At 48.9% G+C, this 139576-nt stretch overlaps 7 protein-coding genes across 11 annotated transcripts; all 7 read left to right on the top strand.

Annotated features, from left to right (window-relative positions):
• The first annotated feature begins 23507 nt into the window (after nt 1-23507).
• Nucleotides 23508-25434, top strand: Hoxb13 (homeobox B13). Its single transcript, XM_042674085.1, has 2 exons — nt 23508-24240; nt 25181-25434. The coding sequence occupies exons 1-2, from the start codon at nt 23634-23636 to the stop codon at nt 25432-25434; spliced, it is 861 nt and encodes a 286-aa protein (XP_042530019.1). The 5' UTR covers nt 23508-23633.
• A 60783-nt stretch (nt 25435-86217) lies between these two features.
• Nucleotides 86218-93380, top strand: Hoxb9 (homeobox B9). Of its 2 annotated transcripts, XR_006146757.1 has the most exons (3): nt 86218-87096; nt 89812-90766; nt 93368-93380. XR_006146757.1 is itself a non-coding variant. In XM_042674027.1 (2 exons), exons 1-2 carry the CDS (start codon nt 86580-86582, stop codon nt 90045-90047), a joined length of 753 nt encoding a protein of 250 aa, XP_042529961.1. In that variant the 5' UTR covers nt 86218-86579; the 3' UTR covers nt 90048-91032. The 2 variants fall into 2 exon arrangements, 1 of the variants encoding a protein (XP_042529961.1); XM_042674027.1 differs by lacking the exon at nt 93368-93380 and having other exon boundaries at nt 89812-91032.
• Nucleotides 93381-98297: 4917 nt separating this feature from the next.
• Hoxb8 (homeobox B8) lies at nt 98298-101152 on the top strand. 2 transcript variants are annotated; one of them, XM_042672351.1, is made up of 2 exons: nt 98298-99080; nt 99962-101152. In XM_042672351.1, the coding sequence occupies exons 1-2, from the start codon at nt 98657-98659 to the stop codon at nt 100264-100266; spliced, it is 729 nt and encodes a 242-aa protein (XP_042528285.1). In that variant the 5' UTR covers nt 98298-98656; the 3' UTR covers nt 100267-101152. The 2 variants fall into 2 exon arrangements, with proteins under 2 accessions (XP_042528285.1, XP_042528277.1); XM_042672343.1 differs by having other exon boundaries at nt 99959-101131.
• Nucleotides 101153-102538: 1386 nt separating this feature from the next.
• On the top strand, nt 102539-105978 carry Hoxb7 (homeobox B7). Its single transcript, XM_042672361.1, has 2 exons — nt 102539-103074; nt 105143-105978. The coding sequence occupies exons 1-2, from the start codon at nt 102675-102677 to the stop codon at nt 105394-105396; spliced, it is 654 nt and encodes a 217-aa protein (XP_042528295.1). The 5' UTR covers nt 102539-102674; the 3' UTR covers nt 105397-105978.
• A 2209-nt stretch (nt 105979-108187) lies between these two features.
• On the top strand, nt 108188-117623 carry Hoxb6 (homeobox B6). 3 transcript variants are annotated; one of them, XM_042672296.1, is made up of 3 exons: nt 108188-108746; nt 115129-115621; nt 116732-117623. In XM_042672296.1, exons 1-3 carry the CDS (start codon nt 108567-108569, stop codon nt 116989-116991), a joined length of 933 nt encoding a protein of 310 aa, XP_042528230.1. In that variant the 5' UTR covers nt 108188-108566; the 3' UTR covers nt 116992-117623. The 3 variants fall into 3 exon arrangements, with proteins under 3 accessions (XP_042528230.1, XP_042528246.1, XP_042528238.1); XM_042672312.1 differs by having other exon boundaries at nt 108663-108746; nt 115097-115621; XM_042672304.1 differs by lacking the exon at nt 108188-108746 and adding an exon at nt 109013-109092.
• Nucleotides 117624-118754: 1131 nt separating this feature from the next.
• On the top strand, nt 118755-122177 carry Hoxb5 (homeobox B5). The gene is made up of 2 exons (XM_042672323.1): nt 118755-120211; nt 120933-122177. Exons 1-2 carry the CDS (start codon nt 119650-119652, stop codon nt 121178-121180), a joined length of 810 nt encoding a protein of 269 aa, XP_042528257.1. The 5' UTR covers nt 118755-119649; the 3' UTR covers nt 121181-122177.
• A 13077-nt stretch (nt 122178-135254) lies between these two features.
• On the top strand, nt 135255-138367 carry Hoxb4 (homeobox B4). The gene is made up of 2 exons (XM_042672330.1): nt 135255-135898; nt 136826-138367. The coding sequence occupies exons 1-2, from the start codon at nt 135436-135438 to the stop codon at nt 137122-137124; spliced, it is 762 nt and encodes a 253-aa protein (XP_042528264.1). The 5' UTR covers nt 135255-135435; the 3' UTR covers nt 137125-138367.
• The last annotated feature ends 1209 nt before the right edge of the window (nt 138368-139576 follow it).

The raw sequence follows: 139576 nt of genomic DNA, 5'->3' as shown, positions 1-139576 counted from the left end.
TCCAAGAGGAAACTGGAGAAGGCAGAACTTTTTTTTTTGGTCACTAAGGTCTGGGCTGGGCAATCTCTGCATTGACTTGGTTCCAGTGTCAACACTACAGTTACTATTGTCCATGGAGAAAGATTCTGCTCAGCAAGATGAGGACGCCTGCTGTGGCCTAATGCTGATGGGATCTGGGGTTGGGGTATCTCTTATTTTCTTATCCTCCCACACACACACACACAAATCACCTATGACTGAGATACTAGCTCCATTCACAGTAGAGGAACTGTGCCTGAGAGACAGCATAAGCAGTATGTGTTGGAAGAGAAAAGCTTTTCCTGGGTGCTGGGCCTATGGCCCCAAATGGCTTGAGAATTGGAGTCAAATTGGCTCCCTCCACACCATCTTCAACATTTAAGAATAGTCATAGTTGCTGGGTGCTTGTGGCTCATGCTTGTAATCCTAGCTGTTCTGGAGGCTGAGATCTGAGGATCACAGGTCCATGCCAACCCCAGGCAGGAAAGTCCACAAAACACAACTCCAATTAACAAGCAAAATAACAAGCAAACAAAAAACCCACCAAAAAAAACAAAAAACAAAAAAAAAAACACCTAACAACACAGAAATCTAGCTGTGACTTGAGTGGTAGAGCTCCAGCCTTGAATAAAAAAGCCAGGAGAGAGTACCTAGGCCCTGAATTCAAGTCCTAGTATAGGCACAAAATAAAAACAAATAAAACATCCACAGTTTTCTGTCTCTTAAAATTAAGCGTAATGACCAGTGCCTTTAAGGAAGGGACTCTGGTCTGAACTCCCACATATGCCCAGCCTCCGTCTTTAAAGAAGCATCCTTCAAATGGGAATCTGGATGCTGCCCTTCATGCTTCCTTCACCCCCATCCTTCTACCCCATCTCCCAGTATCTTTTGAGTCACTTCCTGAGGCCCAGTATCTGTTTCTAACCAGTTGAGGAGAAAAGCCCCCCCTTTCTTCTTTCTTGGCAGAGAGAGAGAGAGAGAGAGAGAGAGAGAGAGAGAGAGAGAGAGAGAGAGAGAGAGAGAGAGAGAGAGAGAGGAGGGAGGGAGGGAGAGGGAGAGAGAGAGCAAGCACGCACCGAATTATTTCAGGACATCTCAGAATCCCTCCTGTCCCCCCTTCCTCCCTCTCCTTGCCCCCCCCCCCCCTTTCTCGTCTCACCAGTTTCCAGAGTGCGGAGGATGTTTACCCTGCCGTGAGAGGCTGTGATGGCGCTGAGGTCAGAAGCCTGATTCAGTCGCTGGGAGACTTCCAAACTCGATCCCCCCACCCAGCGGGGGAGATCCAGGCCTAGAAACTTCATCAGACCCGGCTAAGAGACGCCCCCCTCTCCCCCCCCATCCCTTCCCCAACTCCCCAGCCTCCCCGGCATCCTTGCTGTGAACAGCCCTTCCTCCCCAAAGTGCAGGCCGGCCCGGATGTGCTAAGCCGTGGGAGGACTCCAAGGGGACCTGGCCGCTCCCTGAACCCCACCCGGTCACCACCGCCCCGCTGGCCAGGGTTGAGGTTTGGGGCTGGGGAGAGAAGGGTTCCCACAAAGAGCCTCACCCCACCCTCAGTTCTGTTTAAGGCTCTTGTAAACTTGCTTGGGGGCAATCCCTGTCGAGCAGGGGTTTCCCTCTCCCCCACCCCCTTCCCCCTCAACCTCCCTCTCTATTTTTAGGGGATCGTGAGTTAGGAGGCAGGAGAAATCCTGCAAAGGTGCTGCGTCCCCACAGGCCGGTGGTGGGGCTCCAGGGGTTCCGAGGTGAATCGGGGCGGGCGAGTGGATGGAACAGGTTCTGTCCATCCTTGTGTTGCTCGGAAAAGCGTTAATCATTCATCAGCCACGCCCCCCTGTCGTTCCTTCCTTCTGGGGTCTCGGAAAAGGTACACCCAGGGATCAAGCCCCGCGCGGCCGCCTGGGCAGCGCCGCCTCACCTGCGCGCTCCAGCGTCCGGCCCAGCGCGACGCCTCGGCCCGCGCCTGACCCCGAGCCACTGATAAGCCCCCAGACGGCCAAACATCGTTAACTTCTTTGCCTTTCTAGACGTCTCTGCCTGTCCTTTCTCCGACCCTTAGGACTGAGGGGAGGGGTCGCCTGCGATGTTACCTACGCCTCCTAAGACAGCTGGACTCTCTCCGTTCTACCTCTACATCTTTGTCCCTTATTCCTACTTTACCCCTATCCTGGCCCTTACCTCTACCCGTCCCTTCAGATTTCTGGATAGGAATGAATCTTCTGTCGGCCTAAAAGTGTCCCCTCACATTCCCACTAAAAATCACTGCCTCCAATGCATTCCAGGAAACAGAAAAAAAGGGGAGGGGAGAAAAAAAGGAGGGGGGATTGATGTCAAAGAATGTCAATAATGATTTCAGAAATTAGAACTTAAAATCTCTCAGCCTAACCTTGAGAGGAGGGGGAGAGAGGGAGGATTGGGTTCTCCAATAATAATAAGCAAACGAGTCCTCAAAGTTTTCATGTTTCCCTTTGCTTCTTTTGAGCTGGTTCACAGCCCAAATTGGGATGGAGCTGATGGAATATAGTGTCTACACTGAAGTGGGTTGCTGGCTGGGAACTAGGAGGATGATTGTGACTTTCCTCTGGTATCAGGGAGTGTAGACAAAGCCCCTCTTGGTCAAGGCCCGGGGATGGAAGACTCTATATCCAGGGAAGAGGGTGCTGCCATTAGAAATTAGAAATTGAGTGCCTTACACTTGTAATCCTACTACCTCCTGAGCACAGCTGGATCTTATCTCCAATTAACCAGGGAAGAGGACCTGTATGTAACTCAGGTGATGAAGCGCTAGCCTGGAGTGAAAAAACTAAGCAAGAGTTTGAAGCCCCTGAGTTCAAGCCCCAGTGTGAATGCGCCCGCGGCGCTCTCTCTCTCTCTCTCTCTCTCTCTCTCTCTCTCTCTCTCTGTCGTGTGTCTCTGTCTGTTTCTGGGTCTGTGTCTATGTCTGTGTCTGTGTCTCTGTCTCTCTCTCACACACACATACATACATACATACATACACACACACACACACACACACACACACACCACAACACACACTGAGCAATCCATCTTTCTCAATTTGATGCTGCTGTTTGTTTCAGGTATGCATACTCCTGCTACATTCTTCCCATGCTCCACTGGTCTCTCACTAGCTTTTCCTCCCTCCTCCCTTCTTTAAGAAAGAAAAGGCTTTGGGGAAAGACTTCTGGAAATCAGCTTCTACTCCCAGCGGGTGTGTGGTGTGTGGGGATGGGGCATCCAAGGGAAGGGGTGCTCACAGGGGAGGGCAGAAGGCCCTCTGGGGAGGGAATGGGGAGTTTTCCTTCCAGGGAGGACTACCTCCCTTTCTAGACCAGTGTAGAGTCTTTAGCCCTAGTGTGTGGTTTGTAGTCATTCAAGCAATTGTTTGAATAAACTGGAACATTTTTCTCATTTGAAAGAACTCGATAATAGGACCAAAAAAAAGTTAAATGTCGTTTGGTTAGAAATTGACCCCCTCTGGCCACTCCTGGGAGAGGTCTTTTAGCAATAATAATTATAATAAGTCATTACCCGAATAATTTTTAAACAAAAACTTCAAAATTTGATTTACCAACGCTATACCTCACACCCAACAATTCTAAATGGGGGGAGGGGCAGATTTCACAGAAATCTTAGGGAACAAATAATTGGATTCCATTCAATTCCTATCCAAAAGCATTTAACCCAGAATCTTCCAGACCACGGAAGCTGTTAGCCAGTTTCTAGTACTCTCAACCTGCTTCCTTTCCCGCATACCCCCCTCCCCCCAATTACCTGACTACCACAGGCTCAGAACTGTGAAACTCTGCCAGGCCAGAATTCTCTCCTGGTCTTTCCCCCTAAGTCTTGCCTTTGTTTATCTACTCAGTTTCTTGTCTGAGGCTGTGACAGGAAAAAGATAAAAGCCATTTTCTCTTCCAAAGAGTTTGTGCAAGTGGTGAGAATGTAGAGCTGCGGCATAAACCTCCCAGCAAAGCTTGGGACAAACTGGCCCCTGGTCAGCCAAAGGAAAAGATGAAGCAGTCGCAAAGGCCTGGGATAGTGTGGGGGGAGGGGGCTTTTAGAGTTTGGGGAGTAAACAAGCAAGGGGATTCCTCAGATTATGTCCCTCTGACTCTTGGATTTCTGACCTCACCCCAACTCCCTGTGGAATACCAGCTCCAGGCAGGTCATTGGTATAGCTGCACTCTGTGTACTCTATTCACTGAAACCATAAATAAGCTAATCTGGGTGGATCCCTAGTAATCCATGGTTGCCTTCTCTCATTTCACTGGGAAATGGATGCCAGGGTAACAGACACCCCTCTGCCTGGGGAGAGGGGAAATTTTCCAAAGTCCCTTGGCCAGGTGCCTGGTGGGCCATATCTTAAGACTCTGGGCTTTATTTCCTTCCAGTGGTTTTTCATGAAACTTTCAGGGAGGTTTCAAGTCCTAGGGAGGTGAGTTTGCTCTGGGCTGCAACTTACAGCACCAGCTGCTGTGGGTGGGTGCAGAGACTGATGCCTGGATTATAGTCCAACCTGGGACTTTCTCATGTTTTCTAACCTTAAAGAGTCGGAACGGATGAATATCGTTAAGAAAAAAAGCTCCCCCATTTTCCAGTTAAGTCAATTCTATAGATTAAAAATCTTCTTCTTCCCGTCCCAAGAACAATTATCAGAAAAATCCCTCTACAAATAAATGGGGAATTCACATGTATCACAAATGTACAAATGTAGTCGTTACTGACCAGACCAAATCATAACTTCATACTTTAGCAAAATAGCATAAAACATATTCGTAATGAATAGGACCATCCAAAACAACAGAAAAATAGGTAAACATGAACATAATTCTCTGGAAAAGGCATATGAATTGCATTTAATGTCATACAAATATTGTATGTTCAGCCTTGATGGTTATTTATTTTTATTTTGGTGCTAGTCCTGGGGGCTTGACCTCAGGGTCTGGGCACTGTCCCAGGACTTTTGTATTTAAGGCTAGCTTCCACTGGCTTTTTTGTGTGTGTGTGGTGATCAATTGTAGGTAAGACACAAACTTTCCTGCCTGGGGTAGCTTTGAACCTCAATTCTCAAATATCAGCCTCCTGAGTAGCTAGGATTACAGGTATGAGCCACCATTACCTAGCCTTGCTGGCAATTTAAAATGTACAAATCTTTCCTTTGATTTTATGCATGGAATATATCATTCAGGTATACTTGCCCATACACATAGAATAGTGTATACTATTTGTAGTAGCCCAAAAATAAAATTGGCCACAGTCTAAATAGCTCTCTCAGTACTCACTGAAATGCATTCAAGATCGTCCATGGAAGAAAATGGAGGCATTAAAAAGAAGGATGCGTTGTTTCAAACACATTGAGTTTTTAAAACAAAAGTCTAAGTTTTGTGCAATGAAAGATACCATTTGGTTTTTTTTTTAAGACTTGTATTTACATACTTTTGTGAGGACATTCTGAGAACAGTAGCCCCTTCTGGGAGAGACTAATGTAAAAAAGGAGGAACTTCTACTTTCCTTTTTGATGTAGGTCCTGGCTTAAATGGCTTCACTTCTGAATCCTTTCCTTTAACAACTGTTATCCGTTTCTAAAACATAGATTAAAATCAGGAAAATATTACTTAAGTAGTGTCTGCTTTTAATATATAGATAATGAAAACTTACTGTGGACAATTTTGAAAATACATGAAGTTTTAAAATTAATGACATTTCTGCTGATTAATGTCTATGTACAGAATCTATACGATTAATACATCAACTTTACCTGAGATAATTAGAACTAACAAAATAAAGATGCTAACTCGGTAATTCGTTTTTTTTTTAAATAAAACAAGATCATTTCTTGACGAGAGTTTGCAGAGCTTAATTCGATGAGGAAAAATACTTAAATTGATAGTCTTAGTAAAAGGATTTATTCGGGGGGGGGGTGAGGGAGATAAATGCCAACTCTTGTTTTGCTGTTTACATCTGTACAGCTGAGATCTCAGACTGAAGAATGGGAAGGGGAAATTATTTCCACCGTCCAGACCAGAAATTCAGCCAGAATCTAAGTTTCTTTACTAGCTGAAGCCTATTTTGTTGCTGAGTGTCCCCAGTTCTGCTGATCGCTCGCCTGTTCTGGGTAGATCGATCTTCAGAGCCTTTAGACGCTGCCCAAACAGACCCTACACAGCAAGGGAGGGTAGTTAACAATTGGGACTGCCGGTGCGAGGCCGGGGCTGGCGGGGAGGAATCGAGGCCGACCTGGGAAAGGAGAGTGGGCCCAGAAGGCGCTCACCACTTCCCTGATCGGAAGAAATCATCCTTGAGGGCGATACCTCCTTTGGCGCCTTCTCCACCCCGGCCGGAGGCAAAGCCCCGAATCTACCTCTCTCTGCTGAATCTACCTCTCCCTGCTGGGACTACACGGGGGGCCGGCATTTCTCCTGGCTGGACCGGCTCCGGAGCAGTGTTCCAAAGAAAGCCGGCCCTTTGTGCAGAGGATTTGCAAAGGACCACAACCACCCCGCGGGGACTCCTCTGGCTCTTTGCTTAGGAGCCTGGGGGGAGGGGGGAACGTGAGGTGAAAGGGGGGGGGGGCAGATGGCTGAGGGGCTGCCTGGGGGTCCAACTCGGAAAAGGCGACTCTGGGTGATTGCTATCAGGATTCCTGAAACCACTAAAGACGGTCCCCACTGCAGGCTGACAGGAGAAACACGAATCCAACGAATCCAGGATCTAACCTCCTCTCCACAACGTGGACTCAATATTCCCCCTTTCCTACCTAAACTCTCCCTCGCTAAAATAAGGAAAATAAAAGAGACAGGCTGGAATCAGATGAGGGAGGGCCTTGGCGAAGGTTTTCGTGGCCACAGGATCCCCAGCAACCCTGGAGGATGAATTCTGTGAGGGTTACAGGCAGAGAAGGATGAGTTGAAATTAGCATTGACAGTGAGAGATGGACTAGGAGACCCTCGCAAGGCTCCCAGCTGAATTTACCCCCAAAAGCAGGAACTTCTCTTCTTTCCTTCTTTCTCCTAGGCACTGATGCCAGTTCTCCACCTCCCCCACACTCCCTCCCCAGAGTTTCGGCTCTTAGTTCCCTGAAAAGAAACTACAAAATGAGGGAAGAACAGTCAGCCAAACAGAACTCTTGGAATTTTGTTCCTTCCTCTATCCTCCTCCCAGACCCCAGTCGACTGATGTGGTTGAATGGGGGAGGGGGTGTGTGGAATCTCAGTATTTACCCAAACGCTCCAGTTTTCTTTGTTGTAAATGTGATTGTGGCTCTGAAACACGGAGCAAGAGAAGACTTAGATTAAGACTTGGCAGGGGATGGAGGAGGGAAATGTGTTGGATTTTTAGGGCTTTAAAATTGTAGGTAAGGAGCTCAAAATTTAGCTCTGTGGAGAATGCTTAGCATGGGGGAGTTCATCCCTAGCACTGCAAAGAAGAAGAAGAAGAAGAAGAAGAAGAAGAAGAAGAAGAAGAAGAAGAAGAAGAAGAAGAAGAAGAAGAAGAAGAAGAAGAAGAAGAAGAAGAAGAAGAAGAAGAAGGAAGAAGAAGAAAAGAGAAAGAAAGGAAGGAAGGAAAGAAAAAAGAGAAAGAAAGAAGGAAAGAAAGAAAGAAAGAAAGAAGGAAAGAGAAAGAAAGGAAGGAAGGAAGAAAGAAAAGTAAGTAGGTCTCTACCTCTGCTTCTGGGCTTAACCTGATACAAGGTTACAATCTTAGAATCATTAACACTTTACCTCCTCTAAGATCATGCTAGTTTGTTTTGTTTAATAAGCAACAAATCAGAATTTCCCTCCAAATCCAGTCCATGGAGGTGAAAGCAACAGAACACACACACACACACACACACACACACACACACACACACACACATACACACACACAGAGCTCCCAAGGTAGCTAACAACTCAGGGAAAGTGAAAATTCCAGCTGATCCACTATTGTTTGTTTGATGAAAAGCTAAGCTCTGGCTGATTTCTCCTGGAATTTGCCCAGCTGGCTGCTTATTTTGGCACCTAAGAAAGACTAACCTATTGGGTGCTGTACTGAGTGATCTAAATCTGCCTCAAAATGGACTCTGGGCCATCTAGATCATTCATGATATCCTGTATTCAGAATGTCCTTAAATTCTCTAATTGTTTTAAATGCTAATTTCCTTCCATCACTTTTATTAGCCTCTTCTGTCTTTCTCTCTATCTGTCAGAGACTGAATCCATCTCTAGGTGTGTCTGGATCAGTATTTCATGTCTGGTGAAGGAATTAACTAGCTACTGATTAAATGGCTGGATCTGGTCATCCATACATAATGATGTAAAGATGTGTACTATAGATCTGTCTACTTCAGGCTGCTGGTTGAGAATCCAGTTTGGGGTGCCTTGTGTAACAGATAAATTTGTCTTCATAAGAAAGGAGACCCTCCATCACGGATTGTATTTATTGAATTCTCACTTTGAAATGCATCAACTTTATTTCTTTTTGCAGCTGAAAATTCAAGTAGGTTAAGAAGCGGAAGAGGGTTTTATTTTGATTTATTTTGGAGTCTCTTCATCCTGGCCATGAATAGAAAAAAAATATTCCAGGCAGACACTCCAGCTAGACACAGACTTTACCCACCACTTGGAAGGCCCCAATGTTCAGAGTCAGTGAGGAGGGAGGGAGGGAGAAAGGGAAGGAGGTTTGAGGACCCAAGGGAGCTGAGAGGTGGTTGAATCCATCCTCTTTTTTACTTTAAAAAAAAAAAATCTAGGTCAAGGGAAGAAATTAAAGAAGGCAAAAGAGAAAAGAAAATCAGGAAGAAAAAAAAGAGCTAAAAAGGCCTTACTCAGCTCAGAACTGTCTCAGAGCTGAACCCCAACTCTGGGACCAGACAATGGCTAAGAAAAAAGCAAGTAGCATCCTGCTGTTTTTCCTTCAATTTCTCCCTCTCTCCCTCCCTTCCTCCCTCCCTCCCTCCCTCCCTCCCTCCCTCCCTCCCTCCCTCCCTCCCTTCCTTCCTTCCTTCCTTCCTTCCTTCCTTCCTTCCTTCCTTCCTTCCTTCCTTCCTTCCTTCCTTCCTTCCTTCCTCCTACTCTCCCTCCCTCCCCAAACTCTACAAGCTTTGGGAGTAGGAACCTATAACTAGTTCAACCTAGGTTGAACTCTCTGGGTGAGTGGCGGTCTGGGTGGAGGTCCAAGATCCCATCTACTCAGCATTGATTTGGTCCAGCAGAGCTGGCAAACAGGTGATGGTGCCCAGAGTAGCCTTTCTTCATTTCCAGATTCTGTCCAAAAGAAGCCCTCAGCTCTCTACCGTACTCTACCATTCCCATCATCCTTAAAAGGTTTAGAAACTCCAAGTCTCCCTTATGCCATAGAGTCCAGTGCTAATAGCTCTACAGGAAATCCCACATTCATTCTGGCAGAAGTCTGGTTTGTAGATGTGGGGCCCAGAGTAAAGGGCCTTTAAAGTTGGACAGAAAGGAGTATAAATCCCAGACAAAGCAATAGCATGCCCCACAGTACAAGCCTGGAGATGTGAGGCGAGCAGGGATGTTGGGCGATAAAACCCAAATTTTAGAGGTCCCAGCAATAGAAGGAGCTGTGGCTACCAGATCAGTGGAAGCAGAGCTCAGCATAAAATTTCTATTCTGCCATGAGATGGCTTCATGTGTCCTTCACAGATAACCTAAAACAAGTGACCAAACTACATAAATGTGTGTACATACACACATAAAAGCAAACATACACACGCATATAATTAGATTTTCTAAGAAGAAAACCTTATCAGAGTAAACAAAACCTAATCTCAGGATAAGGGCATGGCTCAATTGGTAGAGCTGCTTGTCCAGAAAGCCCAGTCCTGAGTTTAAGCCCTAATCTCTCTCTCTCTCTCTCTCTCTCTCTTGCTGCTTCCTCCCCCCCCCCCACACACACATCTGAGCACCCTGATCTGGCTGAATGAGCTTTCTTTAGTCTAAAATCTCATTTATGCTCCATTCCGAGATCCCCAAAGGATAAATATAAGGTTTGTGTGCAAGTCCCTGGAGAGACTAGCAAGCAGCCTGTTCGGCTGGATTATTCAGAGATTCAGTTTACAAGTGCAAATTGTGTTTCACACATGAGTCACCTTGAATAACCCAATAATTAATTAAAAGCATGTCCTGCAGGGGAGAATTTATTACATTGGCTGGCTTTTTATGAGCTAGGTGTAGTTTGGAAATGAAAGATGTGAGTGAAGATACTTCATTGATGTCTGTACTGAATCAGCAACTTGCTTACGGGGACATGTCTCATCAGGTTGGGAGAAAACAGACTGGTTTGGAAAGGTAGAGTGGATTTAGCTGACTTATTTATTATTATTAAGTAGCTGTACAAAGAAGATACAATTCCATACATCAGGTTATGAATACAATGCTTCTTGGTTAATGTCATTCTTTTGTTTGTTCCCCCCTCCACCTCTGACTTACTTTTTAAATTTATCTTTTATCTACAAATAGTGTGCAAAGGAGTTGCGATTTAACATGTCCATTTATGTGTACAGTGCATTCTTTATCTGAGTTACCTCTTCCATTCTTCTCTCCCTTCCTACTTACCCCCTCCCCCACCAGCTACACTAAATCTCCCACTTTCTTTTCCACATATGTACATCGATGATCATGATTGTATTAATCTGCTTTTGCCTTTTCCATAATTTATCTGATTTATTGCCACAGGGTTGAATGAATCCCTTCAGCTTCTGTAATCAGGCCAGCTTGATTTTTGCTGCTCCTCTTGGGAAAAAGTTGGAGTTCTGCAGCATTAAAAATGGGAGCCCGCAAAAAATGGAAGGGTGTGGGCAGGAGAGAAAGGCTTAGGGATGAGTTAAATGGAGACTAGACTCCTTGGTGGTGGTTCATGGAAGTAGTGGGCAAATCTTGGCAGTCTTCTCCACTGTAGGAGGTCACAGCTTCTCAGGCTGGGCACTATCTAGTCCAGGTTTCTCTTTCTAGCTTGGAGATGATGCTATAGCTTCTTCAAAGCAAGGTGGTGGGTCAGCCTGTTGTTCTTCCTCTAGCAGAGATCTTTACCTTCTCCTTAGTCACCAACTATGAAAGAAACAATCCTTTAGATTTATAGGTATGTTATTCCTCCCCCCCCCCCCCCGTCTTCATTTTCCTCATCTCGTGAGAAAGGTTGCATGGAGACATTTCCATTTTACAGATGAGAAGACTGAGGGTCGGAGAGACTAGCCCAAGGACACACAGCTGGCAACCCAAGCCAGAGTAGGTATAGAAGTCATTCAATCTTCAACTCTTACCCAGAGAAATATACAAAACTCTTCTTGGCTTCCTAGACATAGAGAAGATACCGCAGCCCAAGAGCAAAGGGAACCCATGAAGTCATGAAATAACATGGGGAGGGTAATGGGGGAGGACATTGCCTGACCCAGCTGCCCTTTCTTTGGGAGGGAATGGAGGAAACTGTACAGCCTTCCTATCCTTTCCTGGCTGATACAGCTACCAAAAAAAAAAAAAAAAAGTCAAGGCAAAACCCTGAAAAAATAAGTTGTTTGGAGGGCTTAAGGTACAGCTTAGCAGCACAGTGCTTGTCTAGCAGATGAAAGACCCTAGGTTTGATCTCCATCATTGCATAGACAGAAGGACAGATAGACTTTTTTGGTGGGGGTGGCATGGGGAGGGTCTATCATGGGGCTTGAACTCAGAGCCTGGGCTCTATCCCTAAACTCTTTTTGTTCAAGGGTAGTGCTCTATCACTTTGAGCCACAGTGCCACTTCTGGTTTTCTGATAGTTAATTGGAGATAAAAGAATCTCACAGACTTTCTTGCAGAGGCTGGCTTGGAACCACAATCCTCAGATCTCAGCCTCCTGAGTAGCTAGGATTACAGACATGAGCCACTGGCACCTGGCCAGACAGACATTTTTATCCAACATAGAACAATACTATTTGTGTGTGTGTGTGTGTGTGTGTGTGTGTGTGTTTCATATCACTTGAGGTATACTCTGGAAACCTTTTTTTTAGTGTGTGTGTATGTGTGTGTGTGTTAATACTAGGGCTTGAATTTAGGGCCTCCTCACGCTCTTGCTTTCTCCACTCAAAGCTAACTCTTAACACTTGAGCCACCCCTCCACGTCCCCTATCCACCTTTACTTTATTTATTTATTTTTTAATTTTTGAGGATGATCAAGGTGGCCTTTCAGGTTTTTAAAAAACCTTCCTAGGTTTTTTAAAATAAATGCCTAGAATATGAGCGGCCTCTAGCTTTCATCCCAAATACAGCCGGGGGGGGGGGGGGGGGGAAAGACACTGTTAAAGGTTCTAACGAAATTAGGAGATAGTTCTACCAAATGCAATGTATAGACTTTTTGAGACAAATAAGAGAATTCTAGCATGGATGCTATTGGGGAAGTAGTGTTCTGTTCTTTTGGTTTTGTTCAGTAGTAACATGGAGGCTGTATAAAAGAGGGAGAGAGAAAAGAAAAGAAATGGGGGGGAGTCCTTTTCAGGCAAAGATTCATACTGAAATATTGAAGTTGACTTTAAAAACGCTTTTTAGTAAATCAGCTATGAATTGATAGCTGTTAAAGCTAGGCACAGGGATTTCATTGTACTTTTCTGTTTACTTTTCTATATATGTGAAATTTAGCATCTGAAACTAATGATTAAAACTGTGAGTCCCTATCCCAGGAAAATCAACATTTTCCCTTGATTTTTCTTTTGGGGAAGGAGGTGGATGGCTTTGAGAACTATGTGGAAAACACCCAACATCAAACAACCATTTTTCTCCATAGAGAATACAGAATCGGAAAGTGTTTTGGCCCCACACTGACCCAAGCAGGCTTTTCTCCTTTTCAATGTTGCAGTTGTAGGCAGCAGACTAACTAAAGGAGATTAGGTCTCCCTGGATTCAACAATAAGTGAAGTTTTCCAAGTGTAGCCGGTTTGTTGCTTATAGGGACCCAGCCTCTAGAGTAAAGTGGATGAGGTGAGAGGAAGCAGGGCACAAACTTAGTTCTCACCTTTGATGAACCACTGGTTAAAAAAAAAAATTGTTAGATCAAAAACACTGATTGTAAAGTGTTCCTTTTCTTGGAGTCAGCGGTTCAATTTTGTTTGATAAATCCCTTAAAACTTCACTTTCCCTTTAAATAATTTCCTCAAATAGGTTAGGCTTATTTTTAGTATCACTTTGAGATACTAATGAGATTTATTTCCTTTTTTTTTTTTTTTTTCAAAATAAAATTGTCAAGACCTTTGTGTTTGAATAGGGAAGAAGCCAGACATACTGATGCCACTCTATTCTATACTGGAGAGACTGAGGCAGGAGCAAAGTTCAAGGGCAGCTTTGGGAACATAGGCAAACTCCTGTCTAAATTTAAAAAAAAAAGGAAGGGAGAGAGAGAGAGAGAGAGCGCGTGCATGCGAGACAGCCAGAGACAGACAGACAGCGCGAGGGAGCGAGCGAGTGAGCAAGCGAGAAAAGGAGAGAGAGAGAGAGAGACAGAGAGACAGAGAGACAGAGACAGAGACAGAGACACAGAGACACAGAGAGAAAGAGAAAGAGAGAGAGGAGATTTGGCGCTATCATTCAGGCTTCATTTATTAGCCTGTAGGAATTGGACAATTTAATCCCTAAACCTCAGTTTCCTTATCTACAAAACAGAAGTAACACTTGCCTACTATTATCAGGATAAAAATTAAAGAGACACAAGGTACTACAAGTACTAACCTGAAATACAACTCACCATGAGAGGGATTCTGAAGAGATTGTTCCAAAAGATTCCACAGTTTAAGGGATGTAGAAGGTCTGAGAACTTGAGGTGCTGGTCACAAAGCCCTCCTACGCACTAAGCGGGTTTTGGTCCAGCAGTGACTTTGGCCTTAAGATAGAACTCTGGCCTCTGGGTCTTCTGGTGTGTAGGGCAGGTCTCTGGGCTAGTGGGAGGAAGAAGCTGGGAGGAGGCCCCTATATTCCTAGCTGCACTGCCCATAGAGAGATAAACCCTTACCTGCCCACGGGGGCTGCTTTGCCAACCCTCATTGGGCCAGAAAACCCCACTGTGCAATGACTTCAGTTCCAGTATTGAAAAGTTTGTCTGTCCAGAAATTTAAACAATGGGGAAGGAAGGAAGGGCTCTGCTTTGGGCTGGGAGTGCAGAGTTGGTGTAGAGCATTTGCCTTGCAAGCCAGAGGCCCTGAGTTTACTCCCAATACTCTCTCTAAAGGAGAAAACATCCTTAAAGCTGCTTCTAGTTTTTCTTTTTTGTTTTGAGATAGTTTCCCCGGTAACAAGTAATGCCTGACTCCCCAGTGTTAAGTGTGTAGGGTTGAAACTCAGGATCTGGGTGCTGACCCTTGGTTTTTACTCACGGCTGGTGCTCTTACTTGAGTCACAGCTCCACTTCCAGCTTTTTGGTAACTGGGGATCAGACATCCAGGGACTTTCCTGCCTCAACTGGCTTTGAACTGTGACCCTTCTCATCCCCACCCCCCAAACCTAGGTTTGATGAAGCAGTATCAAGTTCTCCTTCTTTCCTATAAATTCTACCCATAAGTGAGCCCTATAAGCCAGCTCTGTGAGGCTACCCTGTCTGACACACAGGAAAATTCTCCCCAAGGTAGGGCCCAGGATGAGGGGCTGATCTAAAGTCCCAAATTCAGTGTCTTCTCTTTTCAGAGGCTTGGCCAGCTCCCCTGGGGGCAGATCATTTCCTAGGGCTAGAAAACACTGTGATGGTGGGGTCAGGGGACCAAGGAGGGTAGGTTGATGTGCAGAATTCCAATCCAAGGACAGAGAGCAAAACCCCCAATTCCGACCTGTACCCTCCACAGTGGGGATCTGGGTTGGGCCTGTATGGGCAGCTGGATTTCTGGGGAAATTTTCTAGACTGGCTTCAGAAATAAGAAACTGAGAGAACTATCTTTTCCTAACAGGGCCTGTTCTTGCCTCATAGGGTTGGATCTTCCAGGGCAGCAGTTGTCACCCTTAGAAAGAGGTGTCACTGTGGCCAAATTTGGCTTTCTAGGACTTGGTAGACATGGTGCTGGGGCTAGAAAAAAGTCATCCTGAACCTGTGAGTTTATAAATACTATGTCCCATTTCTGCATAATTTTTGGATGTTTCTGGGGCTGGCAAGATGGACAGTCAGAGCATCATGGAAAGCTCACCAAGCCTTCTGCTTCTTGTGTTCTTACTGCCTTCTTCTGCTCCTATCATGCGAGCTCGCAGAGCTGCCTGCATTCACAAAACTGGCTACTCGTTTCCTGGGATCAACTCTCTGACTTGGATAAGTAGCTTCTTTCTTTAGGTTTTGATACCCAGCCACTGGAGCTGGATAGAATTGAATATTCAGCCTGGCACTGGTGGCTCACGCCTGCAAGCCTAGCTACATAGGAGGCTGAGGTCTGAGGATTATGGTTCAAAGCCAGCCCAGGCAGGAAAGTCCATGAGACTCTTATCTCCAATAAACCACTAGAAAACTGGAAGTGGTGCTGTGGCTCAAGCGGTAGAACGCTCATCTTGAGCTGAAGAGTACAAGGACAGTCCCCAAGTCCAGAGTTCAACCCCAAATACCAACTGACTCATTTGGGTAGCTGAAGAATTTGGAGATTCTTCTTCAAGAGAAGGAAGGAGGAGGATTTCCATATGGCCACTAACTCAGAGATTGCCTTAATTGATGATTTCCTGGGTAAAACTTCTAAAGTAGATCCTTAGCCTTTAGTATTTTCCCAGGATGCTCACTCCCCCAAATTGGAATGTCTTCCTAAACTCCACTCCTGTCATATAAAGGAGGTAAGAGAAGAACAAAGACCTTTGGAGTTTCTCAGGAAAGAGTTCCCATTTCAGGGGGGGAAATATTGGCTACAGTCCTCTCCAATTATGGGCAATACTAAGGGTGACAGTGATCAAATAGGAAAACATTGTGCATGATATAGAATTTTACATTGAAAGTGAAGAGCAGCTCAGCTGTCCTCTCAGAACTCTCAGAAAGCTTCTAAAGGAGATAGAAAGGAAAAGCACAAGTTCAAGTTCAAATGATCCAGCGACAAGCCAGACTAAGAGCTCTGTTCTAACCTCAACTCTCGCCATGCCTGGCCCATTATGAGCTCTGGATTAGTAGTAGGGTCAGTGCAAGCTACCATCTGCCAGTCTCTTCCAGTTTCAGGTTTCAGCACCTGAGGTAAATATGTAGCCCAGAACCTTGGGTATATGGCTAAGATGGACTTTCCCCCAGGATAGTTCACAAGGTAGTAACCAGGAACTGCCCCATGTTCATTACAAGCAAAGATTCAGACAGGCAGATGGGAAGGGGGAGGGGGATTTATATACACACAGAGACTCTCTTGGAGGTAGGAAGCTATTTTTCATGCCTTTATTGAGTCCCAAGGGTTTGTTCTTTTTGAAACTTTAAGGGCAGGAACCGTTGAACACCCTCAACAGGGCAAGATTTAATACAGATGGATTGTAGGCTATTCCCCCCCCCCCCCCCGCACTGTGTGTATGTATGCATGCATGCATTGTATGTGTGTATGTATTCAACGCTCGCCTTCCTCCTCTTCCAATTTTGTGTTTTAAAACAGATAACTTAGAGTTGGGGATGCGGGAAGAAAGAAAAAAGACTTTGCTATGGGATAGGAATTGTGAAGAGGGAGGTGAACCACAGATTGTCAAGTTCTGGGCATTCTCAGAAAGGGCAACGTGGAAATCAGAAAAAGAAAGAAAATCATTCAGACTGTACTTTCCCCCTGAGCCTTAAAGTGATAGCTTCACTTTTGGGACTTGTGGGGATATTCCTCTTGATTTTAGGAGTGAAGACTCAGTCTTTATCTAGCAGACCTCAGCCAGCACTTTCCTAATACAACTATCTCATTATCACCAAATCCTATATTTCCCAAAGAAAGGGGGAAACAAGGTAGGAATGGTGAGAGAGATGTAAATGACTCAAATTCGTTTATTGAATTTGCAGATCATATGTAATATAGATAATGGAGATGTAGATGTAGACGTAGACTGTAGATCTCTCTGAGATTCCAGGGCTTGGAACAAAGGAAAGCTGATCTCTCAGGTTCCTAGAATCTGCTCCAAATGCTGTTACTTTCAAATGTCTTTGGATTAAAGTATTCCAGGACATCTGTGATTTTTCATGCCGATTAGATAGCAGTTAATGTCATACTCTGAAGTTTACACCCAGGGCTCACTGTCCTGACTGATTCAGCCAGAGATTTCTCCCCCAGAGACCAGGTGGCAGAGCTCTAGGTGCCCTTAAGGCCCTAATACCTGCCCTAGAGCCTCATGGGAAAAAAACACCAAAACAAATAAACAAACAGCAACAACAAAACAGTGGCAGCCCAGTGGCCTTTTTCTGGCTCCTTCCACAGGTTTTTCTGTACACGACGCCCTTTCCTGCCAGCAGCCCTAGTTTCGCTCCTCCTGAGACTCTTCTGCCCAAAGTGAATTCTGCTGGAAACTCAGAAAGGGAAGCTGCATTCCCTTGTGGGCAGTGCAGATAGGAACACTGAGGCTCCAGGAAGAGAAATGACCTTGCTCAACATGACAGATCACACTAGAACAGAATGTTGCCTGAGCCTTGTACTCTGTGCCAGGACCAGCTAGACCCAGAATTCTTCATGGTTTTGGCCGGATCTAGGCTAGGCTTTTCTAGGTTGAGTGCCAAGGGCGGGTGACTGAGGTTTGACCCCTACAAACCCCAAGGTTGGAGGAGGGAGCTGGGGACTCTAGGTCCAGCCAGTCTCCCTGCTCAGCATGTACGCCAGGCAAGGAAGAGCTGGTATATTCCCTGAGAGCTTCAGAACCAGGAAACCAGCGACTCTTAGGTTCTTAAGTTTTAGCTTCCCATTCTCCCTCCCTCTGCCACAGACCCCACTCACGGTTCCCTGGGCTTGGCTAAGCCCGCTTCTCCTCCAGTCTCCAGGCACCATTTGAGTCTGCAGCGGTGGCAATGTGGTCAGAGCTAGATTCTCTCTCCTTCTTGGGTGCATTTGTTCTGTTTTTGAGGCCATGGTTGGCTCTAATTTTGTTGCTGGCTCCCTCAACTCAGGCTGGGGAAGCACTTAGGTTTGTCCTGAGAAAGTCCTAATTCTGGGGATGTCACAGGGCTGGGGGGAGTTAACAGTGATCTTCCCGCCTCCATCCTCTGACTTCTTGTAGCTCTTGGATTCTGCTGTCAGCATTTCCGAAATGTTTCCTTTAGGGCGAGGGGAGAGGGCTGGACTGACTTCATGTTACCGGAGAGAGGACTGAGTTTTATCCCTAGGCAGGCCAAGATGGAGAGATGAGATGTCCTAGCCTGACGCTGGACTCTGCAGGCTTGTCACTTGCTCCAGGCCAGAGCAACCTCTATCTACCAAGCACAGACTCCAGCCACCAACACAGCCCCAAAGGCTGTTTCCAGACAAGAACAATGGGAAATTGTATAAGAGTGCAGAAAAGTAAAAAGGTGTGTGTGTGTCTGTCTGCCTGTATGTGTTAGGGGAAAGGAGTAAAGTACATGCACCAACAAGAAAGGAAAAAAACCAAAACAGAGAAAGAAAAAAAAGAGAGAAAAGAAATAGAGATCAGGAGGAAACAAGATTGAAAAAGAAGGAAAAAGAAGAAAATTAAGAAAAAAAATGAGGGGGGGGGGGAAGGAAAGAGAAAGAAAATAGTGCATGTGTCAGGTAAAGAGCAAAAATAAATAAATAAATAAAAGGGATCCAACAAGTAAAGGATAAGGGGAGGGGAGAGAAATCAAGAAAGGACATGTAAAATCCAGCTAAGTGAAATGTAAGGAGGGGGAATATAAATAAAACACCAGAAGATCAGAGAAAAGAAAGAAGAATGGAAGGAAGCAGGGAAGCGCGCACCAGCAACGAGGACGTTTTCAAGAACCCAGGAGTAGCGAGGCGACCCCGAGTAGTTTCTCCGGGACTTGGGGACCTCACAGCCCGAACCTTTCTGCGCTGCAAAGAAATCCTCATTATTCTTCGCCACCGCCGCCATCGTGGCCACCACTGCACAGGAGAACCAAAGCAGAGACCGTTCATTTTTCCAAAAATAAACAAACAACAAAAAAGCCAAAACCAAAACAAACAAACAAAAAACATAACCCCCCCCCCCCCAAAACCTCCAACACCCATAGTTTAACAAATGCTCGCCAGTGGGGCGGGTGGTGGGCATCTTTCGCTCCCTCCCTCGGGTTGGCGAATCTCCAGCCCGGGCGTTGGGGGGGGGGGGGGGTTGCTGACACCAAGGTGCCAAGTCCCCGTGGCTGGAACCCCCGGGGGGCGCGGCGGCCCCGCTCAAAGGCCGGGCTGTAAAGGTCACAGGCGGTCTGCCGGGCTGCGCTGAATGGGCTCCCGGAGGTAAACAGACTCTTAACTTTCAACTTGGCCTTGACCTTCCTGGAAGTGTCTGGCGGGTATGTAAAGGAGCATGCTGAGGCTTTCAGCACGTTTGGCTAAGTCAGTAAAGGGGGCTGCAGAGCTCCCCCCCCCCCCGGCCCCGCCCTCCTCCCGGTGGGTCTGCCCGGAGAAGGCTCGCAGCAGGACACAAAGGCCTCTGTGGGTCTTGGGGGAAGGGCAGACGGAGCGCAGGCAATCCGGAGACCAGGGGTGCCAGGGTGTACAGGGGAATCTAGGCCCTCAAACTCTTATAAGGGCAACCCCCACACCCCGCAAGACTTTGAAGAGACATTGAGCCCCAGTTTCTCTTTGTGGGGATGCAGGCGTGGAGCAGTAACCAGTGAGAAGTGATCCGCCTTTCTTTAAGGCAACTGTTCTTTTCAATGAAAAGCAGGTGGCTTCAATAGAAACAGATATAGAACATACAGGGACAGAAATAGAAGCATATTTATTCAGTTTATGAAACGGTTTCATGAGCAAAATCTCATTAAATTGCCACAGCATTCCTGCGAGGTAAGAGTTATTAGCACCCTTTGACAGATCCTATTTTTACCTGGCTTCAATTAAGATCTGTAGGTCACAAAAAGATGCAGATACATATATAGACATGCACAGGAAGTAGGAGCACACACTCTTGTGGTAATAAATGTGAGATTTAATCCCTAGATCTAGTGGATGCTAAATAAATCATCAGCCCGACAAACCTTAGTCAGGTGTTACTCAGTGGCTCATGCTTGTAATTCTAGCTACACAGGAGGCTGAGATCTGAGGATCACATTCAGGCAGGAAAGCCTGTGAGGCTTATCTCCAATTAACCACCAAGAAGTCAGAAGTGGCATTGTGGCGCAAGTGAGCACCATTTTAGAGAGGAAAAGTTTAAGGACAGTGTCCAGACCCAGTATCTGTGTGCACGCATGCACACAAACACACACACCTACAAAATTTTTTATTTTGAATATATCTATTTACAAGGGATCTCTAACAGAGCCTGATGAACTTCTCTGGGGGCAAATTTTAAGTTGGCCACCTCTGAATTCAACAGCAATGCAATTATATGCACTTTGTTACTTATTTCCAGGGATAGGTATATAAACAATATATGTACAAAACTAAAACTCCATAGCTATGATTTGAAACGCCCCCCCCCACAAATGCTGGAGATAAAATTCAAGGGCTTCATTCATGCTAGGCAATCTCCATAGTTGTTAGAATTTTAAATTTAATTTTAAGTTATGTTTTCTTCAAAATCGAGAGTTAAAAAGTACAGACATCCCAATCATATAGTATGATAAGAAATTCATAAAATATGTACACACATCTAACACCATACTGAGAAAGAGAACATTTCCTCATCCCAGAGAGCCTCTGTGTCCCCAGCAGACGGGAGTTTGGTCCTCAGGATCATTTCTATTCCAGCCTCTGTCACCATACACAAAGTTTTATGGTTCTTGAACTGTGTAGAAATGACTTCGTACAAAAATCACTCTTTTGTGCCTGGTTTCTTTTGCTCACATATCAGTGTAATTCACCCATATTGTATACACTAGTATAGTTTGTTGGGTTTTGAACATTCATGTGCAGTTCTTCATTGTTTAATTCCAGCTTGATTTATTTACCCATTCTACTGTTGATGGACATTTGACTTGTTTTTAGTTTTGAGCTGTTATGGGTAATGCTAGAATGCATCTGTCACTTTTGCCTTCTAGGGGCTGGTGGAGTGGTTCAAGTAGTAGAGTATCTGCCAAGCACAGAGTTCTGAATTCAAACCCCAGTACCTCCTAAAAATGGGCGTGTGGTGTAGGTCAGTGATAGAGGGTTTGCTTAGCATGCTCTGGGTTTGGTCTCCAGCATAATACACACACACACACACACACACACACACACACACACACACACACACACTATGTATATATGTATATATGTATATATGTATATATGTATATATCACTGTGAGTGTAAACTGAGAACTTGCATGCCATCCTTGTGCAGAAGCTGCATTAATCTTTGCATCTTTCTGATTTTAGTATATGTGTTCTTGAGGCAAGCACTGGAAAAAGCCTTCTGATGAACATAAATTTTCACTTCTGTTGGGTTTGTTTCCCGCAATGTTCGATTTTAGAATATGGCGGTGATTTTTTTTAAATTTAGAGATCTACCCATGTCTATATTGTATAAGCATAAATAATTTTCCACATCTCTGGTCCCCCACATGTATGTATGTATGTACATGTTTGCTTAATAGAAGCTAGAACTGTAAATTTCTGTGAATTCATTCTATGATTCCAGGTGAAAAATGTCTCAGTCTTTAGGGGGGAAAATCCTGGCATTCCTGTCTTTGAGGATTAGACTATTAGGAGTAAGTATTGCACAGACATCTCCTTCCTTTTCTTTCATGTTGGTTTTGAATGCAATAACATTAGTAAGGAGTCTGTGCTTGAGGTCTCTGTCTCTAGCAATGTTCATTGAGAGTGATCTAGACAACACCAAAGCCCTACAACTTGGACCTACTCCACCTTGTTTGCATGGCCTTTTTCTATAAGGGGCTCAAGTTCAAGTTCAGCTTGGTGAGAGGGAGTTGGTTAGTCTGTTCCATCTAAATGCCAAGTCCTTGGTGTGGAATGAAGAAGCCTTCTCCAGAAATACTGGAGATTCTAGAATAATAAATTTTCATCTAGAAGAGGTACTCAAGGAAAACAAGAAACTTCTAAAGGCAGATTTGTGAAACAGTTTGAATCTTCTGAGTTGTACTTCACTGTAGGCCCCAACGGAGGGGCCTCAAGCAATTCTACCAGCAGTTGGGACTCCTCCCATCTCCTTTTCCTTCTAAGGAAATTTAAAGCCTGGAGGAGGAAAATAGGGGTCTACAGTTTTCTGGAGACTTAGCTTGAGTTGAAGGATGCTGGCACCAGGGTCAGTTTTCTGAACCTCCTAACCCGCAGGGAGAGGACTAAAGGGCAGAGAGGCTGGGCTGGGCATCTTCACACAGACCAGGCTCCTTTATTCTTGGGACCCAGGGTTCCCACAGCTTCTTCAGCTAACCAGGCTTGATTTGCCAGACTTGCTCAGATCTCAGAAAAGTGGGGAAGACGAGTTTCTTTTTCAAATGGCATATCTCTCCCTCCCTCCCTCCCTTCCTGCTTTCCTCCCTTCTCCTTCCCTTTCTCTATCTCCCTCCCTCCTCTATCTCTTCCCCTCCCCCCCCCCCCATTCTCTTTCCTTCTCTCCCTCACATCTTGGTGAGTCTCTTTCCACCCTTAAAGGGAAATCCAGAACTCATCTCCCTTTTACAGGCAATATCTAGAGTCTCCATTTCTTATCCAGGTCCCGATGTTGCATGATCTGTTCTGGACTCCAGATTGCACGTAGGCGACTTCCAAGTTCATGTCCCCAGCCCCCTCACTTTGGGGCCTCCGATGCTTTCTAGAGGGGTTGGTGGTGGTGGCAGTAGCCGAGGTCCCTGGGGAAAGGAGCGTCTCAGACACCTCCCTGGGCACCAGAGCCGCTTAAAAACAATGCATCCGAGACAAGAGGGACATCTGGAACGAACTAAGGGTGCTAGTACCCGAACTCAAAGCAAGAAAGGGTTGCCCAAAGTATCCCTAACCCCCCATTCCCCAGTTTCCTGTGACTGGCGCATTCCCGGGTTCTCCTCGGAGGCCAGGAGTGGCCTACCAGCCCCACCCCCAACCCCCACCCCACCCCAACCCCAGGAGATGGACACTTTATTGGGAGAGCTTTTTATTCTCTCGTTAAACCTGCCAAAGCGCAGGAGACAGAGAGCAAGAGCCAGAGAGAGAGAGAGAGAGAGAGAGACAGAGAGACAGAGAGAGAGAGACAGAGAGAGAGAGAGGAGAGAGGGGGCGGGGGAAGAGAGGGAGGGAGGGGGAGAGAGGAGTAAACGGGGGGGGGGGCGGGAGGGGCCGGACTCCCGGTCCCCCTCTCCCTCTGTCCCCCTCTCCCTCTGTCCCCCTCTCCCTCCGTCCCCCTTCCCACTGCAATTTCTACCCGGAGGATTTTACGAGCGTCTCTTCCACCCCCCCCCCCCCGCCCCAGGCCGCAGCCAATCAGCGCGCGTGGCCGGGCCCTGCGTCTTTTGCGTCAGGACGGCCCCGGCTGGGCGAAGGCAAGCGCCGAGCGAGCAGCGAGCGATTTAAAGCGCATAGGATTCCCTGGGCCTGGGTGGGGAGAGCTAGCTGGGTGCCCCCTCCGTCCCCCACCCCCAGCGCCCCATGAGCCGACCCTCGGCCCCATGGAGCCCGGCAATTATGCCACCTTGGATGGGACCAAGGACATCGAAGGATTGCTGGGAGCAGGAGGAGGAGGAGGTCGGAATCTAGTCGCCCACTCCCCACTGAGCAGCCATCCGGCGGCGCCGACGCTGATGCCGGCTGTCAACTATGCCCCCTTGGATCTGCCCGGCTCTGCAGAGCCGCCGAAGCAGTGCCACCCATGCCCCGGGGTACCTCAGGGGGCATCCCCAGCTCCCGTGCCTTATGGCTACTTTGGAGGCGGGTACTACTCCTGCCGAGTGTCCCGGAGCTCGCTGAAACCCTGTGCCCAGACGGCCACCCTGGCTGCCTACCCCACGGAGACTCCTGCGGCTGGGGAGGAGTACCCCAGCCGCCCCACCGAGTTTGCCTTCTATCCGGGGTACCCCGGACCCTACCAGCCTATGGCCAGTTACCTGGATGTGTCGGTGGTGCAGACCCTGGGCGCCCCTGGGGAGCCCCGCCACGACTCCTTGCTGCCCGTGGACAGTTACCAGCCTTGGGCCTTGGCCGGTGGCTGGAACAGCCAGATGTGTTGCCAGGGTGAACAGAATCCACCGGGGCCCTTTTGGAAGGCGGCATTTTCAGGTAACTTCCAACACCCTGGGTCCTCTTGGCTCTGAGCGTGGGCTACGTGGGCTACGCTGGCACTTGCCTGGGAGGAGGAGGGAGACTTGGGGCTGGTAAGGAGGAGCTTGGTGCTCTTCCGTTGCCTATTAGAACTCCGAAGGAGGGTCCAGGCATCTGGAGGGCCCGTATGGAGGCCCCAGAGGGTCAGTGCGAGGGACCTGAACTGGGTGCTGCCTGAAGCCTCAAGGCGGTCAGCCTCCCTCAACTTCCCCCAGGAGGCCCTGGGACCAGCCTTTCAATATGTTGGAGAGCTTTGGATTTCTTTGTGGTTGATTTCAGCCAGATTATTCCCTATGCAGCACGATCCCAGTCTGATTCGACACAATCAAACAATTCAGTGAGTGTGAAGGTAGGGGTGGAATGGAGGCATTGGGTCTTCTCTTGAGAATAAGACCTTTTACTCTCTCTTAGGTGAGCAAAGGGTAGGTTTTCCCACAGATCAGGTGTACGCATTGGGGTGGGTGAATTAAATACATGTTTGTGTGTTCGTAGTGGAAGGAGAAAAATATTTCCTCCTGTGCAGAATTTGCCTGGAGAATCTGTAGGCACGGTGGAGAATCTGAAAATGGGTGGACATATGTGATCGCGGGCAAAGGCCTGGCAGAGTGAGGTGGGTGTGCTTGCACACTCCCGGGCATGAAGGCAGTGATGGGTGAGGATGACCTGCAGGAGCTGACCAATGATGGAGCACTAGCTGGAAGCAGAGGTGTCTCTTGTGTTTGGGGTGGGGGGGGAAGCAGGGGACGTACAAATACACATGCGCCTGCCCGGAGGGTGAACTGGATTCGCCTGCAGGATGACGTAGCCTCCGGTTTCGCAGGGCCTGGGTCTACACTTAGGTTTGCGCTCCATGGAGATCTGAGCAGTTCCTTGTCCTCTCTCCTCTCCCGCCATGCAGACTCCAGCGCGCAGCACCCTTCCGACGGCTGCGCCTTCCGCCGTGGCCGTAAGAAACGCATTCCTTACAGTAAGGGGCAGCTGCGGGAGCTAGAACGTGAGTATGCGGCTAACAAGTTCATCACCAAGGACAAGAGGCGCAAGATCTCGGCGACCACCAGCCTTTCAGAACGCCAGATTACCATCTGGTTTCAGAACCGCCGGGTTAAGGAGAAGAAAGTTCTGGCCAAGGTCAAGACCAGCGCTACACCGTGAGGGATCTCTCTGGCTGGGTGGGGGACAGGGGAAATGTTTGTGTGTGGAGGTCCTCGGGGATCAGGAACTTGTCAGAGCCAGGCCTGGCGAGGAACTCTGCTGAGAAGGCCCCCCCAGGAGAGCACACCATGGCAGGCCACTGGTTCCTGGACAGTGCATCAGGGGCCATCTGGATACCCCTATACGTGCCAGGAGAGTGAAACCAGGAGTTGCGTTCCATTCCACCAGGGTTCCCCAAAACCCATCCCAATCATAATCATTCATCCTAACAGTGGTGATTATCACGATAACCAGTACTAGTTGCCATGATAATTAGTCTCATTTTCTATCTAGAGCTCTGTAGAGCACTTTAGAAATGCTTTCATGAATTGAGCTGATTGTGAATAAACTTGGAAGGAGATCCTTTTGCAGGGCAGCTTCCTCTCAAGACCCCTCCCCCCTGCTTCCATTTACACTTTGCCCTTCCAGTTCCAGTGATGGGGTGGGGGACTGGAGAGAGGAGAAAAGGCGGATTCCTCTGAGGAACTATGATGCCCATTTAGCATTTTTCTAAGATGACAGTTGGGAAGGACGGACAATGCTAATGGATGCCTTTCTGTCTTCCAGGCTCTTTCCCACCCTCTCTCCTTGTCCACCTCCTAGGTTGTACCCCTTCTCCATGAAGCCCTAATCCCTAATTACTAGATTTTGCAGTTGTATGAAAACGAAGCCGGTGGGTTATCCTAAGTTTATCCTTTTTCCTCAAGAGAAATGGAGTTTGAGGAAGTGCCTACGTAATTCAGTGCTCTCCACTTCTAACTCCAAGACTCTCCTTAATGTTCTCTGTGGTTCCAATGTGAGCAGAATGTGGTTTGGTGAGCATCTTGGAGCCACTTGAAATAGCCATGTAGACTAGTCATCTCCCAGACACAAACTGCTTATAAAAAGAGTAGTGCACTACTACCTTCAAGGCCCATCCCAAATATACTGGAGTAGAAAAACCTCAAAATAGCTCCCCTATCACCCATTATCTCCTGTTTGCCTTTTTATGACACCAGAGGAACCTTCTAGCCTCAGGACAGGAACATGAGGTAGGTACTTTTGAGAGTAGAAGAACAGCACTCTAAAGAGGCACCCAGACCTAAGTTCAGGGGAGAGGAACTCTTGGCAGCCAATGCCACGGTGGCCGCAGATTTTCTTTCCATTCCTTTTCACTGGCTTAGCCCATGTACCCTGCATCCTGAGTGGGTGGAGGACAAAGTGGCAGCAACTGTTTTTCCAATGCAAGTAGAGCAAAAACTATAGTTCAAAATTCTGGAAATCTGAGGTAGACCAGGTTAGTTACAGAATGAGTGACCCCGAAAGGGACTCAAAGTTTCCGCTTCTGTACTGGTTCCCAAATATTCCTGGGGCCAACCAGGACTGGAAGCCTGGGCTCAGCAGCAAAGCCAGTGGGTTTTCGCTGGACATTCTTGCAGCTTGGGCTGGGTGGTAGGTTCCTGAGATCAAGTGCCAGGCCTGAAGACAGAGAGTCCTCTGGATTGAAGTTCCCAGTGGCCAGCAGCTTATGTTGGGTAGTGCCTACCATGTAGATAGTTTTTCCTGGCAAAGTCAGCTCACCATTTTCCAAGAAACAGTGGCCAGGGCCAAGGGGTTTGTCAGCCCCCATGTAGAGTGGGATCCAGGCACTGGCTCCTCCCACAGGAAAGAATGAGTAGGGGAACCATCTAGATTCTTCTAAATCTATTTACCAAAACAGAGCCCAGACTGGAGGAAAAGGTGGGAGGGAGGAGGTCAGATTTGCAGAGGTCCTTTTTATGATTGAAAAATTCCTTTTAAACTCTGTGGTGCAGCCTAAGCTCTCTGGCTTTGTAGCTATTCACAGGGGGCACCCTCTGCCTTTCATATTCTCCTTCAAGGGAAGTTCCACGTGGCTAGCTTTATATACCCCCAAGTTCTTACTCCTTTGTCGATAAAAACCCAAACATGACCAAGGATAACTCAAGCAAACCCCTCATTGACTGACTTCAGAAGTGGCAGGACTTCAGTGCTGATGGGCATGTGGGAAGGGAAAGATAAATGAAAGAGAGCATTATGGTGGTGTGGGGGGGGGGGGGGGGAAGAGGGTGTCCGCCACATGAGGAATGGGGGGAAAAGCAGGAGACTGGACTTCACCCTCAATGAACAGAAATGGGCCCAGGTAGAGGGAGAGTGAAAAGTCTGTAATTCTTAAATTATGTTATCAGAGACTTAAATTTTTGATGGTTTCTCTGTTTTTCTGCTTGCATTAATTTCAGAGCAGACAAAAGATTTGGAGTGTTAAATTTTATTCTAACAGTATGTTTGAACTTTTAAGAAGACAAGGGTGCCCCCTCCCGGTAGGAGTTTGCCTCTTTAGGGAACCCATCGGCTGCTGAGGTTTTAATTCTCCCACGGAGCTGCAGGCTTTCAGTCCCCTGGGGTCTCTGGCCTTGGGGTTTTGGAAGGTTCTGGGCTGGATGGGGTCGCACTAGGACTGACAGACGCCTGGAATTCGGCCAGAGCTTCGGCAGATGCATAGGTCCAGGCTCTGAGAGACCCAGGGTGGCTGGAGCGATCTCAAATGAAAGAAGCAAGGCTGCATCAGCCATGTGGCTTCTGTCCACATCTTCGTTCCACAGGAGTAAAATACTCATCCTCCTCACCATAACAATTCGCGGTTAGACCCCCCCCCCCACACACACCACGGTTTTCTGATTTCGTTGTATGGAACCTGTGCAAAAAATATTTAATTTCGTTTTGTATTAAACCCTTTTATGGAATCTTTTTTCCCCTCAAAACACCCATTTTACTCCCAAAGTGCATTATATACCCACTGCCATATTGAAATCTCACACTTAGTTGTGTCTAAATTACAAGGAAATTCACCTGTCCACACTAACTTGGCTATCATTTGTTCCCTTAAAGTAAGGGCTAGTGAGCTACAGGAGAATGTCATTATAATTGTTATTATTGCTTAAGTTCTTTAGACAAACATCTAAACAATGTTCACAATTGGTAATTTCAGAAAAAAATGCCACAGGCAAACAAATGCACACACACACACACACACACATCCTGGCTTTCCCCTTTTTCCCCTCTCTTTGGGCCAAACCAGCTACTGGTACCGCCGCGGAAGGTCTGGTGGACACAAGGGCTCCAGGACCAAATCCACTTTTAACTCCAAAGCAGGTGGATTTTATTTCGCCTCCCGAGGCCCAGTGATAGGGGAGTGGTGACTTGTGTAGACTCGACCTCCGGAAGCTCTTCTTTATTTTAGTTTATTTTTGCAGCTAGGTTCAGCAGCAGCAGCAGTCACCCCAAGGCTTGTGTGTGTGTGTGTGGGGGGGGGGTTGTGGGGCCTTTTTCTTCTGCTTGCAAATACTTCCTGCCTCCAGGCCAGGGCTCGCTTCCACCCCCACCCTCTACCTCTGTACTGGGGGTTGTTGGGGCAGAGGCTTCCCCTGGCACCAGCCCCTCCCCCAGCCCAGAGCAAACTCCCCTCCCCGCTTCCTTTCTTCCCCCTTCATTAAAGTTTTATTCAAAGTCTTAAGTGCTGCACTTTAATTAGGTTTCCTTGGGGGGGGGGATGGTACTCCACCCCCCTTGTCTTGTCTAACGGAAACTTCAGAGCTACAACCGCGAATTAAAAAAGAAAGAAAGAAATCGTTACCGTAATCTCTCCATAAAGCGCAGAGGCGACTGCGGCGGAGTCGGCTGAAAGGAGATTTCGTGGTTTTGGGGTGAAATCTATATAACAGACTCTCCCACCTGGACATTCCCTCCCGGCACGAGGGAGAAAAAGCAACAAAGCAGCCCTGGGCCTTCCGCCCAAGACTGGGGCAACCCCCTCCCCCGCTGCCCCCCCACCCCGGCGCTGGCCTGAGCCTGGCGATTTAAAACATCCAATGGGGAACCAGTGCCAGCCTTTCTTCCTTTCCCCGCCATCAGTTAGTTGGGGTGTGTGGGGGGGAGTTAGTCCGAAGAGAGGAGACCTGAAAGAATGCCCTCATTTCCCCTTCCCCTCCCCTAAATGGCCTCCTAAATGGGAGGGAAACCAGAGGTAGCAACGCTGGGGAAGGGAAAAGGCTGGCGCCAAGGGGGGGGGGGAGGAGGGCCAAGGGCTTTGCCATTGAACTTGAAGATCCTAGCTGGGGGTCTCCACCTCCACCCCAAACGCTTTATGGGGAGAGGGAGGAAGGTAAGGATGAGGGGCATCCCTGGCCTTGGGACGCCAGGAGGAGGCCAAGCAGCGGGGGAAGGGCTAGAAGCCACCAAGGAAGGCCAGGGGGGCGTGGAGGAGACCCTCCAGCCTACGCCTAGATTTTCAAGCAGGAACCGCTGGCGGTGCGAGGTTGAGCCCCGCCCCAGACTCAGCAAGGAAGGGGACACCCAGTACTACACCCTGATCCGTCGGCTCCTGGTCTAAGGTGAGCCACGCTTCTTGGAGATAAAATCACTCAGGCAGATGCATGCTGGGTTCAGGGCCTAGAGACAACCAGATTCTTGACTTTTCTCTGCCTTTCCAGAGTGAGCAGGAAAGTTAGTTCCGTTTCTCTCACACCAAGAACCAACCTATTTACCACCTTCCAAAGTGCGTTTCTTTCATGTGGTAAACAAACTGATGCTGGGTGAAGGGTGCTTCCGATCCTTCAGTCTGGGACCTGCTTCTGGGGGCTCTAGAGTGAGATCTGCAATGGCTCCAAGTAAATTGTTCTCAGACGACATGGCAGGGGCTTCTCTTGGCTGGTTTTTGGAAAGAACTGGTGGTCATTTGGGCATAAAGGGTCAAAGAAAATGCTTCAAAGCATGTGGGACATTCTTAGTCTTGGTTGGGGAGTATCATTTTGGGAGCCAAGACCACTAGTAAAGGCCCTTCTTTAGGACTTTTTATTTTTGACTTTAATGGAATGGAGTACTGGAGTTATTTTTATTTAACATGGTAACATTTTGAGAGCACACATTTTGAAAATGAAGCAAAAGTGAACTATGATGATAATGAGGCACTAACTCACCCTTAAGGGATTTGCTCCAGAGCTTAAAACCAAACAAAAGCTGGCACACTTGATGTCCTTATGGACCCCAACCCTGGACTCTCAAGCTCCCAGGTTTGTTGAGTGATTGGAAGGAAGTTCTTCTAGTTCTCATGGTTATAACTGTTGTGGCACAGGGGTTCTTGACAGTCAGTAAGTGGCCCAGGTCATCAGCCACTGCCTTTGCTAAGTTGGGCTTGAAGTAGCAAATTAATCTGTAAACACAGCCAGGATTCACCTAATAGTTTTTCTCTGGGCATGCTCCATCTCTACCCTGCCTCCTCCACTGCCCCACCACTGACAAATCCCACAACAGAGTGAGCACTTTATAAGAGAAATTGATCATTCCTAGTGCAAAAAAACAAGCAAAAAAAAAAAAAAAAACTCAGAAAGAACAAAGTGGTCAAGGGGCTTCATTCATATTCACCAAGGCAGTCTGAGCCTCAAAGCAGGACTCAAATCTCTTAAGTTCTAAGTCTCCAACTGACAGAATGGGAAGTCAGGCACCCTCTCACCCCATCTCCAACATATTCTTTCTCTCTCTCCACACACACACACACACACACACACACACGCACTGAATACTATTGCTTCCACTGGGGCCATTGAGGGAGGTCACATGCTTCACCCAAATGCCTAGATCTAGCCCCACCATGGCACCAGGGTTGGGCTAATTTACCACACAGTAATAAGGAAGTCCTTATTACTGAGTGCCTAATGCGTGTGGAAAATCTCCATTGAGTGTGTAAGGCAGGAGAGTTTAGAGATACAATGCCTTTCCATAGGCCTGCCTGGGTTCTCTACAGATCCAAGATTTGGACTTGTATACCCTCCTCCACGCCTGAGGATTACATTCTGTTACTTCTTTCATAATGAGGTGGGAAAGCATCTTTGTAAATAATTATAATCAGAACAAATAGGAAACAGTGACACACACACACACACACACACACACACACACAGAGGCAGCTTCAGGTCAGCCAGAGATAGCGGGATTCACAGCCATCCAAAGGACTCTTAGCTCCCAGACCCTAGTTGGGCCCAGCCTGTCGCCCCTGCCGGGGGAGACCTGCTTTGTCTGGTTGATGTTCATTGCCCCTCCCCCTCCAGGCAGGGTTTGTCATTGAACTTGAGTCAGGCTATAAACATTCCTTTACCCCTCCGGGAACACAAGAAAGTAAGCCGGGGCGGGGAAGAGAGGGTGGGGGGTGGGTGAGGGTTAGAGGTACCCAGAATTCGAGAGATTGGGCCTCTCCACCTGAGCCGGCGTTGTATTATCAAAGACTTTCTGATCCTTGCCTTCCGGGAAAACTCGCCCCGTTTGCATTTAAACACCGGGTTATTGAGGCCACATGGTAAATGAGCCCGGTCTTGTTAGGGTCCCCGTACGGCGACGTTTTCGTTTTCACTCACTCGTAATTATTCATGTTCGTTTACTTTATGTTGGCCAGTAAGTCTTTCCGTTTCTTTTAAATAATCAAGACCAACAAGCACACAAATAAGCCGCCGCGGTGTTGGAGAGCCGCGGAGCGGGCGGCTCGAGGCCGTCGGCGTTTGGATTGAAAGCGCCCCGCCCCGGGCGCTGGGGTCCAGATGCCGCCGCCGTCGCGCGGGTCCCCGCCTGCCACCCGATCGCTCCGTCTCCTCCGTGTCGCGATCTGGAAACGCAAAACTGGGCATCTCCCGGTCCCCACCCACGAGAACGCAGTGGCGGTGGCGGCCGCCCGATCCGGGAAAGCGGCCCGTGTTTCGCCGAGGTCCGCTGAGGGCGGAGGCCGCGCGCGGAGAGCGGCCTGCGGAGACCGGAGGTTGGTGTGCGTGGTTACTGTTTCTGTTTTTAAGAATCCGGGATCCGGGATCCAATCGGAGGGGTGCGGCCCACCGCCGATCCCGGGACCTCTTCCCTCGCGCCTCCGTCACAACCAGGTTGAAGGAGAGGAGGGAGCGCCGGGAGGGCGAGGAGATGCCGGGGCTCTTCGGTCTGGCCAGGTCGGGCTCAGCGCGCGGGGGGCCGGGTGCGTTCCGGGAGCCACGCAGGCTCCATCACCGGCTACAAAAAGACAGTGAATCCCGCGAATCGACAACAGCAACCACCACAAAAGCGAAACGAACGAACCAACAACTCCCGGCCTTATTATTTGCGGCCGGAGAACACGCAACTGAGGCCGGTTTTCTGGCAAATCGGGAGGAGGCCGGAGGGAGTGCGTGCTCTCTCCCCGTGCTCCCCGCCCTCCAATCTGACTTTTACGGGCCACCATTCCGTCGAGATCGAAGGAGTTCGTGGTTTAATCCTTTTCCCAACCTTGGATCTCCGATCCTTTCTCAGCCCTGGAAATCCAGCCCCAGACCTCTTTCTTTGTTTGACCTTTCGGGGGAGGGAAGGGAGGGGAAAGGCGTGGGCGCCCGGGTCAAGTTCACCGAAAGATCTCGCACCTTGTAGGGCAAACGAGGCTGCTGTTTGTCGTCTAGACCGGGAGGAGATTAAGCAATCGCGACGCTGCCGGTTTTGTGATTTTTAATCCGATGTTTCCAGCGCCCTCCCCCACGCCCCTCGTCCGCCCCAGATCTGTAGAGGAGGAATAATTCAAACCGAAACGATTCTTTGGAAGAAAAAATGTGAAGGTGTTAGGGAATCAGCATCCTAGGAAAACAAAAACAAAAAAATCTTGGCTTGTGGTGTTAGTGCCGTGCTGGCCGGCGTTTACCGAAGCTAAGCATTTACCGTGTTAGACACAACTTTCCCAGCATAGGGAGCTTTGATAGCGACCCTGCTCCCCTCAAACCTCCAGATCTTGCACATGCAAATAAATTCCCGCAACATTCTTGCCTTTAAAAAGCAAACCTCAAAGTATAAAACAAAGCAAAACAAATTAAACTATTCAGATCGAAAAAGAGCAAAGAAAATGGGGCTTAAATATAAATACATACTTTGGAAACTTTTTAATAAGCCACCCCCTTAAAAAATGTCCATACTTCTTCTTTCAATGTCTGTGCTTTGTTTATAATTTGCAATCACTGTTATTCCCTTTTTGTTCCCTTCCCCCAGGCTACCTTGTAGTTTTATGCATCTTAACTTTTCTAAAACTTGCATGTAATTTATTAGGTCATAAGCAATTTACTGTTTTTTTCCCCCTTGCAATCTCTCAAATGCTATTTCTTTTTTTTTTTTTTTGGGTCCGGTCGTGGGGCCTGAACTCTGGGCCTGGGCACTGTCCCTCAGCTCTTCAGCTCAAGGCTACTGCTCTACCACTTGAGCCACAGCGCCACTTCCGGCTTTTTTCTTTTTGCTTATGTGGTGCTGAGGAATCGAACCCAGGGCCTCGAGCATGCAAGGCAAGCGCTCTACCACTGAGCCACCTTCCCAGCCCTCAAATGCTATTTCATAGTAAGTGATGAAAGAATTTGTCAGACATTTAGAAGATATTTTTCTAATGATCATTTAGATTGTCCCTGCACTTAAAAAAACACATTTTTTCTTCCTGATTGGCAAAATAACACATTCTTGTAATCAAGAATTGAAAAAAGGCTATAAAGAAATAAAACCTACTCCATATTCTACCATCCACGTTTTACCAAAGTGAATCCTTTGTTATACTTTATGAGTTCTTTTGCCTTGTACATAGATATAATTTCAAGTTCAAGATTCTGTGCCATCTTGAATTTTAATTTAATCTTAGTTTACTAGCATTTCCCAGTGTTATTTTTCAAAAGTGTGGCTGTGATGGTGGCATAATATTTAGTTCACCAGATGTGCCATGTAAAAGTATTTCTTTAATTATTACTCACTTAAATTTTCATTTTTGTGTGTATGTGTGCCTGTCCTGGGGCTTGAAGGGCCTAGTGTCTCTGATCTTTTTTGCTCAAGGCTAGGGTTCTACAATTTGAGCCACACACAGCTTCACTTCTGGGTGTGTGTGTGTGCGCGCGCACGCATGCTTAATGGTAGATAAGAGTCTCAAAGACTTTTCTGCTCAGGCTGGCTTTGAACCAAAACCCTCAGATTTTAGTCTCCTGAGTAGCTAGGATTATGGCTACAGCCACCTGCACCTGGCTAAATTGTTTCTATGTATGTATCTTTTTAAAAATCTTTAAATCACGATACTAGGAATTGAGCCCAGGGTTTTCTGTCTGTGCCTCCTGTCTATGTCCCTAGTCATCTGCATCTACTTTTAAAAATAACTTCTAAGAGAAGAATTGTTAGGACTCTAAGTATGTTTACTTGGGAGAGGAAAGTTGAATCCCTGTGCAATAGAATGCTTGAAAAATGATGAGTTTAAAAATCCCCTTTGGTGTTTCTTGGGTGAGAACAAAAGAGTCTTAGCTTGCTTAAAATGTCCCACATGTTGATCATGGTGGTATGTACGTATAAGTAAAATTTTATTAAGCTCAATATTGGCTATTTGTGAATTTTGCTTCTTTTAAGTTTAAACACAGCTTTCCTACCCACAAAGACTGGATCTGTTTACATAGAAAGTGCAATGCAGGAAATAGGAGGAGGAAGTAAAGAAGGGGTGGAGACCAACCTAAAGTGGATCAGTCTCCCCTTGTAAGTATGATCTTTGGTTCATAGAGACCAAAATATTTACCAAAAGTAAATATTTGACAGTTAGTGATGGGGGCAGGGAGAAGGGCTTTCACCATTACCCTCTTTATCCCATCCCAGGGCTAACTCTTGTCCACTAAAGAGGGTTTTCCCATGGGAGCTGCACTCCTGTGCTTAGAGTGAATTAGAGAGGCAGAAAAATGTGGAGGAAGAGAGTACACATACATACACACACACACACACACACACACACACACACACACACACACACGGCTAAAAGTCCCATATAGCAGGTAGTGAAAGCCTGTGGTCTTCAGACACAGAGTCATTAGGTAAGAGAACAGAAAGCTGGCTACATGGCTAATTCTAGGCCAGCTTGGGATACATTGTGAGATTTTGTCTCAAAAGAAATAAGTAATCTTTTCTAATAAATGTTCCTATTATTTTCATTGCCCAAATAAATAAAGTAAAAAAATTAAAGTTAAAATCAAAAGCTGACTGGTGTAACATTGTCATGCAAAGAATATATCTATATATATGTAAATGTATATATGTATAATTTTTAGAACTACTGTAGGTTTGGGCTGGGGACTTAATCAAAAAACTACCCTAGCATGCTCAAGGTCCTGGGTTTGATGATCTCCAACACTGCCAAAAGAATGAAAAGAAAAAAGCATACTGCAGATTTTGCATTTATTTGTAATCTACTTTTACATAAAAAGGTAACAGAAGCCAAGGACCAGTGGCTCACACCTAGAGTGGTAGCTATTCAAGAGGCTGAGATCTGAGGATCATGGTTTGAAGCCAGCCCAGGCAGGAAAGTCCTTAAAACTTTTGTCTCCAATGAACCACCAGAAAACTGGAAGTGGGGCTATAGTTCAAAGTGGTAGAGTGCTAGCCTTGAGCACAAAATCTCAGGGACAATGCCCAGGCCCTGAGTTCAAGCCCCACAACCCATAAAATATATGTGTGTGTGTGTGTGTGTATTTAAAGAATACATACATACCAGCCCACCACTCTCCCACATAAGGAAGACCCCAGGGGGTGGGGAGTGGAGCCTGGCGTCTTGAGTCTCCTGTTTCACAGTATGGTGAGGTCAGTTGTACTGAGTGCTGATGGGGAAACAGCCTTAATTTTGGGGATACTGAGGAGAGGAAAACCTCCTCACTCACTCCTTGTGATTCAGATAGGAGATTGTTAAAAAAAAAAAAAACAACCACCTCATTCATATATGGTGGCTATATTTTAAAATGTTGTATCATTTCTTTTTAAGAAGCTGAATTCTGTATTTATTTTTATTATCATAATTAGTTGTGTAAGGGAGGGAGGTTCACTGTAACATTTCCATACATGTAAACACTGTATCCCAGTCAACCTCAGCCTCTGTCCCTCCCTCCCTCCCACTCTTTCCTGTTAAAACAATTTCAGCAGGTTTTCTTGTTCCATTTGCCTGCATGCATATCAACCTGTCAACTATATGCATCCTTAATTCACCCTCATTAGTCCTCCCCTCGCCTACTTGGTCCTGCCCATCTGAGACTAGTTTCCTTTCCTGTCATTCTTTCTTGTTGTTTATTTGTTTAGTATGTATTAAGTGTGCCAAGGGGTTTCCATATGGTATTTCAGACATGCATATATTACGTTTCACCCAGAATATTCCTCTCTATTGCTTTTTCTTCCCTTCCTCTTCCCATCAATCCCCGGATGATCAGATGCTTTCATTGAGGCCCCATGCCACCTTCAAACATGGCTACCCGGTATCTATTTCAAAATTCTTCACTCTCCATTTTTCTTTTTCCCTCTTTTCTTCCCCTCATTCTCTAAAAGTCAATATCTTATGAAGAAAGATATCGGAGACATTTTCCATGTTGACAAATACTCTACAGTTTGTTTGTTTGTTTGTTTATGCCAGTCCTGGGGCTTGAACTCAGAGCCTGGGCACTGTCCCTGAGCTGCTGCTTTTTTTTTTTTCCTGCTCACGGCTAGCACTCTACCACTTGAGCCACAGCACCACTTCTGGCTTTTTCTGTTTATTTGGTACTGAGGAATTGAACCCAGGGCTTCACAATTTCTAGGCAAGCACTCTACCACTAAGCCACATTCTCCACCCAATATTTTATTTTTTTTAAGCCTCCCTCTCATGTTTCGGAGGTATAATATAGATCAAGTAATGCACATTAGTTTTAAGTATGGGCCTTGATGAATATTTACCTATGAAATCATGTATCTTCCATAAGAAGATACAGAGCATGCTCTCCTGTCCCTTCTAATACATGCTCTCCTGCCCCTTCAAATATATTCCACAGGTCTCTCTCTTTCTGTCTCCCCTCTCTTCTTTCCTTTCTCTCTTTTCTTTCCTTTCTCTCTCTCCCTGTCTTCCTCCCTCCCTCCTTCCTTCCTTCTTACCTTTCTTTCTTTCTTTTTCTCTCTCCTTCCTTCCTTTCTTTCTTTCTTTCTTTCTTTCTTTCTTTCTTTCTTTCTTTCTTTCTTTCTTTCTTTCTTTCTTTCTTTCTTTCTTTCTTTCACTGGCACTTTAACTTAAGGCCCCATACTGGCTTTTTCACTCAAGGCTGGTCCTGCACTACTTGTGCCGCAATTCTATCTCCAACTTTTTGCTAGTTAATTTGAAATAAGAATGTGAATTTGTCTGTCAGGACTGGCTTTGAACTTCCATCCTCGTATCCCAGTCTCCTGAGTAGCTAGGATTACAGACATGAGCCACTGCCACCTGGTTAAAAATGGATATTCATTTTTTTTTTTTTTGTCATGGGGCTTGAACTCTGGGCTTGGGCGCTGTCCTTATGCTCTTCAGCTCAAGGCGAGTGCTCTACTGCTTGAGCCACAACACCACTTCTGGTTTTCTAGCGGTTTATTGGAGATAAGAGTCTCACGAACTTTCCTGCCCGGGCTGACTTTGAACCGTGATCGTCAGATCTCAGCCTCCTGAGTAGCTAGGATTACAGGCGTGAGCCACCGGTGCCCAGCTAAAATGGATATTCTTTTTGTTTGTTTTGGTCATGGACTTTAATTCTGGGCCCAGGTGCTCTCCCCAATCTCTTTTGCTCAAGACTAGTACACAACCACTTTGAATCACACCACTACTTCTAGTTTTCTGGTGTTACTTAGAGATAAGACTCCCATGGACATTCCTGCCCAGGCTGGCTTTGAACTGTGATCCTGAGATCGTAGCCTCCTGAGTAGCGATGATTACAGGTGTGAGCTACCAGTGCCCAACTGAAATTGAATATTCTTTTTTTTCCTCTTTTTTTTTTTTATTGTGAAAATACTGTACAGAGGGGTTACAATCACATGGACAAGATAATGAGTACATTTCTTATCAAGCATTGTAGCCTCCTCCTTTGTTTCCCCTTCCCATCCCTTCCCATCCTCCCCCCCCAAACCTCCTCCCCCCCCACCAAAGTGAAAATGAATATTCTTGAACATGTCTTTCGGTGTACAAATTGACTCATGAACTATTTTTGAGTTGTTGAGGAGGTATATGTTTAAAACTACTAGCGGTGTAATACTTCAAAAGTCAAATTATTTATACACTAGTCTCAATTACCTGCAACAGCTGTGCAAATGGTCAGGTTTAAGAGAAAGAAATGTTGGCATGGAAGTGGCATTGTGTCTCAAAGTGGTAGAGTGTTAGCCTTTAGCAAAAGAGCTCAGAGACAGCACCCAGGTCCTGAGATAAAACCCCAGGACCAAAAAAAACAAAAAGAAAGGAAGAAAGAAAAAGAAAGAAAGAAAGAGAAAAGAAGAAAAAAGAAACAGAAAAAAATGTTGACAGATGAAAAAAACCTGATTAGATTTTTTTGGACTTTGATACTGAGCCTGTTTTGATGTCTTAATGACCATAATGTCCTGGGGCAGTAGAGAGTTGGGTTGGCTGAGAGCCGGAGCACCAGGATTCATGGCTCTGGTCTTTCCTGCAGTCTCCTTCCAGTCTCTCTCCACTAACCCAGTCCTAGGCACAGTTACATCTGTGAGTTATGCCTATGGGCATCTCCCTAAACTCCCTAAATGCCAATGCAATGAGGTGGGCTAGCCGACCATGGTTGATGATCAGGGTCATCAGGGAGGCCCAAGAGTTAAGTCCAGAAGATGGAAGAAATACTTTTGAATCCTGATTTGGAAGCTGAGTTATAGCTTAGGAAGTTTATTATTACCACATAGTCTTTTTAACAAGAAGTCATCTATCTTCCTGAGCAAAATTTCCATTACTGGTGACAGGTGCCTGGAGCCAGCTTATTAAAAACCATCATTTCAACCCCTAAAGAGAGAGTGCCATAGTATATGGAGACAGAATGCTAATCTCCAGCTCCATACCGTAATCTAGGGCAAGGAAGAGAGCTCTGGGAGACATGTTAATATTCAAGAGGAAGGAAGCCCAGCTGCACTTGGGACCCAGGGGTTGTCAGTATCTGCCTTCACTTCCCAGGCAACACTGGCCATCCCAGGAGGTGGACCACAGTTTATCACTTTTTACCTTCTGCCTGGCCCTGCTGTGACATGCCTCATTGAGCTGCAGCTGTGGCAGGGTGGCATGAACCTTCAACTGTTGCACGTTGGTGAGATGAATTCATATCCCTGCTTTGGCCTGGGGCACTGTGCGTGTGTGTGTGTGGGGGGGGGGCTTTCTTACTTTTGTAAGGTGCTTTTTTTTTTTTTAAATGTACCAGGTGTCTTGAATGTCCTTGTGTGCATTTTCTTCAACTTCTTCTGGTACTAGGGCTCGAACTCTGGGCCTCACGCTGTTGCTTGACATTTCCACTTTTCTACTTGAGGCTGGTGCTCTTCCACTTGAAACATACATACCTCCACTTCCAGCTTTTTGCTGGTTAATTAGAGATGAGTCTCTTGGATTTGTTTGCCTGGGTTGGCTTTGAACCTCGACCCTCGGATCTCAGCCTCCTGGTTATTTAAGATTACAGGCGTGAGCTACTGGTGCCTGCCTCATTTTTATCTTTTATATAATGAGATACAGTAGGGTACAGGGAAGAAGAAAAGAATGTCCATTTTTCAGAGAGGGTAAGTAAATACCCTGGAAGCAGTTCTTTTGCTTGTTCTTGGAAGAGAGAGAAGCTTTATTGCCTTCTATCTAACTTGTTCCTGTGCAGCCCAGAGAAGTGTTCATTGGAGGAGGATGAAACATGGAGGAGATAGTACATGGCAATCTGTTAAGGATGACTTAGCTTTGGAGCTGCACAAAGCTTTGTTCACCTCTCTGGTCTTCTAGGTGACCTTCTTGGGTTGCATTATTTAAATTACCAATGAGCTTTCTGTGTCACACAGAGGAGATCTAAGGGTACAGTCTGTGCTTGAATGGCCTAGCCAGGAATCAGCCACATGTTTTGAACCAAGTATAGTTGGTAGTGTGTCTAGCCCCGCACTGATGTAAATAACTCTTCTGAATGCTTGGCGCGAAGGCTGAGGCTGTAGCTCAGTGGTAGAGCACTTGCCCAGCATGGGTGAGGCTGTGGGTTTGATTTCAGCACTTCAAGATTAAAAAAAAAAAATGGATAGAGTGCATGAAGATCAGAGAAGCTTATTACTAGGACACGTGGCATAGAAGAGCTTTCTAAAAGGTAAGGTTAAAGCCAGGTACCCACTGGGTGCTGGTGGCTCATTCCTGTAATCCTAGCTACTGAGGTGGCTGAGATCTGAGGATGGCGGTTTGAAGCTAGCCTGGGCAAAAAAGTCTGTGAAATTCTGATCTCCAATTAACCACCAGAAAACCAGAAGTGGCACCATATCTCAAAGTGGTAGAGTGCTAGCAATGAGCAAAAAGTTCAGGGACAGTGTCTAGGCCCAGAGTCTAGGCCCCCTATCCCTCAAAAAAAAAAAAAAAGCCAGGTGCCCACTTGTAATCCTAGGCTGCTTAGGAGGTTGAGTCTGAGGACTGTGGTTCAAAGCTACCCTGTGCAGGAAAGTCTGAGTCTCTTACTTCCAATTAACTACCAAAAAAAGCCAGAAATGGAACTGTGACTAAAGTGGTAGAGTGCTAGCCTTGAGCCAAACAAAGCCCAGGGACAGTGCCCAGACCCTAAGTTCAAGACCCAAGACCAGCACAACAAAAGTGAAGTCAGTAGCCATTTACAGCTACATCCTAGTAAAATGTCCATAATTTTCAGAGTTTTGATTTCTATCTTAATGAACAACATGCATTTTCCACAGTTGCTAAGGAACATCAGACATTGCCCAATGAGTGTGATTCATTTCATAGACTTTGACAGTTTATGTCAGTTACATAAAACTGGCCTAGTTTTGCTGTGCTGGGGCTCAAACCCCGAGCTGTACACATGCTAGGCAAGTGCTCTACTACCAAGCTATACCACTAGACAGCCTGGAAAAAGTCTGATCCTTTGGAAATTTAAAAGACCTACCCTGGCTTTCTGTCCATCCTTACTTACTTAATTTATTTTTTCTGTTTTCATTTGCTTTTTTTAATTTTTTTTTCTGAAAATACCATACAGAGGGGTTACAATTACATGGGCAAGATAATGAATACATTTCTTATCAAGCATTGTTGCTTCCTCCTTTGTTTCCCCTTCCCATCCCTTCTCATCCCTCCCCAACTCCCCTACCTGACCCTCCCCCCCCTTACTTTATATTACACCTAAAAATTCAAGGTTACTTCTTTCTTTCTCTTCTCCCTTTGATAAAACATTTGGATAAACCACAAATTCAGTCGTATTTCCAGTTTGAACAATTTAGCAGTCTACAGGAAAGCAATGCCTTTGTGCCTTACAGAACTTTTTTTGTCTGGAAGTTTGGCACCTTGTGATCTGAAACTTAGGAAAGCCAAACACCTGGCCTCAAAGCCCTTGTGGAGTATGTGCAGAGGTGAAAATTAAAGCTAGTATTGCTAGCCTGGCACTGGTGGCTCATACCTATAATCCTAGCGACTCAGGAGGCTAAGATCAGAGGATAGCAGTTCAGTTCAAAGCCAGCCTGGGAAAGAAAGTCTGTGAGATTCTTGCTTCCAGTGAACCACAAAAAGCTGGAAGTAGAGCTGTGACTCAAATGGAAGAGCACTAGCCTTGAGCAGAAAAGCTCTAGGACAGCTTTCAAGCCCAGAGTTCAAGTTCTGGGACCAGAAAGAAAAAAAGGCTAGTATTGCTTCTTGGTTACCTTGGCCCAAGATGGACTTCACTTGGTATTCTTGGAAAAACAACTTTCTGGGCCTTGATGTACAAAACAGTCACCTCAGCTGGGTACCTGTGGCTCACACCTGTAATCTTAGCTACTTAAGAGGCTGGGATCCTGTGAGACCCTTATCTCCAATTAACCAGCAAAAAGCTGGAACTGGAGATGTGGCTCAAGTGGCAGAACATCAACCTTGAGCAAAAAGGCTAAAGGATACCACCCAGGACCTGAGTTCAAGCCTCAAGACTCACACACAGAGGATGAGAAGGTGGCTCAGTGGTAGAGCGCTTGCCTTGCATGCATGAGGCCCTGGGTTCGATTCCTCAGCACCATATAAGCAGAAAAGGCAGGAAGTGGTGCTGTGGCTCAAGTAGTAGAGCGCTAGCCTTGAGCTGAAGAGCTCAAGGGACAGCGCCCAGGCCCAGAGTTCAAGCCCCACAACTGACAAAAAATAGAAAAAAGAAAAGAAACACACACACACACACACACACACACACAGAGTCATCTCCCTTCCTAAAGCCTTTTCCCTAGATTGTAAGCCATGGCTTGAAAACAAAGGCTTCCGCATCCACAGCCAGCAACAAGAGCTCCCCGGAGGAGCATCTCCTGTAGCTCAGGTGTGGGGAACCAGAAACATGGCTGTTACATTTTGGAGATGATTCAGATGATGAAGGCAAGTTGTTTCTCAGTAAACACACACACACACAAACACACACACATACACACTCATTTTATTTGTCTCTGAGAAGAGTTCCTTGGAAGCATTTCAGCACTGCCCATATACTATTTTTACTCTGAATGTTTCCAGAGCCCAGAACCATTTTTGGCCCAGCTGTTGGGTGAAAGCATGACACTGGACTGAGATGCTCGTTGCCAGCTTGGCAGGGCTTTCCGGAGGCTGGGCCAAGGGCGCCGTCCCTGCCACAAACAAAGCCTATCGGTTTCCCTTGCAGCTTAGACCACATCTCCACGAGTCCCTTCTATTTTAGAGCAGAAAACTTCCATGCTGCAGAGAGTCTGGGGAAAAAGAGAAGTGCAGAGACACTGAAACCCACTCTACCGTTCTTGAATCTTCAGTGAGAGCACAGAAGTCAGTAATGAGACATCTCATCTACATGAGCATTTTCTGTCCTCATTGTCTCTTGACCATTTTTGCCACTGCTGTTTTAGTGCTAGGAATTGCAATCAGGGCCTTGAGCTGGGCATGGTGGTGCATGCCTATAATCCTAGCTAGTACTTGGGAGGCTGAGGCAAGAAGATCACAAATTCAAGGCTAGAAAGGAAAGAAAAGAAAAGAAAGAGGATATCAAGCATGCTAAGCAAGCACTCTACCCCTGAGCAACACCCCAGCTCTTGAATTCTCTTAGTGAACCCTACTTTCTCCTTCATCCTTTGTCCTCCTGATCTGACTCTTCTGTGGTCCTTGGCCTGCTGTGGTTGGTCCCCTGAACTGCAGGGAGTAGCGAGGAAAGAAGGGTGTAGCCATTATTGACAGTGAGGCTCAAGGGAGGGGACATCTTTCTCAGGCTCTGGTTTTGCTTTCTCTGCCATGGTGGCCCACAGACCTTGGCTACAACTGACAGGTTATGGGCTCTTTCTGGATCCTTCTCCCATATTGGGGCATTTGATAACTTGACTTCGGGGTCAGGAATCTACCACATGTGGCTAACTCTGTAGGTGCTGGGTAAAATATTGGTTGAATGAATGAAAAAATTGGGGAGGAAATAAATCAATAGATTCCCCAAATGCCAACCTATAGTAACAGAGCCACTACTAATGAAAACTGCATTCCAGAGCAAAACTATAAATCATCTCCATACTAAAGGTTAAAGTTTATTTGATGTGTGGTTACCTTTCACAATGAACTGAGAGATAAGATTTTAGCAGTAGCTTATGGCCCTTAATGAGCTGTTATGACATCACCCTGCTCCATCTCCCCCTCCCCCATCCGAAAAGCTACTTCATCCCCCACCCCTGCAACCTGCATTCTGCTTCTTTGAAGCCCTCAAAATAAAGCCCACACTGCACTATGCACCTCCCCGCAAGCAAAGATCAAATTCTTATCCAGCTTCCAGCTTTAACAGATCACATTATAAACAAACACCATGGTTTATGCTGTTTGCACTCTTATTACTGAATTTAATTCTTCTAATGGTATGAGATGTGTGTGTGTGTGTGTGTGTGTGTGTGTGTGTGCACGTGCACGTGCACAGTTGTCCTGAGGCTTGAATTCAGGGCCTAGGTACTGTCCCTGAGCTTTTTTGCTCAAGGCTAGTAGTGTACTACAACTTGAGCCACAACCTCACTTGCAGCTTTTTGCTGGTTAACTGGAGATAAGAGTCACTCGGCCCTACTTGTCCCAGCTGGCCTTAAACAGCAATACTTAGATCTCAGCCTCCTGAGTAGCTATCTAAGGATTAGTATGAGCCACCAGTGCCTGTAGCCCTAGCTACTCAGGATCTGAAGATCAGATCTGAGGATCAAAGTTTGAAGGATAGGAAAGTCCCTGAGACTCTTATCTCCAATTAATCACAGAAAAAGCCAGAGGTGTTGTTGTGGCTCAAGGTGGTAGAGTGTTAGACTTGAGCAAAAGGAACCCAAGGACAGTGTCCAGGCCCAGGACAGGCAAAAACCACCACCAACAACAACAAAAAGGCTTAAAAAATTTTAAACTTGTAGAAGAGGTAGCTAAAGTGGTTTAACCATCAAGTATTATTCCTGACTGATACTGTCCCTGTACTTATGAAATAACAATATGCACAAACTGTCTTCAGCCTGTCCAGGCAAATGGCAGGTGGCAGAGTAGACCCTGAACAAGATGACAAAATGCCTCTTGATAAATGGAAGTCCAGCCGGGCGCTGGTGGCTCACGCCTGTAATCCTAGCTACTCAGGAAGCTGAGATCTGAGGATCGCGGTTCAAAGCCAGCCCGGGCAGGAGAGACTGTGAGACTCCTATCTCCAATAAACCACCAGAAAACTGGAAGTGGCGCTGTAGCTCAAGTGGTAGAGCACTCGCCTTGAGCTGAAGAGCTGAGGAACAGCACCCAGGCCCAGAGTTCAAGCCCCACGACCGACAAAAAAAAAAAAAAGGAAGTCCAGGCAGGGTGGGCAGGAAGGGAATACATAGTAGCAAAGGAAAAGATACAGAGAACTAAAGAAAGAAAGGAGAGACAGGAGAGAGAGAGAGAGAGAGAGAGAGAGAGAGAGAGAGAGAGAGAGGAAGGAGGGAGGGAGGGAAGGAGGGAGGGAGGGAGGAGAGAGGAGAGAGGAGAGGCAAAGGCAGAGAGTTTGTAGCTGAGAAGTTCTCTAAGGCTGGCCTAGATCTCCCTATGTAGCCTAGGCTAGCCTCAAATCTGTGATCCTCCTGAGTGCTGGCATTGCAAGCATGCACTACCATGTCAGGCTGGTAGTGGGAAGACTTTGGCCTTGATATGATGAAAGGAATGGAAGTCTAAATCCAGACCAGATGAGACCCTGTGTTCCCCACTCTGAACCACTTCCATCCCATTGGAGGACCATCTATGAAAGAGAAGATTCACAGCATCTGGTTAAAAGGAAGGGAAAGTTACAGCCTGACTGTATGTTATCTTTCATAATCAGATCTGAGTGGCTCCTTTGTGTTTCTCTCCCTGGGAGACACAGTGGCTCCTCCTGCACCTCATCTCTACCCCTCTTTAGCTCTTTTCTCTCATAGGAGGTCCATCTTCAGGCTTTGGTTCATCTTTGTGTATGCCCTTGCCCATGGTGAGACCATAACTGAATCATCTCTATTTGAGAGCTCTAGGAAAAGGATCAGTACGTGTCTCTCCCCTGATCTCTCTTTGGACCTCACATCCCTTATTTCCTGTACCTCTGAACCTCTTTCTTCACCTCCTGCCTGATTCTACTCTCCTCTGAGGATGCAGTGGAAGCCAGGGGCCTGAGATAGATCCCTGATCTTCATCTTAAGCTCAATCGCAAGGGCAGCTTTGCATCTGGATGTGACTGTATTATTCATCTTACAGCAAGAGAGGGGGTGGGGGAGTGGTGTGAATGAAGAGGAAGCAGGAAGGGAGGAGCAGGAGAGATGGAGAAAGGGCACCCTGGGTGAGGAGGTTTCTATCTCTGCCCCAGGCTTCTGGCCAGTTGGACCCAACATCTGGACATATACTGAAAAGAGAAAGACAGAGAGAGAGATAAAAACTGAGCTCATACTCTAGACATTTGGTTTGCATGCCACTGAACATCTGGACCCTGGAAAATATCTGGTTTGGGAACTATGATTTTTTTTTCCTCTTCAAATTTTGGAAGCCTATGTTCGTATTGGATTGCCAGAAGACTTCAGACATGATTTTAACTCTTGCACAACTGCACAGGATCTCCGTATGTGCAGTATGCATATTTAGATAATTCCCACGTCTCAAGGTTTCAGTCAGGCACTCAGTGTTTCATACTTGTAATCCTAGCAACTCAGCAGGCTGAGACCATTGTTCCAAGCCAGCCTGGGCAGATAGTCCATGAGTCTCCAATTAACCACCGAAAAGCCACAAGTGGAACTGTGGCTCAAGTGGTAAAAGCTCCATACGTGAGAATAAAAAGAAAAGCTAAGGGAGTGCACAAGGCCTCGAGTTCAAGCTCCAGTACAGGTCTTCGAGTACATGTGTGTGCGTGTGTACATATACATGTGCAAACATGTGCACACTCACACATAGAATTCACAGAGTCTGAGGCATTCAGTATAACTGGGGAAGAAATGACCTCTGTTTACATGAGGACACAGGGAAATCTCTAGAGAGCATTCCACCCCTTCTCTCTCCACCCCCACCACTCAGGATAAGTGTTAGAACATCCCTGCCTTTAGCCATCAGCAAATGAAAGCCCAGACTGACTGGAGCTTGGATACCAGGGCAGCGATGAGGCCCAGACTCGTGGATTTTTATAAGCTCTGTTTTATTGTCCATTCAATAACCAGTGAAGGAGCCAGTTCAGGAAATGAAGCAGGATCCAGGCCACCCTGGGCTCAGGGCAGCTTTCTTTTTTTCCAGGAAACTGCTTGTCTTGGCTTTGGAGTGGCTTTCCCAGCCCATCTCTGACCTGCAACAGAACACAATCATCATCTCCCTTACCCAAACCCCCAGGGCTGCTGCCCTGGTGTTGTTCTTCCTCCCCAGTGGGCTGTGAAGGAAGACAGCATGGTTGCACTGCTCCATCCCCTCCCTATATCATCATTCTCACAAGACTGCTCAGAACAACCAGGGATGCTGGAATTCGTTCTCATTTTCCAGGCAAGGATATTGGAGCTCAGGCAAGTCATACAATGGAGTAAAGTCATGAGTTTATAGTAAGCACTAGATCTGAACTCAGTCTGTTGGACTCAAGCATGCACTTTATCCCATCTGCAGGTGCATAATTCATTCATAGGTAAGACTGTTTCTTATGAAGTCAAAGTCTACAGTGAAAGGGTGAAAATGTCTTGCAAAGAGGGAAACCAGACAGGTCATGGTGGCCTGTAATTCTAGCTACTCAGGAGTCTGAGTGAGAGCTGAGGATTGTGGTTCAAAGCCAACTCAGGCAGGAAAGTCCTTGAAAATCTTATCTTCCAGTTAGCCACCAAAGAGCCAGAAGTGGAGTTGGGGCTCAAATGGTAGAGCACTAGCCTTGAGCAAAAAATGCCCCAGGACAATGTCCAGGCCCAGAGTTCTAGCCCCAGGACCCGCACCAAAATAAAATAAAATAAAATAAATAGTTAATCCAAATCCTTGGAAACTAAACAATGAACTACTAACTAATCCATATACCCAAAAAAAAGGAAGTCTAGAGGCAAGTTACAAATGTATCAACAGACAAAGTAGCTCTGAGAAGGAAACATGTAAGACTCCATGCACTCACAGGAAAAGCAGAAAAGCAAGTTAGTGATCTAAAATCCCGTCTCAACCACCCAGGAAAAGTAAGTTAACCCAAGGCAAGCAGAAGGAAGGAAATCACAAAGACAAGAAGAAAAGACCATGAAGCTTAAGCCAGAAAACTGAAAATAGTTAAGGAAGAAGCTATATAGTAGAGTGCTCGCTTAGTATGTGTGAGGCTTTGATCCCAGTACTTCAAACAAAACAAAACAAATCCAACTGACCAGAACAATAACAAAAAGTAAATGAAACAAGTTGCTGATTGAAAAAAAAAACACAAAATTTCTCTCAAGACTTACAAGTTTAAAAAGAGAAAGAACAAAGTAGGAGTTATCATTATAGACCTTACAGGTGTTAAAAGGATGTGCTAACATAGGGAGTTACTAAGTGATACCCGGGTGATACCTTTGGAAGGCATTATTTAGTTTCCCCACCTCTCCCCCAGCTTTATTGGAATAGTTTAAACTTACTTTTTTCTAGGATTTTAGTTGCTTTTTCCATCCGACTTTTAAAAACCGATAGCAGCAAATGAAACACATTTATCTATAGTGATAATCTAGTACAAAAAGCCAACTTGATTTCTGTGAAAATGCCATTTCTGTGTGATTCCTGAATAGCTCTAAATTATGCTACCTCTGAGCACTGATGCCTATTCTGGGTTTAGATTATTTAATCTTTGAAAATATGCACTCGAACTCTTTGCCATCACCATCTACCTATCCAGCATGGAAGCTGCAATGGAGCTGATCCAGTTGAGGATTTTGTCCTGACTTCTCACATACAGCTGTGAACCCCGTACTTATCTCTCCATTTAATTCATTCTCACTTGACCGTGTTCTGTGAGGGGCCGAAGCAGATCTTCCTCGATGTTATTTGACAGCTACCTCCATAGCATTATTATGTTAAAATTAAAGTCATTTATGGAAGTTTACAGACATTTCCAGAATTGTTTTTACCTTGCACATGGAGATATATAAGGAACCTTAGAATAAAGCCAGGTGGCAGTGATTTATGCCTGTAGACCTAGCTACTCAGGAAGCTGAGATCTGAAGATCCCAGTTTGAATCCAGTCCAGAAAGACAAAGCTGAGAGACTCATCCCCAGTTAACTAGCATAAAGCCAGAATAGGAAATGTGGCTTAAGTAGTGGAACACTAGCCTTGAGCACAAAGGCTAAGCAAGATCACAGGCCTTGAGTTCAAACCCCAATACTGGTATGCACACACACACACACACACACACACACACACACACACACACACACACACACACACACACACACACACACACTGTAAACCCAAAACATGCTTACTGGACTGACTTAACTCTTCCTATTCATTGAGTCCTTGGAAGTGGGTTCTTTATAATAAACATTATATATAACACCTCTATCAAACTAAACCTAACCACTTTTTGTAATTAAATGCAGAAATTCTTGGATTATTTTCCCCTACCTCTTTCCTCCTTTTACATGAAGTAAAGCTTGCTGGCTTGGGAGTAGCTTCCATCTGCCAACCTTTGCCAGTGAAGAGGGTTCAAAGAAAATTATACACCATCAATCAGAGAGAGGAAAATAATTAGGCTGTAGTCAAGCATCCCTAGAGAATATGTCGTGATCCTCCTCAGTAGTAGCAGTTGATCATACTCCTCTTGCTGCAATTGATGACTACAGGGTAAAATGCACTTCACTTGTATTATTATTATTGTTGTTGTTGTTGTCATTGTGGGGCTTGAACTCAGGGTGTAAGCATTGTTCCTGAGCTCTTTCACTCAAGGCTAACACTCTACCACTTTGAACCCCAACTCCACTTCTGGTTTTTGAGTAGATAATTGGAGATAAGAGTCTCATGGACTTTCCTGCCCAGGCTGGCTTTGAACAGTGATCCTCAGATCCCAGCCTCTTGAATAACTAGGATTACAGGCATGTTCCTGGTTCACACTTCACTGTAAAACACTTTAGCTGGGTACCAGTGGTTTACACCTGTAATCCTAGCTGCTCAGGAGGGTGAGATCTAAGGATTATGGTTCAAAAGCCAGCCTACTGAGGAAAGGCTTTGAGACTCTTATCACCAATTAACCACCAGGAAACTGGAAGTGGCACTGTGACTCAAAGTGTTAGAGTGCTAGCTTTAAGCGGAAAAAGCTCAGGAACAGCACCCAGGCCCTGAGTTCAAGCTGCGTGACTACTCCCCCTGCCTCCCAAAAAAGCACACCTCTTTAGGATGGTCTTTATGAATGTGTCTGATTTTCCTCTAAGAACGGATTATCCAGAGTTGTCACATCGTGAGCCACGTGGCCTACTTGGCTGCACTTGGAACAGCATTGCTTTCACTCTTGCTCGCTCACTCATTCGCTCACTCACTCAGGCTCCTTGCCACCCTTGGCAATGTGGCCACCTCTCCTGCTGGTAAGCAAGCATCTCCCTGGACATCACAGTCCTTGGCAAGGTGACCAGCCTCGCCACAGTGGTAACAGATGTCTGGAAGAGATGAGAACACACACTGCAACTCTCTGCCACAGCTTCTCACTCCAAAATTCTGGCCTCTCCCAGTGGGGCATTCTCTGGCCCAGCATCCAGTTCATCCACCCCTCAAGTTCTCCTTGCAACTCGTGCCTGCAAATAGAGCCTCTGGAATGGGGGCCCAGGGAAGGTGCTTGTAAGATAGTGGCTGTTTATTTTCAGGATTCTTACCTGTACCATGCCTCTTTAATCTTAATAATTCCCCAAAGATAGCTCCTAACCCTGGGAGCCTGTAAATATCATTTTATTAGGAAGGAGAATCTCTACTGACCTTTTGATTCAATTTTTTGAGATGAGAAGTTTATCAAAGGAAGCAGTAACTATAGTCACTAATGTCCTGACAAGAGAGAAGCAGAAGAGGATCTTACACACACACACACACACACACACACACACACACACACACAGAGCTGAGAAGGAGGCAATGCAACCATGAAGGCAGAGATTGAAGTGATGTGGCCAGGAGCCAAGGAATGCTGGCTTCTACTACAAGTCTGAAGAGGCAGGGAACGAATTCTCTCCTGAGGCCTTGGGAGTGCATATCATTCTACCAACATTTTGATTTTTGTTCTATTGATACTAACTTTGAACTTCTGGCTTTCAGAACTGTTAGAGAACTTGGTGGTTTTTTTTTAATCCTGGTCCTGGGGCTTGAACTCAAAGCCTGGACAGTGTCTCTAAACTTCTTTTCTCTCTCCTCTCTCCCCCTCCCTCAGCTAATGCTCTACTATTTGAGCCACAACCCCACCTTTTTGGCTTTTTGGTAGTTAGTTAGAGATAAAAGTCTCAAGGAATTTCCTGTTTGGGCTAGCTTTGAACTACCATCCTTAGATCTTAGCCTCCTGACAAGTGTAGGCATGAGCCTGTAGTTAAGCCAGTAAGCTACATTAATATGTCACAGCAGCTATAGGAAGCCAATATCCTATGAATAACTCCACACACATAAATTTACGAGCTTAAATGAAGTGAATCAATTTCTTTAAAAAAAAAAAAAAAGAATACCAAGCTGGATGCTGGTGACTCATGCTTGTAATCCTACTCAAGAGGCTGAGATCTGAGGATTACAGTTAGAAGCCAGCTGGGACAGGAAAGTCTGTGAGACTTTTATCTCCAGTTAATCACCAAAAAGCTGGAAGTGGAGGTATGGCTCAAATGGTAGGGCACTAAGCTTGGGCAAAAAAAGTACAGGAACAATTCCCAAGCCCTGAGTTCAAGCCCAAGACCAGAACACACACACACACACACACACACACACATACACACACAGAGGCTACAATTCATACCATATGAAATTGGCAATTTGAAAAACCCTCCAACTATTAAAGAAATTGGATTTAGAAGGAAAACTACTCCCTTCCACCCTTGCAATTCTTACAGGGCCAGATGGTTTTAGTGGAGAATTCTACCAAGCATTTTTAAAAGAATTAAATGCTACACAATTTCTTCCAGGAAACAGACGTGAAGGATTACTTCTGAATTAATTTTATTAAGTTAATATTGCCCTCATACCCAAACCAGATGAAGACAGTACAAGAAAGGCACATTAAAGGCCAATATCCTTTATTAATATAGATGCAAATATCCTTAATGAAATACTAGAAAACAGACAATGAACCCCCCCACACTGCACAAATAAAAGTGTGTGGGGGGGGGGAAAGGATTATTAATCAATAGAATTCAGCAATATATAAAGAGAAGGACACTCCATAATCTGAGTGAGATTTATTTCAAGGATATAAGGCTGGTTCATTACTCAGAACTCAATTGATAAACCCCTAAGCCCGCCACATTAGGAGCAGAAAAGGAAAAAAAAGAACTTATGATTATATCACCTGGGACAGAGAAATATTTGATGAAATGAATGCCCCTTTACTAATTTTGTAAAATTCAGAAAAAGAGTTGTAAAAGCTTGGCATTGGTAGCTCATGCCTGTAATCCTGCTACTCAGGAGGCTGAGATCTGAGGATCTCGCAATTCAAAGCCAGCCTGGGCAGGAAAAGCTGTGAAACTCTTATCTCCAATTAACCACCAGAAAACTGGAAGTGGCACTGTGGCTCAAGTGGTAGAGCACTAGCCTTGAGCTGAAGAGCTGAGGGACAGCGCCCAGGCCCAGAGTTCAAGTCCCATGATGGACAAAAAAGAAAAGAAAAAAAAAAAGATTGTTCAATGAACTACAAAAAGAGCTGGAAGTGGAGCTGTGGCTCAAGTGGTAGGATGCCAGCCTTGAGCACAAAGCTCAGGGAAGTGCCTAGGCCCTGAGTTCAAACCCCAGGACCAGGAAAAAAAAGGGGGGGAGGAGTGGGAGAAGGCACAAAAATCAAGAGTTTACCTAAGAGGGGGAGGGGAACCCCTAAAGCAAAAAGAGCCAGGACATAGCTCAAATGGTAGAGTACTTACCTAGCAAGCACAAAGCCCTGAGTTCAAACTCTAATATAGCCAAAAATGACTGAGTGATTTGTCTCTAACATTGAGAATAAGGTACTGCTTTTCAATGTAGGGTTGGTAGTTCTAGTAAGAAAGGAAAGAATTTATTTATACAGTACATGAGTGAAAAATGAAGAGGCAATGTTCTCAGATGAATGACATAATCACAAGAAAACCAACTTGAGGGGTTTTGCCCACACATGTGGACACTGGAGTGTGTAGGATCGGCTTCTGTCTGCACTTCCTAGAACCCTCATGTCTTGGGCATCAGCTCATGGCTCACTCTTCTGTCTACTAGTAGATCTATTACAGGTTTTGGGCCCAGTGCCTACTCTCTACCTGGGAGTGGAAGGTGTTCCTGTGATGAAGCGCCCAGATTCTCCCTACCTTCAGGACAAGAAACACCTAAAAGAAGGTGAGTGGGCTGGGGGCAGGACACAAGCCCTTGAGTTCAAGCCCCAAACCACACACACATGCATGCACACTCATGCACACACAAAGGCGTAAATCCGTATTCCCTCAAGTGTGGGCCTAACATCAATATTGTAGGGTTTTGCTTTTGTCAGTTGTGGGGCTTGAACTCTGGGCCTGGGTGCTGTCCCTCAGCTCTTCAGCTCAAGGCTAGTGCTCTACCACTTGAGCCACTTCTGGTTTTTTGAGTGGTTTATTAGAGATAAGAGTCTCACAGACTTTCCTGCTCAGGCTGACTTTCAACCACAATCGCAGATCTTAGCCTTTTGAGTAGCCAGAATTACAGGTGTGAGCCACTGGCGCCAGGCAGTATTGTAGATTTTTGTGAGTGTGCTGGTGTTGGGGCTTGAACTCAGGACCTCATTTCAAAATGAGGCTGTGAATTTTGATTATATTATTTTTATTTTGTGGTGCTGGGAATCAAACCCAGGTCTTTGTGTATGCTGGGAAAGTGCTCTACCATTAAATTCCAGCCCTGTGTTGGCTGTGTGTGTGTGTGTGCATAGTGAATCCCTATGCAGCCCAGGCTGGCTGAAACTCTCATCCCTCCTGCCTTGAACACCACGATTACAGGTGTGTACCACAGCACTCAGTAGATGTATGTTTCAAAATATACTTTTGATTTGTTTTTTGTTGTTGTTGTTTTTTTTTTTTTTTGGTCCAGTCATGGGGCCTGAACTCTGGGCCTGGGCGCTGTCCCTCTGATCTTCAGCTCAAGGCTAGCGCTCTACCACTTGAGCCACAGAGCCACTTCTGGCTTTTTTCTTTCTTTTTTTTTTTTTGCTTATGTGGTGCTGAGGAATCGAACCCAGGGCCTCAGGCATGCAAGGCAAGTGCTCTACCACTGAGCCACCTTCCCAGCCCCACTTCCAGGGATTTGTATACACAAGGTGTTGGGGGTTTTTTGTTGTTGTTTTGTCCATCATGGGCTTGAAGTCTAGGTCTGGGCACTGTCCCTCAGCTCTTCAGCTCAAGGTGAGTGCTCTACCACTTGAGCCACAGCGCCACTTCCAGTTTTCTGGTGGTTAATTGGATATAAGAGTCTCACAGACTTTCCTGCCCAGGCTGGCTTTGAACTGTGATCCTCAGATCTCAGTCTCTTGAGTAGCTAGGATCACAGGCATGAACCACCAACTCCTGGCACACAAGGTGTTTTAGAAGCAGTTCCTCCTCTGAGCCTCTGCGAACTGTCTCTATCTGCCCCTCCCCTGTTGCCTCTCTCTTCTTGGTCAACATTCCCACAGCTGTGTTGGATTAGGTCTTTAGGCCCCTGGGTCTACCTAGCACGCACGGTCTGCTTAGTACCCAGAGTGTCACAGTTCCTCTAAAATACATTGAGAAGAGCAAACCTGACCATTGCACAAACCAATGACTGGAGCAGAAGGAGAACAAAGAGGCTGAGGGCTGCTGAGCGGTCCCTGGACACAACATTCTTGGCCCATTAGGAGCCCCCACCCACTGCATTTTCACCAAGACTTACTTCAGTGTTAGCACATTTTCCACTTCTCCATTTCTGATGCTCAACGTCATAAGTCACTCAGATGACTCATTAAGCTGGTTTACTCAATTTATCTTGTGAACATGCTAATAAAAAAGATGGTTATTGAGTTAGATAATGAAAGAGTAGTACGAGTTTGAAAAGTTATAATAAAACTCTTTAATTAAACTTGACAATGGCCCTTAGACCAGTAATTAGTATCATTTGCATGGTAATTGAATAGTTGATTTGAAAAAATGGCTCTGTATTAGGGTTTCTTCTCTTCCTCCTCCTCCTTTGTGCTGGCAGTCAAACCCAGGAGCTTTTGCCCCCAGCCCTAGGATTTCTCTTAGAGAGCATGCAGGAATTATAGAAACTTACATTTTTCACTAGTGGCAATAGGCCACGTGCTTTCTAGGCAGGTGCTCTACCACTTGAGCCGTATCTCCAGCTCTGTGGGATTTTTTGCTGGTTCATTCCTTCTTTCCCCCACCCCCTTCTTCCTTTGCCAGTTCTGGGGCTTGAACTTGAAGCATCACACACTCACTTGGCTTTTTCACTCAAGGCTGACACTCTACCACTTGAGCCACACTTCTACTTCTGTCTTTGGTGGTTAATTGGAGATAAGAGTCTCACATACTTTCTTGCCCAGATTGGCTTGGAACCAGTCTTCAGATCTTAGCCTTCTGAGTAACTAGGATTGCAGGTTTGAGCCACCAGCTCCTGGCCATCATTTTCCTTCATGTTTATTGTGCATCTACCATACATTAAGTAACAGTCTCAGAGACTAAGACAGATGAGCTCCTTGCCTTTGAGAGCTTGCATTCTACTGGGTTTCCTTTCACAGACACTCGTCGGGAATGTTTCTAACAATTGGAAAATGTCTCCTACTTCCTCAGTCAGGAATCAAGGGCACCCACCAAGATCCAGGCCCAAATGCCAGAAGAGAATATACAGTAACTCTTGCTACAGCCCTAAAAGCAGGATAGTTTGGTGGAAAGGGAGAGAGTCTGGTGCCAGCTTTGTTCAGGTTCTTTCTCTATTTTACAAAGTTCCACTTTCCTCTTTTTTTTTTTTTTTTTTTGCCAGTCATGGGGACTGAACTCTGGGCCTGGGCACTGTCCCTCAGCTCTTCAGCTGAAGGCTAGTGCCCTACCACTTAAGCCACAGTGCCACTTCTGGCTTTTTTCTGGCTTTTTTTTTCTTCTGCTTATGTGGTGCTGAGGAATTGAACCCAGGGCCTCATGCATGCAAGGCAAAAGCGCTCTACCACTGAGCCACCTTCCCAGCCCCCCACTTTCCTCATTTTAAGCCCTAAGACGGCAACCAGAAAATAAATAAGTAAATAAATAAATTGCTGGAGCTTCTCTCTCTCTCTCTCTCTGTCTCTCTCTCTCTCTCTCTGTCTCTCTCTCTCTTTCTCTCTCTCTCTCTGCCAGTCCTGAGGCTTGAATTTAAGGCCTGGGCACTGTCCCTTCATTTCTTTTGCTCAAGGATGGTGTTATACCACTTGATCCACAACTCCACTTGTGGCTTTTTGATGCTTAACCGGAGATGAGTCTCACAGACTTTCCTGCCCTGGCTGACTTCGAATCTCGATCCTCAGATCTCAGCCTCCTGAGTAGCTAGAATTATAAGCAAAAGCCACCACACTGAGCACATCAGTCATTCTTAGGATCATTAGCTCCAGTATGAAAATGAGAAACGTGACACAGAGAAGGCGAAGTGACTTGTCTAAGACTACACAGCAGTAACTGGAGGAAGGAAACCTTGAACCCAAATCTTCCAACTCTATCTATGTCAAGTTCTTCCTCCATTTTGGCACCACTTTCTCATATGGGGCCAAGAAGTCATTATCAATAAATGAGGCAATAGCTGTTTACAGAAGGCTGCAGGCCCTTGTTGACTTGAGAGGGACAGCCTGAAGAGAAGAGGAAAGGTCTTCGCAGCAGAGAACTGTTAGAGGCCAGGGAACGAGATGCAGCTGCTGCCTGCTGCCAGCTCACCTGCGGCTGAACACTGACCCCTGCCGGTCGTGGGTGGGAACGCAGCATCAGGCCCCGTTGCAGGAGCCCCAGGTTGCCGGCAGGAACCACACCTGCAAGCACCTCTTCCCAAGCACAGAACTTCTCCAGGGCCACCCAAGGTAATGGTCTTATCCCCTCCCCCTCACTCAGCTCTAGACCACTGGTGGACAGAGCTGAGAGTTTTCTAAGCCCTGGGCCCCACCCTGGTAACTCCCAGGCTTCCAGGATCCCTCCTGGGATGCCCACCACCTGGTCTCAGACCTCAATCTTCCTATCTCTGCTGTCTACACAACTTGGATTACAGGTATTCACAACCACATTTAACTTGCTTCCTGAGAGAAGGTCTGGCTGACTGAAATTGTCCCATGCCTGCCTCCTGTATGGCTGGGATTATAGGTGTGAAGGACCACACCTAAAATCTTCTGTTGAACCGAGACTATCTGGCTTCAAATACTGGTCCTGCCACTCCTAATGGAGTGATCTTGGGACAGTTATAAAACTTGGCCATATCCTGATCCACAGAATGAAGTAATCAGCTCAGCCTCCCAGGGTTGTTGTGATGATTAAATAAAATAAAGACATGATTCAATAAGCTCATAAAAACCATAGAGGGAGATAAACTCAGAAGGTCTACAACTGTTATTTGCCTTCCTGAAATTGTACAGGGAGCCATCAGCTTAGTAAAAATCCCAGAAGTAATTGTTCAGAAAGAATGTGAAGGAAATGGAGCATAGACATGTTGTTTGCATGTGCACACCCATGCATGCACGCAAGTGTGCATGTGTGAGGTACAGAGTCTTGAACTCAGGGCCTCCTACTCTTGCTTGGCTTTTTATACTCAGGGCTGGTGCTCTTCCACTTCAGCCAAACTTCCACTTCCAGCCTTTTGCAGGTTAATTGTAAATAAGAGTCTCTTCAGATTTGTCTAACCAGGCTGGCTTTGAACCTCAGTCCTCAGATCTTAGCTTCCTGAGTAGATGCGATCACAGGAGTGAGTCACTATGCCTACCTGATAGAGATGTTTTAAAGATCCAGAATCCAAGCCGGGAGCCAGTGGCTCACGCCTATAATCCTAGCTGAGATCTGAAGATCACAATTCAAAGCCACCCAGGACTAGAAAGTCTGTGAGATTCTTATCACCAATTAACCACCAGAAAACCGGAAGTGGCACTGTGGCTCAAGTGGTAGAGTGCTGGCCTTGAGCTGAAGAGCTGAGGGACAGTACCCAGGCCCAGAGTTCAAGCCCCACAACCAACAAAAACAAAAACAAAAAGATCCAAAATCCAGTTGTGGACGGAAAAGGTCTTTATCTGTACGCTCCAGAGAGAACCCAAAGCTCTGAATTTCAGGAGCTATTCTGGTTGATCCTCTTCAGCCCCTAGTCCGCTGAGCCTTACCTAATAATGCTCAGTGATCATCCATGCTAACACTTGCATCTTGTAATTACAATTAGTTAGGTTCACATTCCCAGTGGGGTAGTCCCATTCCACAAAGCTCTTACCAGATCACTGGATGCTATGTGTATTAGGTCATGCATGTATAAGACATGGTCAGTCCAGCAGAAAGCCAGTTGTGAAAGTCTGAAGGATTTACTGTTCTGTTTTGTTTTAGTCCAAATCGCAGCAACTCCAAGGTGCATCACCAGACACAACCTGAGTGTTTTTGCTTTCTAAGCACTGAGCACCCTCTAGTGTCTGTCCATGGTAAGGCATGCTATGGAGAAACCTTCCAAAGACACCAATCTTACTGTGATGGATTTCTTGTCTTCAAATAAGCTTAGTTCTACTTACATCTAAGCAAATGTTTTCAGGACTAGGCTGCAAAAATAACATTGACAGCTTAAAAGTAATAAATAACTGCATTGTCAACATTTTGGGGCACTTAGTGTAGCTCTCACCCCCCTCCCCCAAATGCCATCATATTGATCACTAGTTCCAATATATGTGTTCTGGGGAATACAACATCAGCCCATAGCCCATTCTTTTTCAGTGTGTGTTTGTATCGGTACCGGGTCTTGAACTTAGGACCTTGCATTCTCCCTTAGCTTTTTTTGCTCAAGGCTGGTGTTTTACCACTTGAGCCACAGCTCCAACTCTGTTTTCTTGGTGGTGAATTGAAGATAAGAGGCTCATGGATTGGTTGACCCATTTCCCAGCCTCCTGAGTAGCTGGGATTATAGGCATGAGCCACTAGCACCCAGCTTATTTCTCCACACTGTTATCTGTGCTGCTACTCTACATACAGGGGGCTTCTATTCATCTTTTAACATCTGCTGGACCAGGTGAGCTTATCATGATAAACAGAAACATTCATTAAAAAAAAAAAACAGTGCCAGAAGGAGTGCATGTGTGATCATGTATTCCCCAGCCCCAGTTTCTTATGAATTCTCAACATAGGGCTGGAGTTGTGGCCCAAGTGTTAGAGCTTTTGCCTAGCAAGTATGAAGTCCTGATGAGCTTTTGCCTAGCAAGTATGAAGTCCTGAAGTTCAAACCCCAGTACCACCTAAGTTCTCAAAGGAGGCAGTGCTCCACTCCTAACTGTTAACAATCAGCTACTGCCTTCATTGCAATCCTTATGTGGCTTGGATCCTATCTCTCTTAAGCATTGTGATCTCTCTAGCTTCTGGAAGATGAGCACACATAGTAGATGCTCCAGAATTACAACTAGACCCCCAACTACTTCTGTCCACTTCTGTCACCACTTTGGTTTGGAGTATTGTTCACCCACCTTCTTGGAGGTAGGCTCTCCCTAAATGATCTCTCTACTTCTGCTGTTGCCTGCCAGAATCTATTGTACTCACATAGCACAGTGATGGTCAAAATTGAGTCGTGAGCTGCATGTGATGGTTCACTCCTGTAATCCCAGCAACCTGGGAAGCAAAGGCTGGAGGATCAGACCAGGCAAAGTTAGAGAGATCTTCCTCAAAAAATGAAAACAATAACAAAAGCACCTGCCTAGCAAGCATAAGCCTCTGGTTCAAACCCCAATAGAGCCAATACACAAACTGAAAGGGAGCTGCGGACATGGATCAACAAAGCATGCAGCCCTGTGTTCAATCCCCAGTACTTAAAGTTAAGTCACACTACTCCATTATTTATAAAAAATAATTTGTGCTCTTTCAGTGCCCCAAGCTCTATCACTGCTGGCTCACCAAGGGCTCTTGGGAAAACCACCTTCCTGAGACTAAATCTCTTTCCAACCAATTAAATTGAAAAGTAGATTTTTTTCCTTATTTGGTCATCAAACAATATATTCAAATATTGGAAAACAATTTCTCTTTTTTTGTCAGTCATGGGGCTTGAACTCAGGGCCTGGGTGCCATCTCTGAGCTTTTTTGCTCAAGGCTAATGCTCTACCACTTTGAGCCATAGTTCCACTTCCAGTTTTGTGGTGGTTAATTGGAGATAAGAGTCTCAGGACTTTCTTACCTGGGCTGGCTTCAAACAGAGAATATAGAATTACAGGCTTGAGCCATTAGCACCCAGCTATGAACAATTTTTTGAAAGACACAAACCACCAACTCTCACCTAAGAAAAATTCACAACTTGATAATCAAGTCTATAGAGAAACTGAATTTTCGGTGGCTGACCCCTGTAATCCTCGCTATCCCAGAAGGGCAATGTCTGGAGATTGTGGTTTGAAGTCAGCGCTGGCAGAAAAGTTTGTGAGATTCTTATCGCCATTAAACTATTCAGAAAAAGCCAGAAGTGGCACTGGTGCTGTGGCTCAAGTGGTAGAACACTAGCCTTGAGCTCAAACAGGCTCAGAGACAGAGCCCAGACCCTGAGTTCAAGCCCTAGGACAGAGAGAGAGACAGACAGAGACAGAGACAGAGAGACAGACAGAGAGAGAGAGAGAGAGAGAGAGCTGAATTTGTGCTATAAAATAATCCTTCCACAGAACTGAAGGGTTCACCTCTATCATGCATTGCTTGCTGAGAACTTGCAAGATTCTGGGCTCAAATCCCAACATGATGGGGGGAGGGGGAGGGGGCCGAATAAAATATCTTCCCACGTGGCCTCAATGATGGATCCTACTAAACATTTTGAAAAGAATTCCAGTTCTGCCCAAAATCTTTCCAGAAAATACAACATGAAGTCACATTCCTCAATTTAAGCAAGCCCAACAAAATCCTGATACTAAAAAGAAAAACAAAACAAAAAAAGTCAGTAACTACTTATCAATGATCCTTATGAGCATAGGTAATTTCCTTAACCAAAAAACCCTTAATGAATATTTTTGCAAATCAAATAAATTAACAGTCTTAACACATCAAGTGAGGGATCATTTTCAGAATTCAGGGTTGATTTACTTGAAAACTCAATTGGTGTTATTCACTGGTTGGAAAAAAAACCCACAGAAATATGGATGCATATAATTCATCAACAGGAGCCATCATATAGCAATGATCTCCTGTGATCCCAGCCCTTGGAAAACTGAGTTTCAGGCCAGCCTGGGCTACATAGGGAGACCCTGTCTCCAAAAGAAAAATAAGACAACCACACGAAAAACTTTGACAAAATTGACCATCTATTTGTTCATGACAAAACCTCTCAGCAAGCTGGGAACAGATCGGAGATGCCTCACCTTTGTAAAGAGCAACTAGGTAAAACTTACCTTTAGATTGTACCTAGTAGTGAAAGATTTGATGCCTTCCCCCATTAGATTGTCTGTTCTCACTGTTTCTTTTACCATTATACTAGAGGTCCTATTTGATAAAAATTATATCATATATATGTCAATATATTAGTATATACATATTATTATATATTAGTAGGTATGTATTATATATTACTATATATAAATACATATCGAATATATTTTCAGGACATTTCTAAATTGGGGCTCTACTACTGGAGCCACTCTGCCAGCCCTAGATATTCCTGTCTTTATAAAAACAAAACAAAACAAGCTAGGCACTGGTGGCATACACCTGTTATCCTAGCTGCTCAGGATCACAATTCCAAGCCAGCCCAGGTGGGAAAACATGGGAGACGCTTATCTTCAATTAACTTCCAAGAAAGCCTAAAGTCCAGCTGTGGCTCAAGTGGTAGAACACTAACCTTGAGCAAAGCACCCAGGCCTTGAGTTCAAATCTCCTGGACCCACACAAAAACAAAACAAAACAAAACTGGGCATGAGAGGGTGGAACAGGAGGACTTTGAGTTCATTTAAGGTCCATACATATGGAGAACCCACCTCAAAAAAAAAGAGGTACGTAAAACTTGTGTGTATGTGTGGATATTTATATTTAGAAGAGCAAGGAAATTAAGGTATGGGAAAATTCCACTAGCCTGTCACCATTATGTCTGAGGAGTAAAGCTTTATTTATCTTTCATGGGTTTTGCTTCATTTGTTTTCTTGTGACAATATCAATTTGATAATTTAGGGGGGAAAACAAGTAGAAATATTTTAAAACACAAACTTAACAAGAGCTCTATGTTGGAAGTCTATGATGAAGAAGGAACATGTTTTTGAGGAATGCGAGCCTCCCCTCTCCTGCCTGTTCTTCTAAAGTCAGGTTCTTCCTAGCCCCTCCAGACCTGCTTCCTAGGTAACTTCTGGCTTCTTTCCTCTTTTCTCTGGAGTCAGAACCACCTGTCAGAGAGCCCTGCCTAAGCCTTTTCACTACAGGTGTTAATAATTTCTGACTGAATTAAAATTTTAAATCGAGAAACACCCTCACAGAAGAGGACATCCAATTCACCAAGAAACATAAGCAGGTGCTTGGTTTCAAATGCAAGGTAAAACCACCAGATTATCACCTCACAGCCATAGGGAAAAACGTAAAGGAGACTGGATCTATACTTCCCTTAGATAATTGGCTCTTGATTTCCTCTGTTTCCCTAGATGGTTTGCTTTTCTCATAGGTTTAAGTGTCTGTATCTGGTTGGCTTTGCTCTGTCTAACATTTTTGTTGGGTTTAATTCCACATACCTTGTGTGGCTTTGGCCCATATAAATGTTGTGCTAGCTGCATTGGGGCTGCTGGTCTTTGAGATAAGAATCTACTAGCAGTCCTCCGGCTCTCCAATAAAGACTCACCCTTTGGCTTCTTAAGTGGTGGCTTCTCTGTTTCTCACGACTAAGTTTCCTTACAACAAAGGAAAAACAATGGGATGGGAAGAAATCAGAATCTTTGCATTCCTGACAGCAATGTAAAATGGTGCACCATTATGGCAAAACAGTATGGAGGTTCCTCAGAAATTAAAACTAGAATTACCATATGCTCAGCAATACCAATTCTAGGTCTATAATTGGAAGAGGGAATCTTGAAAAGATATTTGCATAGCTGTATTCACTGTAACATTCTCAATAACCAACAGGCCACCTAAATGTCCATGAATGGAAAAACAAAATATGATATATAAATACAATGGAATACCATTGAAAGAGAGGTAACTTCTGATGTGTACTACACAGATGAACCTTAAAGACAGCATGTAAAGTGAAAAAAAAAAAAAAGCAGTCATGAAAAGGAAATAAACAAGCCAGGTACTGGTGGCAGCGCTTGCCTGTAATCCTAGCTACTAAGGAGGATCACAGTTCAAAGCTAGCCTGGGCAGTAAAGTTTGTGAGACTCTTATCTCCAATTAACCACAAAGCAAAATTGCAAGTGGAGCTGTGGCTCTAAGTGGTAGAGCAAGCAAGAAAGCTCAGGAATGGTGCCCAAATTCAAGCCCCACGACCAAATAAGACAAGAAAAAAGAAGCACACCATGATTCTATTAACACCAGACACCTGAAGTGTTTATAGTCATAGAAACAGGAGAATGGGGAATGCCAGGTGTAGAAAAAAAAGGGAAAGGAGGAACTTGTTGCTCAGTGGAGGTAGTCTCTTGTTTTTGCAAGATGGAAAATTCTAGAGATCTGAGGCACAACCATGTGTATGTGCTTAACTACATAATTAAAAATGATTAGGCTGGTAATTCTGGTTATGTATTTTACCACAATTTTTAAATGTACAGCCCTCTCCCCCTCAAAAAAAAACAATAACCAGCTTAAATTGCAAGAACACTGGAGGCCCACCAGAATGACCAAAAGGAAAAAGAGATCCATTTGTGGCTGAAAGTTTTTCCTTCAGCTGTGCAGGCTCACTCACACCTGCAAAGGGGAGGAGGCTATAAAGGTGAAATCACTCAGCCTGCTCTCAGTTGACAGAGGTCAAAATGGAGGCCTATCAGGGCAAAAAGATGGGTGCCTGAAGTCCGGTGATAGGGTTAGTGACAGAACCAGACCTAGGACAGAAACTTCAGAACTTCCCTTACCCACCTTCTGGCCAGGGCCTGCAGAAAGGGGGCTGGTCGGGCTCTGAGTAGATCCTCAGTCCTCAGCTAGCAGAGGACAAAAGCCTGGGTTCTAGGGTCTGAGTCAAGGTGGAGAAAAAACTCCCTGCACTTTGCCAGCTGGGATTGTGCAAGGCTGCATGCAACCCTGTCTGTTTGTCTGTCCTAGTCTTAATTGTAAGCAGGTTGAAACCTCTATTTGGGTGTCCGAAATAAGTTAAAAAGTGCCCACAATCTCGGAATAGTCTTGTAACCCTTAGGGCCAAAATGTAAAGACTTTTAGTCTCTAGGGCTGATTTAGAAAGGGAAACTTTCCAGCTCTTTTGACCTTGGCCAAGGTCGTTCGATTCCTCACTAGGCCAGTTCACTCAATGGGGGGAAGAGCTCTACTTTAGGCTCTGGGAACCAAAAAGAAAGAGGCAGGTAGAGAGGGGCAGCCTTCAGTCGGGTGCTGCTCTCTATCCAGACTGGAGCCGCTGGGTCCGGGTGAAGGGCGGGAAGCGTGGGGCTGAGCCGGGGGGGGGGGGGGGGGGGGCGGGGGCATCCGCTCTCCGTTCAGCCGGATCTGGGTCCTAAACGTGAATTGCCGCGTCCCGCCCAGGGTCTGCGCGCCCAGCCTTATTCCGGGCCTCCCTCTCCCTCCCACATTCCCAACTCCCAAGGACAACTTGTCGCTTCCCGAAGCCGGGTTCAGCTTCCGTCCCCCCGACTCTGCTTCCTCCCTGCTTCTTTTGTCTGTGCATCCGATCGTCTGGGAACCTCTCTCTCTCTCTCTCTCTCTCTCCTTCCTTCCCTCCCTCCTTCCTTCCTTCCTCTGGGCCATCTCCGCGCCGTTCCTCCCTGGCCCCGGCCTTTCAGAAGCGCACTAGGCCACCCCTGGGAGCCACCACGCCACGCGGGGCCCGGACGGTTCCCTGAGGCGGTGGGGTGGGGCAGGTGAGATTGGCGGGAGGCTGGACCCGGAGGAAGGAGGCACCGGTGCCAATCGCCTCCCGGGCCCTGTTGCGCCCCCCACTCCCCGGCGCCGGGGCGGGAGGGGGGGGGCAGGACGCCGTCGGCGCCACCGCACCAGACACAGACACGACCCCCAGAGGCCTCACAGGGGCGGGGACTGGGACGGCGGCTTGGGGCCCCGTCTCGCCCTTCGCCCTGGGCGACATCACCTCGGTCCCCAGACACCCCGGGATCCCGCCGCCTGGGAAGACGCGTGGAGGACGGCGCGATTCCGAGAGGTAGGTGAGGCGCTTCCGCCCTTCCTCCAGCCTCTGGGGGGCCGCGATCACGCGGGTCAGATTGGCGTGAAAACCTCCCCCCAGGCTGGCGGCTCCGTGGCCCCAGCCTGAAGGACTGCCTGTGGCTGCCCGGCTGCCCGCTTAACCTTGAGCTCCAGACGGATCTAGGTTCCCTGGTGGGGCCCCGGGGAGCGCGGAGCCGCCTTGGCCTCTCCACGCGCTCCCGCCCCACTCTCCTCCCTGCATAGGTGGCTGGGCGTAAGTGACCAGGGGATCGTCTCCCCGCTTCCCCCCAGAGCCCGGGGGCGCACCGCCCAGCCCCAAGCCCTCCTCTGCCAGCTCAAAACCCTGCACAACAAGGGTTGGTAGCATGATAGCCAAAGGCGCTCTGTCCCCAGCGGCTTGAATGTGCAGATTGAGTGGAAAGGGAAAACGGCCATTCTTTCCCAATAAAAATTAGAAAATTATATCTGAAGCTGTGAGTTTAGGTGGGAATCTCTAAGTCCCTGAGATTCAGAATCCGCTTTCTAGCGGATACCTGGAAGGGGTGGGAGAAGAATGATTGCCTGGAGAGTCTGTTTTGCCTTCGGGGATTGTAAAGTGACCTGGATTTCCTTCCCCTTGATTGTGGATTACGTTGGGGATGGGGCTGGAGTGGGGGGCTGCCTAGGACGGCGTGCATTTGACTCTAAGAATAACCAGGCGCCGCCATCTTACTTGAAACTCACAAAAACACTGCACGTGCATTTTTCTAGAGGGGCCTGTTGTTTGTTCAAGTGGTCAGAAAGCAGGAAAAGGATAGAAGTCTGTGGGAACTGGCTGGTGGGCCAATACAAAAATTATTCTTTGCAAGGACAGGCAAAGAAGGAAACATAAAGATGTTTGTCCCTTGTAGGGGTTCCCAACTGCCATGGGACTCGGTGAGGCATTGGCTAAACATGTGGAAAGATGGAGGATTCTTGCAAACCTGCAAAAGAGATGTGCTACCGAGTGTGCTATTCTCACTAATGAGGGTAGTGGGCGGGAAATTTATATGTTCGCCACCACCTTTCCCAAAGTAGGACAGTTCATAGAATAGCTTGCACATCCCACAGATTGTATGCCGCAATATACTGCACAGGGTGCACTTTCCAGAGGAAGTAGAAGCACAGGGACTTATTTCGTGGAGAAAGGCTTCCCTGATGGAAAGTTAACTGTTTCTCAACATTCTTTGCCTGGCCCTTTGAGAAAAGGGAGGCTGGGGTTTTCTTGATCTTCCCAACAAATCCCCCTTGGGCAGGTGTTCCATCCCCTTCCCCTAATCCAGAGCCCACTCAGCATCCAAACAGGGTGTTAGAGAAAACTCCCAAAACCCTTATTAAAAAAAAAAAAAACACCTCACTCTACCACACTAATTCTAAAGACCCAAGACAACCCTTCCTCATCTAGTACACGTTCCCATCTACCATACCTTGTCCAAGGCACTGACCACACCACCAGGCAGTAACCTGGTGGTCTGGGAACTTAGTTTCCAATTCAGCCTGACTCCAACGTCTGCCCTTCTGAATTAGTTGATACTGGGCTAGAGAGAGTTTGATCATTTTAATTTATTGAAATCCTCTCCCTCATTTTCCCTCCCACATTTCTTCGCTTAACTCCCAGATTTTCTTCTCTCCAACATAGAACTTTCCCAAGCAGGAAAGTCCGTGAGACTCATCTCCAATTAACCACCAAAAAGGCAAAAGTGGAACTGTGGCTTAAGTGGAAGAGCTCCAGACTTGAGCAAAAAAGCTTAGAGACAGTGTTCAGGCCCCAGTACTGGCACAAAGAGGGGGGGGGAGAGAGGGGCTAATCATTGAGAACTTGCTGCAATTTTTAAAAAACAAGAGGAAAAAAAACCCAGGAAACTTCTGTAGTTGTTCAGGTAGCCAGATACACAGCTGGCCTATAGTTTGACTAGGGGAGCCAGATTTACAAAGGAGTCAGGAAGAGAAGGAGTTGCAGCAAGGCTTGACCCTGAGTGGAGGGCAGGCTGGGTTCTAGCCTTTCCATTGAGGAAACCTCACGCTAGAGTTGAAATCAAGGACTGGAGACCCAAGTCCCTATCCTGCCCGCTGCTCCAAATGCCCTAGAATCTACCCTGAGCCAAAAAACCAGTAACATTTGAAAGAGCCACTGGGTGCCTTAGGTGCTGGTAGCTCATCCCTATAATACTAGTTACTCAAGAGGCTGAGTAATGAGGATCATGGTTTGAAGCCAGCCTAGGCAGGAAAGTCAGTGAGACTCTTTATCTCCAATTAACCAGCAAAATGTTGGAAATGCAGGTGTGCCTCAAGTGGAAGAACACTAGCCTTGAGTGAAAAGCTAAGGGAGTGTACCTAGGCCAAGAGTTCAAGTCCCAGTACTGTCATGTGCATGTGGTAGAAGCAGGGTGAAGGAATCAATCCTGAACATATCCAAAAATTTTAATCTGCTTGAACACAGATTTATCCTGAAAGCAGTAGGAAACATGAATCTTTCTAACTGCCTTGCAGATTTTCCAGCCAGGTTGGCCACATGAGGTCAGCTTGAATTTCAGAGCTTGAAGGTTCCGAACCCCACGTCTAGGATGCCAGACAGCGGGGCTGGCACAATTCCCCTCCTTTCCCCTTGCTTTCTCGCGCTCCTAGGGTTTCTGGCTTTCTTATAGAACCCACAATACAGAGAGAGATTTCTTAAAATTCCGCAATCTCAGAGAGTTTCTGAATCCTTGAACCTTGAGTTCAGACCTTCTCTTTGGACAGATTAGAGACACTTGTGTCTGATCAGTGAACTGTCTTGGTTTGTGACCAATTTTTTTTTTCCCTTTAGCTAAAATCTCCATGCTAACTAGGTCAGCCTTCACCTTTTAAAACACCCAGGTGGCACTAGGTTTTCCCTTCCCCTGCCAGTAAATCAGAGTAAAAAAAAGCACTCAGGGCTTAAAAGTTGAGCCTGAAACTCAAATGCCTTTATATCTGGGAAAGATGCCAAGTACCATCTCAGCCCATTTTTTCCATTCCTACCTTTCCCTTCTTTTTCTTGGAAGAACTGTCTTTACTTTTGCTGGGATAATTAAAGCCAAAGCAACCCCCCTGTCTGTGACCCGCCTTGCCCCCTTCCGCTGCTGAGTAACTTGTCTTGGCCCTCTTTTGACTACTGTTCAAGTTTGAATCTTCCGCTGGAGTGGAGGGCCAGGCCTAAGGCCGAAACAACCTGGCGAGTCAGTAATCATAGAGACCAAACAAACCGTGGCACGGGCTCCCAAGCCTTCCAAGAAAGCTAGTCCCAGAGCGGCCCCCAGGGCAGCCCCTGCGGTGCTGGCCAGATTCTTGCAGACTCTTGTGGAGTTAGAAACTAAAGCCAGTTACCATTTTAAAACAGTAAAAGAGGAGAGGCTCCCAATGTGTTACTCTTTCAACCACCTACCTCTTGCAGTATGTTCACTCCTCGGTTTGGGGCTCCAACCAGAGAGAGAATGTGAACCCCATACCCTTCTCCTTCCTGGGAGCCAAAGGGTCCCCTTCTTGCTGTTTTCGATTCTTGGGGACCACGGCGGTGCAACCAGATCTCTGGGAGATGGAAGAATCTAGAAATCGCGATGAGGGGCTGGAGGCATCCCTGCTGGGTGTAGATTCCTTGCACAGGTCTTGGTGGCACCAAGTGCCCGGCTGGGGCGCCGCACCTTCTCCTTGAGGCGGAGTGTGGCTCTTCGGTGCAATAGCAGACCGGCTTCTCCAGTACCCTCCTGGGCTGCAGGTTCTCGAGGTGGCCAAACCCGCGCGCGCGCTCGTGCAGCTAAGGGAGAAAGATCTGGGCGCTTTGGGGTTCTGCTCGGCCCCTGAAACCCCGGGCTGACAGCGCAGCACAGACATACATCACGGGGTGGAATCCTGAAGCCCGTGAGCGCCTAGATCGGAGCCACAGCACCTGGGTAGTTGGAGACTTGCAGAGGGATCAGAAGAGTCTGGAATCTGGCTCTTGGGGGGGCTAAGGGAGGGCGCACTGCAACGCCAAGGGCCTGCAGACGCCACCAGCTCCGCGGCGATCAGGGATGGGGAGAGACGACCTTGGTGAGAGACGACCTTGGTGAGCCAGGGGCTAGATGCCTCGCTGGGCTCCCTCCCCACTACCCAGCGACTTCTAGGTTTTTCTGTGCAGAAAGGGAGTGGGTCTCAGCACTCCAGAATACTTCTGGCTGCCCCTAAGGAACAGTTCGTGCGCTCCCTCCCGGCTGCCTACACCTGCGCTACTGCCCCGCTGTGCCACTTTCTCCCACCAGGAACAAATGATCTAGCGGGAAACCCCTCAAGGTCGCTGGCAGAGGGGGGCACTTCCACCCCCAGGAGCCGGTCAATTAATCAGAGAATATTAAGGCCTCGGAGGAGTTGCAATGGGGCGGTTTTGTAGGAGGGGGCGCCAAGGAGGTTATGAATCTCTGAGGAAAAATGGGAAGCTGCACCCTTCTCAGCAACCGGGTTTGAGCCAGTCCACCTGCTTACCCAGCTCCAGCTCTCTTCCTGCCCAGCCATGTCCATTCTTTGTCATCCTCCATTTCCTAGGGCCGTTAGGGGCCCCTTTTCGTTGTACCTACTCCTGTATTTATTCCTATCCAACTGTCTCTTGCATCCTTTTCGCGGGGGGCCACATCTGGGGCCCCTAGAGTTCAAAGGTTGTGGGGAAGAGGGCTCCAATCTGAGCTCTCAGACACAGCTCCTTAAGTTTGGCTGTGGGAAGTGGAGCTTCCCCTGGGAGAATTATACCCTCTTCAAGGGAAGGGCATTTTTGAGTGGAGTAAAGTTCCTGAAACTTTCCATGTAGACCTGATCAGAACAAGATGGCAAATGGCAGGAGAAGGCCTCTTCTTTCTCCTTGGTGGAAAAAGAAAAACTTGTTTAGCAGTACTGGGGTTTGAACTTGATGTTTTGTACTTACTTGCTAGGCAAGCTGTCTACCACTTGGAACTGCTCAGAACCCTTTGTATTAGAGTCAGAGACCTGGCATACTCCCTAGTGGTAAATGGGCTCTAGGCTGGAAGTGCTATCTTGTCAGACACCCAAGGGCCCTTCACTTCCTTCTCTGATTTACAGTTTGGTTGCTTGAATGTGGTTGGTAGATTAAAGGTTCTTCACATTTTGAGACTCGCCCATTAATGTTTTAAAATTTGATGAAAGGTGATACAAGTACTCACCAAATCCCACCGTTCCTGAAAGTTTGAGAACTTTGATTTGGGTTGATCAAAGTATCCAGTATCCACAACATGCAGCAAACAATGATGGTTAGTTTAGGTAAGTCTTGATTCCCTCCCCCACCTCTTCGGTTGATGTGTCTGTTTGATGGATTACTCTTAGCCTTGCAAAACACCCAGGCAGCTAGGCAGCAGTCATTCACACCTGTAATCCTGGCTACTCAGGAGGCTGAGATCTGAGGATCATAATTTAAAGCCAAGCCTATCAGGAAAGACTCTTACCTCCAGTTAACCACCAAAAAGCTGGAAATGCTCTACCCAAGTGGTAGAGCACTGATCTTGAGGAACAAAAGCTCAGGGATAGTACCCAAGCCCTGAGTTCAAGCCCTGGAACCCACACACAAATAAATTTCTTCTCCCCACCACTTCCTGCAGGGCCTAGTATTCTGAGACAAGCCCCTAGATAATGTCTTGAGCCAAGAAAACTGGGCAACAGAATGTTTGTGTGTGTGTGTGTGTGTGTGTGTGTGTGTGTGTGTGTCCCTTATTGATAATTCCTACTCAGTTTCTTCAGAGACCATTATTAAGATTTAAACCAACATTAGAGGCTGGGGAATACCCAATACCATTCTAAAAGAAAAAGGCTTTGTTCCAAAACATTGTTATAATCTTGTTTATAAGAGCTGAAGAACAGACAGCCCCTGAGCATTCCCGGAGAATTGCTAACTTTCCTCTGCTTTATGTTTGTGGGTTATTTCCTGCCTACTTCCCTTTCTTCCTTTCTGTGCAGGTACTAAGGCTTGAATTCAAGGCCTGGGTACTGTCCCTTAGTTTTTTGTTTAAGGCTGGTGTTTTATCACTTGAGCCTCAGCTGCACTTCCAGCTTTTTGGTGGTTAATTGGAAATGTGTCTCACAAACTTTCCTGCTGGGGCTCCCTTTGAACCAGGATCCTCAGATCTCAGTCACCGGAGTAGCTAGGATTCCAGCATTAGCCACCAGTGCTGGTTGGGTTCCAACTTTCTTTTTCTAAGACTATGATTATGCCCAACAAACTAGGGAATTGGAAATTCGTTTATTGCACCTTCACCCCCACCCCCACATAACTATAAACCCAAGCCCTCTTAGCTGTTCTCCATTATTTACACATTTCTAAGAAGTGTGACTTGAAGCAAGTAAGGCCATGTCTGCCCCTCTTTGAGCTAGCACAAAACCACATACTAACCCAGCACTTCTGGTCTGTCACTAGAAGTCAATGGTTGGTTAATAGTATTCAAACCCCTGCCTGAGAATAAAAAGAAAAAAATGAACAATTTTCTGCTTGGGACAGCTTAAACTGAATAATCCAGGCTGTGAAAACTTGACCTAAATGCTTTTAATCAGAGCAGAAGAAATATATGCCCATTTGCTCACTACTTGGCTAATTAAAGAAAGCTAATTGGTGTTTGCAGGAACTTCCTACTGAGGGTCAGAAGCCTCCAGTCATCTTTTTGCCCCTCCTTGCTCTCCTGCACCCCACCCCTCCCCCTACAGGGTTGTCTCCACTGTGGAGTTGGCCTCTTTCTGACAATGGGAGTGGGAATGCTCCCCACCCCCTGGCTCTGTCTTTGTACCAGAACTTTGGCCCTGAAAAGGAAAAGCTTCCATTGGCCAGAAGTTCTTGCCCAGCAGGCTTGTCCCCCTTCTAGTGTCCCTGGACTTGTTTCTAGGAGCCAAGACCTCTTACTGGTTAGAACTCCAAGTTAGAACTGCCACCTGGCGGGGTGTGGCTTCCGCTGGAATCCCAGAGCTCAGCCCAGTACTCCATACTCAGGAGGTGCTTTATAAATGTTTGTCGAGTAAGGAATAAAGAAAAGTTCCCATCAAACAGTGGTATGTGATTTGTCTGAAGACTTTCCTGAGCTGTTGTGTGGAGAGCTCCAGGAAATGGACAAGACCTAATTTTTCTCAAGCATTTCTCATAGGCTCTGTTTTATTCCAGCTTTCGAACACCCTATTTCTTTCTATTGTGTGTGCTGGTACGGTACGACGGTTTGAACTCAGGGCCTGAGCTCGATCCCTGTGCTCTTTTTTGCTAATGGTTAGTGTTCTAGTACCACCTGAGCCACAGCTCCACTTCTGACTCTTTTTGTGGTTACTTGGACGTAAGAGTCTCACAGACTATTTATTTATTTACTTATTTATTTTTGCCCAGGCTGGCTTCAAACAAAGATCTTCAGATCTCAGCCTCTTAAGTAGCTGGGATTACAGGTGTGCACCACTGGCTCCAGTTTCTATTCATTTGCTAAGGCAAGATTCTGCTCACCCTAGAAAAAGGAAGTGGCCCCCCAAGAAGTCAAATGGATATATGTCACCACTCCTTAGACCTTTCCCCCAAGAGATCTAGGCTGAAGGGAGTTTGAACCTGAAATGAGTCAGATAATTACCCCAATTCTCTGTTCATTATTGAAGAGATAGTTACAGGCCAAGGGGTTCAAGGGGCCTCACTTTATGGACATTGCTCTAAGTTAAAAGAATACATTACACACACACAGGCAGAGGCTCACACCCTGCAACCTAGACTGTTCTCTGAGAACAAAGCAGACTTCCTCCTCACCCTCCCCTTCCTTCTCCTCCTCCTCCCTCTCCTCTTTGTTATTAATAGTTACTGGTGTTTCTTGCTAAATCCTAAGTACCTAGTATTTTCATCCTTAGGAAGTAAGACATCTAGCTTTTGCACAGTGCAGACACTTACTTTGGGGCGTGAAGGGGGTGTGCGCGTGCACAAGGGGGTGTGCGCGCGCACGCGCTTGCGCGAAATAAGGTTGATATGATACTGGCAGATCTGAATGTTGAAGGATATAATGGGATGGAAATAAAATGGAAAGTGAGAAGATCTTAAAGTTTTGAAATAATAGAATGTTTGGAGAGAAGAGAGAGTTTCCCCTGCCCTAAAGTGAACAAAGAAGCAAGGCAATTATCTGGCTGATTCGGGGACCCAAATGCTTTCCCTTGAAATGGGCGGATAATGAGGCCGACAGTATGTTCGCAGTTGAATTCGCCTGATGTTCCCCCACATCCTCCCCCCCCCCCCCCACTTTGCAGGATCCATTGGGCAATCACAGTGAGACTCACAGAGCAGGCCCATTGCACACTCACACACAGGAATGCTCACACACACACACACACACACACACACACACACACACACACACACAAACCTGACTCAATTCTGCCTCCAGAGTCTTTTATGACTCAGCCTTGGGAATGAAAATAGGGTTTGGAGCGAAATAATGTGCCCGAGGCCGGGTGGGGCGCAGCTGCTCCAGATGTGCATTCGGTAATTAGGCACGGTGATTGCTGATGCCCGGCTGGGAAATGTGTGTCTCCTGGGACCAAAGAACTCGGCAGACACCGAGCCAGTCTGCCCCAGGCTGCCCTTTGTTACCTGCTCCCCCTCCCCCCAGCCCTCATGATTTCAGTCCCCTCCCAGCCCTACTGAGGAATCTCTGACCCTCTGTCCAAGGAATAACTTCCACAGAGGGCTCCACTCTGAGCAGTAGACTGGGCAAGGAAAATGTCTCAATTCACACTAACAGGGAAAAGGGTCCCCACTAAAACCCTCCCTTATCTCTTTGTACCTGTGTTGGGGTTTGAACCCTTAGGTTCATGCTGTATCACTGGGGGTTTTCCTCTTCAAGGCTTGTGCTTTACCACGTGTGCCACGTCTCCCCTTCTGGCTTTTTGCTGGTTAATTGGACATAAGAATCTCCTGTATTTCTCAGATCTCTTAAGTAGCTAGCATAATAGACATGAGCCATAAACACCTAGCAAAGCCTCTCTGTCTCTGACTCTCCCCCTCGTGCTCCCAACTAAGACTAGGAGAGAGGCCCTGATCTAATCAAGGACAGTGACTGGCCTTAACTACCCCTGGTTTGGGGTTTATGAAGCAGTCTTGTATCCATCACAGATACAACTTCACAGCAACTCTGTCCAATATGTCATTTCCTCCTGGCCTTTCAGAGACTAAGATATGAGGCCAGGACCACACAGCTCAGAAGGTTATAAACTGACCATTTCCAGGAAGAGAGGGGACTGGATGTGCCTTTCTTCCTTCCTTCCTTCTTTCTTCCTTCCTTTCTTTCTCTTTTTTTCCCCTTCCTTCCATCTTTCTACTTTTCCTTATTTTATGGCCCTAGGAATTGAACTCTGGACCTCACTAGTGGCTAGTGGCTCTATCACTTGAACCACACCTCCAGCCCTTTTTGTGTTGGTTATTTTCTCTAGATAGGGTCTAGCTTTATGGCTTTGTGCTGGGGCTGGGTGGCTTCAATTGTTTGTGTTTCTGCTGCTCTAAATCTGAAATTCAAAAAAAAAGAAAAAAAAACCAAACTTCCAACAAAGACAGCCTTTACAGGTTGTCTATCTGGAAATGAATTTTGCTCACAAGAAATACTTTTGAAGCCGGTGCCAATGGCTCAAGCCTGTAATCCTAGCTACTCAGCAGGCTGAGATCTGAGGATCACAGTTTGAAGCCAGCTGGGGCTGGAAAGTAGGTGAGACTCTTATCTCCAATAAACTACTGAGAAAAAGCCACAAGTGGTGCAGTGGCTCATGTGGTAGAGCACTAACTAGCCTTGAGCACACAGAGGCTAAAAGACAGCACCCAGGCCCTGAGTTCAAGCCATAGGACTGGCCAAAAAGAGAAAGAAAAAAGAAAGACCTGCTTGTTGTGGTCAGACAGTTGTAGCACTTTGGGGGTGAGAACATTCGATTGGGAATAAAAGGCACATCATCCTCTAGCCCTGCTTCATCACTTTTATTTAATAGCTACTCTCTGGCTAAAGGCTTAACTTCTTCAGATTTCAGTGTCATCTTCTGTAAATTAGGGTAGGAGCTCAGAGATGGGGGCACTGCTCTCTAGCTGGCAGCAGAGGAGATCAAAGGAGGTTGGGGCTGCCCCCTCCCCACCCCTCTCCCATCTCTAGGGTTAGGGGTGGAGATGGGGTGGGGGGAGAGCAGTCTTAGCTGACTGCTCCTTTCCCAGCCCGCACTCGGTTAATCTCGTTTCTCTTGCTTGGCAGAGGGCGCTAAAGGCGATGCGCGGCCGCTGGGAGCCAGCTCCAGGCCAAACTCAGTGGTCTGCAAGAACCTGTCCCAGCACCCCGGCTCAGGACTCAGAACCGCGGGAGGATTTTTGTGCCGCTGGGACTCAACGCTAGGGCGCCGCCTATTGGTCAGTCACCACCTCGGCCTCACTCGCCAGCAGCAGCAATACAACTACTTCCCCCGACCCCAGCCAGAAATGCAAAACCAAACCAAATTCCAGTGTGGCTCAAGAACTTTGCCTCTGGAACTGCTGATTTCTCTCCACCTTACAATGAATCCTAGGAAGGGGAAGGGCCCAGTGAGTCTCCGAAATATTCTTGCGGCACTCGCTAAATGGAAGAAGGTCTCGATTTTGGTTTCTTTCCGTATCTTGTGTTCTGAGTCAGTGTGTTTACAAGGCCTCCTCTCACCCCTTGGAAATCAGGCGCCCTCCACTTTTAAGGATGTGCTTTAGATTCAAAGGTGGGGGGAGGAAGACAGCAGGAAGAAGTTACCCCCCCCCCCATGCTACAATCTGATCATCACTTTTCTGAATAATCGAGATCGATATGCTTTTGGAAGAGTATCTGGAAAACCCTTTAGGGGGTGAAAAGAACATTAACTTTTATTCATTGAATGACCACATGCTCAGCTAGTGTTTGAGCAGTTGTCAGATGGTACTGGCTGATACTGGTACCTGTCCTGTCCATGGAAGTCCTGTGCATTTATTTGAAAGCTAGCTGGTTTTTTTTTTGGGGGGGGGAGGCAGGGGCTAGGTGACTTGAAAGGGACAGCTAGCATCTGCAAAAGATTGCTATTTCCTTTGGCTCCCTGCAGTATTTTAAAGCTGAGATCAGCAGCTTTGAGCTCTGGGGATGGGACCACAAAGCCCCTCAAAATGCAAATACAAGTGTATTGCATTGGTGTAAGAATCGGCTGTAGGATGGGGGTCAGTACCCTCACCTCCCCCTGTGACAGGAACCCTAGGCCTACCCCTACAAGTGATAGAAAATAGTTCTGAATAGGCTAGAAACTAATAGCCTCTCTGTCCTGCCCTCCTATCCTCTTCCCATGTCTCCCAGGGGCAAATGCTACCAGAAGGGGTAAGGACTAAGGGTTCATGCTTGCTTGGCAGGTGCTTTACCACCGAGCCATGCCTCCACACGCCCCTCCCTAATACATGCAGCATTTTAAACATGTAGCAAAGAGCAAAATGGGGTGCCTAATGGGGCAAGCACTGGAGGAACTTTCCCATGCAAATCCTAGAATGGGAATGTTAGAAGTAAGGTATTTCCTGTCCTCCAGTTGTTAATGAGCTCCCCCTAGTTTCCCTCTTGGTGCCAAAAACCCCTCACTCCCAGGGCCCTCCAGGACTGTTAGCACATCATTGCTCTTATCTAACCAAGCTGGGCAGGATGGAGCTGCTGGCAGCAGGGTAAAACCTTTCAGAAAAATTTAAAATGATGGAACACAACTTGGTGTTTTGTGAGGCCATTCTGTGTTTTTATCTATTTAAGGAAAGAAAAGGTCCCCAGTGGAGCTTTGGCAGCATTTCTTTGGGAAGGAGTGGAATTGGCTGGGTTAGAGCTGCACCTGTGTGTCTGTGGAACTTGGTGCTCCTCTTGGGCCTGCAGCTGGGCCTCCACCCCATATCCTAGCTAATCACAGTCATGGTGTGACTCAGACTCAGTATATGATGTTTTCTTTGTTTTATTCTTCTGCCATTGCTGAGGCTTGAACTCTGGGCCAGGGCACTGTTCCTTAGCATTTTTACTTAAGACTGGTGTTCTACCACTTGAGCCATAGCTCCACTTCTGGCTTCTTTTTTTTTTTCCTTGGTGGTTAATTGGAGATAAAGAGTTTCATGGCCTTTCCTGCCTGGACATGCTCTGAACCTCCATCCTCAGATCCCAGCCTCCTGAATAGCTAGGATTTAGGGGCATGAGCTCCCGAGGTGTGTAATGAAGGTGAATGACTGTGAAATAGAGCAGAATCTCTTTGCTGTCCCCCTCCCCAGAAGGGCTCCTTGCCTGGCCACTCAAACATACAAAGAGAGCAGGAAGTCAATAATATTGCTCCCCAGTTCTCTGGAACTCAGGCCAAACAGATTGTTCTTAGTTTTGGTTCACCTTGCGCCCCCTCCCCGTAGCAAAATCGAGATTGCACAAATTTGTGAATGGGTGGGAAATATCGAATAATTCAGAACAGAAAAGAACAAAGGGAAAGTGAAGGTTTGCGCAGTGGATGGTTTGGTTTTGGAGCTTTTACGCAGTGGTGGAGGAGACACCATCCGGGTCTGGCTGTGGAAGGGGGGGCCCCTGGGGAGCCCTTGGCCCACTCAGCAACCTTCTTATCTCTTCTCCCTTTCTTGCAAGTACCCCACCATAAACAGGAGGGGTAGGGCAAAGGTCTGACTGCTGGAGAGGAATGAAAAGAAAAAAAAAAACCTCAAAACCCGCATTCAGCGGAAAGAAAGAGGCCAAGTCGGAGGCTACAGGACGATCCCGCCTGGAAGCCCACTTTGCCTTAGCGGATTGCTGGGCGCCGCAGCCCGAGGCCCTCGACTGTGCGCAGGGCTCGGAGGTCCCGATTTAGACAGTGGCTTTGGGCCCGGTGCCCGCTGCTGCCGGGTTGGTTGGTCTGTCGGTCTGTCCGCACTGCCCGGGGAGGCTCCGATCACTCCTCCGAGGGAAGAGCCTGGTGGCCGCTGCAGAAGCAAAGGCCCAGGGGCCGGAGGCAGCGGCTGCTCTCCACGCCGACACAGTCTGTGTGGGTAGAGAAAAAAAAAAAGAGCTGAGGCGGGTGTTTCTTCTTCGGCTCATAAAATTTGTTTCCTCTTCTTTTTTAACCAGCAACCCCCCCCCCCTCCCCGCCGTCTTTCTTTTCAGGACAGGAGGGGATGTAAAGTAAACGGTTTGAAGTTCATCAACATGGTGAAGTTTTATTGTATTTCCGGTCCCCAAGATTTATACCCTGGAGGAGTTGCGGATGGCCGAGCAGACTCCCTCGGGTTACCTCGGATTTCCCTGATGGACACGTGGCCGCTGGCTCGCTAGTTCTCCCCAGGGGCCAGGGCTGGAGAGGTCAGGGGTTCTGATCTCACGCTGGACTTTAGGATTCCAGACCCGCCTCCCCCACGCAGGTAAGTCTCAGCCCCTCTGGGTGCGGGGGCACCTGTGAAGAGGTGAAGGGAGCAGGCACGGGGAGTTAGGCATATATAGGAGGGGAGAACGGGGAGGAGGCGGAGACCCTAGACTGAAAGTCAGAGGAGACCCATAATTGTTCCCTGAGTCCCAATTCAGGTCCTTAGCATCCTGGATTGGCTTACTTGGGGCTGCTTAGTGACTGACTGCCCTGCCAGCCCCCCAGGGCCGGGAGGAAGGTGTTCAAGTCACTCCAAACCACTTCTCTGTGTGTGGTTCCTAGAATTCCGGATACTTTCTGACACATTGCTTTTCTGTCTGTCTTTCTGTCAATTTCTTTCTCAGCAGCAGGGTGGTGGATCCATTTCTGTCTACCTCCCCCAGCCTCAAAGTTGGAGGAGTTGGAGGGGGCGGTGGTGTAGGGCTTGAAGATCTGGCCTCTCAGAACTGCCCTGGGAAGATGAGGGACCCTGGAATCTAGGGCCTGGCCAGATGGTGAGTGTAGACGCACCTTCCTAACAGTTTGAAGTTAAGAATCCTTTTCATCTGTGGAGGGCTCCAGTTGTGGAGACTGTCTGATGGGCAGACACTAAGCAGGTATATCAAAGAAGCTGTTGGTCCAGGCCTGAAGCTGGGCCCAGGGTCTTCTCTGGGTAAAGTTCCTGCTGCAAGGAAGCAAAAAACATTCCTGGAATCTGAGCTGCCAGGACCAGCTCCAAGATGCTTTTGCCTGCAGTCCTGGGTCCAGTTCTTCCAAATGTGTTATTTACTAGCAACCAGGCTCTTCTGGAAAGAGATGGAAGAAAATAGTTAAAAGTGAAGGAAAGTAATTAAAGAGTTTTTTTTTTTTTTTTTAGTCCTGCAGGACAGGACTTAGTGTCTGCCCCAGTTGAACCCTTGACCTGGAGCTTGAACTGGGACTGCTGAGTGAATTAGGTAGTTTCATGTTGTTGGGCCTGGGTTTCTGAACACAACAACATCAAACCACCCGATTCACGGCAGTTACTGCTCCTGGCTTAGCTTGGGGTGGGGGGGGGGCGCTCAGAACTGGTGGCATGACCCTTGCGAAATAGCTAAGAGGTTTGAAGTCCCGCATCCAGAAGCATCAAGAATTTCCCCAGAAAAGAAAGCTTAGGGAGTTCTGGCATGTCTTCCCACTTCTAAATGTTTTTAATGAGTACTTAGAAGAAAGAGGGGAGCGGAAGACTTCAATCCTCCAAAGGTTCCTTCAGACCGGCAAGCCTTTAAATTGTTCTGCAGAGCCAAGCCTTTAAATTGTTCTGCAGAGCCTTAACAGTTAGCAGTCAGAGATTCAATCTTTCTACATAACTTTCCCGAGAAGATCTTTGTCCCCCCCACACCATCCCGCCCTCATTTGCATAAAGGATTAATTTCAACAGAGACCCAGAGGGTCCTTGAGGTTTTTGTTATCTTTGGGTGATAGGCTCCAGCTCAGTAAAAAGTTGCAGGTCCTCAAAAAGACCCAATTATGAAAGAGAAACATCGGGACCCTTTGCAGACGCAGCCTACAGACCCTTATGGCCCCTTCCTAGGGCCCCTTCCTAGTAGGGAGCCTCCAGACGTAGGTCAAAAAAGTTCTCCCTGAGCTGGGCACTGGGTGGCTCATGCCTCTAATCCTCACTAGTGTCGGGAGGCTGAGGTCCTAGGATAGGATCTTAGTTCAAAGCCATCCTTGGTAGGAAAGTTCCTAAGACTCTTGTCTCCAATTAACTATTAAGAAGCTGGAGGTAGAACTGTGGCTCAAGGGGTAGAGTGCTAACCTTGAGTGAAAAGGCTAAGAAACAGCACCCAGGCCCTGAGTTCAGGCCCCAGTATGGGCATAAAGAAAAGAAAAGGGGGGGGAAAAAGTCCTTGCTTTTCTAAGCTCCAGTTGGCTCCGTCCTCATGGAGTGACCAAGAGCTTCTCACTAAGACAGGGACCTGACTTACCATGAGAAGCAAACTTTGAGGCAATTCAATACAGACTGATGGAGTGAGCGGAATGGCGTGAGGAGGGGGCTGGGGCTGGGGGAAACTGTTACCCTCTCTGACCCCAGCCTTCTTAAGGCTGCTGTTGGCTCTGTGCCCAGGAAAGGAATAACTAGAAATGCTGGTGGAGGGCAGGGGGACGGACTTGCCAAAGCATAAGCTAACTTTTGTTCCCAAACTTTCCCTCTGCTTGAGGCAGAGGAAATGTGCAAAGGAGCTGGGGGAAAGACATGCCTGACCGGATGGGGCTCCCGGCGCCAGGCTGACTTGGAGAGCCAAGGGAGTCTTTGAACAAGGGGCCTCTGCTAAGGCAGAGGGAGCATTGGGGAACACCCACCCCGCCTGGTGCGTGGAAAATTCAGCCTTCACCCCACTGTCTTGATAAGCAGAGGTCAATAAGATTGTCCCTTGACAATTTCGCCTTCTGGGGCGTGGGTTGAAGACAAGTCTTCGTAACCCTGCAGTCTTACCTTTGCTTCCTCCCAGGCTCCCACAAACTTGCTCAGTCTACCCATGGCGTCCCTTGGGCTCCCCCTCCCAGGAAAAGTGCCGTAAAAAAAAAAAAAAAGAAAGAAAAGGGGGGGGGGTGTTAGAGAGAAAGGAGGAAATAAAGTCTTTGGAAAGCAGAGAGTTTTACAACAGCCACAGGTTTTATGGAAGCAATTCCGTAATAACCTTCTACCTGCTCGCCTCCTTTCTGCCCCGCCTGCCGCCCACCCCGTTTGGCCTCCTGGATGCCCCCTCCCCTGGAGTCAGACACCTCATTGCTGGGATATCCATGATGGCGGAGAATTGGTAAGAAGATTCCTGAGGTCGGATGGGGCCACTGACCTCCCGGTTCTTCCTTTCACCTCTGACATTCCCGGAGGGAGGTTGGCAGAAGATTTCGTTACATTGCAACTAAGATTCACACTTAGGAATGTGAAAGTATCCAGGTTGGAACTCAAGTGTGTACATTCGATAGGATACCAGTTATCGATGCACAGTTAGATCTTATTGGATGTCATTTGGGATCAACGGTGAAGGTTCTGGGATCTTGATTTCTCCTCAGATAGAATAAGAGTCCCCACACCTCATACTTTTCCAGAATTGGGAATTCTAATCCTGGGATCAAAAAATATATATCCCCAGTATGCGGTACTGGAGGGGAGAATGGATGGGGGACTTTGACCATTTATTTACACAAAGGTGCTTTTTACATGGCCTCCAGCATTCCTTGAGACCTTTCACTCAGCTCATGGATGTCCACCTCTTCTTGACACTTGTGCAGGACAAGTGTGCATAAGTCACTGTACTTACAACCTCCCCCTACCTCATGTGCCCTCTAGCATGAAATAAACATCACACAAAGCATGCTGTCCCTGTAGGTTTGGGACAAGATATTCAGTCAAAGGTACATCATGGTTAGACAACAAAGTCACCAAATTTTATGATCTCTCCTGGGCCAGTTTGAGGTCTTTCCTTTACCTCTGGAGAAATGTTCTTGCAGCAAATTGTGATAGAATCTAGCTTTAAAACACATTCATATATTTTGCTTGAATATCAGTTTAAGGGACAGATTTTCCAGTGAGGTTTTTCCAATCAGCTAATATTTTATAGCCACAATTCAGGTCCTCAAATATCCAGATTTTTGCCTATGCCTTAGATGGGTTAGTGGTTAGAAAAGTGTTCATATAAGCTTTTAGGTGACAGATCTTTTTGTATATGTTTTGCTTGAATATCAGTTTAAGGAACAGATTTTCAAGTGACGTTTTCCAATCAGCTAATATTTTATAGCCACAATTCAGGTACTCAAATACCCAGATTTTTGCTTACGCCATAGATGGGTTAGTGGTTAGAAAAGTGTTCACACAAGCTTTTAGGTGATAGATCTTTTTGTAGGCACAGAATCGTTAAACCACACCATTCAGAGGTTCTACATGTATCTACAGATACACAACTAGATCTTCTATACACCCAAGCCTATCCAGTATCATACTTGGGCAGACTTGTTTACTACATACTCTGTACACAGTACAGAACCCAGCAGCATCTTTGTCCACTAAGTTTCCCTTATAGAGATATTGGTTTGAAATAGACATACTGGATAAACACCTATTCCTACTCAGTATTTGTCCATTTCAGCCTAGCTTATTAATTAGAAAGAAACTTATTTTCCCTTTCCTCATTTATTGCTTTCCTTTTAATTTTTCTTCCCTTTCCTTCTCTGCCTCTTGATTTTCTCTCTTATTGGTAAGGACCCTTCTAAAAGGCACCCACCAAAGTACAAGAAACTCACCGGCTAATTCAGACCAGCCTCTCAGCCTCGTCCTTTTCCTCAGCTGTCCTGGGTCCCCGTGTGATCTCGGGCTGCTGCTTTTTCCTGCCTGCTCTTCCCAAGTCACCAGCCACCAGCCAGCAGTCGCAGTGTTCAGGCAAGGCTCTGGTGCAAGGACTAGCAGGAGGTTGCAGGAAAGACCGGGTTTTGTGGTTGTTTTTTTCCCCCCTTCTTTCTCTTCAGGATGGGGGTGGGGTGCTGAGCAGTTCACTCTCAGAACCAAGTGACCCCACTGAAGTCACTCCTGTATGATGTGTCTTTAGCAGCTGATTTCCAGGGACCACAATCTGGTTTACTCCCCTCTGTCATGGTAGGTAGCATTGGTTGGAGAGTGGGGAAAAAAAATAGGGGGGAGTCCACAGGTTCTCAGAGTATCCAAGAAGGGGTGCTCTCCCAGATTACCCTATCATTTGCCTGAGTTGAAGTTGAACTGAAATGTGGGGGGAGCAATGCTTTCCAGGAAGCTTGTTGGGGTGACCCTGCCCTGTTGCATTCCTCTTCCCACCTGGAGGGAGATGAACTGGACTTGGGGCAAGTTCATTCTCTTCCCTATAGAAGAAAGGGAAGAGCAACACCACCAAACCTTGTCATTTTAAAACTGTTGCCACTCCCTAACTTCTTTGCAAACAAAGACTAAGCTTTGGTTTCTGAAAAGAGGCTGGGCTCTCTCCTTCACCTACCCCCAGCCACCTTTAGGGTTTGGGGACCACACCCTAAGTCAGCAACTAGAAAAACTGAACTCGGAGAGAGAGAGAGATGCTGGACTGTCTCTCCCTTGCAGGGCACAAGTCTTGAACCCAAACATTTCTCTTTCTCTAACTCCTTCCATACATGAAGCCACCTTATTGACTCCTGAGCCAGCTAGGGCAGAGAAACTTGGCGGACCAAAATCCGAGCCCGGCGTCGGCGCAGCGTGGGTCTTGTGAGCAGCCCAGCTCTGTGACTTTTCCATAAATCATCATCATCATAATAAAAAAGCCCCAGACCACAGTTCACATGTCCTTTTGGGCCCTAATTTATATACTACAGAAAATCATATAGTCAGCCCGCCATGCTTCATAAAGCTGTTATTTATGGCAAGGGGGAGGGGATTTTTTTTTCCTGAAGAGTGTATTTATTACAGGTAAAGCCGGCATCACACTCCATACGTCTGGCAAATCGGGAACAGGTGCTTTGCCTTAACTGAGATTCATTCACTGCGTGCCCAGCTTTTTCCCTGGCGAGTCCGGGGAGCTTCCACAACCTTCCCCAGCCTCCAACGGCCACTTAGAAGAATTTGCATGGGATTTTGTTTCTCCACTTGGGTCCTATGGAAAAAAGCAGATCTTCACGCTGTTTGGTTCCGGATCTCTGGGGCTGTCTTCCTCAGAGAGCGGGTGTGAAGAAGAGGGGGCCGGCTGGGCGCCAGCATTGATCTTTAAAAAATCATTTTGAAATCGCCATAATGTGAAGAAATACGGCACTTCGCCCTCGTATTTCACACGTAATGACAGGAGATGGCTTCATTTGGAAAGAAAAACTGGCGAGAGAGTGTCTGTGTGTGTGCAGAGGTGATCTTCAGCCTTTCACAGGGTAGAGGGTTTTAAAAAAAAATCTACCCCAAGTTAGAATGACCCTATTTTTAAAAAAGACTTGGGGGGGAGCAAGGCCATAGCTCTGGGGGGAAGCTTGTCTTGTAATGGGCCAGCAGCAGTGATTTGCCAAGAAATCTCTCCCTAAAGTCGGCCCAAGGGACTCTGATCTGTCCAGGGGCCCTGCCTCCCAAAGCCCTGCTGCAGGAGAGACAACTGCACCCAGGCAGAGAGACTGTAGGAGCGAAGGCTGGGAGAAGAGCCAGGAAGCCAGCCCATGGCCCCCAGGGAGCCCTGAGCTGGGCCGCAGAGCAGATTCTAATAAAACGGACTATTGGGAAGTTCCTTCGAGGGGATCCATGGGGAGGGAAGACAGCCAGCGAGGGACAGACGGGAGGGAGGGGGTATCGCTGTACATGCTAGTCCTTTTCTGATATTTGGAAGTTGTCCAGAAGAGCGATTCTGGGTGAGAAACACTGGATAAGATTATTGGAATTTTGACCTTTTCTGAGTGGAATGGAAGGTAACTGGAGCCTTTTACATGCTGGTGGGTACCCTGTCCCCAATGCTTTGCTCTGGTAACAACTTCCTTAATCTTTTATTTAATTCCCTCATGGGAGCAATTCAGGGGGCCTGGGTAGTTTCTCAAGTGAAGGCAAGGAGAGATGGCTGCGCCCTACACTGGTTCTCAAAGACAAGAAATTTCAAGTTGTTCAACGTGAAGACCAGTTAGTTGTATGAAACACTTTCTGTGGGGGTTTAAGTTCCGGGGCTTGATGAACCCCTTTGGCCTCAATCTGGTTCTGATTGTAGGCTAGACACTGCCTGCATAGATGGTTGGGAACTCACCCCATTATATTCCCTGTTCTCCCACAGCCGCTGAAGGATCAGAGGAAAGGCCCATTCATGTAAATCCCCCCCCCAATATTGCACCGAGCCCCCTCCAAAGCGGGTGACTTCCTATTAAACCCTAACTTCTCTTTCCCCTCCATCCTGTTACTACATCTCCTGTGGATTGCTGTTGCTTAATAAACATCTTCTGTCTAGGGGACAGAGGAGAGGAAATGAGGGCCTGGCGGGGTGGAGGGGTGGGGGGGGGGGGAGACTGGACTGCCTCCTCTTTAATTATCCTGTTGGGCCTCTGCATGCTCTCTGGGATGGGTCTCTCTCTCTCTCTCTCTCTCTCTCTCTCTCTCTCTCTCTCTCTCTCTCCCTCTCTCCCTCTCTCCCTCCCCCCCTCCTGTGATTGCTCTCCCTCCCTCTCCCACCCGCCTGGGGAGAGGGCTCCACAGCTTGCGTCCCTCCCAAGGCAGCCCGCTGCTTGCCTCCGCCCCCACTCCGCCCCACGTCGTGAACCCCCGTTCCCCCCCCCTTCTCCTTTCTGCAAAGGCGGGAGGGGCCCGGGGCGGCCCGCTGCTCCGGCTGAGGTTACGTGGCCGCCGGAGCCCTGACGTGATAGCACATTGCATCAGCATAAAACAATCCATCCTCGATATGGAATGCGGTGCGGACGGATGACAGCGAGAGCGCAGCCCCCGCGCCCGGATTGATTTATGTCGGAGCTGACGCTTTATCAGGCAGTCGGAAAAACTTTGACCAATCATTTTGCAAGGAGCGCTGAGCCGGGCTGCTCCACTGTACTTTGTTGGCTGAGAAGTTGAGCAGGGGGTGGGGGTGGGAGGGTGGGGGGCTAGGGTGTGGGTGTGGGGGGGGTCGCGTCCGAAAGCCCTTCACACCGGTCCGGGTGCCACCTCTCCCTGGCTCGGGCGCCGCGGCCGCGCGCGGGCGCTTCCCCTTCCCCCTGCGAAGCGTCCGGATAATGTCTGAGAATGTCCATTTCTGGGACGCTTAGCAGCTATTATGTCGACTCGATCATAAGTCACGAGAGTGAGGACGCGCCTCCAGCCAAGTTTCCTTCCGGCCAGTACGCGAGCCCCCGGCAGCCGGGCCACGCGGAGCACCTGGACTTCCCCTCGTGCAGCTTCCAGCCCAAGGCGCCGGTGTTCGGCGCTTCGTGGGCGCCGCTGAGCCCGCACGCGTCCGGGAGCCTGCCGTCCGTCTACCACCCCTACCTGCAGCCCCAGGGCGTGCCGCCGGCCGAGAGCAGGTACCTCCGCACCTGGCTGGAGCCCGCGCCGCGCGCCGACGCGGCCCCGAGGCAGGGCCAGGCGGCGGTGAAGGCGGAGCCGCTGCTGGGCGCGCCTGGGGAGCTGCTCAAACAGGGCGCGCCCGAGTACAGTTTGGAAACTTCGGCGGGCAGGGAGGCCGTCCTGTCTAATCAAAGACCCGGCTACGGGGACAATAAAATTTGCGAAGGAAGCGAGGACAAAGAGAGGCCGGATCAAAGTAAGTTATAAAAAGTGAGGAAATAGCCAGGCCGTAGGCCGGGCGAGGGGGAGGGGAGGGCGAAGGCCATAAACGGCGGACAATGTGCCGGGAACGCGCGGCTGTGGTCCCAGAGCCGGGAGGGGGGGGGTGGAGGAAAGGGAAAAGGAGGGGGGGAAAGCTGGGTGCCCCGGAAGGGGGTACACTGAGTCCCGCGGGCCCAGCGCCGCTCCCCGCCCCCGCCCCCCGCAGCTCACTTCTCTTTTTAAGTCCTGCAGGGAACTGGGGCTCTGGGACCCACTCACTGCCTGCCCCCCCCCCACCATGGTCCTCCAATCCCAGGCTGATAAAAACAAACCCCACGGCGATAAACGGGCGATCGCCGGGAGAGGACCTGGAGGGGGCCGGGCTGGTGGCCGGGGAGGCCGGGAGCCGGCGCGGGCACGGGTCGGGGCTGCCCCGGGCCGCGCGGCTGGCAGGGCTCCCCGCGCCACGCGCGCACCGTCAAAGCCGGCCAAGGGGAAGGGGGAGGGGGCTCATTAGGATTTTATTTGCGACGCAACAGCTTGGCGGAGGATCGTTCCTCGCAGACCTCGCGCAGTAGCGGTTCTGGGTCCACCGCTGGCGCCCGGAGGGGGGGGGGAGAGCCCCGGACGCGGTGACTGCGCCCCCTCCCCGGATGCGCGGCCCCTCCCCGGGAGCCTTCCCTGCGGTGGCCCCCTCCCCTCTTCGGCGGCGTCCTCGCCCTGGCGGCCTCCCGCTTCCTCCCCCCCACCCCCGGGCTCCCGCTGTTCTCCGCGGGGATCCGCAGCACCAGCCCGGGCCGTCTGCCTCGCAGGGAGTCCCGGAATCTCTTCCGAATTTCCGGGGCCCGCCGTCGTGGTGGATCGGGGGCATCTCGGAGGGACCCCAGGGAGAGAAGGCGGGGGATTGCTGAGGAGAGGCTGAACACTTTACACTTAGTAGGTAGTTTCTTATCACTCCTTGCTCCTCCAGTAACAACACCCTCGCAGGAACCCCCAAGTCTGGCCAGATTCGCCAAGGTGTGTGTGTGTGTGTGTGTGTGTGTGTGTGTGAGTGTGTGTGTGTGTGTGGTTGCTAGGGGCAATCCAATTGGAGGCTCTTAATCCCAAACAATAAGCAGCCCCAAAGCTGGTCAAGTCCTCACTTGTTTTTAACTCGTGGGCAACCGGATGTTTAAGACTTAGCTGATTCTGCCAGATTTCCCACCAACAAACGGTCCCAGGAGCGCTTTGGGGCGTCCCTGCCCACTGGAGGAGTAAGGAACTGCCTCACTCCTTGGAGGTGGGGGGGTGCGCTATGGTCCCTCCACCTCCAACCTGCCAGGTAGAATGGTAAGAGCTGGCAGCACTGAGGAAAGACGGCTTTTCCCAGACGCTCCTTCACACACTTAAAACAGACCCCTTGCTCTATTCCCCCCTCCCCAAACCCTGCCTGGAAAGCCCATTATTGTAGGGCAGCCATTTGACTAGGATCAATTATTAACAGTTCCCCCCCTTCATATTTAATGTGGCTGCAGGTCCCATTCCAGGCAATCACATTAAGGACACAGTGCTACAAATTGGTAAGACACGGTATTTAGTGGAGGATGAACTGAATATGTGTATATATATATATGTATATATATATATATATATATATACACATACACATTCATACATATATATCATGTTCAATGCATTTCATTTGGGAAGAAGGAAGCTCGTAGAAGATAGTTGATCTTTTCAAGTGGCCCAGCTTCATCTGGTAACTTTATTCTGAATTCTATTGAGGGGAAGGGGGGAAAGCCCACATATATTTCCATTCCCCCCCCCCCGGCTTTTTTTGGACCCACTTCCATTCACTTAACAGGTTTCCCCGCCCCTTTCCCTTAAGGTCAGTGAAAAGACTGGGTGAACCCCTGTAGAAGGTTTTCTGGGTTACCTCCCCTCTCCCCTGGCTCCCCCACCTTGGAACTGGAGCAGTTTTGCTCCTTAATTTCCCTGCACTTGTGTTAAGCAAAAGGCAAGCTGAGCAGCAGAAAAGAAGAGGCTATTGCAGCCATAAGTTATCTGTGAGCCCCGGTGCTCCCCTGTCCATAGGCTGGAATTGATAAATGATTGCAATTGGGTTGCTTGTGAATTGGAGTGTGCTGGGTCTTTGCGGCTCTAAATGTGGATCCTTATTTGTGTGGTGGTGGCAGGGGGGGGGGGGAAATCTACAGACACGCACATCTGCTGCCCTGTGGCCTAGAGAGGAGTGCTTAGTATGTTAGGTTTGGACTGCAAGGCTTGGGGTGTAGGGGTGTCCTGTCTCTTAGGCTGTGGCTGAATGGAACCCCCACTTGTTCCAGTCAATCCCCCCTTCTTCCTCCCAGACCTGGAGCTGGGGCACCCTCCAGATCAAGAACCCCCCTAGCCAGTCTAGTGGTGCTGGTAATGAGTCCTCCACCATCCTGGGCTATGATCTGAGTCCTGATCGGTTTGGATCTAAGAGGAGAAAGAAGTTGAAGCAGGCTAAGCTTGGAGAATTCTGAGGCAACCTAGGCACACAGAGAACTCCCCAAATAAGCAGTCACCTAGAGATGTCTATAGAAACGGTTGGCTCATCCCTGCGGGCCTCTCTGGGGAACTTGAAGGCCCAGGTGCACGCTGGGTAGTGATGACCATGAGTGTACCCTCTTGGCCAGGGGTCCTTTACTCCCTTTCTTTGATTCTACCCCTGCTTCTCTTTCAGCCAACCCCTCTGCCAACTGGCTGCACGCCCGCTCTTCCCGGAAAAAGCGCTGTCCCTACACCAAATACCAGACGCTGGAGCTAGAGAAGGAGTTTCTGTTCAATATGTACCTCACCAGGGACCGCAGGCACGAAGTGGCCAGACTCCTCAATCTGAGTGAGAGACAAGTCAAAATCTGGTTTCAGAACCGGCGGATGAAAATGAAGAAAATGAATAAGGAACAGGGCAAAGAGTAAAAGTTCACCCCTGCCCTTCCCAGCCCTTCCCCACCTCACTCTTATTTATGTGGTGGCTGCCCAGCCTGTGCTGCCTGGATGGATCCCCGTGAATGGGGAAGGGTGTCCCCCCCTGAGCCCCTCATCTGTACCTCTCCTTCGCCTATCTGTACCTGTCCCTCTTTTCTCTGGGTGTCAGGAGGAAGTGTTGTTGTGTTAGAAGCTAGAAATAGTTAGTTCCTAGGAAGGTGATGGGTCTTCAGGGAAGAGAGACTCTAGTGAAGCTTCTAGCACCCCATCTCTAAATATCCTCCCCCCCACCCAAGCCCAGTTCCTCACTTCCAGCCTGCCTATCCCCTCCCCGAACCCTTCCAGAAACTACCTAGGGACAGCTCACCTGCTCACAGCCCAGCAGATGCCCCCAGACAGGAAGTTTGGAGATCACACTAAATGTGGGGAGTGAAGTCATACCTAGAATTAGGCATGGAGCCCCAAATCCAGCAGAGCAAGGTCAGGTTCTAACGCTGCTGCCAGGAAGGGGTCTAGGGTTGGACTCCCAAATGGGGTGTTGTAGCCAGAAGTTCTAGCACCCCACTAGCATCCCCCATGGATTGGCCAGTTATACCCCTATGGAATGGGTTTGCTGGCAAATGGGGGGGCCAAGCCAGCTCCCCCAAGCCAGTGGACTAGAAAGGGCAAGAGAAGGCAGTCAGCGGTGTTATGAGGGTCTCTTAGGTAGAGTCCTCTCCTCATACATTGTGTTGCAGGAAATGTTTAGTTCTGCATGTTCTTTTCCTCGCCTTTCAACGAAGGAGGTCAAACTGTGGTTCCTAAAGCCTCGATGATGCCTTCCTCCTCTTCATCGGTGTGTGTCCCTCTTGACAAGTCCCTAGCTGCTTTTGTGCTCCACGGGTCCTGCATTCTTCCACATCCCTTCCAGCTCCAAAATCAGTGCTCTGTTAGGCCAAATCCACCTTGCACCAGCAAATCAAGCTTCCCCTCGTAGGAAAAAAAAAAAAAAAACCCACCCAAACTCCCTTCACCCTTCCCTCCTGCTAGGTCAACCCCACTGTAGACGACAAGAAGGCCAGGTCAGGAAAGTCTGATGGAGAATTTATTGTGAATCGATTTCCCAGCTCCCTTTCTGGAACCTACTGTGGATGCGGGATAGGGTGGAGCCACGGCCCCAGCGGTGCGAAGTGGGTGCGGTTTCTTCACATCCTCAGCATCCTGACCCACGCAGAGAAGCCCCCAGAAAGCTCCTCAACCCCGTGTCAAAGGGGGGGCCAGCCCCAGAGCCCCGGGCTCCCCCTCCTTGCTGCACCGGCCTGCTTGTCGATCCTGGCGGCAGGGTCTTTCTTTAGCAGTCCCGGGTGCAAAGCAAAGAGGCAAAACCGCAGCTCCACGAGGAGCGGGAAGAGGCATTCTCTGCTTCCTTTCTTCCCAGTGACTGCCTTGCCTCTTGCTCCCCTTCCGATTCCATGGACTCTTTTCTCCTGCTTCTCCTGACCTGCAAGGGGGGGAAACTGCTGTAGAATTTTGTTTTGTTTTGCGTTGTCAGTGGCCGTGGTGAAATTGTGCTTGTGTTTTGTGATTTTCTTTTTCTTTTTGGAGATGATTGTCTCGCCTGTTTTCAGTTGTCGCTTCTAGGGGGAGGGTGGGAAGTTGGGAGGAAGGGAAGGGGATCTAGAGCTCTGAATGTTTGTTTTGGAAGAAAAAGAAAAAGTACAAAAATATATATCACTCTAGAAAATCAATCTCTCTGGAGTCTTATTTTGTGCTGTCTTCTTTATCTGGTCCTAAGTAAAGACCCCAAATACTCGGAGGGAGCATGGCTTGAAAAGAAAAGAAAGAAAGCTCCCAAGTATCCATCAGGTTTCTTCTTCGACTCCACCAAGCTCCCTAGCTCTGGCCAGGCTGTCCGCGAGGTCCTGACCCCAGGTCTAAGACTGCGGCAGTGTACTCTGAGGCGGGCAGGAGATCAGGGAGACTACATGGGGAAGAGAGGAAGTGGTGGTGGTTTGGGAAAGGAACTGGCTCTTCCCAAAGCAATGGGGTCTTCTCAAACAAGTTGCTCTGGGGACCTTCCTCCTCATTGACCTGAGGTCTGCTGCACACCTCCTGGCCGCTGCTGGGAAATATCAAGTAGGCCTAAGGACTCTAAGCTACCATGCAAGGGAGGAAGGCAGCTGGCCCTCCACTATTTTCTGCAGCAGTAGCTGGGAGAAGCCTTGGTCGGATCAAATGAGGGAACCTCTCAGGACTCTGAGGATGGACCCACACGCAGTCTTACTGTGAGGCCGGTTGAGTTTGATCGTGGCTGGGGAGGTGGCAACTCTCGGAGACGGGGAGGGAAGGAATGTGAGACACAAACATCTCAGGGATCCAGAGTTCAACTTGGTATCCAGATCCAGAGATACCCCCCTTCCCTCCCCAAGACTACGGTTCCCTGCAGGGCTGCGGGTGAAAATCCACAGTTCTTGGGCAACCCTGCCTTCTCCTACAGGAGTTAGGATGCCAGCGCTGCGGGGCAGGTGCTCGTGGAGGCGGCCACGGGCCTGGGTGGCCCTCTTCCCGCGGCGGTCCACGGAGTGGAGGGGGCCCAGTACCGACCCAAGTGAAAGCAGCTGCAAAAGGCCAAGCCTACCCCTCTCCAACGAAAAGAATGACGGCCTGGAGAGACAGCCGAGCTGCTGTAACCCGGACCGGACCAGGCGCCCTTCAAGAAAGGTTCTGTGAAGGATGCAGCATAAATCTGCCTTTTTAGCTGCTAGAGACTAGGCTACCTCCTCCGATCTTGCTTCTCGGAGCCCAGGCCGAGCAGAAAATGAGCCCGGGAGGCCAATTTCTGCCAAAAGAAAACGCACAAGAACACACACACACACACACACACACACACACACACACACACACGCAGGCTTTCAGTCGGATGGAGAGCCGCAGGGTTGGGGCCACGGAGGAGCTTTGAGCGGTCCCCGGGGCGGTGTCTGGGTCCCCGGCCGGCCCGGGGTGGGCTTCTTTCAAGACAAACAAAGGCGAAGATTCGGGGAGGCTCGGAAGCCGGAGATGGGGAAATCAGTTGTCATAAAAGAGAGAGATTCAGAGAAGGGAGGCCGAGAGAGTGCGAGGCCGAGAGAAGCCGGGAGAGGAATTCAATGCCGTGTGCGCAGCAATAAAAGAATATGACCGCTATAAAAGTTTATAGCGTATAAATTTCTGAAGGTTAAGAAACTAAACAGCAGCAAAGCAAACAGTGAGGGGGAAACTTTCCGGAGCCCGGATTGCTGCAGCTGGGCTTTGGCTCTCGCCCTGGTTGGGGAAATGGAGGGGCCTCTCTATAGCAGCCCCCCACCCCCCACCCCACCCCATCCTCAAGCGCTCAGGACAGGACTTGGGCTTGGGTTTCCGGGAAAGGGGGAGGAGGGGAGGTAAAGGAGAGGAGAGAAGAACACTTTGTTGTCACAAATGCTTCAGAGATCGTAATTCGGACTCTTTGTTCTTCACACTCCTGCAAGAATCAAGCCGTATAAACAAGAAGTCCCCGGCACTTACGCGCCAGACGTCTGGGCGAGCCCACTGCATCCTCCCCGGCCTCCCCTCCCCACCCCCCAAAGCCCAATTGTTCTTGGAATTTAAAACAGTCGTGGAGGGTTTGAAAAGTGCTTGGTTCCTCCTTTTACGCACCATAAACGGCACACTGCTCGGCGATCTCCGCTAGAAATTAGGGACGGGGAGGTGGGGGAGGGGGGTGTAAGTAGAGAAGGGGGGGAGGGAGGCGTATAGCTTCCTCCTCCTCCCCTCCTGATTTTTTTTCCCCTCTCTTTTAGCTCATCAACACGATTTCACGACCCGTTTCTTGATTCCGATGACTTTTCTCTTGCCCGCGTTCATTTTCCTCTCCCCCCACTCCCCCCAGCGCCGCCCCGGCTCTCCCTTTCTGCGAATAATGAAAAGTTTCTCTGGCTTATTATTGCTTCCTCGGCGGGTTCCCAGACAACCTGGCGGAGCCGCCGGAGGGTGCCTTGCACAGAGTGGCCGCTAGATGGCAGCCTTGCTCCATGTGAAAAATCACCAGCGCCGGCTGGCTGCAGCCTGGCGGCTCCATTGTGCACCTTGTTCGGACTGGAAGCGAAGAACTGAGCGCTACCAGAAGTCATGAATAATTTGCACGTAATAAAAAAATATATGGGGTTCGTGGTCGTCCTTTCCCCCTTTTTTATAATAGGTTCCAGATAGAGCGATGTTCTCACCTCTCCTCAAATGGTCAGCGTTGTGAATTTGCCCCACGACGAGGAGGAGGAGGAGGGCTCAACTGGTTCCCTCGCCCAGCTGTTTGTGTTCGGTCGGCCAAGAAATGCGGGACAACGGGGAAGATTAGTCGTGATAGAAATAATGGATCCAAATCTAAGAGAACTGATTTGGGAAAATGGGGACTCTCCCGTGAGGAGAGGGGTGCGAAAAGGAATGGCCACGGACGCGGGTGCGGTCAGGTGGGAGAGGGCCAGCCGGCAGCAGGAGGTCGGATGGAGAGGAAGCTGCCCCGCAGAGGGCTGCCCACTGCGGCGGGAGAGGGAACCCGGTGAGCCATCCCAGACTCCCCAGTGTGGAGAGGAATGGAGCCTTGGATTTAGGGGGGGGAGGTGTTCAGAGGGGGCGCTTCAAGCCCCCGGGGCTGATCCGCACAGGCTCAGGATCCTTTGTAACTGGGCTGGGGTCTGGGCTGGGTTGGGCTTGCGCCTGTGGAGACCCAGACGTAGGTCGGGCTCTGCCCCGTCCCCCAAGGCGGCGGGTTGCGGGCAGGCTCGACTATCTCTTGGGGTGATCAGTGGGGCCCCAAGTTGGTACGCCCTCCCCCCCAAAATGCGCTGTTGGGGGGGATAGAAGTGGGGACCGGTTTGGCGGCAGGGAGCTGGAGTTCGGGTTTCCCCCGTCATCGGGGAGTGGCCCCCTACTTACTACCAGGTGAGATTTGCGACTTCTGGGACCCCCACCCTGGCTCTGGCCCCAGGCCGCCTTGACCTGGGTAAATCTTGGGGTCGTGGGCCCCCATGCAATTTAACAGCTGGAGCCCTGGAACCATGCACTTTCCGTTCTGAGCCCGACGTTGTCTGCCCATAGCTTCTTCAACACCCAATCTTTTCATTTCTTCGCCTTCCCGTCTGATCCCTACCTCTGAACCCCGGCAAAATAGACACCCACCCACCCCCCGAAAATTGACCCTGCCTCTTGTTACACAGTCCCCACCCCCCTCCGCGCGCGCAGGACCAGGTGCAGAGAAGCAAGCCGAGTTTCTCTACTTGAATTTCTCTAATAAATCTATGCTTGATTCGGTGTTTATAAATTATCTCCTCGCTCATTCTTTTTTTTTTTTCTTTCCTCCCTTATAATAGAAACATTTTCTTTCCATCAGAAATTTCTGGCAAGGCACAAGGATGATTTAGAACAAGCCACTGAATTTCTACCTTGCCAGTAAATCCTCAAATCATGACCATAAAATCCCCCCAACATACACACGCTATATATATATATATATATATATATATATATATATATATATATATAATAGTATATATGTATATATTATATAGTGTATATATATATATATATATATATATTTGCTTCCATAACAACTTGACTCTACCTTCTGAGACGCCTTTACTGACCCCTCAACCTGGAAAATTCTAGAACCTAGTTCTCTTTCCTCTTTGCTTCTTTCTCTCCCCTTTTTGGTTCCTTCCTATTCTTTGGGCTTAATTTTTTTTTTCTTTCTGTCAGTTGTAGGGCTTGAACTCAGGGCATGGGTGCCTTTTCTGAGCTTCTTTTGCTCAAGACTAGCACTCTACTACTTGAGCCATAGCTCCACTTCTGGTTTTCTGGTAGTTAATTGGAGATAAGAGTCTCACAGACTTTCCTGCTCCAGGCTGGCTTTGAACTGTGATCCTCAGATCTCAGCCTCCTGAGAAGCTAGCCACCAGCGCCAGCTTAGACTTACTTGTGAAGGACTGAGTGAAGATGGCTGATAACTTTTCCTTGGAAAGCTGCTGGTTTCATTTTGACAAAGGTTAGGGTGTATGGAGGATCTTCCTAAAATGCTTCTCTCAAAGCAAACCACTCTCTCCAGAATAAACAATGGATTGGATGTGTTTGTAAAGCCACTTCTCCTTTTGTTACTAGAAAGAAATTCTCTCTCTCTCTCTATCTCTCCTTCCTTCCTTCCTTTCATTTCCTTGGCAGATGAGCTGCTCTATTCTGGCTCCCAGGCTAAGCCCTTTTGAGTCTGGTCCCTCACCATCAGCAGGCCAGGTCTGAGGAAAGACAAGGAGCAAGGAAGAGAGAGGCATCCAGTCGGCTCTGTGCTACATTCTAGGTTTCAGGCCTGGGGTGCTTAGGTCTGTTGGAAGAACCAGCACTAAGCACAGGCTCCCCAAGGGGAAAAGAGAGAAAATGCCGACCTCAGAGAGCCTAGTTTTGAGTTCCTACTGCTGTTAGGTCAACGCAAGTAGTGACGGTCACTCAAAGGCCACAATGAGAAATACCACCTTTGTATATACTTAGGGTAGTGAAAGGCATAGGACAGCAGTAACTAAGGCCAGGCACCCAGGCCTGGGTGTCTAGCACCAGCCTTGCCTCCACAGCCTGGGCCTCAGCTCACTTGCTAATGGGGTTTGTAGGTGCATCTCTTCTGAGGGCCTAGGTGGGAGCCATAGGGGATTGGGAGGGCTGGATGCCAATTGAGCTGGGTTGCTGGGTCCCAAGGCCCCCAGGCACAGCCCCCTGGAGTTGTCAACCCTGTGGTTGACAGACCATACAAAATCTGCCACCACCACCCCCATCAAAGTACTACTGACTGTCCCCTTCAAAAGCCACCCCCAGTGCCCACCCCCAGCAATAGAGATGGTACAAACTACAGAATATGGTCGTTGCAAGACAAACTTTGCTTTTGCTAACACCCAATAACCTGCAAAGTTTCTCCTTTCCTTCCTGGCTCCCCTTCCAAACTTCATCTCCCTTCTCCACAGAAAACCCCTGACTTGTTTGCCGAAGAAGGGAAAGTTCCAGGAATGGCCTGCGCTAAAGGAGAGATGGATTTGGGGGGGGGGGGGTGAGGTTGGGGGGGGGGGTCTCAAGAGAGGAGGTAGGAGAAGGTTCTTGCCCTGGTTGAAGGAGACAAAAATCTCGCAAAAGTCACTGTGCCAGGGAGAGAAGGGGGGGAAAAAACCCACCAAAAAAGCATAATCTCATTTGGGCTCCGTCACCCCCTCCACGCTGCAGTCGGGCGGCGGGGGCGATCGAAGCTGCAGTTTTATAGCTGTAGAGGAAAGAACTCGTAAAATGCTAACAGCTTTTATGCGCTGCGGCATAAACAACAACAGACTCTGGCTTTATTGCGTTTTATAGTTTGTTAAAGAGTTTACAGCCGTTTTTGGGGGGCCAGTTACCCAGCCAATTCCCTCCACACGATAGTTAAACCTTTATCAATAATAAGGAAATTGATCATTAAAGCTTTAAATATGACTACCTCGTTTGTTTGAAAATATGTTTAGGAGAGGAAGCTGTATGATTTGATAACTTGTATTAAAATACCAATTACATTTATAGGACCTTTTAAAACTCGGCGCAATTAAACCGTGTTCTTTTACATTTTTCCGAAGCGACCCTGACATTTAGAAAGACTCCAATTGCCTCGTTAAAATCGCGAAATTAACAGCGTGCCTACGCCTGGCGCGTTGTTGTTGTGTGTGTGTGTGTGTGTGTGGTGTGTGCTCGTGGTTTCGTGGTTTGTGTGTGTGTGCGCGCGCGCGCGACTCCCCCACATGAGTCTTTGGGGGTGGTCTACGAAGGTATTTGATTTGTTGTAAGGCGAGAGATATCTCATTAATGTAGGTAGTTAAACAGATTTAATCCGTATTCATTCTCTCTCCCCCCCCTCTTCTCCCCCCTCTCCCCCCTCTCCCCCTCTCTTCCTCTCTCCCTGGGTGTTTTTTTCTCTTCCCCTCCTTTTTTCCGCTCTCTCCTCTCTCCCTGGCGCTCTCTCGCTCTAGCTCGCTCGCGCGCGCTCACCCTCGCTCTGCGTTCTGTCCGGGAGGAGTACCGGGAAGCCAATAGGATGCGGGGTCTCTAATGGATGCAAATGATCGTGAAAAGACAGTGCAAAATATGAAACAACTCATTTGCAGGGAAGTAAATCACCGAAAACTGTTTATGAACTGGCGTCCCTTCTTCGAAATGTAAAGCGAGGACCTCTTTAAGTGGCGGTATATTTTTGTTTTGGGGGGTGGGGGGTGGGGGGGGAGGGCGAGCGAGCCGCGGCTGCCACGCGAGCTTAGACTTTGGGAGGCTTCTATCCTTTTCTGTTCCTGGAAATCACAAAAAGTGGGGTGGCTTCCCGATCTTCTTTGCCTTTTCTTTCTTTTTCTTTTCTTTTTTTCCCCCCTTTCCTCCTCCTCCCTTTCCCCTCTCCTTTCCTGGCGAGGGAGACTAGGAGCCGGCGAATCCGCGTTTTTTTCCTCTCTCTCCCTCTCTCTCTCTCTCTCCCTCTCTCTCTCCCTCCCTTTTCCCCCTCCCCACCCCCTCCCCACCAGCCCCCAACTACAGCCTCCGCCGCCGCCGCCGCCTCAAAATTCAATAAAATGAGCTCTTATTTCGTCAACTCACTGTTCTCCAAATACAAAACCGGGGAGTCCCTGCGCCCCAATTATTATGACTGCGGCTTCGCCCAGGATCTGGGCGGCCGACCCACCGTGGTGTACGGTCCCAGCAGCGGCGGTAGCTTCCAGCACCCGTCCCAAATTCAGGAGTTCTACCACGGGCCATCGTCGCTGTCCACGGCTCCCTACCAGCAGAACCCGTGCGCCGTGGCGTGCCACGGAGACCCGGGCAACTTCTACGGCTACGACCCGCTGCAGCGCCAGAGCCTGTTCGGAGCGCAGGACCCAGACCTGGTGCAGTACGCAGACTGCAAGCTCGCCGCCGCCAGCGGCCTGGCCGAGGAGGCCGAGGGCTCGGAGCAGAGCCCGTCGCCCACCCAGCTCTTCCCCTGGATGCGCCCGCAAGGTGAGCCTCCTGTCGGGGCTGGCTGGGGGGCACGGAGGGGTTGGGAGGGTCCTCCCCGCCGGGGGGCCGGGCAGAGCACCGGGGGGAGGCCGGGGCGCATTTCCTCCAGCTCCTGGAAGATTTGTAGGCTCAGTTCCAAGTTATGTCAGCTTCCTTTTCTCTCTACCTCTTTCTTCTCTCTCTCTCTCTCTCTCTCTCTCTCTCTCTCTCTCTCTCTCTCTCTCTCTCTCTCTCTCTCTCGCTTTCCTTCCTCTTCTGTTTCTCTTGAAAGGGGGGTCGCTAAGCGACATTTCCTCAACCCATAAACCCCTCACCCGTCTGTACTTTTTCTTCTTCCCCTCCTTCCCCCCCCCCCCTTTTTTTTTTACTGTTTTATGGGGGGTAGTGGAGAGCGGTGGGTGTGGGGGCGCTCAACTTTTGCACTTCTCAATTGCTTTATAGTTTAATTACCCTGAAGAAACTTTTCTTCTGGGGCAGAGGCTCTGGGGGTGGGGGGCTTTTCAAGGTGGATTCATTCGTCCCCATCTCGACTTTTTATTCTTCCTCCCTCCCTCCTTTACATCCTTCCTTCTAAAACTTTATGGCACTTTTAGTAGATTTAAACCTCCCCTTCCAACTGTAGTGCTGAGTACCAGAGGAGGGGCTCCCCCTTTCTGGGTCCCTTAGATTCAATGGTGTCTGATTCCTCTTCACCCCCCCCCCCCACTGCGGGGCCTCCTGGCACCCCCCCCCGCCCCTGCACAGGGGGTAGAAGGTCTCCCAGCCTTTTATTATACCGGTCTCCTAGGCTGGTTCACGAATCTTCCAACCTTCTCTGTCTCTGCCCCCTCCCCCTTCCCTCCCCTCCCCTCCGTCTCGCCCCTATCCCCCCTTCCCAGCAGCCGCCGGACGCAGGCGAGGCCGACAGACCTACAGCCGCTACCAGACCCTGGAGCTGGAGAAGGAGTTCCTATTCAATCCCTATCTGACTCGCAAGCGGCGGATCGAGGTGTCGCACGCGCTGGGACTGACAGAGAGACAGGTCAAAATCTGGTTCCAGAACCGGAGGATGAAGTGGAAAAAAGAAAACAACAAAGACAAGTTCCCCAGCAGCAAATGCGAGCAGGAGGAGCTGGAGAAACAGAAGCTGGAGCGGGCCCCGGAGGCGGCGGACGAGGGCGACGCGCAGAAGGGTGACAAGAAGTAAGGGGGGGTCTCCAGCTGGGACTGCCAAGGTCGGGGCTGCCCGCCACGTCCGCGGATCCCGCGATCACGCCGCCGCCGCCGCCCGCCCGCCCCCCCCACCTCGGAGAGCTCTGGTCCCGCGAGCCGGGCCAGGAGCTGGGCCTCCCACCGCAGCGTCCCCCGCCGCGCCAGTCCCCGCTAGTGGTAGTTTCTCGTAATAGCTTCTGTGTGTGAGCTACCGTGGATCTCCTTTCCTTCTCTTGGGGGCCGGGGCGGGGGGGGGGGGGGAAGGATTTGAAGCAAGGACTCCCTCGACCTGAGAGGGTGAGGGGCTGCGGCCCGGCTGAGCCCCCGCCCCCCGCCCCCCGCCCCGTGTAAAAAGCCTCCTTGTGCAATGGTTCTTTTCTGTTTGTTTTGTTTTGTTTTTTTCCTTTGAACGTGCTTCTTTGTAATGACCGAGGTACCGATTTCTGCTGAGTTCTCCCAACAACATGAAACTGCCTATTCACGCCGTAATTCTTTCTGTCTCCCTCTCCCTCTTTCAGATTTTCTCTTCTCTCTCCTCTCTCTCTCACGTCCCCTCTCTACCCCTCTCCCCCCCGCTGCCCTCCCTAGCTCGCTGGCTTTCTCTCTTTCGCTGGCTTTTCTCTCTTCTCTCCCCCACCCCTTTGGTTTGACAATTTCGTCTTAACTGTTTCTCAAAAGAGATTACTTTAGTTAGCATGCGCGCTGTGGCCAATTGTTAAAAGTGTTCTTAGGTTTACTGTGAAGAGAATGTATCCTGTATCCGTGAATTGCTTTATGGGGGGGGAGGGAGGGCTAATTATATATTTTGTTGTTCCTCTATACTTTGTTCTGTTGTCTGCGCCTGAAAAGGGCGGAAGAGTTAAAATAAAAGTTTACAAGCGAGAACCCGAGACTGGCCTGGCCTGCGCTCTCTTTGGCTCCCAGGCTAGCCTAACAAGGCTGTTGGTTGGTGGGGGGGGGGGACGCGGGGGAGATGGTCAGGGGGCTTCTTCCTTCCTGGGCCTGCTCAGAGGGCAGGTCGCAGCGAGGAGGGGGCGGGGGCTGGAGGCAGGTGGTGTGAGTCCCTCGGCCCGGGGGCGCAGAGGGTGAGGGAGGCGGCGGCACGCGATTGGAGGAGAGAGCAACGAGGGAGGGGAGCCAGGAGAACCCCCCCTCCCTCCCCTCGCGCTCCGAGGCCGCTGGGCCCCGGAGACCCCCCGCGCCCGGGCCGCGCGCCGGAGAAGAGATGAGCTGGGACTAGTGGCTGTCTCCCGTGTGGGCTACTTCTCTTCTTTGTTTCCGCGCGCGCGCACGCGTGTGTGTGTGTGTATGTGTCCGGGGGCAGGGGGTGGGGGGAGATGGGAGTGCGAGGCTGTTGTGCAGGCTTATATTTTTATTTTTTTTTCTCGGACTCCAGCAGCGGGGGCAGCGGGGCGCAGAGGGGAGATGCGCTTCCCTACCTCTCCCAGGGTGGGACGTGGTTACCTTGGCCCAGCCCCTTCGGCTGGAGCTCGCGGTCTTCCTTCCTTCCTTCGCGGCCTCTGCTTCTCAGGCAGCTCGGGACTGAGGCATCCGCCTCCCGGAACCGGGAAAGCGGCGAGCGCAGCCTGGCCCCGGCCGTCCTCCTCCCTTCCTTTCTCTCCCCACCCCCCACCCCTTCCTCTTCTCTTTTTTTCTTCCATCCTTTTTCTTTAAACCACCAGAAACCGCAGCGTCCAGCGCCCGGGGGCGCTGCCCTTAGGAGCTCCATCTCTGCCAGTATTTTTATTTTGGGGGCACCGAGGAAGAGCCTGGGAGTCCAGGCTCGCCTCCTCCCTCACCTTGGGAGAAAGGCAACCAACTTCTCCTAAAGGCCCAGCCGGGATGCTTTAGCCCGGATTAATAAAGACTTGACTCACCCTCGCCCACCCGCCCGCCGGGTCCCGCGCATTCAGTCCCTGCGTTTGTCTCTCGCCCGGTCACAGGCTGGGGAGGTGGTGGTGATGGTGGTGGGGGGAATGGGGAGGTGGGAGATAGGGGGACAACACGGATCCCCCCCCCCAGCGAAGTAATTTATTTTCTCTTCCACTCAATTCCTTTCTCCCCCAAATCTCGCCTACAAGCCGCCTACAGCCCGAGGGTGTCGACAGCGGCCCGCGAGCCCCCCACCCCCCAGCCCCAATCCACAGAGCTCGGCTTTCCCATTCATTATTGATCATATTTTATAAATCCAACGCCACACAATTTTTTCCACATTACCGGGAGCCGTGGGGAGGCCGCCCGGCCATTGGCCGAGGGGCTGTCACGTGGGCGGGGTCACATGGTCCGGAGAGGAAAAAGGGGGTCCTTTTTGGTGTAAATCTGGACTCTAATTCTGTAATATATCAAGGAATCTCGTAAAACCGACACTAAAACGTCCCTGCCTACAAATCATCCGGCCAAATTATGAGTTCATTGTATTATGCGAATGCTTTATTTTCTAAATATCCAGCCGCAAGTTCGGTTTTCGCTACCGGAGCCTTCCCCGAACAAACTTCTTGTGCGTTTGCCTCCAACCCCCAGCGCCCCGGCTATGGAGCGGGCTCGGGCGCCGCCTTCGCCGCCCCGGTGCAGGGTCTGTACCCCGGCGGGGGGGGCCTGGCGGGCCAGGGCTCGGCCGGCGTCTACGCGGCCGGCTACGGGCTCGAGCCGAGTTCCTTCAACATGCACTGCGCACCCTTTGAGCAGAACCTCTCCGGGGTGTGTCCCGGCGACCCCGCCAAGGCGCCGGGCGCAAAGGAGCAGAGGGACTCGGACTTGGCGGCCGAGAGTAACTTCCGGATCTACCCCTGGATGCGAAGCTCAGGTAACGCCGCCGCGCACCGAGCGGCCCCGGGGCGCGTTCCCGGCAGGGGCTCCCCGATCGCTCTCCAGAGTGCTCAGGGCCTGGGGGGGTCCGGCCTGGGGACTGGGCACCCCCTCGGCTGCACCCGCCCCATGATGATGATGATGATGATGATTTTGCTCGGTGCTCTCAGGCTCGCTCAGCCTCTCCTGGCGGATCTCTTCGCCGACGCCAAGGCGCTCAGAGTCCCCAGCCCGCCCCCTACCCTTCCTCCCGGCCTTTTAGCTTTAAATATTTATCAGCAGCGCCTACACGGGCTGGAGACGAGGCCGTTTGTCTTGGCGGAGGAAGGCTGGGGTTTGCAGAGAATAGCCATTAGGGTCTCCCTCCTCTCCACCTCCACACCCCCCCCTTCCACGTCTGAGATCTCAGCTCTGGGTGTGTTCCCCCCCCCCCCCCTTCCAGCCCCGGCTTGGATAAGATATGGGGGAAGGGGCCATAGAGCTAAGCAGTTTTCCCCTCCCCTTCTTCTCAGCCAACCCCGCTCCCCCATTATTCCCATCAGGACAATTAGAGGTGGGCTCTAAAGGCCTAGATGAGGACTCAGCCAGGGACACTGAGCCAGGGAGGAAGGTGGAGGGAGGGGGGAGAAGGCCAAGAAGGATGAGGCTCTTGACCCCCCAGTGAACTTGGGAAGGGGGAGAGAACCAGAGAAAGGGGCAAGGGGCCTCAGGAGCCTGAGCTTACAGCTGGCCTACTCAGGTGCCATTCCCAGGGCTCCTAGACACCCCTGGAGAATTGGCTCACAAGTTTGGAGTTATCATTCCAGAAGGGTGAATCTCTCTTTAGGGAAGGGGTTAGGACACCATGGAGCAATTCAAGACTGGGAGAGTTCTGGACCTTCAGCAGCTGCTATAGAAACTCCAAGATACCAAGACTTTCATGAGGTCTCCTGCCAAGCCTGGCTCAGACATCCTTTTTGACACTAGCCCAAAGTGGATGAACTTAGAGGCCAAATCCAAGATTCAGAAGACTCAACACTTGTCGCCAGAGGTTTCCATTCTAGGGGCCAAGAGGAGCCCAGTTCTCACATCATTTGTATTAGTGGCCATGGTCTCCATTACCCACTGCCTTTCTGGTTGACTTATCAAAGCCCCAGTCTCATAAACATATCAAGCTTGGCTTTTATCTGTCTTGAAATTAGGGTCTCAGCCCCTCCTTTTCCCTGTCTCCTTCCCAGGATGCCTGGTATCAACACCTCCCTCCAATTCTCTTCAGAGTTCTGGTCCCTATCTGTCCTTCAGTACCCAACCACACAGATCCTTCATGCCCCCCCCCCCCCAACCCAGGCTGCAGGCTCTCTTCTTTTCTTTGCTGTCCCAAGGCCCAAAGATTGCTGTGAAGAGCAGGGTTGTCTGGGAAGGCAGGCTGGTAAGCAAGAGAGTCTGGCCCTAGCTGACCCTCAGCCACTCAGTGGAAAAAAATCATCAGAAGGCAGCTGCTGTCAGACCAACTCCATGCTCCAGGCTCCAGGGAAATCTGTAAATTCTCACCTCCTTTCATTCCACACAGGCTTGAGCTGGGTACTTGACTGTGAGGGCCCTTTGTTTCTTCTTTTCTTCTCTGTGTGAGGGAAAACAGTCCAGGCCTGGAGCTCTACTCCAGGGTTGGTTGCTGGTGTGGTTTCCACCGCCTCCTACCCAAAGACCATCAAAGTTAGCCTCCAAAAGGGAAAAGCCCCTGGGTTTAGGGAGGTTACTTGTGATTATCTCCGTCCCCCCCCCCATGCCTTATCAGTAGAACCTCCAGGAACCATCAGGTTAGAGCCACCTAGCTTCAGAAGCTGCAGGCTGAAAAACAAACAAACAAACACAAAGCCCTTCTTGAATGGAAAAATGAGGGGGGGGGCATTTGCCTTGAAAGGTCTTTGAGAAAGTCAGTCCTTTGCATTGAGGGGGAAAGGAGCAACATGAAATATAGGCTGGGGGATGGAAAGCATGAATTTGTTTTGGTGAGAAAGCGGGTTATTTCACCTATGAACCTCACATAATCTGCACTCTGATTTTTCTCCTCTAAATACTGCACACAGGGACTGACCGCAAGAGAGGCCGCCAGACCTACACCCGCTATCAGACCCTGGAGCTGGAGAAAGAGTTTCACTACAATCGTTACCTTACTAGGCGGCGGCGCATCGAGATTGCCCATGCACTCTGTCTCACCGAAAGACAGATCAAGATCTGGTTCCAGAACCGACGCATGAAATGGAAAAAGGAAAATAAAACCTCAGGTCCAGGGATCAGCAGCCAGGACAAGGCTGAAGCAGAGGAGGAAGAGGAAGAGTGAGGGACAGAGAAAATGAAAAAGGAGAGAGAGAGAAAGAGAGAAAAGGAGATGCCTAGTTATGAGAACTGAACCAGGAAACTCAAATGAGGGGGGGAAACCTCTATTTAAATAAAAGCAGGTTTTTTTTTTTAATTAAGGAGAAAGGTGAAATTTTGGTTTCTCAACACTGTAAAAAAAAATACTACCTATAGGAAAGTCTGCCGGGTTTGTTTTGTACAATATGGGAAAGATATGATCTACCTGTTCTGTAGCTTTCTGGAATTTGCCTTCTCTTTTCTATGTTGCTATTGTAAGGTCTTTGTAAAATTTTACTGTTTTGTAAGCCCTCTTTTTTGCTGTCTTTGTTGAGTGTGGAATAATATGTGGTTCCCTGTGTGCCCACTCTCCTGAGCCCCTGCCTTCCCAGTAGCATACTTACTGAAAGGGCCTTAGGGAGCCCCAAGGAACCACCAACTAGCTGGCTAGCTCATTTGTCCCCATGCACCTGACCACTGTTCCTTGTTCCCACCAGCCATTCCTAGCTCCTCTTTATGTTCTATGTATAGCTGAAAGATGGACAAATAAAACAAGATTAAAAATAAACATACCCTATTTTCTGTCTCTCTGTGGACGGGAGGGAGTCATGGTTAGTAATGGGTAGGAACCTAAGGCCCCTCTGCTTTGACTAGCTGCTGTCAGCCTTTTCTTTCTCTGCTGGGTGGGTCTGCTTTTTAACCCAATGCTCCCTACTCTGAAGATTTCCAACCAGTGAGCCCCTCTATCAAACACACACACACACACACACACACACATACACATACACACAGACACATGTATGCATTTGTACACTCTTACACACAACGATATAGACCAGTGCATATAATAACACATTTATAGGCTGTCATCACACAAAAATCTCTGCTATCACATCCAGTCATAAACAGATATTCATATGTTCACAAATAAACATACAAGCATTCACACAATTCAGGCTCTATGCCCAGAAGACAGACATTCTCATTCACACACACTCACAAGTAAATACAAATTCACAGTCACTTGCAGACATATTGATAGATACCAATGTACATTCACACATTGGTTTATAAACAGAAAGTCACATTTGCCCTCAAGTAAATACATCCACAAGCTCATATGTTCAGTTATACACTCACAAAAACATGACAAAACAAAAAAAAATTTAAGACTTGTTCTACAAAAGTCTTTCCTGCAGACCATCAAAAGGGGCAGCGGATCTGCACCAATACAGAGATGAAATCTAAAATGCTAGGCCTCATAAGGAGGAAGAGAGGGTCTGAAGGGAAGGAAAACACCCAAATCCCCACCTCTTGGGCAGCAATTGGGCAAAGGCCAGATCTTCAAATAGAGGCCTGTTAATAGAGGCCCAGAGTAATCTTCCTAGCCAAGACACTTACCAGCTTTCTACTGAATTCGGCAAACATTTGTGGCTACACTCTTTATTTCCAGTTATTTTACTTTCATTACATATTTTATTTTAATATACTCATTTTAAATGGATAGAGATGATATATTAAAAACTTAAAAAAAACAAACCAAGTCGTAGAAAGGAGAGTTTAGCGAGTTATCGGGTTGGTTTGCCGAATCTTTCCCGCGGTGGTGAGCCTAGCCGCCCCATGCGGCGGCTTCTTTTTCTGCTTGCTTTGAGCTCCAGTCACCGGCTATCTTGGAACCCACTCGGGAACACACAGAGAGAAAGACAAAGGAAAATAACTTGAGGGGGAGATTATTTCGTTTTCTTCATTTGGGCACCAGTATCTCAAACTCAAAATAGGCGGGGTATTTTAGGAAACTGTAGAAGCATGGGATATTTTTGCTCCCCCAAATCCTTGATTGTGGGACAAAAATCTGAAGGATAGTGTCAGTATAGCTAGATCTTTGGAGCTGAGGGTTTTTTTTTTTTAATTGAACAGCATTTATTCAATTATAAACCCTCAGTGGTTTAAAATTAAAAAAAAAAAACAAAAAACACCCCAGAGATCTCCAACGGAAAGGAGAAAGAGGGTTAGTTTTAGGAAATTTCGTTTAAATTTGTGACTAAAAGGTCCCCCCAATCCCTGCAGCTTCCTCCAATAATGACCACAAAACCTCTGGAGAGCACAGGGAGCTGTCATTATGAATATGGACAAGCCTCTGTTTGGGCAGAAAACAGCCAGCATCTAGTTTTATGGCTAGTTTTTGGGGTGGTGAGAATTAGGTTGTTAAACCTATCAGCCTTGGCCCGCATCTACACCACTTCCCCCTGGGTCTAGGGACCCCCACACCCACAATGCTGCAAGCCTTGTGGGTGTATGGGGAGGTTCACAATGTCTAGGGCTAGGAATAAGGGGACCCCTCAGAGTGGGGGTAAAGCTTTCATTTTGCCAAGATGGAGAAGGCAACTCTGGACACTGGCTGCTGCTCCCACCACACCTCCAAATTGTCTTGGAATGGTCCCACGTGGAGGATTTGGGGGTGAATTTTCACTTCAAAAGAGGGGGGGCAGAGCTTCTGGAGACAAATCAAGAGGTTCCAGGGAGAACCCCTTTCCTAGCTGGACCTTTGTGACTTTTCTGCTCGGAATCTCTGCACCTTAAATCTCATTTCTTCCCAGATTAAGGTTTCCCCAAAAAGAGAAGGAGAAGAAAAGAAGATGGCGACTGAGAAAAGGGTTGCTGGTGGAGCAGCCATGAAGAAATGCAATAAATTCCTTGTTGTTTTATGAAAATTTACAACTTTGTGATAGAAGTTTATGAGTGGTTGAATCCAGCGATTGGCCGGCGCCGGTCATGTGGCCGGGCGATCGTGAACATGAACTTTTTATCATTTCCCTGGTGGTTATAATGCAGCATTCTTTTGGACACCACACCTAGGTCGGAGCACTGTCGTCCTTCAGGGCTCCAGCCTCTTGATATTTTTATACTTCAATATCAGCTCGATAGAGCAAAAGAGAAATAGGAAGAGGGGGGGAGGTGGTTAGAAGAGAAGAGAGAGTGAGAGAGGGAAGGAGGGGTGGGAATAACACAAAAGAGAGGGAACCAAAAATAATTTTGATTCCTAAGTTAATTTGCTGGCTGATCTGGGATTTTAGTCATCATGAAGGGTAAATGGACAATCTGCTCAGGACTGCAGCCTGATACTATTTTTCAAAGCCAGAACTTACTCCATTTTCTATGCAAATGCCAGAAAAGCGAAACAAGCTCTCTCCCAAGTCTGAGAAAGGGAAACGACGGCTCTCAGGTTGGGACAATATTATCTGGAAGCTGGAGAAGAAACCGAACGCTCTCTTCCCCCCCTCTCTTCCCACCCTTTTCAATCTGGAGTGGGAAAAGCAAGCCCCGAGGTCTACAAAGGTAAGGGAGATTCTACAATTCTTATTCTTTTGCATCGCTTTTGTAGGGGGTGGGGCCAGGGGTTTTCTCCCCGTGCACACCCCATAACGGGGTTGAACCCCACCTCTAGGCTCTGCAGGGCTAAGCTTCCCAGGAAATTCGGTGGTGGTTAGAGGGTGGCTGCTTCCTGGAGGAGGAGGCCGGGCAGGGAAAATGGGAGGAGGGACTGAAAGGGCCGACGGGGCCAGTTCTAAGTCGCCTTGTTAGCTGGGAGGAGAGCTCAAGCGAGGGGACTTCATAAGAGAAGATGGGGGGTGTCCAGGCTTCCTCGGAGCCAGCCAGAAGCAGCCAGTCCCTACGGCCTCCGGTGGGTTCATGCTCCCTTCCCCTCCCACCATCCTTCTTTGGACCCAGCTTCCCCAAATGCCCCCCTCCCGCGCGCATTCGCTTGCCCGGTGTGGGTAATTGGCGGTTCCCAGGCAGCGTTGGCATTAGGGCGGTGGCTCTGAGGGACGTTCTGGTCTCTGTAGGGCCTGGAATCTCCGCAGAGGACGGCGAGGGTGAAGAGGCAGCTAGAGAGACACAGAAAGAACAATTCACAGGGAATGATCACTATCTCCCTTCTGAGACATTTCTGAAATTAAAGGGCTATGGGTGAAGGCACCCAAAGCTAGGGAGACTTCCCAGAAAGCCTAAGAGTGCCCAACACTCCCAATGGAGGGAGGGAGCCTCCTTTGGCAAATAGAGAGAAAGAGAGAGAGAGAGAGACAGACTGTTTTGTGGTTTTAGCACGGTAAGTTACAGAACAGAACGTTGTTTTTGATGTGATATTGATTCTATTACTTGTGTTTTATTGGTATGGGATGTGTGGATTTCGGTGGAGGTGAAAATTGTCATGTGTGTCTGGAATGGAAACATTTCAAACTTTCCTGGATCCAAAATGTAACCCTGATGGGCGGTTTTGCATGTTGTTTTGGGCTTGTGCATAAAAACAAAAATAAAGGGAAGTAAAAGAGAGAAAAAAAAATCTCTAGTAATTCCTAATTAGGGAATCTTATGGTGTCTGGAAAGGAAAGCCGCCTGTGCAGAGTTCAGAGAATGAGTCCAGTCCTTCTGGAGTCTAATTTTGTCTCCCAGCCAGGCCTGGAGGTGTAGGGGTGGGGGTAGGGTGAGGAAGCGCTGCTGAGTGGGAGACTATTTTTGTTTGTTTGTTGTTGTTGCTTTTTAAATAGGGTGGAAGAGGCTACAGGCCAATGGCAAGTACTAAGAAATAGGGCGAAAGGTTTAAAGAGAAGCTTCCACGGGTGGGGGGGGGGGGAGATACTGGATTAGAAGGACAGGAGATATTGTGGTTTAGTTTAGTTTGCATGAGGAGGTGATTACCTTTCTGTTTCTTAAAATCCAGTTGTAAGGCATTCAGCCTCAGGCCTCTGGGTCCAGGGCAAGCGTGGGTATATTGGCTTTCTTAGTGCTGAGCTGGGAGGAGAAGGGAACTGCAGCCACTTGTGGCACTGGATTGGGCGCCGCTGGGGGGTGGGGGGGGATAAGTAAAGGCCCTAGGACACAGACCTGCAGTAGCTTCCCAGAGAGACTCTTTGGCTTCATAGCAAGACAGGTTCCCCGCCAGCCACGCACGGTACTCGGGGAACCTATTCTCGAAGAGTGGAGGGAACCTCTCAAACCTACTCAGACTAAAGGTCTTTTTCTCCTGTAGTCTTGCCGGGTTATAAATCGTCCCTTAAGACAGTTTGCTGTGACCCAAATTATGCGGTTTGCTGCCATCTACTGTTCGTTCAGAGACACGCGGCTCTGCCACCGCCGGCTCAGCGACGCTGCCCGAAGCCCTGCCGAAGGCTTGGAGCCCCGGCACCGCGCTTCGGCAGGATTCGGGCCCACACAGAGACGCGCTCTCCCCTGGATCTTGGCACCCAGATATGGATTAGAGAACACAAGTCTCTCTTAAACACTACCTCAACCTCTCCCTCACCCCATCCTAGCCCCAAACCTTCTTATGCGGTGGGCATAAGACATGTTAAAAAAAAAAAGGGGAGGTCTAACTGCAAACCACGGACGAGGTGGGGTACCGAGGTAAACTGGAAGAGGATCAGAGCCACGACCCCCGCCTCCCCATCACCACCCCAAGGCACGGGAGAGGATGGTGTCGCTGGAGAGATCTGAGGCCAAGTCTGTTGAGGTTTATTTGGTTTTCTTCTCAGCCAAAAAGGGGGGGGGGGCGCTTCAGGGCGGGGGGAGGCGCCGACCCAAGCAGTTCCACTTGGTTGTCAAAAGACAAACCAAGTCTGTGTTCTTCCAGTTGGCTGGTGGGTCTTGCCAGTTTTCTTAGCTGGTGGATCCGTGGTGAAGGAATGGAACCGAGTTTTCTAGAATCTGTTCGTGTCTGCGAGTGAGTGTCGCTCTCCTCCTCACCCCACCTCCACCCCAGCCCCTCCCCCTCGATCGTTTCCAGCGAAATCGACGCAAATATGCTTTGGTGTGTGTGGTGGTGGTGGTGAGTGGCGTTTGGGCATGAGAGAGGGGTTAAATCACGAAAGAACCAAAAAAGAAAAAAAAAAAACCAGTTGTAATTTCCGTTCCTACAAGACCCCCTCACACCCGCTTAGGGCGATCGCCTTCCCAGAGGGGACTGGCGAGGGCGGGGTGCGCGCCCCGGGCGCCGCCGCGGAGTGTGGGCCCCTGTCTCACGGGTTACTGATTAGCTGGTGCTTTCAAGCCGCCGGAGGAAGCTCTGGCTGCTCCTTTCAAGGTGCTGTGGCCCCAGTTCCTGGGCGGGAGCTCCAGGAAATTGCCTGTGGTGCCAGGCGAGCCGAGGTGTTACCAGGGTCTCTCGCCAGAAGCTGGAGAAGCCGCTGAGGTCTAGGGGTCGGGCAGTGCTAGGGACCACAAGGCCACTGCAGCTCCGGCGCACCCTCCCACCCCCCACCCCCACCCCCGTCCGGTGCTTCTTGAATCTGGGACTAGGGAGTAGCTCGTTCAGCTTTTCTGAGCGCTACAATGACTTTTGGGCAGCTGGATGGCCCAGCTTAGTGAGTCGCTGGGCTGGAGGGCCCCCAAGGGAACAAGAGGAAGATCTTGGGCTTGTCATAGATTTTTTCCCCCCTCCCTTTGGGGCAATCAGAAGGGGCAGTCGACCTGGTACAGAGGGGCTGAACGATTTCAGGGTGCTTAGATTGCCTGTGGATATGGGGAGAAGGGAGGAAGGCGAGCTGGCTGATTGCCACCGCCTACCACTACCCCTAGAAGATCAGAAAGGATGCCGCTCATTTGCATAATGGAAATGAGATCTTTGTACTTCGATTTGGACCAGTCTATTTTAGGGAAAAGTGTCTAATGTCAGAGCCTTTTTTTTTTTCTTTTAAATCTATGGGAGCCAGCACATCATACCTCTGGGGACATTTATGTTCCTTCAAACCCAGAGTCCAAGGAGAAGAACTGGGCTGAGATGCTTTCATCTGCTCCATCCAAGCAAAGTTGGGGGTGGGATGAGAGAAAGTACCCACAACTCAGAGAACTGGTAAGGGGGCTTTGTAGCTTAGAGGAAATGGGAAGTCTGGATGTCTCAACACCTTCCCTCCTCAAACAGGCAAATGTTCTGTTCCTGAGGTTACTTCCAGAATTGTACTTCTGAGCTGAAGGCAACAGTGGGTAGCATTTCCCGGGGATTGAAATTGATGTGTGTGCTCACCCACAGGACTGCAGATTCAAAGTACAGAAAATTGCAATTATAAATCTTGCCATAGTGTCCATGGAATTCATCTGTTGTGTACTCAAGACTTGGTACACATGTCTGTCTATCTATCTATCTATCTATCTATCTATCTATCTATCTATCTATCTATCTATCTATCTATCTATCTATCTATCTATCCATCCATATATCTCCTTCACTGAAGCAGAGAGAGACACCCTGGACTGGCAGTCCTGCATGCCTGCTGTATATTTACATATTCCCCCATGGAGACAGACAGACAGTCGTCTCTGGACGGAACCACAGACAGATTCGTAGAGATCTGGCTCCAGAAACCAGGCAGTCTCTGGCCGGGCTCTGCCTGCCTGCTCTTTTTCCCAAACAAACGGATCAGATGAATAAACGCTCATAAATACCTCTGGGCTTAGATAAGAGCGATGAGGCGCTATTTCCTTTCATGCCCGACTCCAGGCGCCCAGGCCCTGCCCTGTAGTGGCTCCATCTCCAGACAGGCAACCTGCAGAGGTGAGGTTAATTTGGGGGCTGCAACTCTAAGGACAAGGCAGTTGTTTTCCTGTTTCTATCACCCTCACCACCTTTGACTATACTTTATAGGGAAGACCACACACACCAACAACTCCTTCCTTGGAGACATTGTAACTAAAGAGGAGAGCAGAGACCTAGGGCCCAGCTTCAGGAACTGAGTAGAGGGAGGTGCTTGTATACACCATTTCCCTCCTTGTTCCCCCAAATCTTATATCCTACTCCTCTCTACCAGTGGGCTGAATACATTGCTAGATTGTAACATATTTGCTCCTCCATCATTAAGGGGTTGGAGTTCCTTTTCTTAAATAGTCATCAAAAGCCCCAAAGTCAGGCCAGGAGGTAATTGTAGGGAAGTGAATACCACTTTCCTGTGAAAGTGCTAGAATTTGCTCTGAGTTCAGCAAGTCTCAGAGGCTACTTAGCAACCAAATGAATCCTCATTCTTGTTCACCCAACCCCAACCTCAGCCCTCTACCACTTCCCATTCCCTGTTATCAATGGGAAGAGCTGGGCCACAAAAAAAAAAAAAAAAAAAAAGCCCAAAGAAGAAGGCAGAGGTGCTTCAGCCTGACATCAGAAGTATCTCACACCCTGGCCCCTTCCTAATATGTCCATACTGGCCTGTGTGTACATATTAGAATGTTGGAAACACATTGTGGCCCAGTCTAGTCTCTGTGCTCATTTTCCTTGGATGAGAGAGAGAGAGAACAGAGACGTACTCTCTCTTGCATTTAAGCCTGTACACCTGCAAAGCTGAGGATTCAAATATGAAAGAAAGGTAGAGAAGCTGAGAGATAGAAAGGGAATGTGGACTTGAATAGGGGAGGTTGAGGAGTCCCCAGGACCAGAACAACCTTTCCTCCTTATAAAACTAAACCAGTACCAAGGTGTGACACAGATTTTTTTTTTAAAGAACTGCCAAGGTCTAGAGACACCTAAGAAAGAGATAAGGGCGTTTGACAGTGATGTCTGATTTTCCTCCATCAGCATAAGGGTTTGAGGACTCACAATTGGAAGACAATGTCTTCTTCCCTGTACCTAGACTTACTAAGATACCTTTCATTCCTTAAAAGAAAAAAAAAAACCACAATAGTCCAGGATATGCTTATGTCATGTGGGGGCAGGAGGCTGAGAAGATATAGATCAGAGAAACAGTCACTTGGCTGGAAGTTACTCCTTACTCCCACTCCAGATCCCCAAGCGAGGCGATGATTAGCCTCTATCCCCAGTGTCCCTTCCCCTGCTAAGAGTGAGCACATCGGCATACCGCTATGTGGGTTGTCTTGGGCAGGAGCAGCTGCAGGCTTCTGAAAGCTTGTAACCTCACGGCAGAGGCTTAGACCATCCTGCCACCTCCCCATTTTCTGGGTCTTGTAGTCAGAAGGACCTAGCTTATTTACCCCCTCTGACCATATGAGTTGTGAAATACATTAAAAAAAAAAAACCCAACAGATTTGATAGAGACAGGAGAGAGAGAGAGAGAGAGAGCTAGAGCTGACAAACGGGGGGGGGGGGGGGGGGGGGGCGACGGATGTTCAAAACCCAGGTAGGAAGATGATAGTTCTTTCCCTGTTTCTGAAACCATGCAAATTAGTTGACGACTCTGCTTCCCTTCTGCCAACACAAAACCTAAAAACAAATTTCTTAACGAGATTCTGGGACATTTACCCAGCTCTCCCTTGAGGGAATAAGCCCAAGCAACGCAGGGGTTAACTTTTCTGAAAACACAATTAACTTTTTCCTATCCTGCGTGGGGTGGTGGTGATTGGGGGGGGGGAGGAATATATTTATGTAATCACTGGGGAATGGGGTGGTCTCAATCCAAATGCTCCCTCCTTCCTCAAAGGCACAGATGCGTCTTTCGCAGATCCTGCGTAGGTAGAGCAGGACGTGTCGTGCTGTTGGGGAGAGAGAGGGAGAGGGAGAGCGAGGGAGAGAAAAGGGAAGGAGAAGAAGGAGGGAAAAAAAAAGGTTGATAGGTTTGTGCGCGGGTCCCTCGTGCGGGCTGCGCTCCTCCTGGGTGCTATTTGACAATTCCTGCCTCTGCCATTGGTCAGTGTTGGATCAGATGGTTGTATTTCCTTCTGGCCCTCACTGGCACCTCGCCATCCCCCCTCAGCTAAAACCCAATCTCGGATATACTACTAATAGGCGCGGCGCTCGGACTATAAAACACAACAAATCATAAACCCGGCGGAGCAGCAGCGGCCGCGCGCGCCTCCCCTCCCAATGAGTTCCTATTTCGTGAACTCCACCTTCCCCGTCACTCTGGCCAGCGGGCAGGAGTCCTTCTTGGGCCAGCTACCGCTCTACTCATCGGGCTATGCGGACCCGCTGAGGCACTACCCCGCGCCCTATGGGCCGGGACCCGGCCAGGACAAGGCCTTTACTGCTTCTTCCTATTACCCACCCGCTGGTGGAGGCTATGGCCGAGCGGCGCCCTGCGATTACGGGCCGGCGCCGGCCTTCTACCGCGAGAAGGAGTCGGCCTGCGCGCTCTCGGGCGCCGAGGAGCCGCCCCCGTTCCACCCCGAGCCGCGGAAGTCGGACTGCGCGCAGGACAAGAGCGTGTTCGGCGAGACCGACGAGCAAAAGTGCTCCACTCCCGTCTACCCGTGGATGCAGCGGATGAATTCGTGCAACAGTGAGTGAGACTTTCCGCGATCGCCGGGTCCTCCCTCCCTCCCCCTCCACTCGCAACTTCCCACTCGGGGATCAAGATACGAACTGAGCGCCCCTCCCATTTTCCCACCGGGGGCCTAGGTGGGCATCTCAGGAGACAGATTTTTTGGGGGGGGGGGGCGAGACCGCACTGGAGGGGGGGGGTCTCTCGTCCTGCCCTCTTGTCTACAGGAGTTACAAAGTTTGCAAAGTCCCAGCTGCACTGGGAGCCAGGGGGAGTGGTGAGTGGGCTCTTGCAGAGTGCCAGGCCACAGCCCGGATTCTCAGTTTAGGGTAGAGAGAAGGGGACCAGGGGACGCATTCACTTGATTTTGCTTTCCTACGCCTTCCAACCCCCCTCTCCCAAGTCCTGGTCGAGCCCCCACCCACCCACCCAAAGACCGCTCTATTAAAAACAGAGTGCGTCATATAAGGGGTGGGGGCGGTATGATGTCTGCCAGGGCGAGCGGAGGCTGCCTGAGACTGTTTCTCTGGGAGTGGGGGGAGGGGGGCTGGGGAATGGTAAGGCTCCAGGAAAAAGGGGTGGTAGAGGAGGAAGAACTAGAGGGAGAAAGCGGAGGGGGAGTGCGGGGAAGGGGGGGGGGGAATCGGCGCCTGGGTCTCAGGTTGGATTATTTGTCGGCTTTAAAGTCCCAATTGATGTCCATTAGTGGGACACGAAAGTGAGGAGCTGTTAATGCGGACTACGGATCGATCCACGTCATTACAGATTAAGAGCTAGAATCTATCATTCATTGGGTGGGCCAGAGATGGGGGAAAAGTAGATGGATGGGAAGGAGAGCTAGGAAGAGCTACACCTGGCCAGCCCCCCCCCCCCCCGCCCCAACTCAGGTGGGAGTTTCAAACTCCTCCCCTCCCCCACCCAAAGTCTCCACTGCGAACTCAGGCCTGGGAGTCCGGGAGGGAATCTGGAGAGGGCGCTGGAGGAGTGGAGGAGGGGGCAGGGAATTGGGGGGAGATTGGAGGGTAGCCTCCTCCTACAGGCTGGAGTCCATGTTTGAGGGTCGAGTGGGGGGAGGGGTTTGGGGACCCCCCTGACCCACGGCCTCAGCATCTGCACTTTGCGTAACAGGTTCCTCCTTCGGACCCAGTGGTCGGCGAGGCCGCCAGACCTACACTCGTTACCAGACTCTGGAACTGGAGAAGGAATTTCACTACAATCGCTACCTGACCCGGCGGCGCCGCATCGAGATCGCTCACGCGCTCTGCCTGACCGAGCGGCAGATCAAGATCTGGTTCCAGAACCGGCGCATGAAGTGGAAAAAGGAGAGCAAACTTCTCAGCGCGTCTCAGCTCAGTGCCGAGGAGGAGGAAGAAAAACCAGCCGAGTGAAGGTGCCAGGAAAGGGAGGGGGGACGCGAAGGGAGAGGCCTGTGGGGGAATCGAGAGCGCCTGAGAGCCGAGAGAAAGCTCTGCGGGCGCGGGAGCCTGGGGACCTGCTCTCCAACGCTAGACAGGCGGGGTCCAGCGCTCTCCTGGACGACCCCGCCCGCAGAGGTCTCCCGGGGGCTCTCAGGCCGCAGCGTCGACCCCACCCAGCACCCCAGCGCCTCCTCCCTCCCCAAGGAATCCGCCAGGGCCAGATCAGGCTCCCTGGTGAGAACTGAGGAGCGGACTCACTTGATGTTTTCCTGGAAGCAAAGCAAAAGGCTCTTTTCCATGTCGAGTCTATTTCGTCCATGTCCCCCTGTGCACGGTTCAATGGTAGATTCGCTGTCCCTCAGCAGGGCTGTCGAAGACACCCTGACCCCAGACTTGTCTCTCCCAACCCCTCCCCAAAACCACTGGAAGGAGCACATACTACCTAGAAGTAAGAAGAGGAGCCTCAGAAGAAAACAAAGTTCTATTTTATTAATTTTCTATGTGTTGTGTTTGTAAGTCTTGTCTTAGCTCTGGACGTGAAATACTTCGGTAATAATATTAATATTATTAATAATGATAACAATAAAAACGTGAAAACTCGCCGCTCAGTCACCTCCGATCATCCCCTGCCAACCCCCTCCCCCCTTTCAACGTTCCCCAGCCGCCCTGGGGTCCTTTAGCGCGAACAGCGCGGCAAACGCTACAGCCCTGGTCTGCCCCAGGGCCTCTCCAGTCGCCAGACTCGACTCGGAAGTTACAGTTGAGATAAAGGCTCCAGCAATCGGTCCCGCCCAGGCTCCAGCTCAGTGCTTCGCAGATGCTGTAGCTCTCAAATGCCTTTCCTTGCTCACACTTGGGGGACCGGGCAGGGCCCTTTCCCTCTTACTCTCTAGCTTAGCCCCGTTTTTCTCCTTTAGAAGGGAGCCACTGAGGTCTTCTAGCCCAGAGCCTCGGCAGACATCGAGCTGGGCTGGTCCTGGCACCTCTGAAAGGGCTTTTTCTGTTTTAGGCTCGCCCAGGCCCCTGGCCTTTGGCACGCCCACATGGCTCGGTCGCTGCTGGTCTTGGCCCTCGGCTCTCGTTCTGTGGCTCCCGTGATGGAAAAAAATGGTGCCATTTGGGCATCGCTCTGCCCTTGGCTGAAGGCTGCTGGGTGCTCCTTCAGTGGGATCACACTGATAATTAGGAGAACATGAAGCCGCCAGCTTAAGAGAGGGAAAGGACCCGACTTTTATCCATTCTTTGGAGACCCGGGGGCAAGAGGCCAGGTGATGGTGCATTTGGTCTCATCGGCTCCACCCAAAATGGCCTATTTTCTCTCCAGGCGACAAGTTGCAGACACTGTTTTCTTTTCTTCCTCCCTCTACTCCCCTTTTTATTTTTTATTTTTAAAGAAAATAGCCCGCCTGGCAGAAGGGGCCCAGCTGCGGAGGTCTCTGGCCGCCCAGCGTGCTCAGCAAGGGGCCGCGGGTCCTTGAAACTCCTTCCCTAAGAAGGTGGTAGACCGATGAGCAAATTCTCAAATTGTCAGCCACCAGCAAGAGGCCTCTAGTGGGGCCTCAGAACGCAATAGCTGGCATCTGTCGAGAAAGCAAAGGGGTTCTGTTTAACCCCAAACTCTCAGACACATGTTATCACCCAAATCTAAAGCAGCCTGGGCTATGGCTGCAGCAATCTTTTCAGTAACCAGGCTGCTTCTGTTACTCTTCTTGGGTCCCTACCCTTTTCTGCAGTTCTCAAGCCTGGGATAAGGCCAGGAAGAGAATTCCAAACTTCCTAGGGCCCAGAAAGAGTGAAGGCTTTCCTGCTTCTTCAAGCTTCCAGCCCAGCCCTACGGCTCCAGCGGTGGCTGTGGACCCATCGCTACAGCCACACCAGGAAGTAGGCCTAGCTGAGCTAGCAGGGAAAACTCGTCATAATTGTTTTTCCGCACACAACTTCCACCCCCCCCCCATTTCCGCCCCCAACTTGGGAGACTTGCAAAGCCCGAGTAAGGGGAAAAGCAACTCAAATCTTTGTTTGATCCAGAGTTACACTACTACTACTAATAATAATCATGATAAAGATAGACTAACCCTACCCCCAAGAAAGTGGCTAAAAGGCTCAAATCCGTTCTGTGAAGGAGTCATCCCTGAGGGTGAGCCCCAGCCCGGTTTCTGTCTTGCTCTCCCGGTTGCAGGGAGCCTGTTAGGGATGGAGCCACCGCCGCCATGGCGGTCTGCGGTCCGCGCTCCCGTCGATCGCCGGGAGGTGGCGCGCTCTGCTCAGAGGCCAACGCCGCCAACCTTCTCCTAGTTCCTCCCCCTTCTCCTTTTTTTTTTTTTTCCTCCCCCCTCTCTCGGAGGTTCGCATTGAATCGGCCCTAACGATTCTCGGATCGTCATTATTTGTAACCATAGAGCATGAATTACCTCTTGAGGTCATCAGCGAGAATTTACGACTGGTCAACAAAAGCACGTGATTCCCTAACGCCCCCCCATCCCCCTTCCAAGCCCCCCCCATATTTGGCCGCATACATAGCAAAACGAAGTACAGTGCATCGCTATAATTCATTAATACATCATAAATCGTGAAGCACAGGGTTATAACGACCACGATCCACAAATCAAGCCCTCCAAAATCACCCAAATGAGCTCGTACTTTGTAAACTCCTTCTCGGGGCGTTATCCAAATGGCCCGGACTATCAGTTGCTAAATTATGGCAGTGGCAGCTCTCTGAGCGGCTCTTACAGGGATCCCGCTGCCATGCACACCGGCTCTTACGGCTACAATTACAATGGGATGGACCTCAGCGTCAACCGCTCCTCGGCCTCCTCCAGCCACTTTGGGGCGGTGGGCGAGAGCTCGCGCGCCTTCCCCGCGCCCGCCCAGGAGCCCCGCTTCAGGCAGGCGGCGTCGAGCTGCTCCCTGTCCTCGCCCGAGTCCCTGCCCTGCACCAACGGCGACAGCCACGGCGCCAAGCCCTCTGCTTCGTCCCCTTCCGACCAGGCGACCCCAGCCAGTTCCAGCGCCAATTTCACCGAAATAGACGAGGCCAGCGCGTCCTCCGAGCCCGAGGAAGCCCCGAGCCAGCTAAGCAGTCCGAGCCTAGCTCGGGCACAGCCAGAGCCCATGGCCACCTCCACAGCCGCGCCCGAGGGGCAGACTCCGCAGATATTCCCCTGGATGAGGAAGCTCCACATCAGCCATGGTAATTCTGTCTCTATTATTATTATTTTTGTGTGTCTCCTCGGCTTTCCTTCTCTGTGTTGGGGAGGAAGGGCAAGGGGAGCTTGGCTCTTCCATCCAGATAGATTCATTTTTCCAAAGGGGAGAGAAGTCTCTGAGAGGGTCCTCACTAGCTCCGTGGACAGAGCCCAAATAGGGTCTTTGGCGGAAGGGTGGGTTTAGTTTTTTAAATAATTTCTTCCTAGGGTCCGTTTTTAGGGTTTATCCTCCCAGCTAGAAGCCAGCTGGGGGATGAAGGATGGGTTTTGTTTTTTTTTTGTTTTGTTTTTTTAATGGGATGTGGATAGGGATCCTGCTTATCTCTCCAATTTTCAGAGCGTTTGCTTGCAAAGGAGGGCTGAGCAGAGAAGGGAGCATTCTAGGGCAAAAGTGCAGCCGCTTCCCTCGCTCCCTCCCGGGGGCGAGCGGCTGCCTGAGTCCAGCCATGGGTGAGGCACTGACTGGGAGGCAGCGACAGACAAAGCCGGGCTCATGCGCTGCCATCAGAATTGGGGGCTGCAGGAGAAAGGGGTGCAGCATGGAGTCTGGATGCGGGCATCTGGAGTAGAGAGGATGGAGTTGCGATGAGCTGGGTGCTGGGGACGCCTGGGTCCCGCTCCCGCCCCCCCCCCTTCCCAACCAGTGGCCTTCCTCCTGGAACCAGAATAACATTGCCTTGGGGGCTCTACTCTATCTGCTCTTAGATATGACCGGGCCGGATGGGAAAAGGGCCCGGACCGCGTACACCCGCTACCAGACCCTGGAGCTGGAGAAGGAATTCCACTTCAATCGCTACCTGACCCGGCGGCGGCGCATCGAGATCGCCCACGCGCTCTGCCTGTCCGAGCGCCAGATCAAGATCTGGTTCCAGAACAGGCGTATGAAGTGGAAGAAAGACAACAAACTGAAAAGTATGAGCCTGGCTACAGCCGGTAGCGCCTTCCAGCCCTGAGCCCGCCCAAAGGAGCCCTGGGCAGCCCAAGAGCCCGCGCCACCCCCACCCCCACCCCAGCCCCAGCCCCTCCAATCTTCCCTGCCCGGCCGCTGTGCGCTGGGGACCGGTTGCCATGAGCCTGCCTCGCCCCAGCCTTGTGTTAAGATATTTCGTTTGGTCTTAGGTCTTCCTGTGGCTCCCTCTCTCCTGGACTGGTTATCTTGTTATTATTGTTAATAATAATAATAATTCTTATTATTTTTTTCCCTTCATGCTCCCCATTCCCCTCTGCTCACCCCCCAAATCCACCAGTGTTTCTGAATGTTTGTGTCTGTGGTTGCACTGTTTTCCCCAGGATAAAAAAAAAAAAAAGAAATTCGCATGTTTAATGTGAACTTTCCCCCTTCCCCCTCTGTGTTCTAACTTATTTATAAAAAGGATGATCGCTGCATTTTGAGTTTCAGCTGGAAACTTCTCTAAAGGGTGGCAGTTGAGGTGGTGCAGTCGTGTGGGCAATGCTAATGGAAGCCCAGCTGAGCTGGCCTCTGTATCTCTTTTCACCTTTCCCCTTCCGCCTCCCTCCCCACTTCTTAGGCCTAAATCTCCCCTTGGCTTGGTCTTGGAGTGGGTCCTGGGGTGAGGGAGATCCAAAGGGGTGATGTTGAGAAGAGAGAAGGAAAATAGTGAGATTTAAGCTCCTGCTGCCTGGTAGGCCCCACAAGGCCTGGTCTTGGGAGAGTACGGAAACAAACAATCCTCAGTGTAAAATGTCTGGTGTTTATCTCTGTGCATCTGTGGGTCTGCCTAGAGGACCCAAAGCTTGTAAATATGGGACTGAGTCTGGGTCAGACCCATCGCTTCTTCCCCACCATTTTGCTTCCAAGACCATTTGTAGTGAGTGAGTGGATGCCGTGCTTCGTGTGAAATCTGTCTTTGCCAGGCCTGTCTCAGTGATTCGCTTTTGGTATTTGTTTGTAGCTTTCCTTGAAGTCAAATAAATGTTTCCCCCACTCCACTACCCTTCCACTTGTCTTTTCTCTGGGGTCTGCCTCTTCTCATCACTGGGCACACCCTAGACCAGTCTCCAGAAACAGAAACGTAGGTGAGAGGAAAGGAACAGTTGGGTGCTCCTAGCAACCTCTCTCAACCACCTAATCCCAGGCTTGGTCACTGATGCTTGGGCCAGAGAATGGGCCTTGATGACAGGGTGCCTGAGAAGTCCAGATACCCCATGTGGGACTGAGATATCTTTCCTGGCCTTCCACCAGCTGGCCAGGAAAAAAAAAAAAAACCACACAAAACACCAAAACAACAACAAAAAAGCCTTAGAAAACTCTTCAGGAAAAGGAATTTGGGCCTAAGTCTTGAGCAGGAGGCTCCTGACCTTTTGGGAGTGGCAGAGGGCTAAAAAGCTGCCCTGTTCCCAACTCCAAATCCAAATTCAACTCTGCCACACACTAAGGCAAAAAAAAAAAAAAAAAAAAATCAGGTTAATTTGGAAGGTTATCTCTAAGCCTCAGCAATCTTGTCACTTTTCAAGAGCTCCTTCTCTCCTGGGACCCAACTGACCTTGGAGTTACAGTCCCTCTTGGAAAGACCTCTGTTTCCCCCTTGCAGCCTGGCCCCAGGCCAGGGCCCAGTCCTCCTCCATACAAGTCAGCCTCCACCCTGTGCGCAATAGTCAAGTCTGGACACTTACCCGGTCAATCCCTTCCAGCTGGACCCAACTTCTTACAGGACCTGGGGGGAGGGAGGGGGGAGCTGATGAGGAGGCACGAAGGGTCTTGGAGGCTCTACTAGGCCCTCCTTCCCCTTCACCCCTGGACTTTGTTCCCCCTTTGCCGATAGCAAACTATCCCAAAAGTCGCTATGACATTTAGATGTCAAATGGATAGGGGTTTTATCTCGAAGTTAGATCGTAAAAATCGCCGAGAAGTCAGACAGATACCCCTCACTGGCTCGAGAAAGTCACGTGAGGTCCATAAAGTTAGTTTTATGGTTTTGGGGAGTTGACACTGCGCGGTATATTTCACATTCTCCAGAATGTTAAGTGACACTTTAACTGCTCGCTGTGGTGGGGAAGGGGGCAGAGGTAGGTGAGCGGCTCTTCCCAGCTTAGAGCAGCCGGACCAACCTAGAAGGCAGTGGCGCAGCCCAGGCCCAGCACTCCAGCAGTAAGTGGCTTCTAGCTTTCACTTTCTCCCCTTGGCAGTTTTAGGGTTTGGGACTAAGGGAAGGAAATCTTGCTTCCATCCAGGGCTATGGAGTGGTGCAGGACAAATTAGCTAGTTTTTCCTACCCAGTTCTGAGAAATGGGGTGCCAGTTCTATAAGGTTTCAGTGATCAGGGAGGAACTGGTTCATATTTGCAGGCATATGTATTTTACTCTGTGAAGATGGAAGGTTGTGTGAGATACATAGTCCTTCAGTGCCTTGGAAATTTAGGGAGCAAGAAGAATGGGTATGTACTATTAGAAGGGCCTGATTTGGGGGGTGGGGGCTGCATTTCACAAGTGGTGATCTTCAGACAAATGTCTCCCTATAGGGAAGAGGAGACTTTATGACATTTATTTGTTAAAGGTGCCTCTTCCGCTGGCTACTTTTATCTGGCTACACCTAAGCTGAGAAAAAGCAAAAGGGAAGGAAAGAAAAAGGCAAGGAGGCTGCTGTAGCCCATGTTGCCCTGGGGGTACTTTCTGGCTTTTGGTTCTTCGAACCCCTGGAAGGCAGTTCCTTCCTTTTCTGTGGCCTGCGTCATCAGGATTCTCCAGAATGGAGCATGCAGCTTTTTTTGGTATCCATCTTTGGTCTTCGATCACAAGGAATCACTTTTACTAGGTTCTTTAAAGGATTCTGAGATCAAAATGGGTAGCAGACAGAGGAGATAATGTCCAATCCCAAACCTAATTCCTGGCCAAGAGAGAGGGAGGAGAGGTGCATCTGCTCTGGCCTGGTTGTATGAGGTGGTTAAACAGACCCAGGCAAAGTCTTCCACAAAGAAAACCTATCCAGGGACAGGGACCTCAGCTATGGGACAGCATCAAAAAGATATTGGAGCTGGGACAGACCATTGGAAAGGTGCTCTTTTCTCTCTTTTCCTTCCCCTTTCTCTCTTCCCTTTCTCAGACCTTTCAGGGGTCCCTTTGTTTTGTGGCACCGCAAACCAGAGGTGCTCCAGGATTTGACTGGGGGAGGTGCATTTTCTAAGGAAAAGTTACCTTTCTTTTGAAAGCCAGAGGCCTCTTCTCCATCAGATTGAACCCCACTTACAATTTTTTTGTTAAGATATTGTGTCCAATGATTCTGCTGTTGCTGCTTCCTTTTACCAACCCACTATCTTTCCATTCTGCTTGCCACCTTGGATGAACCCATCCCTGGAATTAGATTTGTTGTATTTTGAGGGACTTCGGAACTTGGAAACTAGGAGGGGATGGTCCCTCAGTTTCCTGTTAAGGGGTTATTGGCATTTTCTCCTTCTTTCTTCCAAAGCTGCTCTCTGTTTTCTGAACTCACCATTCCTTGCCCATGCCGGGACTTTCATGGGAGACTCTTAAAGAGGCTTTGAGAGTGGAGGTATGGCACAGTGGGCTTGAGTTATCCTAGTTTGAAGCCATAATTCCCCAAGAATGATTGGCATTTGAATTCCATAGAAAGGAGACACTGGCCAGCTCTGAAAGAGTTCTAGTAGACTTTAACATTGGAAAAACATTTTGGAGGTATGGCTTCCACAAAGGTTCTACTGTCTGCACAGCAAAGAGATTTGAAAATGGTACCGAGGAAGAGTGGAGCAGGGAACAAAAATCCCACCTAGGGCTTCCTGGGGAACCCCATTCCCATTGAGCCCTTGTTGTCTTTATTCTAGCTTCCCTCATGGAGCCTTTTTTTTTAGGAGTCTAAAACCCCTGACAACTAGGTTTGCCCAGAAGGTATTTTTTTTTTTTTTGTCTCTTTGCATAGGAGTTCTGAAAAATCTGATTAAGACAGCATGAGACCAGTGGCCTAGGAACATCGACTGGGTGTATCTGGGAAGATTTTCTTTTTTGTTTTGTTTTGAATGGCAAAGAGAAGCCCACTTTCAACTCAGAGGTCAAGCCTTTGGAGTGTCTTCTGGATGGAACCTGAGGAATCCCTGGATGGGCTTTTCCTCTTCCTCATTCCTTGGACCACTTGTCTTCCTTGAAACCCCAACAGGACAGGTTGGGGGTAAGAGGATGAGAGCTGCTAGAAGATTTCTGGGGCAAAGAATTTTCCTATGCTCTCGCCTCCCATGGTCCCCTCTCTGCGGAAATGCTGCTTCACTCCACACTTCTTCTCTTCCTCCTCACTTGCCCACTGCTTCCTCTCATCTGCCAGTCCAGGCCTCCGCCTCTGAGCTAAAGAAGAGCCAGCACTCGCTGGCTCCTCAGACACTGGCAGCCAGAGATTAAAGCTACATTTTCCCTTTTGCTCTAAGGCCAGCCGGGCCACCACTTAGTAGAAATTTGATTTTGATTTTTTTTGGGGGGGGGTTATTTGGTTGTTTGTTTTGTTTCTATGTGGCTGTGGGGTGGGAGGAAGTATAAAGAAGTGTAAACAGGAAAGCCAGCAGGGCCTGGAGTTCCAAGTGCCATATTTCATCAGCTTCCTCTCCATAACCACGACTGGCTAGGGACACTTAACCCTTCCCTGGCTGTGAGAAGTTATTCACTGAGAGAAGGGTGCAGAGATCCAAGAGCTATCTCTTTTCCTTGCCTGTTTCCTTTATCCCTGGAATCAGAGTTTTGGGGCAGAAGCCAAAGATTTCCAGCAAAGAAGAAGACAGACTGAGCACTCAGTCTCCTAGCAGGACTGCTCTCACTCACTGCCTGCGTTTCCCAGTTGGGGACTCAGAGACCAACATGGGAAGATGAGGCTAGTAAGAACCCCCTACCCTGTTTTACCGGAAGGGCCACTGATCACCTTATCCATTTTTGGAGTTTCTCAGGATTAATTCGATTTTGAGGCTGGGAATCTGTCCACAGCAGGATTTATCGATTGCTGCAGTGCTGTTACACATCCATATTAATTAACTCAGACACCGCCTGTTTGGGAAGGGGGAGGGGAGAAATGGGGGCCCCTTTGAGAGTGGACATTTCTCCCTAAGTGCCCCTGAGGCTGAAGTTGGAGAAGCCAAAAAGGGTTTTGTGGCCCTCCTCAAGCATGAAGTCTCTGGACTTCAGAGTAAGGGTGGGGTGACTCAGTTGTCACAGCCAGACTGGACAGAAATCTCCTGGGGATGGAATTAGCCACCTCCCAGACTGGTTCCTGCCCGCTTTGCTTTGGCCCAGTTCTTCCCTGCGTGAGTGTGAGGTTGGTGTGATACAGACTCTGGGGTGGAGGGATCTTTCTAGAAAGGCTTACGCCTCTTCCCCCACCTTCCTTTCAACTTCCCGAAGGCAGATGCTTTTTGATGGCTTTCTGGTTAGTTTGGTCTTGCTTTTACTGTCCCGTTTGTTGGTGGTGGTTGTGATGATGGTGTTCTGGCCTTCTCTTCCTCTTACCCCTCCCTCCAAAAAGTGATTAAAATCTGTTAAAGGATTTAATTAAGAGAGTTAAATGAAAAGGAAGGCGGCGCAAATGAGTTGGGGGAAAAAACCCACACCAAAGCTATTCTCAACGATTAAATCGCCATTTTAACAATATAATGGAGTTTGCATCCTGAAAGGGGAAATCAACGCTCATATCTCATCAATAATTCATAGAGTTCGGGATCACACAGAGGTCAGCAGACGGGGGCCGCAGCGCCGGCCTACGTGGGGCTCTCCGTGCTGCATACATTACTGCCCGGTCCACACCGCCACCACCACCCACCACCTCTGCTGCTGCAGGCCTGGCCAGGGCATGCAGACAGGTTTAGGCCGATCTTTCCTCCTTTCCTTTGGCAAACTCACGGAGACTCAGACTGTGGACTTCAAGATGAACTGTGTGTGTATAGAGGGCGTTTTAGGGGACTAGAGAGGATTAGGGAACCTATGGGATCTTGATTGACACCTCCAGTTTTAATTTTTGCCTCCCTCCATCTTCTTTTTCTCTGTGGTTTAGGAGCCTCTGGTCTGGTCTCTCTTCTCCTTCAATTGCCTCTGGGAGACGTATACTCTGCAGTTTCTTCTTGGAAATAGTCTCCCTGGCCTTCAGGCTGCTTTCTGGTCTCCCAATAGATTGGGGTTGAGGCCACTGGTCTGCGGTCTGGGATCGAGACCTCGGAGTACCAAGGCTGGCTTTGGTGAGAGCTGGGAGCACTGACCTCGGAGCCTGGTAGGGTCAGGGATGAATCATTTAGGCTGGAAAAATACCACAGGCCCCAGGCTGAATCATTGCCCAGCCACCGGATGATCCCGGCCAGGTGGAAAGGTGGGCAGTCAGCGTGGCGGGAGGCACTTAGCACACAGGTGGAGGAAACGTGTCAGCACGGGAGGGGTCCTCTTTTGAGGGGGTTGAGTGGCACCCCAGGGAATAATCCCTACATCCCAGCTTCTCTCAGCGCTCTCTTTCTCTCTTTCATCCTCCCTTATTCTTTCTTTTCTGTTCCCTGACGCCCAAGAGCCCCGCTCCCCGCCCCCCACCCCGGGGTAGGAGAAACGAGCCTCTTCCGGAGCACGCCAGGACCTGGGGAGGGGGGGGGACGGGGAGGTGGGTGGCATTTTTGGACCGAAGGGAAAGCGAAAGCGCGCGGTGCGCCCGCGGAGCCGCGGCGCCGGCGGAGGCAGAGGCTGTAACGTCCCGGAGTTGCCAGTAGAGTCCGCCTTAGACCAAGTTCACAGCCAGGCTGGGGCCTCCGAGGCGCCAGCGTGCGGCCGCGCAAGGTGGCCCCGGGCCCCGCTGGGCCTCGCTTTGTTAGGACACAGCTCTGCCCTCCAGCCCCACGGGTACAGTGGTCTCCTGCTCCCAAGGAAACCCATTCACCCCAACGCTTTCCATTATCCACCCCAGAAATAACCCGTCTCCAGCTCAGCCTCAGGCTGACACTGCTCCCCGTGGGCGCCTGGTTCCACCGCTGCGCTCCCAATTCTGGGATCCAAGAATGAAGGGTGGGTGGTAAACAAGACAAAACAAACAAACGGACAAAACAACCTTGCGGGAATCTCAACTGTGGAGACTGGTGGCAAAGGCGGGAAGTGGGCTCCGCGGCTCCCCCTCTCCCCAAAAGAGTGATTTAATCAACAGAGTTCTATTTCCCAAGTCGAAGGCTCTTTCTTGGGCAGCAGCTGGTGGGGGTGGGGGGGTGTTGTGGGAGGGGGCAAGGTGGTATGGGGGAGGGGCAAGGACAGCCTTTGCGCTTGGATTTCTTCAGCTGGCGCTGCAGAATGGGACCCTGGGCAGTGAGGCCAGTGTTATTGCCTACGGGGTCGCAAAGTTGGAGGGTCAAAAGTTTACAGCTTGCGTGAGCCGGGGCGGGGCCGCTGAGGCGTCTAGAGGTGGGGGGGGGGGACGAGCTGAGAGAAGTGTGTGTGTGTGTGTGTGTGTGTGTGTGAGTGTGTGTGTGTGTGTGTGTGTGAGAGAGAGAGAGAGAGAGAGAGAGAGAGAGGAGCACGGGATGCTCGAGGTAAGGAAGGGGTATATGGGGGTGGGAGAAGTTGGAGGAGCAGAAATGGGCAGGAGAGGTGCAGCTATCTGGGGAAGGAGAAACTGAGGAAGGAAGAAATCCCTCTGCAAAAACTGCCTAGCTTGATGGTGGGCAACTTCACAAAAGACAGCGCTCAGGGTCTGGAGAATCGTCCCAGCAATTTTCTCTCCCAAAGATAACCTTTGAGTCACCATATAAAATTTAATTAAGCCAACCCAGCCGCACACATTAAAAAAAAAAATCCAATTACCCACACGTCCTTGCAGGACGTTTGGCAGGGCCAAAGAAGGCTTCTCAGGTGAAGGTTTGATTCTCAAGCATATCAGCCCCACCCTGCTGGTCCTATAGGAGACACGCTGCCCTCTTCTGCTCACCCCCACCCACACAGGTCAGCTTTCAGAGATCGCTATCCCCAGCCCTCCAGGCTAGAACCAGGTATCTGGAGTTCAAGCCCACAGGCCAACACTAGTGGTTTACTAAATTGCCATTCTTCTCCTCAAATTGTGGGGATATTGAAAGGTAAGTAGTTTGTTGATTCCATTATTCTCTCCTAAATTACCTTTATCCTCTCTCTTCCTCTCTCCCTCCCAATCTGGAGGGGAGGGAGGGGGAAAGGGAGGATGAGAAGGAAAAATACCAAATAGCCTCTCTGAGATCTTTGTGAGAAGTTGAAATGGTGAGACCTGAAATGAACCTTGAATCTAGGCATTAAGCTAAGCTCATAAAATGCTTGAAGAGAGACAGTAATTATAACAACAAGGCATATGCCTATTTTGGGTCTTTAAATGATGGTTGCCTTATGAGATATCATCATAGTCTCATTTAATGTAGGAGGTGCACTTTGTGTGTTTGTCCTTCCAGAATGGAGATAACCTGAAAGTGTTTGTAAAGATGACTTTTGAAAGATGGCTAGAAGAGCAAAATGGTTTTATATCCAATTCCAAATCAATTTGACCCCTGTTTTTAACTAAACTGAGTGTAAGGTCTTATTTCTACTTCATCCTCAAGTGAGTTTGTCAGGGATGTCAGGTCAGAAAGGAATTTCTGGGTCCTGAGGAGACAGAGGTCAGAGTTAGAGCTGGAGAATCCACTTCTTTCTGCCCTACCTTAAACTCCTTCCCCTTCATCTGGGGACAAAAATGTTGACAAATGTAGAGATCTGTGGCACACACTGGACTAGCCCAAGGTCTTGGGCAGGAGGGACATCAAGGTGGGAAAGGAATGACCTCTGCTATCTCAGACCAAGCTGGGTGCACTGGAGGGACACTTTCCTGACTCTTCTGTACTAGGAGATACTACCCTATCAGTGCTCACTCTAGGCCTGAGCCTTGAACTGGGTGGAAATCCCCTGACCTACCTCTGTAGGTCCCTTGATGGCTAAAGAAAGGGAGGGATGTATTATAGACACCCTACTAGATTCTACTCCTGGAGAAACAAACTCCAGAATATCTTTGATATTTAAATCTCTTCTGTTTGCTCCTGTGTACTGTTTTATGATGGTGACAGAGGTGAGGGGTTACTGTATAGATGAGAAATGTGTCTTTTACATAAACTGGGGGGGAGGTGTATTTTGTTTTGAAATGATAGCTTAAAGCCTCCAAATACCAAATCCCCAGCTTTGGCCAGTGCTACCCAGCCATTCTCCTGGGATTCTCTCTGTTTTCCTCAAATGTGCCTACCCTAAGAGGTAGAGGGCTCATGCTCGAGGCCCTGGAGCCCCCAAAGTTTTGACAGAAGTAGAAGTGTTTCTGGTACTTGAAGAAGTAAATAAAGCAAATGAAATTGTCAGTGGTCAGGATACAGACCTGTGATTGCAGGCATTTAGAAGAGCAGATGGACGGGAGCTGCTGGCTCAGGCCTGTACTCCGCTTGGGGTCCAGATATCTAAAGGGACATTTTGAGTTCTTAGGTACCCACCTCTTTCTCAGGTCTCAAAAGAATTTCCAATGGTATCCCACTTTCCCCACGTTCTCCCTGTTTGTCCTAGGAATCAGGACACACACACACACAGATTACAAGAATAATGGAACATCAAATTGGAGCAGAGGATTCTGAATGGGACTATTTTTTTTTGGGGGGGGGAGGGGTTAGATTAAGGAAAAAGAAAGGATCTGGTAAAAAAAAAAATCCTACAGGAGAAGATGAGTTGAATCAGATCCCGGCTCTGTAATTTTTCTCCCAAGTAATGACCTGCGCAAAATTCAATATGACCAAGCCGAACTGCACGAGCATATTCTAGCAACTGCCTGCTTGTGGGGGAGGTTGGGAGAGGGGTGAACCGCAGGTCACAGCGTCTAAAAATTATTAAAATGTTCGAGAGCCTCGTGACACGCCCAGCTGTTTAACAAAGACTGCCAAAGTATGAGATTAATACGAAAACTTGAGCTTCAAAAACAAAAACACACTTAAAAAAAGAAAGAATGAAAGAAAGAAAAAAAGTCTTGTTCCGGCCTCCGAAGGGGGCCTTTGGTTCCTCGGGCCCCGCAGCCAAGGTTCGGTTTTCCGGACACACAATAGGGGACACGAGCGATCTCAGCTGTTTGTCCAGCGGGTCTGACACCGGGAGCGGTCCGGTGAGTACTCTAGCCCGCTCCTCTTCTGGGTCTTCTTCTCAGGGCGGTTGCCGATGCGCCGGCGGCTGGCGACTGGCCTCGGCTCGGCCCTTGGGTTTCTCTACTTCCCTGCGCCCCGTTCTCTGCGCCGACAAAAGTGGACACTTCCTCCCGGCCTGGGTACTCTGTGGATGGTGGAGAGGGGCTGGGTAGGCAGAGGTCCAGTTAGCAACCTGTGGCTGCCTCGAGCTGGCGGCCCGGAAGTCTCCAAATGACCCGGGAGCGCAGGGTGGTGGCACGGAACGAGCGCGACCGTCTTGTTTTTCTTGTTTTTTATTATTATGCATATTGCTGTTGGTATTCTTCTGGGTGTGGAAGGGGAGAAGGCTGCCTCTTGCGTTGGTGAAATCCGTCCTGGTGATCCGCAGATGTACGCTGTCCTCCACCCCTGGCGGCTGCATTCGGCTACAGAGGGGGTAGGTGGGGGGCACGGCGCCTTGGGATGGGCAGGTGGCGGCTCCCAGCGCGCAGAGGAGAAAATTTCTGTGGTCTCTGGACCCAGGATCAACCATCTCCAATTCTGTAGTGGCTCTGTCCCCTAAGTCTTCTCTTGGCGTGCTCTGGACACCTGGGCCGCATCCCTCGTGAAGTGTACAGCAGCGGAGAGGCCCAGCACCCGGCCCAGGGGCCCTCTCAAACTTCCGAAAAGCCGACGGGTTGGACGGGTTTCCACGAGCGCTGGAGTTGAGGACAGGAGGTATGGGTTGGGGGAGGGGCCTGGCTGCTTGGAGTAGGTCCTGGAGCCCCTGGATTTTAGAAGGTTTAGAAAGATCCTTGATTCCATTGAGCTGGTGACAATCCTACCAACACATTTTGTGGCCCTCATGGCTGGACTTCAGTTTTCCTAGGTGCCCAGAGGAAGGTCTGAGATTAACCTATTGGACCCTCTGTGGACAAAGATCATAACTATAATGTAATTCGTTTCCTCCAATTATGTGTGGTGCCCGCCTAGCTAGGAGAGCATTGGTGTTAGAAACCAGGCCCAGAGGCCAACATTGGCAGGGCCTAGATTTGTGATTAAGAAATAACAGCAACAACATTATCAGGGCAAGCGCTCTACCACTGAGCCAACTTCCCAGCCCCAACAACAACATTATCAGAAGGTCTCTGCACCTAGTTGCCTGCAGGTGGGAGCTCTTTTACTCACAAGATTGAATGGGCTGGAGTGTGGTGGTTAGAGGGTTGTTTTGGTTTGCTTCTGTACTTGTTAGTTTACTTGAGAGTTTTCTGATTTGGTCAGTAAAGATACAAGTTATGTCTCAAACCTGGAGGGGGTGGGGGGCGGTGGCATCCACGATGGGAGGAGTCTTCCTTTGGGCACATTTTCTCTCACCTGGTCTCTATTCCTCACAGTCTAAGCCTGAGTTCCCTCCAGCCCAGTCCTCAGTTTCCCAGTTTAGTGAATCAATTCAGAAGTTACTGGGAGCCTCAGGAAGATGAGAAATTACAGATTTGTGTTTTGGCCTCACTGCCAGACACCTAAGCAGGTGGCTGGGCACAGTCAATGTGAGTGTGTTTAGACAGAGAGTATCTTCAAGAAGCTGGAGAAGTAGGGAACTGGATCCTCCCCACACCTCTGGGTTACCGTTTCCCCTTCTCTGGCCCCCCGAACATTTGGAAGGCTGGGAGAGAGCAGCTCATCATCTGGCAGCATCTTTTATGGTTCCTCATTGCCCTTCATTCGGAAATGAAATGCCTTTGATCTTTTTCTCAGGTTGTAAACGGAATTGCCCGTCATTAAATATCCAGGACCCCATCTGCTTGGTCTCCCAGCATTTTTCTTTACAGCTGTTTCTCTTTCTTTCTTTCTTTTTTCTTCTTTTTTTTTTAACCATTGAAAATTTCCAAAAGGACTTTTATTACACCCCCTTTTCACACCCGGTCGCCGTCCCTTCGCCCTTTGCTTTAGAGGTGCTTTGGAAAATATCTAGATATTCGTTTGATCACAAAATAAAGGCCAAGTGAAGTCTGTGAGGAACACGGGAGGAGCCGATTGGAGTTTTGTTTTTTTCCTTAAAAAAAAAAAAAAAATAGCTCTAGGGGGAGGGGAGGGGTGGGAGAGCACCCAGAAAGGCCTGATTCTGACTTCACTCAGCCTCAGGATGACCCTTCCTCCTTTTGTGCTTAGCTAATGTTTACATCTCATAATTCATGCGAGGGGGGGCCACCCGGTTTGAGTCCCTTTGCGGACTGGCTGCTTCTATTTCTAATAGAAGAGGAGAGCAGAAAACCTTGTGATCCCAAGAATGGACCCATATTGCCTTGTTCTGCTCCCAGAACTCAAAACTAGAACAAAACGAAATAAAATCAAACTACACCCCAAAGGAAGAATCCTCGGAAAGTAGGAGAACTGGAAAATTTCTGGGCAAAGAAGATCTGTCTGTCTTCTGTATATACCCTGTAGATCCGAATTTGTGTAAGGAATTTTGTGGTCACAAATTCGTATCTAGGGGAATATGTAGTTGACATAAACACTCCGCTCGTTGTTTGTTTTTTTTTTCCAGAAGAAAAAAATTCATTATTTTTCTAAATGAGGACAATCCAGTGACCGGCCTGGAGAAGACTCTTTCCTTTTTCTTTCATCCTTTTTCTTTTCCTTCCTCACATGGTTAGAGAGCGAGGAATTATCTACCTGAACTCCCCCTCATCTGCCCTGGGGGAGCCTTGCTCCTTTTACACTGACAAAGTTCATGTTGTTGATGGTGGTTTTAATTTAATCCTCTCACCCCAAGCCCAGCCATGTTCTATTCTGGGCTAGGAGAGGGATATATTGGAAATTCTGGGGAGTGTGTGTGTGGGGGGGGGGGGGGGAGACTTGCCTACAGAATGTATACAAAGGCAAAGGAAATTCGCTTTCAAATGGATGCTGAGTTTGCCTTTCCGTTTGGATTTTGAACAAGATGCCTTGGAAATATGAAGTTACTGGGGGGTATTATTGGGGGGGGCGAGCATCAGGATCGGGTCACCACTAGGGCTCTTCTCTCCAGCATCACAAGCATGTGAGATTTCTATTCGTCTGGGAGGTTGTGACATTAGTGGCTATTAGAAAGTCTCGGCGCCATGGTTAGTATTGCTCTGTTGGTTCTGGAATTAGCAAATTGCTCTTCAATTTGCTCTTAAAACTTGCAGGGTGTTTGTTTGCTTGTTTTGTTTTGTTTTGTAACTCCAGCGCTTTTCTTCAGGTTATGAAGAAATCATTTCTCTGAGCTTGGGCCATGTGGGGCAGAAAGGAGTACATAGAAGTGGACAGACAGACTGACGGATACTGCCTAGCTAATAGAGCAGCTAAATGCGATTTGGAAAGCGAGGTCTCCCCGAATTAGCGCATGAATTTCCTATCGATCCGCCTGAGGTTCCATTCATCTCTGACAAGTCCCTGCGCGCCCCCCACCCCGCCCTCTAGCTCCCCACGCCTCCTCTCTCACCCCCTTCCCCTCCCCATCTAGCTGCAAAGAAAAAGCCCCAAGCTTAGGGTCCCTCATCCTCAGTGGGCTCCCCTTTCGAAACGGACATTTCCCCCCCTCTCCCCAGCCCACCAGTCACTTAACTCCCCATATAGACCCAGGGTGCCTGGGCTTCCTCTGGATCTGGGGAGAAGATGGAAGCTATCTGAGAGTCAAAGAAAGGCTGGGCAGAGGTGAGACAGGACGGGAGGGGGCCACATCGGGAGCCCCCAACTTCTGAAGGGGTCCGGGAATTGCGCTCAGCTCCATCGCCCCAATGGGCCTTCCAGTCGCAACCTGCTTGCCCTGGATCGCTCGGGCTCTGGTTCTCCGTGGTGCGGGAGAGATCGAGGCGAGGAGGGGGTCGCCTCGCAGGAGCCCTATGTAAATCCTGGTGTGTGTGGAGGGGGGGGGGGGGGGAGAAAGGGGAAATAAACCTCTTTGGCTGGAGTAGAGTCCGGGTGAGCAGATTTCCTTATCCGGGAATCGCAGGCGGGGTGGCCATTGGCTCCGAGGATCACGTGGGCCCCTAACTTTGTTCACTTGACAGTAAGTAGGAGGGCTTTCGGAAACAGGAAAACGAGTCAGGGGGTCGGAATAAATTTTAGTATATTTTGTGGGCAATTCCCAGAAATTAATGGCTATGAGTTCTTTTTTGATCAACTCAAACTATGTCGACCCCAAGTTCCCTCCGTGCGAGGAATATTCACAGAGCGATTACCTACCCAGCGACCACTCGCCCGGGTACTACGCCGGCGGCCAGAGGCGAGAGAGCAGCTTCCAGCCGGAGGCGGGCTTCGGGCGGCGGGCGGCGTGCACCGTGCAGCGCTACGCGGCCTGCCGAGACCCCGGGCCCCCGCCACCCCCGCCGCCGCCCCCGCCGCCGCCGCCGCCGCCGCCGCCCGGCCTGTCCCCTCGGGCTCCCGTGCCGCCACCCGCCGGGGCCCTCCTCTCGGAGCCCGGCCAGCGGTGCGAGGCGGTCAGCAGCAGCCCCCCGCCGCCTCCCTGCGCCCAGAACCCCCTGCATCCCAGCCCGTCCCACTCCGCGTGCAAAGAGCCCGTCGTCTACCCCTGGATGCGCAAAGTTCACGTGAGCACGGGTGAGTGCGTGGGCATCGCTTCCCTCCCACCCCTGGCGCTTTACACCGAAGGGAACTGGAGGCATAAGGGGGGGAGGGAGCTGGGGGAAGCCAATTGTCCCCGCTATAAACTCGCCATTGCCAGAGATTTACGGTCGCCTGTTTTCAGAGCCACATAATTACATCCCCCATAAATTTTTATGGCCTGGTGGGCCCCTGCGCCTTTGAAGTCGGTTCCCCATCCTCTTCTCCATTCTCACTAGCGACGATTTTTTCCCCCCGCCAGGGAAAAGCAGTCTCAGTAAAGAAGAAGTTGGGGAGGGATGGGAGGAGGGGAAGAGGAGGCGGTAGTAATCTGTATTTAAGTAGACTTGAATCAACTCCATATATATACATATATATGTATTATATATGCATATATATATATATATATATATATATATGTTTTTCTTCCTTTCGGTTCAGTCTGACTCCTTGGCTGGAGATATGGGCAAAAGTTCTTGTTCTTTCTTTCTTTCTTTTTTTTTTTTTAAATAGGGGAAGGCATTGCTTGGAATCTGAGCCATGAGGGTGGGAACTGCACACACACAGGGAAAAAGGTTTAGGGACACACCCCTCCCTCTTCCACCTCTCATTTTCCCACCCCCGGGGCCCCCAGGCCAAGAGGGAGAGTTTTAAAACCTTGTAAGATTCCTCACTGCTCCCAACCCCCACGCAACGACCACCGCGAAAGAAAGCACACTCTTTCAAAACTTTGGGGTCTTTTTCTCCCCCCACCCCGTCCCACTTTCTTCCTTTTCTGACCCTCACCCCAGAGGGGGTGGGAGGGGAAGAAGAGTGGCGAAAAGAGGGAGGGGGTGACTGTTAGCTGGAAGAAAGAGCTCTTCCTCCTCCCTTTCTGGGGGCAATAAAACTTTCTCTTTCTCCTTTCTCTCTGTGTGTGTCCAGTAAACCCCAATTACGCCGGCGGAGAGCCCAAGCGCTCCCGGACTGCCTACACTCGCCAGCAGGTCTTGGAGCTGGAGAAGGAATTTCACTACAACCGCTACCTGACTCGGCGCCGGAGGGTGGAGATCGCCCATGCGCTCTGCCTGTCCGAGCGCCAGATCAAGATCTGGTTCCAGAACCGGCGCATGAAGTGGAAGAAAGACCACAAGTTGCCTAACACCAAGATACGCTCGGGTGGCACCGCAGGCGCAACCGGAGGCCCCCCTGGCCGACCCAACGGAGGCCCCCCTGGCCTCTAGTGCCCACCCCAACAGGAGCCTCAAACCTGGGGGAATGGGGGTGGGCAGCAAGTACAGAGATGGGGGGTATGTGGGGTGTGGGAAGGGACCATCCCCTCTGGGGCCTGGGCCAGGGAAAAATCCCTATTCACCCTTTCTCACTTTATATGAATAAACACAGAGAAGGGAGATAGGGAAGCTTTATTTATAAAAGTGACAATAGGAATAGGAAGCCGGGGATGCCCACCAGAAGCAGGATTCAGGTCTCTTGCTTTCTTCCAAGAAAAGAAGAAAGGAACTAAGGAAGGAAGGAAGGAAGAAAGAAAGAAAGAAAGAAAAAGAAAGAAAGGAAGGAAGGAAGAAGAAAAAGACAGAAAGAGAAATAGGAGGAGACTTCAGCTCCTCATTTTCAGCTTTGGCGAAGATGGATCCACGTTTCATCTTTAATCACGCCAGGCCTGGGCCCATCTGTCTTGTTTACTCTGCCGAGGAGAGGACGGGCCTCGGTGGCGACCATTACCTCGACACTCGGCTAACAAATGAGGCCAGGCCAGGCCGCCGCCTCTGCTGCTGCCGCTGCTGCCACTGCTGGAACACAGCCTGGATTTTTTTTTTTCCTTTGTCCCTTACCCCTGACACCCAGCGAAAGCACCCTCTGACTGCCAAGATAGCACAGTGTTTTGGCCATGGTAACAAAATACACACATAACCTCCCTCCCTCTGTGCCCGGTCAAGGGGGACAATGACTACTCACTCAACTCCCTTCCACCATGGGGCTGGAAAGGGAAGAGTTTGGGGGCCAGCTTGGACAAAGCAGGAACTGTCAGGGAAACTGAGTCTCAGAAAAAAGAAAAAAAGGACTGGGATACCCCAGGAGGGGAAGGCCTAGTCATGCCTGGCAGGGTAAGGGTACAGTTGAGTTCTGTGAGCTGGGCATGATGACTATGGCTAGCGTTGTACAGCAGAGGCCCAATCCTAGACTGAAAATGAATGTGAAACTAGGAAATAAAATGCGACCCTCCCATGCTGGGAGGGTGATGTTGCAGAACCTCTTCCATAGTTTTATCAGTGTTGCATCGTTTATTATTATTCTTAATATTATTATTATTTTATGTCGTGTTCGTCCTCTCTCCTGTTTTCTGACATTCCAAACCAGGCCCCTTCCTTCAGGGGCTGCCTGAGCTAGAACCTTTCGTTGGTGTGAAAATTGGTATCCTGTACAGAGTGACAATAGAAATAAATGTTTGGTTTCTTGTGACCATCACATCGTGTTTTTGTTGGACCGTCAATGGCAAAGATATGGACAAATGCCACCCAGTGACTATGTTAAGCACCCTAGTGGATTTGGCCTTATGTTCTATGTGGTTAAAGTTATTTTTTTTCTCTCCCCCAAAGACTCTTACGGGAATTTCTCAGAGGATTCCAAATTGTGGTAGCTGGTTTGTTTCCCTTTCAGGGTGGGTCTGTTGTATTTGATGCTTTTATTTTATTTTATTTTATTTTTCCCGCAGCCCAGAAATGGGTCAGAAGGATGGGAAGGCTGATTCCAGTCCCTAATTGGGGTGGGGGGATATGTTTCATTGTAGGACACAAGAGGCTTAAGTATGGCAAAGCCTTTCATATCATGATTTATTTGTCATAAGCAAATAAAATGCGGTTAAGCTGTCTCTTTCTAGACAGACGGCTCTTTGGTTATTAAAGTTCTGAGAGGATTCCAGGAGGCCGGCCTCTTTCCTCCCTGCGTAAGAAGGTATTGCTTTCCTCTGAGGTGTTTAAGGCTTTAATGAGTCTAATTTTTTGCACAGATGTTTCTGGGTGTTTGCAGGTTTTCCGAGTATTTTTATATTACAAAGGAGCTAGCCGGTGCCATAGCTCAAACTCTGACAAGCAAATAGATAATCAAGAAGACAAATGGCCTCTTTTGTGAAGCCCTGCTCCTGTATTAATTTTCATTTTCTTTCTTATAGAAAGTATCGAAAGTATGACTGGGGACCAAATAGCTGTCTGTCTCTGAGGTCCCCATCTTCCCTAGAATGGAATGGGGGAAGGGGAAGAGGTGCAGGTGATCCTCAAAAAGCTCTCTGAGGCTTGGGCTGCTTTGAACAGCACAACCAAGGAAAGTTCTAAGATCTGAGGCTCCAGCCTTCAGGGTCTCTTGAATGGTGGTGGTCAGAATACCACCACTCACAGTCCAAAAATCTTGAACTCCAAGGAGCTTATACAATTAAAAGTCATTTTGATATTGTTTTGTTTTGTGGTCCTATCTCCTTTCAGCAAACAAAAAAAAAAAGCCTTTTACATGTTTTATTGTTATTTATTTTGCATTTCTCAGGTTTACAGATTGGTGATTAGAGGCTGGGTAGGACCAGGAACCAAACGGCCCCTGATTCCCAGTTCAGGAAAGGGTGGTTGCATTGCCACTTTAAATGCAACTGGGAGATTAATAATAGCAATAATAAATAATAATAAATGT

This window comes from Dipodomys spectabilis, unplaced genomic scaffold, assembly GCF_019054845.1.
Source record: "Dipodomys spectabilis isolate Male_0828 unplaced genomic scaffold, ASM1905484v1 ptg000018l, whole genome shotgun sequence".
Lineage (NCBI taxonomy): Eukaryota > Metazoa > Chordata > Mammalia > Rodentia > Heteromyidae > Dipodomys > Dipodomys spectabilis.
This window is presented reverse-complemented; position numbering and strand designations above follow the sequence as displayed.

Bases quoted from the DNA above. Each gene is read 5' to 3' on its own strand.
- Hoxb13 (XM_042674085.1), top strand. From the start codon at position 23,634: ATGGAGCCCGGCAATTATGCCACCTTGGATGGGACCAAGGACATCGAA. The intron at 24,241-25,180 runs GTAACTTCCAAC...CCCGCCATGCAG, and splicing joins TTGGAAGGCGGCATTTTCAG to ACTCCAGCGCGCAGCACCCT.
- Hoxb9 (XM_042674027.1), top strand. From the start codon at position 86,580: ATGTCCATTTCTGGGACGCTTAGCAGCTATTATGTCGACTCGATCATA. The intron at 87,097-89,811 runs GTAAGTTATAAA...CTTCTCTTTCAG, and splicing joins CAAAGAGAGGCCGGATCAAA to CCAACCCCTCTGCCAACTGG.
- Hoxb8 (XM_042672343.1), top strand. From the start codon at position 98,657: ATGAGCTCTTATTTCGTCAACTCACTGTTCTCCAAATACAAAACCGGG. The intron at 99,081-99,958 runs GTGAGCCTCCTG...CCCCCTTCCCAG, and splicing joins CCCCTGGATGCGCCCGCAAG to CAGCCGCCGGACGCAGGCGA.
- Hoxb7 (XM_042672361.1), top strand. From the start codon at position 102,675: ATGAGTTCATTGTATTATGCGAATGCTTTATTTTCTAAATATCCAGCC. The intron at 103,075-105,142 runs GTAACGCCGCCG...TACTGCACACAG, and splicing joins CCCCTGGATGCGAAGCTCAG to GGACTGACCGCAAGAGAGGC.
- Hoxb6 (XM_042672296.1), top strand. From the start codon at position 108,567: ATGCAAATGCCAGAAAAGCGAAACAAGCTCTCTCCCAAGTCTGAGAAA. The intron at 108,747-115,128 runs GTAAGGGAGATT...TACTACTAATAG, and splicing joins AAGCCCCGAGGTCTACAAAG to GCGCGGCGCTCGGACTATAA. The intron at 115,622-116,731 runs GTGAGTGAGACT...TTTGCGTAACAG, and splicing joins GCGGATGAATTCGTGCAACA to GTTCCTCCTTCGGACCCAGT.
- Hoxb5 (XM_042672323.1), top strand. From the start codon at position 119,650: ATGAGCTCGTACTTTGTAAACTCCTTCTCGGGGCGTTATCCAAATGGC. The intron at 120,212-120,932 runs GTAATTCTGTCT...ATCTGCTCTTAG, and splicing joins GAAGCTCCACATCAGCCATG to ATATGACCGGGCCGGATGGG.
- Hoxb4 (XM_042672330.1), top strand. From the start codon at position 135,436: ATGGCTATGAGTTCTTTTTTGATCAACTCAAACTATGTCGACCCCAAG. The intron at 135,899-136,825 runs GTGAGTGCGTGG...GTGTGTGTCCAG, and splicing joins CAAAGTTCACGTGAGCACGG to TAAACCCCAATTACGCCGGC.